At 36.3% G+C, this 107539-nt stretch overlaps 5 protein-coding genes across 5 annotated transcripts; 3 read left to right on the top strand and 2 right to left on the bottom strand.

Annotated features, from left to right (window-relative positions):
• The first annotated feature begins 25043 nt into the window (after positions 1-25043).
• Positions 25044-26141, top strand: LOC131642667 (uncharacterized). The gene has a single exon (XM_058912888.1). It carries the CDS (start codon positions 25044-25046, stop codon positions 26139-26141), a length of 1098 nt encoding a protein of 365 aa, XP_058768871.1.
• Positions 26142-31205: 5064 nt separating this feature from the next.
• On the top strand, positions 31206-32722 carry LOC131642663 (uncharacterized). The gene is made up of 3 exons (XM_058912883.1): positions 31206-31412; positions 31489-31623; positions 31706-32722. The coding sequence occupies exons 1-3, from the start codon at positions 31338-31340 to the stop codon at positions 31895-31897; spliced, it is 402 nt and encodes a 133-aa protein (XP_058768866.1). The 5' UTR covers positions 31206-31337; the 3' UTR covers positions 31898-32722.
• LOC131642666 (uncharacterized) lies at positions 32045-38288 on the bottom strand. The gene is made up of 4 exons (XM_058912887.1): positions 38212-38288; positions 35798-36032; positions 35605-35711; positions 32045-32165 (listed from the first exon to the last, which is right to left on the bottom strand). Exons 1-4 carry the CDS (start codon positions 38286-38288, stop codon positions 32045-32047), a joined length of 540 nt encoding a protein of 179 aa, XP_058768870.1.
• Positions 38289-48035: 9747 nt separating this feature from the next.
• Positions 48036-49428, top strand: LOC131642664 (uncharacterized). Its single transcript, XM_058912884.1, has 3 exons — positions 48036-48500; positions 48582-48716; positions 48795-49428. The coding sequence occupies exons 1-3, from the start codon at positions 48465-48467 to the stop codon at positions 48963-48965; spliced, it is 342 nt and encodes a 113-aa protein (XP_058768867.1). The 5' UTR covers positions 48036-48464; the 3' UTR covers positions 48966-49428.
• Positions 49429-70729: 21301 nt separating this feature from the next.
• On the bottom strand, positions 70730-72652 carry LOC131642665 (uncharacterized). The gene is made up of 2 exons (XM_058912886.1): positions 72228-72652; positions 70730-72170 (listed from the first exon to the last, which is right to left on the bottom strand). The coding sequence occupies exons 1-2, from the start codon at positions 72650-72652 to the stop codon at positions 70730-70732; spliced, it is 1866 nt and encodes a 621-aa protein (XP_058768869.1).
• Between the last annotated feature and the right edge of the window lie 34887 nt (positions 72653-107539).

Raw genomic sequence — 107539 nt, 5'->3', positions numbered from 1 at the left:
CCCAGCAGGTTTGTTCCAGATTACTGTCTTCAGAAGGTGTGATCTCCGCACCCAAACTTGGTCAGATAGTGCATCGGAGGATTATGCATCTTCCTCATTCCCACTTCAAAGGGCGTCACAGTCCGAACTCTCAAAACTACTGTTCATCCCCGAGCAGTAATCAAAGATCCTTCAATAGAACATCCTGGTTCTCAAAGAATTTCCCCAACCCAGGGTACTCAAGCGAGACAGAAGATCATCAACAACCACGATGCCTTCACTTCCAAATGGCTAGCAGGGATTTATTTTCCCAATCACAATGCCTTCATTTCTTGACGACTAAGTTGGGATTTATTTTCCCAATCAGGAGCTTGACACGCTCTAAGCTGCATAAACCATGCATCACACTCATATTCACATTCACAATCATGCATCATACGCATATTCATACACAACATAACTTGCATATTTCTCCTCTAGCTCGAGGATCTCATATCATACATGCATCGTAGACATCGCATATTATTAACTTGATTTTTCAGGTAGACAGATGTCTTCAGCAAAGATGTTCTCACTCACATGCAGTGTTCATCCTGAATCTTATTCAGACAAACAGTCCTTTCAGATACAATCAAACCAAAGATTCACTCTGAAGAACTCTCATTCTCAACTCATTTATGATCTAACATTGCAGATCTAAGGCGAAACCTCAGACGGTTCCAGAACGATCTAGCATTGCAGATCTAAGACGATACCTCCGACGGTTCCAGAACAATCTAGCATTTCAGATCTAAGGCGATACCTCCGACGGTTCCAGAACGATCTAACATTGCAGATCTAAGGCGATACCTCTGACGGTTCCAGAACGATCTAATCTTGCAGATCTAAGGCGATACCTCTGACGGTTCCAGAACGATCTAATCTTGCAGATCTAAAGTGATACCTCAGACGGTTCCACAATGATCAACTTTCAAGTCCTTCATCAAGATATAATCAACAGATTCATTCTGATGAACAAACCATCAACACATTGTCCAGGTGGCATTCGAAAAGCCCATCTCAGGTAATGTTTCAATCTGCCAACAACATTTCACAGACAACATTCAAATGCAACTTCCAACATCTCTGCTGATCAAGGTAAGTGCAAATTTTCAGGGCATCTATTTATTCAATCATCTTCTACCCTCAGATTTCAGACAATCTCTTCAGGTTTAAGAAGATTGAATAGGGGCAACTGTTATACCCCAAAATTTGCCCGCATCTTTTTTAAGAAAACTTCAATCTGAAAATTAAGAGTTTCATATAAACATGGATTTTTTATTTCAAATATCCTAAACATATGAAGTGCTTAAATTTCAGAATTTCTCTTACACAGTAACTTGGCTAACAGTGGAATTTATTCTTACGCAAACGCCAAATGCTGTTCATTACACCACAAATACTATTTATTTATTTTACAGATAAATAGTACTAACACAGTTCATGCAGGGTTAAATCTTTTTGCAGGCGCAAAAGCAGGAAACTCACACTGTACTGGTAACAATTGTTTTTGGTTTCCCACTAACTTTTGTACTATATTCCATTATTTTCAAAATCTTTTCAAATCTCTCCTTTCAAATTCAAATCTCAACTTTATTCTCCATCTCTCTTTTTCCAACAATACCTTACACTTTCTTTCAAATCTCACTTCCACTCAAAATTTCCATTTGTACGGAATCACATCATTCCCCAACGTCTCTATCATCTTTCCATTCTATAAATACCTCTCATTCTTTTCACAAATCTCACATCAAATTCTAAATCATCTTTCAAATTCCTATCTCATATCTATTTTCTCTTCTTCCCTAACAAGAATGGCAAAGTGGATAGAGACACTGTTTCTTACAGTCATCACCATTGCTACGGTGATCATGACTTTCTTCTGCCTACACAGTCCTGAGGAGTGTGGACCTGCAATGGTTATGCTCCCAATCATCTACATGTTATTGATCATAGCATGGTTCATCAACCGTCATTTTTAAAATTTGTCGTGTTTCTTATTTTCTTAAACGTACCGTCTACTCGTCGTACTGTTCAATAGTATGTAATATTTATGCTGTCAGTATTAAATGTTGTACTAGTTGTCATAATATTGCTTAATTACTAAGATAATATTTTGTGTATTTTCTGCCAGTCAAATATTTCTATTTCTGTGCATTAAATAATTTTCAGGTTATTATCGGTAATTTTGCCCGCATACCGTAAATATCAGTTATTTATTATGTTTCTGTTTTCTAACAAGTCATGTAAATAAATTTTCATGCTTCACACCAAACAAAAACAAAAATAACAACAAAAAAGAAAATTAACTTTGACAGTTGATTTTTCACTTTAACTGCTGCTTCAGTACACGAACAGTCAGTTGACAGACAAACTGCAGACAGTACAATTCACAGTGATTTGTACAATCAATCAAATCAATCATTCACAATTCAAATTTCCAAGATTTTTGTGTTAGAAGTCTTCTGAATATCACATGATTAGCAGAAACTCAACACTGCACAAAAATCAGGTACGCTTAACTGCCTCCTATACAGACAGTCCCTAATCAGGGTTTTTCTTGTTTTAACAGGAGCAACAAGTTTTGAGAGCTCAAATGGATTTCATATACATCCATACATCTCAAAGTACCATCATACAAATTTTCAAACTTCAATTCACTCAGACGCACCGTCAGCAGCTCAAACAGTCAACAGACGACCCGTTTGACCAAAAAAGTCAACTGACAGTCAAAAATGAAATTTTTTGTCAAAGTCCATATTTTGTCAAAGGATTCAACATTTGATCATTGGATGATCACAATTCATCAAGGAAAGATCAAAAATCAACAAAACCCTAAGATTCAAAATTAGGGTTTTTGCCTGAAAAGTCAACTCAACTTTGACTGATCATAACTCTCTCATCCTTCATCCAAAAAATGTCAACCAAAGCTCATTTTGAAGGAAATTCAATTATCTTTCAAATGCAATTGATCCCATGGTCATAGCATTCACCATTTGAAAAATATGGCCAAAGACATTACAGGTCATTTTCAAAGTCAACAAAAAGACACTTTTTTCAAATGGACACACAAGGAGAACCAAAAATCATTTTGACATGAGACCAAAGACATTGGTTAGAGGACTCTTTGAGGTTTCCAAAAAGTGCAAGATCTCCTTCATATGACAAAAATTGAAGGATTTACACCTTGTTGAAGTTGGCTAAATTTTGGGAAAATGCATGAAATCAACATTGCTCAAAAATGTTTTTTTTTCCAAAAGATGCCAAGTTTTTATGGTCCAAACATCTTTGCCATGTTACTATGGGCCTCCCACGACCAAGACAAAGCCCACATCTATATTATCCATTTTTGACATGATTTTATCTTATTTTAAGATTAAAATCAAAAGAAAATTGCATGGATAATTGGTGACTTGGTCTCCAAGTATGACTCACCTCCAAAATCTTCAATTTTCTGCAAAAGATTGATGCCCAAGACAAGAGCATTGAATGGAGTCAAGGCTTGGTCAAAAATTCAAAGTTTTTTAATATTAAAGAACCAAACTTTCAACAAAGACAACTATAGCTTATTGCTTCACTTCCAAGCAGCCTTTTGGCTATAAAAGGAGTAGCATACTTCAGCAACAAGGGAGACACGAAGAGATAGCAAGAGTATAGCAAAGAAACCTCTAAAAATTCTCAAAATTCTCCATACTTTGTAACTTTCGAATTATATATTTCAATCACTATCAATACAAACCAATTGCTCTAATCATCTCCTGGCACTTAATATAGTAAGTTAGAAGCAATAACCATGGCTACATACTCATAGAATACGTGTTTCAAAAATAACATATTCATGCATATTATCAACTTGTGATATCTAAACTATAAGCTTATTTAAACACAATCTAATGCCTCTGCCATCCATTTGAGATCATATGGGGTAGATCTAACGTTTAACATGTGAGTTTAAAGCCCTGAATCGTGGGGTGCCATGGTTGAAGCTCAAAGCTTCAACCTCTTCGTGTTCATACTTAACGTGGTCAAATGAGAAAACTAACCTCACCATTGGACTCAGGAGGTCATCTTTAGTAGATCTGGGTCCTTGTGGTTTTTATTTTCATGCGTTTTTGTAGGTTTCAAAAATCCAGAAATTCGAAGGTGAAATCCGCAGGTAAAATTGCAGGTAAGTTCGCAGCTAAATCCGCAGGTAACTTGGAGAAGATGATGAATAGTGTAGTTGAATGTTTGACTGCACGCGTGGACGCATCTGGCTTCTCCATTGGCCAGCTTTGGCGCGTGTGGACCCCATCAAGAGTTTGAATTCATTTTGAATTCAGTGCATGCAGTCTTATCATTATGTCATGCTCTCTTCAATCTGGGCCATAGATCTTCATTAAAAATGAATCCAACACACCATAACACACAACCACACCATGCACCTTCATCTGACTTCCACACCAGATTAGTATCCTTTTTAATTTTCTATTTTATTTTATTTTTATTTGCAAAAATAATTAAAAATAGTTAAAAAATCCCAAAAAATTCACAAAAAATATTTTAAACTTCTAAAATAATATATTATTTTATGAAACAAAAATATTTTATTTTTCTTCAAAATTTCAATATTTTTCATAATTAATTAGTATGTATTTATATATTTGCTTATTAATTATTTTAATTAGTCAAAAAATCATAAAAAAAATTGTTCTTTGTGTTAAATATTGTTTATATATCATAAACTAATTTTGTACATATTTAGGATAATTTTATCATTAAGTTTTAATTATTTGTGTAATTATTTGTATAATTATGTTTTAATTAACTTAAAAAATCCAAAAACAATTTCAAAAATTACAAAAAAATTAGTTTTGTTCTAAAATCAATTAACAAACATTTTGTACATATTCTAAACTTATTTTCTAAGTTTGATCATTTTTTCATCTTTTCTTTATTTTAAAATTAATTAATAATGCATTAATTATATTTAAAATAAATCACAAAAATACAAAAATATGCCTTTTATTTCTTGCAATTTAAAATTCCTAGATAAATGTATAGGATGTCAAATTCATGTAAATAGGCTAGTTTACATTTCCCGCACAATCGATGTAATAGCGTAGATTTACTTTCTGCACTTTACATTTCCGCATTTTAATTTCCAGCACCCATATAAACTGCGTGTATGTCAAAGATAAAACTGAATCGTCAGATCACTAACTTCAAAGATAAATATCTGAATTCAATCACAATCACATTTGCACCTCCTAGGGTAACCCCTTTTCACTCTTTTCAAAATCAAAGTTACATTTCTACTGTTTCGAGTACAAAATCGAACCTTTTGTTCATATCCGACGAATGGATAGATTTTTAAAGGGAACAAGGATAAAGACCTCCTAACTCAGGGTAGACCTCCTAGTTTGCTTGCTCAAAATCAAAACAAACAAAATTCTCATACACTGTTGTTTTTTTAAAACGAATTTTCCAAAAGACAATATTTTGTATACATCCAAACACGGATCATTACAAAATTAACGATCTTTTCAAAACATCTTTCGAAAGATAAACAAGCATTTGTATATATCCGCACAAGGATCATTACAAATTCTATTTGCAAAGGTATTTCAAAAACACAGGTAAAGCATTCCGAATCAATTGAAAAGTAAAGCAAATGAGCTAAGCAAACTAAAGAGCCCATGGATAACCATGGATACAAAGGGTGCTAACACCTTCCCTTTGTATAACCTACCCCCTTACCCAGAATCTCTCAAAGGTCTTTTTTCTGTTTCTTTTATAAACCTTTCCTTCATTGGATAAAATAAAAGGTCGGTGGCGACTCTGTAAACTTTTTTTCAAAAGAGACGCGAAAGCGTCCGATCGACAAAAAAGAGTCAGTTCACGTATCCCACCCACGGGAGGGGTATGGCCCGAAAGGACGGTCCACAGTACTTCACAATCTTCCTCACTTTCGTCCTCAATTTGGTAGATCGGATTTTCAAAGTCATGACGGGCAATAGCATAATCGTTATTGACTGGATCCAAAGTGTATGTGAATCTGCATTTATTTATGTGAGTGTGTGTGAAAAAAAAACATAGTTATTTGAATGCAAAGAAAGAAAGAAAAAGGATCACAAAATTTAAATATGCAAGCGTCCCATGATTTTATTGAATGCACATGATCATGATATGATAAGCCCTTATAAAAGGACCAGTGCGCTTTGGGCAAGGCACACAGCTTTCAAGCTCATGGTTCGATTGTTCAGGAACCACTTTTATCTTTGCACAATATACACAAAGAAAACAGGAAATGGCATTTACTCCTGGTCAAAGGAGATCACATCCTCAGCTTTCCAGTTGTTCAATCCATTGTTGTGAGCAGGGAGTATCCAGCCGTTCCAATTGCAGTTGTCTTCTTCATCTTCCACAACATTGATTTCATTAGTGGGAAAATGAGCCGGTGATCTTTCGGGATAAGGGATATACTCTGCTGGATACGAGAGCCCAGGCTAAGATATCTTTGTTGGTTGAGCGAGATGCTCGATAAGGCCGTCCCATGCAGTCGGGATGATGTTTTGAATAGAGACTTGTGCATCCTGGTGAGGAGTGTATTCTGACAGAAAGCAACCCTCGTTATTTGGTATTTCCCTGGCTTCTTCAAGAGTGAAATTGTCATCGTAATGTTCATCCCATCCAGTTGGGACAATGTCCTTCATAGCAATTTGTGAGCTCGGAGGAGCGGAATATTTCACCATATAGTCATATTTGCCACTGGGTTCTCCTAGCGTATCCCATACTTCTTTGGGTGGATTTTGATATTGCTCAGTGATGGGACTTGTGAAACTTTTTTCATTTTCAAATTGATCACCCCATCCAGTCGGGGTAATGTCTTCCATAGCAATATAAGAATTCTGAGGTGCGGTATACTGATAATTGTACCCGCCACTTGGTTCTCCCACAGCATCACACATTCCCATAGAAATGGGTGGAATTTCATCTGGATATGGCTGAATGATGTGGTTCAAGAATACTCCTTCATCTTCAATGGCATTTACTTCTTGGCTGACGAAGTGTGACATTAATCCTCCAGAACGAGGACTTTGATTATTCTTTTGATTTCCACTATCATAGCCCAGGCCTAGCTTGTCGGACTTGTAGGGTATATCGGGAAGCTGTCCCCATACTGTGCAATCACCTTGTTCAATCACAACTTTGGCATCTTTGAGAGAAGCCATAGTTGTAGTTGGAGTAGCAGGAATATGCTTGGTGGTAGAGACATTTGGAGAGACCACCTCAAAAGATTGGCAGGGAGTTTCGATGAATTCGTCCTCCAATTCAACATATTTGGAATTGCTTAGGTGACTAACCACATATTCCTCTTCGCCATAGACTGTGACAATCTTTCCTTTTACTGGATATTTTAACTTCTGATGCAGGGTAGAAGTTACAGCGTTTGCCCCATGTATCCAAGGGCGTCCAAGTAAACAGGAATAGGCTGGGTGAATTTCCATTACGTAAAAGATAGAATCAAAGATCTGAGAACCCACTCTGATTGGGAGATTCACTTTTCCGTATACCGTTCTTGTTGACCCGTCAAAGGCTCTTACCACAACATCGCTTGGTTGTAACATAATTCCTTCGAAGTCAAGCTTTTCTAGTACTGTTTTTGGTAACACGTTCAAAGAAGAAACGTTATCTACTAGCACATGAGATAGAGTGGTGCCATTACATTCAATGGAGATATGTAGGGCTTTGTTGTGATTTTTTCCAGCAGGGGTTAAATCTACATCAGAGAAACCGAGGCCATTGTTCACGGTTAAATTGGCAACACAATTCTCAAATTGGTCGACTGAGATCTCTTGAGGCACATGCGCAGCTTTCAGGAACTTCATCAGAGCTTTGGCATGAGCTTCTGAATATTTTAGCAGAGATAGCATTGAGATTTTTGAAGCGGTGTGCCCCAGTTGCTCAACAATATTGTAATCACTCTTGCAGATGATTTTCAATATTTCCTCCATTTCTTGCTTTGATGGATCCTCGGCAGTGATCTCCACCGGGGTTTGAACTTGTTCAACTTGTGGCTCTTTGCCTCGAGCGTTGACATTTTGATTAGGAACTGGGACTCGGGTTGGACCAGCAGCAATATTTGGGGAAATTTCTAGTGAAAAGATTCTTCCACTTCTCGTGATCTTGCTGGTACCCACAATATTATCCACATTTGGAGTAGTTAACTTTGCAGCCTCTTCAGTCGAGGTATTCTGTTTAACTCCATGAACATAAACATTAGTGTCGTAACCCCATGGGACAGCTTTGTCTGAGGAATATGGAAATGGAGTTGGACTAGCAATGACTACTGATGCCACTTTGAGTGTAGCAGAAATTTTAAACGGAGCTTTGGCAGAGATTTTGAATGGTAAGCTGGAGATCACTGAGACATCCTCTATTCTTATCCCGTTTGCAAAGACTTCGCATAACACGTCCATAGAAGGGAGCTTCTCAAACATAATGATACGGCGATCCATCCACTTTTGAATTCCCATTCTCAGATTTTCACAACCATTGGGCAGGTATGAGCAATAAAAGCATTCGGGGTCACAGCCTGGAAAGTAACCAGCTTGGATTAGCTTTCCTTTGACTTCGCAGAGTGGAGTTGACAATTCGTTCACATCAAAGATGTAAACAATGTCCAGGATAGCGTTAACAGTTCTGTCATGCTTCGGCATAGGTGCAGTGATGACATTTGGAGTTTCTAGAGGATCGAACTCAATTTCCCCAGCATCTATCATATCTTGTATTTTATTTTTCAGGGCCCAGCAGTGATCTGCGTCATGTCCTGGACAGTTTGAGTGATACGCACATGTTGCATCAGGGCGATAACTCGGAGAGGAAGTGTTGACATTCTTTGGAGGATCTTTTAATGTTATCAGATCTGCTTTTAGCAAATGTTGCAATGCCTGAGAGATTGGCATGTTGATTCTGGTGAAAGTTCTTCTTGGTGCATCTGGTCGACGCGTATATTTTGGCAGTTGATCTTTTTGAGGCGCAGATGCGGAGATCAGAACTGCCCCTACAGATTGATGCTGCTCATTTTTGCGACCTTTCTGAATTTGCATTGTATTGACCTTATTTCTCCCGCTAATGGGCCTTTTTGTAGCACCAGAGGAGGAGCCTATTTGAATTTTTCCATTTTGAATGCAACTTTCGACACGTTCTCCGGTCAATATCAGGTCAGTGAAACCTGATGATGAGCTTCCCAGCAAATGACTATAGAAAGGGCCAGTTAAAGTGCCCATGAACATGTCGACTAGCTCGCGATCAGATAAGGGTGGCTGAACCCTTCCAGCCATATCTCTCTACTTTTGCGCATATCCTTTGAAACTCTCTTTTGGTGCCATAGACATGCCCCTTAGTTGAGTACGGGTTGGTGCAAGATCAGCATTGTATTGGTACTGTTTGTAAAAAGCAGCAGCTAATTCTTCCCAAGTATGAACCTTAGTATTTTCCAGCTGGTAGTACCACTCGAGTTGTGTACCCGACAGACTTTCTTGGAAGAAGTGAATCCATAATTTGTTATCTGTTGTATGAGGTTGTATCTTCCTCACATAGGATCTCAGATGTAGTTTTGGGCAAGAAACTCCATCATATTTTGCAAAGACAGGAACTTTGAATTTTGGAGGGATAACAACATCCGAGATGAGTCCCAGATCATTGAAATCTAAGCCAGGTATTTTTTGTATCTCCATAGCTTTCATACGTTCTTCCAGCTGTTGGTACTTGTCATCATCCGGTTCGTCTCCAGAATGATTATCTTCTTCATTAGAAGAGAGAGAGAGGGTTTAGCAGAACCCTGGTTGCTGTGATTGTCTCCTTGTTCATCATCACCGACTGTTTCAGGGATCGGTGGCTTTTTGAACTTTTTGACTGGGATTTTGATCTTCCTCTTCAGGTGACTCAAGCCTACAGATCCTTTGGGCTTCTTTTTCTTCTTGATTATCAGGGCTTTCAGTTCTTGTTGCCTCTTTGCCAGTTCCAGAATTGCCACTTGAACTTGGGCATTCCGTGCTTCGAGGTTCTTGATGCTTGTCTCAGATTCCATCTCTTCTGACTGAAATAAACAGCGAGGAGATGAGAAATCCGTCATGTGAACCTGTTATGCAATGTGTATGAATGGATGCAATGTATATGCAATGTATGTGAATGCAATGTATGTGAATGCAATGTATGTGAATGCAATGTGTGTGAATGCAATGTATGTGAATGCAATGTGTGTGCAATGTTTTCAAGGATCTTAGAGTTTAGATTTGTTAAAACAAAGGAGAAACAAACATTATTTAAACAATTTATTTCTTTTTTTTGCTTTTTTTTTCTTTGCCTCATTTGGGCTTACAAAACATAAATAAAGGAAATAAATGATCCCTCAGGTCTCCCATGGATGTTTTCTCTTTGCCCCCAGGAATGTGTTGATCTGCTGTTCTTCTTGAAGCTGTCCGGTGAGCTCCAATATCCTTCTCTCATAGTCTTGACAGTGGGCTTTGAAGGTGTCTCTTTCCTCTTTTAGTTGAACCCAAGATTTCTGCAACTCTTCTAGGTCAGTTGGCATATCCGGGTGTAGAATAACTTGAGGTTCGTCTCCTTCGGCCTCTGGCTCAATAGTCACAGGTAGAATAGCGGGATATGGCATGATGAGTTTCTGAGCATGAGTACGGACCCATCTGAGGTAAGGTTCCATAGGGATGGAATTCCATTGCCCTAAAGTTTTGCTTTCTATTCTATAGACACTGCCCCATGCATGTATAAACCTTCGTCGGTGTCTATGGGAATCATTCTCGTAATCAAACACAATGCCACGGATAATCATGTCATGAGGACCGTTGCTCCTTGCATATCCGAATTGGCGTAAAGCTAAAGAGGGATTGTAAGTGATGCCCCCTTTGATGCCAAGGAGTGGCACATTAGGGTATTCTCCATAATGATCAATGATAGTAATGTCTCTTTGAAAGAAGTTGTTCCACCGGATATCTGAATGAGACAAAGACATAATCCTGCGAGACCATTGCATTCTTTGTTCACTTCTCAACACTGATCGGGGAAGATGAAATGTAAACCACCTAGCCAGTAGTGGTATAGAGCACATAAGAGTTCCTCGTTTCTTCATGGTACGAGTGTGTAGAGAATGTAGAATGTCTCCCAGCAATGTTGGTACCGGGTTACGGGTTAGGAAAAGGTTGATGATGTGTACACTTATGAACTGGTCGGGATTGGGGAATAAAACCAACCCATAGATCAAAAGGGCCATAACCTCCTCAAAAGCTGGATAACTTTTGTTTTCTAGCAGTAATCGAGCCTTTTCCAATAAGAACTTAGCAAGCAAACCCTTAACTCCACTCTTTGTTTCCCAATTGGACTCGATTTCTGATTTTCGCAAATGTAAAGCAGCAACAATGACTTCAGGTTTTGGAATCCTTTCCAAACCAGTGAAAGGTAATTGATCTCGAACAGGTAATCCAATTAGTTTAGAGAATTCTTCCAAAGTGGGTACCAACTGGTAATCAGGAAAGGTAAAGCAATGATGTTCAGGGTCAAAGAACTGGAACAGGACCCGTATCATGTCTTCTTTAAATTTTGAGGTAACCAAATGGAGTAGATGACCACGCCTTTCGGTGAACTGAACATTTCTGGGGAATTCTGATACTAAGTCTTTTAGTTCAGATGGTACCGTTGAGATGTTGATTCGGATGTAATCTCTGGTGGCGGGAGCCATTACCTGTAAAATAAACAAAGGTAAACTCTTTGATCCTTGAAGTGCTTAGTGAGAAAATGATATGCTTATGATGCTTATGATGTCAAACATGTGGCACACACAAACAAATCAAACAAAAGCCTTAGGTTTAAAGGCTTGCATGGAGCTGATAGGTGATACCCTCCCCACTGAAGTTGAGTTGGTTAAAACCTGTCCTAGAATAGTATTCGGGTTCTATGATCCTTGGAGGTAACATCTCAATACGGCGCTCGAGCGGCCGATCAAAATATTCCTCGAGGATAACTAACTTCGATCAATTTCAAAGCTAGCCACTTAATAGGCCATAAGTCAAGTTCAACTAAAAGGTTCTAAGACAAATTAGTGTTTAATGACATTTCGGAAGCCTAATATACTTCTTGATCGTTTTCAAGGGACATCAGTATAAACCAAAGTATCGCACTAACGATGACTACCAGATCAACCGTATCGGTACATGCCGTACAGTTTCCTTGGTCTATTGTCATATACTTAAGGTATCTCGAGATTCGGGTTAGAATCTTTCACACAAGCAAAGTTCCCAAACAAACCTTTGAAAAATAGAGCAATCAAGTCAAACAATTGAAAACAACGAAGTGATCTATTCTCTTAAGGTAATCCCTTTTGAAAACATTTTTTGAAAGTTAATCCCCAACAGAGTCGCCAGTTCTGTGGACCTCCGTTTTCGGCCATACCTCTCGCGGAGAGATACGTGAACTGACTCTTTTTTTTATTGTTTCTGCTTTCGCATTTTTGAAAATTCAGAGAGTCGCCACCGACCTTTTATTTTATCCAATTAAGGAAAGGTTTATAAAAGAAACAGAAAAAAGACCTTTAAGAAATTCTGGGTAAGGGGATAGGTTATACAAAGGGAAGGTGTTAGCACCCTTTGTATCCATGGTTATCCATGGGCTCTTAATTTGCTTAGCTCACTTGTTTTCGATCACTTTTCAATTGCTTTAAAATGCTCATGTGTGGTTTGAAATACCTTTGTAAATTGACTTTGTAATGATCCTTGTGCGGATGTATACAAAGTGTTTTTTATCTTTCAAAAGATGTTTTTTTGAAAAAAAGAACGTTAACTTCGTGATGATCCTTGTTTGGATATATACAAAGTATTGTCTTTTTGGAAAGTTTATTTTGAAAAACAACAGTGTATGAGAATTTTGTTTGTTTTGATTTGAGCAAGCAAATTAGGAGGTCTACCCTGAGTTGTAAGGTCTTTATCCTATTTCCTTTAAAAATCTATCCATTCACCGGATATAAACAAAAGGTTCGATTTTGTACTCGAAACAGTAGAATTTTGAATTTGATTTTGAAAAGAATGAGAAGGGATTACCTTAGGAGTTGCAAGTGTGATTGTGTTTGAATTCAGATATTTTATCTTTTGGAGTTAGTGATCTAACGATTCAATTTTATCTTTGACATACACGCAATTTATATGTGCTGGAATTTAAAATGCGGAAAGTAAATCTACGCTGTTACATCGATTTGCAGGAAATGTAAACTACGCTATTTACATGAATTTGACAACCTATACATTTATCTAGGAATTTAAATTGCAAGAAAATAAAGACATGTTTTTGGATTTTTTATGATTTATTTTAATTATGATTAATGCATGATTAATTAAAATAAAATGAGGAAAAAGATGAAAATAAATTTCAAACTTAAAAATTAAGTTCAAAATATGTTCAAAATGCTCTTTAATTAACTTTAAAACAAAACTAATTTTTTTGTATTTTTTGAAATTTGATTTGTTATTAAGTTAATTAACACATAATTATGCAAATAATTACACAAATAATTAAAACTTAAAGAGAAAACTATTCAAAATATGTACAAAATTAGCTTATATAAACAATATTTAATATAAAGAACAATTTTTTAATGATTTTTTGATTGATTGAAATAATTAAAAAGCAAATATATAAATATATAAATATATACTAATTAATTATGCAAAATATTTAAATTATGAAGAAAAATAATTTATTTTTATATCAGAAAATAATATATTATTTTAGAAACTTAAAAATATTTTTTGTGTATTTTTTGGATTTTTAAAACTATTTTTAATTAATTTTGTAAAGAAATTAAAATAAAATAGAAAATAAAAGGATACTAATCAGATGTGGAAATTCATGAGGGAACATGGTAAGGATGAGCGTTTTGGAACGTTGGATGAGCTGACAAGTGGATCATAAGGTGATTAAGGTGAGGGACCATAGCACGTGGAACACCTGCAAAACACTGAATCCAAGGTCAGTTTAAAAAATCACGCGCGCGCCCTCCAGCCAATCAGAGGACGCCACGCATCATCTTCTTCCTCAGGATGGATCTTTTACACCTCTCAATTGCAGGTGGTGTAAAAACTCCAACCTTTTACACCTGTTGAAAATAACGAATGCAAGCAAACATTAATATAAATTTGGCGCGATGCCATGGTTCAATTCGTCTTGTTCACGCGAGCTTAATGGTACTACTTAGAGTTCATAATTTTGCATGGATCGTAAAACCCCAAATTCAAAGGTAAGAACCCTAAAATGGTGGTTCTTCGTATGAGTGTCCAAACTTCAATTAAGTTTCCAGAAATGACTAGGACCTCAATCTAAACACAAATATATGTCTACATCTTGCTAAATATGTGTGTATTATGAGATATAAGTTGGTTTTAGTTTGAACAAACCGTGGCTTGTGTAGCTCGATTTGTGAGGTTTCAAGACTTGAAACTGATCTGGATAGGTTCAGTGAAGTTCTAAGAACGTGTTTGAGTGTTTAATTTGTATGGAAACTAACTTAAACTTAAAATTCGAATTTTAAATTTCTTTGAATATTTCAAGATGTTACAAGTGTATTGCAAGCAGAATTCTGGCTATGATTTCGTGTTTTTTTTGTTTGTGAAGTGTTATAGCCTTTATATAGACTATGTTGTGCTTAGAATTGAAGCCAAGAAGCCTTTAGTTGCCTTTGTTGAATTCTTGATTTTTTTATATTAAAACCTTTGAATTGTTGACCAAGTCTTGCTTCCCTTCAATGCTCTTGCCTTGTACCTCAATCCTCAGCAGAAAATTGAAGATTCTTGGATGACTCATGCTTAGATTTTAAGCTATCCATTATCCTTCCATTTTTCCTTTTTATTTAATCTTAAAATAAGATAAAATTAAGCCAAAAATGGATAAAAATTGTGTGGGCTTTGTCTTGGTCGTGGGAGGCCCATAATATCATGGAAAACATGTTTGAACCATGAAAACTTGGCCCCATTTGGAAAAAATACATTTTTGAGCAATGTTGGTTTTATGCATTTTCCCAAAATTTAGCCAACTTCAACAAGGTGTAAATCCCTCAATTTTTGTCATATGAAGGAGATCTTGCACTTTTTGGAAACGTCAAAGAGTCCTCTAACCAATTCCTTTGGTATCATGTCAATATGATTTTTGATGCTCCTTGTGTGTCCTTTTGAAAAAAGTGTCTTTTTGTTGACTTTGAAAATGACCTGTAATGTCTTTGTTCATATTTTTCAAATGGTGAATGTAATGACCATGGGATCAATTGCATTTGAAAGATAATTTAATTTCCTTCAAAATGAGCTTTGGTTTGAATTTTTTGGATGAAGGATGAGAGAGTTATGACCAGTCAAAGTTGAGTTGACTTTTCAGGCAAAAACCCTAATTTTGAATCTTAGGGTTTTGTTGATTTTTGATCTTTCCTTGATGAATTATGATCATCCAATGATAAAATGATGAATCCTTTGACAAAATATGGACTTTGACAAAAAATTTCATTTTTGACTGTCGTTGACTTTTTTGGTCACACAGGTCGTCTGTTAACTGTTTGAGCTGCTGACGGTGCGTCTGAGTGAATTGAAGTCTGAAAATTTGTGTGATGGTACTTTGAGATATATGGATGTCCATGAAATCCATTTGAGGTCTCAAAAACTTGTTTCTCCTGTAAAAACAAGAAAACCCTAGTCAGGGACTGTTTGTGTAGGAGATAGTTAAGCGTACCTGATTTTTGTGCAGTGTTGAGTCTCTGCTAATCATGTGATATTCAGAAGACTTCTAGGACAAAAATCTTGGAATTTTTAATTGTGAAAGATTGATTTGATTGATGGTACAAAACACTGAGAATTGTACTGCCAGCGGTTTGACTGTCAACTGACTGTTCGGGTATTAATGTAGCAGTTAGAGTGAAAAATCAACAGTCAAAGTTAATTTTCTTTTTGTTGTTTTTGTTTTATTTGAAAAATGAAAGTTTATTTACATGAATTGTTAAAAATACGGACATAATAAATAACTAATATTTACCGTACGCGAGCAAAACTACCGATAATAACCCTGAAAATCATTTAATGCACAGAAAAATGAATATTTGACTGGCAGAAAACACACAAAATATTATCTGAATAATTAAGCAACATTATGAAAAATAGTACAACATTTAATACTGACAGTACAAATATTACATACTATATATTGAATAGTACGACGAATAAACAGTACATTTAAGAAATAAGAAATACAGCAAATTTTAAGAATGACGGTTAATAACCCATGCTACAAATAATAACATGTAGATGATTGGGAGTGCAAGCATCCCAGGTCCACAGTGTTCCGGGCTATGTATACAGAAAAAAGACATGATCACCGTAGCAATGGTGATGACCATAAGAAAACACGTTTCCCACCACTTCGCCATTTTGTCGGGGAAGAAGAAAGAATGGATATGAAGTAGAAATTTGAGAGATGAGTTAGAATTTGATGTGAGATTTTTCTGGAAAAATGAGAGGTATTTATAGAATGGAAAGAAGGATAGAGACGTTGGGGAATGATGTGATTCCGTACAAAAGGAAAATTTGAGTGGAAGTAAGATTTGAAAGAAAGTGTATGATAGTGTTGGGAAAAAGAGAGATGTATAGAATAAAGTTAAGATTTGATTTTTTGAAAAAGAGATTTGAAAAGATTTTGAAAATAATGGAATATATTACAAAAATTAATGGGAAACAAAAGATAATAATAATCTACTTGTTACCAGTACAGTCTGAGTTTCCTGATTCTGCGCCTGCAAAAGATTTAACTCTGTACCAATTGTGTCAGTACTATTTATCTGAAAATAAATAAATAGCATGTGTGAAGTAATAAACAGTATTTGGCGTTTGCGTAAGAATAAATTCAACTGCAAGCCAAAATACTATATAAGAAAAATTCTAAAAGCTAAGTATTTCACATGTCAGGATATTTATTGAAATAAAAATCCATGATTATATGAGACTCTTAATTTTTAGATTGGAGTTTTCTTGAAAAAAGATGCGGGCAAATTTTGGGGTATAACAGTAGGTACAATCTGATGGTGAGAAATAAAGAGGTACCAAGTGTTGTTCTTCCAAACGTTGCTCTCACCGATTTAACAAACATCCACAGGTTCCTTTATGATCTTAATGCTCTTGAACGTAACTTAGCTGCACAATTAAACCGACCTCCTCCTGTGGTTGATGAAATGGAGCAAGGTGAAGCTGAACCTAACCAACAACAACCATCTACTCAAGCTCCTCCTTATGTAGCAAGTTCATCCTCGAGATGCCGTAGAAGAGGTGTTACCGATGAGGATATCTATGAATCCATCATGCAACAAGGCGAGGCCATATCGCAACAAGGTTCTAGAATGTTAGAAATACAAACACAACAAACTGCAATGATGCAAATTATGCAACAAATGCAGCAGCAACAACAAGAGTACGGCGAGAGGAACGAAAGGCGAATAGCTAGCTTGACTGAAGAGATGGGTAAACTTAGTGTTCGCATGGATGATTTCCATAAGATCATTTGCCATGTCGGTGTACCCGGATATGAAGGACGTGGCAGAGCACATGGTAGAGCACGATGACAAGGACGAGAGTAGAGCGCCTGCTGCCTTTACTTTCTTTTCTCACCTTATTTCGAAATATTGAGGACAATGTTAAATTTAAGTGTGGGGAAGGAAACTTTATCGTTTTTATTTTTATTGCTTTCTAAATAGATTTAATTTTCACTCATTTCTTTTGTCATTCCCCTTCAATAAAAATTCATGTACTTTTAAGTCCTTGTATGCAACTTTTTCGTTTATTATTAGATTTCCCCCTTTTTCTTTAAATTCTTGAGCCATAACAAAAAAAAATTATTATCGCATGAACCGACACACTCGAATTGGTTGTTGGTTACCAAACTTTAAAATACGCTAGAAATCTAAGCAAAATTAAACAAAATCGTTACGGTCTTGACACTTTAGGACTCCCAATTATGCAAGACCGATTTGAGTACCTATTATACCGAAAACCTTAAACTTTAGCTTTAAATTAACCCCGAGTAGTTTATTTAGCAGTCGGCACCGTCTAAAGCACAAACTACGTAGAGAACCGATGAAAATAAGTGAATGATCCCGAATAATTGAAAATGTTACATGCTTTATCATTTAAGCTACTAAGGAATTCGCCGACTAATTTAGGTGACCCTCACTCGATCATTTAATCCAAAGGAGAAACTTGTTGTCGGTTGGTTCAGAAGTATTTGGTACTGAACTTGGTAGGGGGGACTACAGTTTGATCCCCCACAACTTGCAATTAAGGTAAAAAGAGGTTACCGCGAATACGTTCCAGAACCCCTTGCTTATATGGATCATAGTCGCTAGCCGGTTACTCTACTATGTACGTGTAAAGATAAAGGGCTTAATGTGATTGCGCTCGAATGAAAACGGGTGAAATTTAGCCAAAATAACTAGGTTAAAGTTATGATAGCATGATTCAAAATGGTTTGCATGAGTGGAGTTGTCTAGTGTTTAAACCGTATCTTTTATGTGAAATTGAGCTTTAGTCGTTCTAACGAAATTATGATACAACAACATGTGATTCGATGTTGTGTCAACTACGTTTAATCTGTGCTTTACATATTGTCATGTTGATTTATTTGCTTGGGGACAAGCAAAGGTTCAAGTGTAGGGGAGTTTGATAACACGAAATTGTATTGCATTTTTGGCTTAATTTACATGAACTGTTCCTCCATTTTATCGAATATATTGTTTCACGTTGGTATTTTATCATGTTTTTAGGTATTTATAATTATTCAAGCCAAAATGAAGCTACATGGTGAAATCAAGAGAAAATAACCAAAATAATACACTTCTGCTATGAAGCAGAAGTGTCAACTAAAGAAACCATAACATGAGGTTGTTACGGGCGACACATGGACAGTTACGTCTGGCATAGAAGAAAAAGGTGCGCCCCTCGGCACACCATGGTTGCGAAAGGCACACAAATTAGTCCAGTTAAAACCAGAAGAAGCCCACGCACTGAAAGAGAGCCCAATCCTCACACGATCAAGGACCAGTTCTCACACGAAAGAAGTTGTGCTTCCTAGATTCTAGGGAGTCTATGTCATACAAGTTGGTTATAAAAGAGAGCCAGTTACGACTTTTGAAGCTCTCTCCCTTCCGTCATATATTTGTTTTCTAAGTTCTCTGCTAATTTCAATTCCTACTGCTATTTTCAACTCCTTTGCACCCTTTATTTCTAGCCTTTTATCTTACCATTCAAAGAAATAATTCCATGCATTGAGGGATTATTACACCTTAGTTTATTGTTATTTTTGGATTTCAAGTGTAATCGAAGAAGAATTTTGTTCCTGTATTGAAGAATACTTTGGTACTTGAAGATAATTCATTTTTTGCATTTAATCCCAGGTTTTTAATTTATATGCTTTCAATATTATTTTGTTCAATTACCATGTCTGAATTTATATCCCGTTACTGTTTATGTATGTTTGTATTCAAAAGCATGTTTAGCTAATTCCCACGCGCTGGTATGTAAGGTCACTAAACAAGGTTCGATAATGACTTGGCTTAAAAACTAATTAAACATGATTCTGGTTTTGATTTCTAAAATTAATACTAAATTGTTTTGTTACGAAAGTAAACTACAAACTAAGGTTTAAAATCAACACAACGAGAGTTTGAGGTCTTTTACCGGATAGTAGATATCAAAACATCAACTCTAAATACAACGAGAGCGCTTTAGAGTTGATTATATTTTATTCGATTTTCAAAAAGTAATTTCAATTATTAAATGATTTAGCAAGAGCAAACTTTAGGGCTGATTTTATAATCTAAATCAATAAACACGAGAGTGTGAGAAGATGGTTTTTAATTCAAATAACGTATTCTGAAAAGTGTTTCTATACTTAATTTATGCCAATGATTTATTGAACCTGGACGTCCGATTGTTGCATACCAGTCCTCTTAACATTTTATTATTAAAATCATATTTAGTTTCTGTTCCCAACAACCAAGAAATCGATAGCTTTAGCTAATATTGTAACATAAGATCGTACTATATTGATCCCCAGTCTCTGTGGGTTTGATATCTTTTAAAATTAAACTAAAACAAATAGACTGTATACTTGCAATTAGTATCCCGATAGACTTATAAAGTCGCGATCAGAAGCAAAGAATAAGTGAGAGATAGATCCAAAAAATTTGTATCCGTTTAAGAGTCTGGAGAAGAACCCCTCGGGGACTATCCTATCAATTTCTACGAGCACGATGACCCCAACCTTTGGATAGGTAAAAGGGCCAATCAAACGATGAATCAAGCTTGTGAAAGTCTCCTCAACAATGGCAATTATTAAGTCGCTCCATCGTTTTCATTTGTAATCATTCTTGTTTGTTAAGTAATGTTCGCCTCTAAAACTTGTTTGTTTTTTAATAATAATAATAATAATGAAGTGAGTATGCATGCTTTGAAGTAATTCATTCGTGTTCACTCATTTTTTTCTATTTATAAAAAAATAATAAATATTTCTCCATTATTTTTTATCAAACTTTTGTTTAAATAAAGATTGGAAGGAGAATGGTGAAAATTAAATACCAAATTGGTGACAATATGCTTTCAAATAAATATTTAGTATTTGGCTTATTGAGGCAATGGGGAAGATGAAGTTAATGATTAATAGTTCATGAGTTTACGAAGATATTTATTAAGCTTGTGTGTTCTCCCATTTTTATCATATTATCAATTCTTATTTATTCTGGAGTTTAATGGGACAATATTTTTACATTGTCACTAGAGGCGGGAATAGGCAAAATCGAGATAGGCTTTGCCAAACTTAAGCCTGATTTATTAAAAATTTCAAAGCCCAAGTATGATATGTGATATTTTATAAGCTTATTTTTAGGCTATAATGTATACTTTTTGAATGCGTGATTGGTCTATTAGTCTACATAAAAGTCTATTTTATTTTAACATTATAAGCAATCTGTCCAATGTTTAAATAGACTAACAAATTAAAAGATCAATGAGATTAATTGTGTTTTTTTTCATTGAATTATTCAAGTTTACCTTTTAACATATGTTTTGCGAGAAAAAAAATCTAAATAACCAAGTTTAATAAATAATTTACACCAAAAACCATGTTTTCGGCAAAATTACACATATGACCAGGTTTCAGAGGTGGTCTCCACATAGGAGCCACCTCTGGTGGCGCCAACACCAATTTTCCCTTAACTAATGCGCCACCCAGGGTGGCTTCAATGTACATTTTTCTCTTTTAAGCCACCTAGGGTGGCGCCTATGTGCATGTTATTTTTTTATTTATTTTTTTTTGTTTTTTTTAATTGTTTCTATACTATTTTTTTTTAAATTTTTTTGTTATTTATTTATAAAATTGTTTTAACATAAATAAATAAATTATATTTTGTTTTTTTGATTTTTTAAAAATTGTTTTAACAATTAAATAAATAATGAAACGCCACATGTCATTCATTCCAAACATTACAAATACGAGAAATGCAGAAACAACATTACAAATACGGTCATACAGTCCAAACATTACAAATACGGAAAAAAAAGAAAATTTTTAAAACATGGATATTATGCTATTCACGACCCCTCCGACCATGACCCCTCCGACCCGGAGCCGGACCATGACCCATCTCACCGCCAGTTCCGCAATCTGGAACTATTCGAATCCGGTTTGAAGGATCTCGACGACCCACTTCTCCATGACCCCCCCTATTCCTTGGTTGTTCTTGTTGTGTCTGGGTAGGTGGTCCTCAGATTAGCCCCTCCATGCGCTCGTTGGACATGTATTCTTGTATGCTGCTGTCAAATAGTCGGGTCCCCATGCCCTCAAAGATTGGTCTTGGAGGTGGAGTTGCGTCATATGGTCGGTAAAACCCAGCACTTGATTGGCCTTGGAAAAACCCAGCACTTGATTGGCCTTGGAAAATGGCATTGTTTGTTGGGGTGTGGTGTAACCATATTGTTGGTGTTGTGAAAATTGGGGTGTGGAGTATCCATGTTGTTGGTACTGTGACGATTGAGTGGTCATTTGCTCGTTCGGGTCATATTCGTCATTTAGACCCATGTCGGGGCTGGGTTGCCTATTGGAGTTGGAGGGGCCGGCGTCGCCGTGTTGTTGGGTGAAGCCCCATGATTGTTGTTGGATGGGTTGTCTAGTGGAGGTGGAGGGGCCGGCGTTGTAGTGTTGTTGGGTGAAACCCCATGATTGTTGTTGGACGGGTAGCCTAGTGGAGGGGTCGGCATCATGGAGTTGTTGGGTGAAGCCCCATGATTGTTGTTGGATGGGTTGACTTTGGTAGGGTGTTGTTGGTGTTGTTTGATATTCTTCATGGTAAGGTTGTTCGGATGTTTGGCGTTGTCGGCGTTGCTGGCGTTGTTGGCGTTGTTGGGGTGGTTGTTGGGGTGGTTGTTGGGGTGGTTGTTGGGGTGGTTGTTGTGCGTATTGTTGTTGGCGGGGGTCGTGGAGGTAGTAGGGGTCGGACACATACATATCAGGGGTTGTGACTGTTCTAAACCAAGCAACGTATTCCGCGGTTGGAAACATGGGGAGTTGGGCAACAGGGAATTGTAGCAGACGGCTGCGACGCTGCTTCCACATCTCACAAAATTCAGGTGCGAATGTACGATAATCTGCGTGGTCCCATTGATTGTTAACTCTTTTAATATGCCAGTAACCCAAATCAGTGGGGGGATCTGGGATTGGTTGATGCATGCCAAACTGTAGTCTCACACGGTCAGATTGGTGCATCTCCACGATGTTGAACCTTATTATAGGTGTCACTGCAGTCCAAACTTCCCGGTCACTCTCGTTTGGCTCATGGTCTAACATCAAGTATGGTCTCCAATTAAACCGCGTAGGATAAAAAATAACATATTATTAAAAAAGATGATGAGTTGTAATACATCTATATGATCATATAAAAGTTTAGTGGTAATACATCTTCAGCTCGGAGGTGATCAATTAGGTCCCGATACAAAATAACACTCCCCCTCGGATTCTTACTGTAATCCAATTTAGGACCACAGAACCTAAGAAAAAAAGAGCAAACATGTTATTTCAGATTTTTATGTAAAAGAGAGTTAGCGTTCAAGGGATAGCGTTGAAAAAGACGTACCTTGTTGCATAAGGGAACGTGTAGTTGTTCCTGCCTGCAGGGGATAGCGTCGGCAGTCTCCACCAACCCCATACTTGTAGGAGGAACGCACAACCATAGAAGGTACAGTTCTCGGCAACCGCGTTCTTACAAAGCGATTGGTATAACATCGCCAAAACGGCAGACCCCCAACTATATTTCCTAATCTTGCTAATAGTATCAAATTTACTTAAATAAAAAAAGTTGACAGTGTTACCTGTCGACTCCGGGAATAAAAGGTTACCAAACATCAGCATTATATAGACCTTAGTCATTAACCAAACATGCTCCTCGGTAGAGTTGTCCATCAAGACGAGTTCATCATAATAAGCTCTAAGGGAGGCCAGACTGATACCCTGGCCTCTTGAACCTTGAGTAGGCACAACTAGATCTCTTCCTAACACTCTCTCACACAGTGAATTAGCATGTTGAACAGGTCCATTAACAGCCTTGCCATCAATAGGCAGACCAAGCAACATATAAACATCTTCTAGAGTAACAATACACTCACCTATTGGAAGATGAAACGTGTGGGTTTCAGGCCTCCATCTCTCTTGTAAGGCAAGGATGAATTTTCTGTCTATGGTGTTGTTGTGCATTTTTATTATATGTCCGAAGCCACATGCTTGAAGATTCGGAATAATCCTCTCGTCGGGTTCAACATAAGCGTGAGACCGTGTACGGAATCGGTCAACAACCTAAGAACCACAAATAAATCGATTAAACTGGATGTCATATACGCATAGATGTTTAGAAATAAATAAGTATGAACTTACAAATGTCGCCAAATTTGCTCTAGTTCCTCTGTGTGTTTCACCCATGGTAAGAAGTTGTTGGGCCATTTTCAAGAACTTTTTAACTTTTCTGCGGATTTGAAAATGCAAAGTGGTTTTCTGAAGAAGAAGAAGATATGTTGGTGAGAAGAAAGTATTCTATGAGAGTATTTATAGAGGGGTGGTGGTTGCTGATGTTTAGTGCATGATGGCCAAGTGGTGAGCATGCATGTGATACAGATATCAAAGTGATAAAGATGGGTTCACATGCATTCCCGTGTTTTGTGCTGAATTGTCTAAGCATGCATGCATTAATTGTTTCTGGCAGGATAGACTAGGCCTGCATCCCGTGTTCGGTGCTGAATTGTCTAAGCATGCATGCATAGAGTATTTTGATGCAGGTAGATCACATGCTGGCGGATTAGATTAGGGTTTTGGCAGTGGGGACCACTAGACAAAATTAGGGCAAAAAAAAAAACAAAAAAAAAACAAAATGCACTAATGCGCCACCCGAGGTGGCGCCATTCTGATGAATTTTGTACTAATGCGCCACCCCAGGTGGCGCCAACATGCAACCCTTTTTTTTTCTTTCAAAAATTAGGGTTAGGGTTTTCTATGTTATTTTTTGTATTTTTAGGGTTTAGGGTTTTCTAGCTGTTGTTTCACCGAAAATAATTAGCATACAGTCTTCGCATGTGATTGTACAATGTGCACTGCTCAGTATGGTTGTGTCTGGTCAAGTCGGCAAAGTTGCAGTTCACTAGTGTCAAGCACACCTCAAATCAACTCAGTACGTTTGTGAAGATTCAGGCATTCATTTTCCATCAACTTTATTCGCATGTGATTGTACAGTATGCACTTCTCAGTGTGATGGAGTCTGGTCAAGTCGACTGTGCAGCAGTTCACCAGTGTCATAATGATCTCAACTCAATACAGTAAGTTTGTGATGATAAAAGCATACCTCTAATGTGGAAAATAACACAACTCATTACACATCTCATTTCACAACTGAAATAACACTCTTTACCCACTCAACAATGGCCCCTCCACAGTACATTATCAATGCTCATGTTTTTGGCGAGACATATGACAACGAAGAAGTTGGTTTTCTGTTTAGAAACACCGAGGTTAAACGATTTTGTTTAAGCAGAAAAGCAAATTTCAGTTACTTCAAAGGGAGATTAGAGACGAAGCTTGCAATGGGTGGTGTATCCCAGATTTTTTACCAATATCAATTTCTTCGTGGGGACAACTCGGTCAAGTTTATCCAAGTTGAGATCAAAGACGATGAAGACATGCAGAATATGTTTGCCAATCATGAGTATTCTGGTTACGACTGCATAGAATTGTATGTTACTCTACCAGAAGTTGAACCCACACAAATGGTTGAGTCACAAGTCATTGATACACTTGGAGACGAGCAAGCAGAGGTCGGCGTTGTAGATGAAGAAGAAGAAGCACCGGAAATAGAAGTTGATAACTTGGTCAACGAGGAAAGTGAAGATGAACCGGAAGTTGTTGTACCACGAGATCAAGTGCATATGCCTCCAGCGCACATGAGGAACTTGAATTTTGAAGGGGATGACGAACCATCGACTGATATTTTCTATGATCCATACACTCAAACAGATCAACGGTTAAAAGTAGGAGACAGATTTCGGTCTAAGGAGGCATGTATCATGGCCATAAAAAGATTTCATATGGCAAACAATGTTGATTTTAGAGTTGATCGCGCCAATGTCGAAAGGTACAAAATTTATTGTGGAAACACTGATTGTGGATTCAGGTTGCATGCATCATACAGGAAGAGAAGTGATTCATGGGTTATAGGATATATTTCCCAAGATCACACATGTGTTAACACAAATGTTTCACAAGATCACCGTAAGCTAAGTTATGACATTATTTGTCAAGAAATCTTGCCTCTAGTTGAAAAAGATCCATCGTTAAAGGTGAAAACGATAATCTTTCATATCGTTGCAACATACAACTACACTCCGTCTTATAGAAAGGCGTGGCTGGCGAGACCAAAGCGATCGAAGTTGTGTATGGAAATTGGGAGGATTCGTACAAACGACTCCCACATTTCTTATATGCGCTTCAAATTTTTGCTCCTGGAACCGTTACTATTTTAGAGACCCTTCTGGCGCAATCTCCAGACGGAACATCCCTTCAAGGAAATGTGATATTCCACAGGCTCTTCTGGGCTTTCCGCCCATGTGTACAAGGATTTTCATATTGCAAACCAATTCTTCAAATAGATGGAACTTAGTTGTACGGAAAATATAAAGGCACCATGTTGATGGCTGTGGCTCAAGACGGAAATAGTAACATCTTTCCTGTTGCGTTCACTCTTGTGGAAGGAGAAACTGCTGTAGGTTGGGGTTTCTTTCTCAGAAATCTTCGGACACACGTTGCCCCCCAACCTGGACTTTGCTTGATTTCAGACAGACATGCTGCTATCGAGAGTGCGTACAACAATCCAGCAAACGGGTGGCAAAACCCAACATCAACGCATGTTTACTGTATTCGACACATTGCACAAAATTTCATGCGGGAGATAAAGGACAGGGCTCTTCGGAAGACTCTTGTCAATGCTAGATATGCGTTGACTCAACCGACGTTCCAATATTATCGACATGAAATTGTAGCGGCAAATCCATATGCAGGCAGATGGGTAGACAATCTTGCTAGAGAGAAATGGACCAGATCATACGACAACGAGAAGCGATGGGGGCACATGACTACGAATCTTGTGGAGTCTATGAACGGGGTGTTTAAGGGCATCAGATACCTTCCGATTACTGCCTTGGTGGAAGCAACATACTATAGGATGGCTTCTCTTTTCGCAAGAAGAGGTGAGCGTTGGAATGCAGTTATAGAATCCGGACAATTATGGAGCGAAACATGCGTCAAATTCATGAAAGAGCAATCTGCCAAAGCCAACAGCCACATTGTGACATATTTCGATCGATTCAACCGGACCTTCAGTGTTAAAGAAACGATTGACCATAACGAGGGCCTTCCGAGACAACAATACAGGGTTCTTATAGATGAAGGGTGGTGCGATTGTGGAAAGTCTCAAGCCTTTCGGATGCCATGCTCTCATGTAATTGCAGCATGTTCGTATGCGCATCAAGATCCGTTAGCACTTTTATCTCCCATTTACAAGGCGGATACCTTGCTCGGGGTGTACAACAACTCATTTCAAGTGATGGCAAAGGAGGATTATTGGCCTGCGTATGAAGGGGACGTGGTTTGGCATAACGATAACATGCGGAGAAAGAAAAGAGGTCGCCCGAACAGCACCCGGATCACAACCGAGATGGATCATGAGAAAATGGTACAAAAGTGTAGCATATGTCGTGAAGTCGGGCACAATAAAAATACCTGTCCTAACCGTGGATCAAATTCCACCAACAATTAGTTGTATGTCATTTGTATTTTGTATCTGTATTTTTATTGATAATGTTTTTGTATTTGTATTAGTATTTGTATTTGTATTTGTATTTGTATTTCTATTGGTTATGTATTTGTATTATCCTTTATTAAATCAACTAGTTATGTCTTTGTCTCGTTGTGAAATTGTCTTCATGGCCCATACTGCCACTCTTTATTTTGGACAGTCAAATACGCATGCTTTCGTCTAGTCCCATCAAGTTAGTCATTGATCAGTGTGTCTACATTTATCATACATGTTAGGCGTGCTTGTAAACAGTACGCAACATCATTACTTTTTTCTACCCACTACTATTATAAATTAGGGGCTCCTATGGTTGAGTTTACACACAGATACACAAACTCCAAATACCAAACAATCACACAAACACAACCATGCCTCGCCGGACAACCATTAGGCCAGATGGATGTCACCGGACAACAGAGTTGCCGCCCCGGAGATCAACATGGCGTGCCGAACCTGAACCGGAGTATCGCAGAAGGACCAGACATGTCATATTCTCCGCCGTCAAACCTCCCATGCCGGTTATGTTTTGGAATATCTCTTCGGTCGAGCAACTCAAGAGAACTCTCCTGAGATTTTTAGAGGGGGAGTACGAAGTCGGCGAACAGATAAGAACCATCAAGAGGCTTAAAACAATGGCCGATGTTGTGACTGGAGCAACGATAACTTTCTGGGATAACGTGGAATACGACATTGATGCCATTCAAATGATGCATGGACCTAATGACATTGATTTAACCGTGGTGATTTCTTAGATGTTTTACTTTATCTTTTTCTATTGGTTATTTTCTATGTAACTTTTAAGTAATGAATGAACTACATGTTTTCGAGTTAGCTGATTCACTGATCTTATCTGTTGCAATTTAATATATATATATATATATATATATATATATATATATATATATATATATATATATATATATATATATATATATATATATTTTTTAATACTTTAAAATAAAAACAATTTTATAAATAAATAACAAAATTAAAAAAAAATAGTATAGAAACAATTAAAAAAAAAAAGGAAATTGCATGTTGGCGCCACCCTAGGTGGCTTAAAAGAATAAAATGGTCATTGAAGCCACCCTGGGTGGCGCATATGTTATAGACAAATGGGCATTGGCGCCACTAGAGGTGGCTCCTATGTGGAGGGCACCTCTAAAACCTGGTCATATGCGTAATTTTGCCGAAAACATGGTTTTTGGTGTAAATTATTTTTTAAACATGGTTATTTGAATTTTTTTTCGTTTTGCGATACTATTTGTTTGAGAGAACTTATGAAAACAACTATTGACATTGTTCATAAGATTTTTTCAGCTTATTATCATAACTTTTTCAAGAAAACCTAGTTTTTTTTTAATTCAAAATACAAATACTATATAATAATAATAATAATAATAATAATAATAATAATAATAATAATACATTCATTCATATTTATTTAAATAGGTAGATCCGGTAGGTTTAAAAATCTTTTTTATGGCCTATAACCTATCATTTTTAACTGAATATGTTTATGAAAAAACCTACGCCCTTTCTATTTCAAAAAGTCTGACCTGACTTGACCTGAGCATGTGTAGGTCATGCCGTAAACCCTGTTAGTTGATTTGGCCTATTCTCACACCTAACTAATCTAATAAAAAATCTTCAGTACACCACAGTTATTAAATTAATTTTAAAATAAATAAGATTTGAAGAAATCCACGTGATTGGACGTCTGTATAAAATTATTTGACATTGACCGTGGATATCATATTTCATCTTTCCTCGGCCCAGATTTTTATCATAAAGTGTAAATTAAATTGATTGAAACATTTTAAAATAATTAATTGGATTTTCTAAAAAATTTAATGTTAATTATAATTTTAAATATTAAAAAATAAAATTTTAAAAAATGATGTGAAATCTATAATAACAACTTACTTTAATTGAAAAAAATGAAAAAAGAAATAAGGGTCATGCTAACGAGTGTCCCAGGGGCACCCGTAATTAAGGATTCTAAATATAGAATATATTCTTTAAATGAATCAATAATTTAAACCTCCAACGCATTGAATACAAGTATTTTCAAGAAAAATATATTGTACCTTTTATTTCTTAGAAAAGTCAATTATTTTAATTTTCATTAGAATATATTTCCAACGCATTTAATACAAGTATTTAATAAACAAAATATATCATTTTAAACTCTTAACCAATGTTCCTGAGGCACTCGTTAGCATTGTTCAAGGAACAGAAGTTTCATCCTCGGATTCCCACCTACCCACCTCAGACTTCTTCATCATCATTTTGGTACTGGCCGGCCTAATACTTTTCCCTCTCCTATCAAGGAATAGAGCATGTTTTGCTTCTAAACAAAGAAGAGCGGAAACGACTACGAGAGGAATTACTCTTCTAACTTTAACATCGAAAACGCATTCAGTTACCTTTTAAATAAGAAACTAAAAAAAATGGAAAATCATTGTATTCTAAATAAATTTGTGCGTTTCTACTTTCTACTTAGTTTTTCATATTCGACTCATATGGAAGGAATAAATAGGATAATAATTCAAAAAATAATGAGTTTAATGGTATTACATCCCTGTAAAGAATGATTACATATTCACAAATTAAAATATTTAAAGTATCCAATTATATATTTAAAATGACTTGATGGAATACGGTTTTCATTGACAATGTAAAATAATTTACACTGTCAGTATACAATCTATTTTCTCAAAAAGAATTATTAACAATTTCTTTTTGATGAGTTAATTAAATACATTTTATTGATAACATATACCTAGAGCTGTTAATATGGGCTACCCGGCCGTAAACGGGCCGGCCCTAGTGGGCTCTAGACTTTTTAGGGCTGGGCCAAAAAGGCCCGGTATAATATGGGCTCGAGATTTACTACCCGAGCCCGACTCTAGATGGGCTTCGGGCTACCCGACCCTAAATGGGCTTTTTTATTTAAAAAAATTAAAATAAAAACTCTATAATATTTATTATAAATAAAATTAAAAATTATATTATTTTAAACATAATACATTTTTTAAGTACTATATTATCTCTTATAAATACTATAATATGTTTCTAAATACAATATATGTCTAAATTGTATATAATAAAACTTGAATATTTATTATAAGAGAAAAATTAATATAATATGATGAAAAAATGTTGATTATATAAATGTATAATATTCAAAAGAGAAAGATTGAATAAAATAGAGATAAAATTTAGTGAAGTGAGAAAAATCAATATGCTATTTTGAAGTAAGATAATATAAATATTAATATATTTTTTTTAAACCTTATAATTATGTGGGCCTGATGGACTACCCATGCCCCATATGGACTAGCCCTAATGGGTAGTGGGCTTTTCAGGACTGGGCTAAAAAGGCCCTGAAAAATATGGGCTCTAATCTTAAGGCCTAAGCCCTATGATTTTTCGGGCCTGGCGGACCGGCCCATATGGGTGCAGTTACCGTGCATGGATAAAAATCTATGCACCGTGCATAGATTATTATGGACCCTTGGATCATTGGATCAAATTCTAGATATCAATTGTTATTACTCAATACTCAATACTCACCACTCAATATTTAATACTCAATACTGGATTAAAAACATGATCCAATGGCTTATGTTGGTTTATGCATGGTGCATAAGGAAAATCCTTATGCATATTAGCCAAATCCTAGCCCATAAGGACTAGTCCATTTTGACAACTCTACTTATACCATGAGACCACATAACAAACGGAAAATAAAGTCAAAATTGAGTTCTGGAAAGATAAATCAAAACCTATTGCAGTCAACGCGTGTGTCGAATTGTTAAAAGCAAATATTGGTCTTTGCTGAATTGTGATTCCTTCTATCATGTTTGGATCGATGGAAAGGGACGACGAAGAAAGGGTCTATGCTGAGTATCGAGAGCGATCTCGTAACCTAAGTGTACGGTTTCTTTCTCTCTATTGTTCCTTTCGTACCCTTAATAATATTCTAATCTCTTAATTTTGATTCTGGACAGCGATTCGATGCTATCGAACCTCCACAATTTGCAGGTCTAACCGGCTGTATCTACCCCCTTCACATAACTGATGAAGTTCGCAGTTATCTCATTCCCCTCTGCAACCTTGCGTTAGACAAGTACAACACCGAGGAGGTTCGAAACTTACCACCACTATACTATATGTTTATTTATTGGAAACTTACAACACTGATTATTATTATTTCTTCTTATCTAGGGTACCAATTTTGTGTTTGTTGACATTCTCAAGTCAACCCATCAAGGTGTTGCTGGGACTAATTATTTTATCACCTTTCAAGCAAAATATCCATACGGCCCTCTTGTAACTTTCCAGGCCTATGTTTTTGTCAAGTTGCCCTGTTATGGAGGACAGCCTGTCGTCCAGTCATGTGCTATTAAGCCTACATAAGTAACGCATACACCATGGTAATAATGTTGCAACAGTAGTGCTATGCATGCTTACATATTTAACTTTGGTTATATTTTTTTTTATATTCTACTTGATTATGGTATTTGGAATGTGCTTCAGCCTTTTTTTTTTCATTCTTGGCAAATATTAGAAACCAGCATTGGGCCTGGCAATGGCAATACTAAGTTTCAAAAGAGATTGGAATTTGTTGTTAAATAACTCATTTTTGTTGTTTGTACTGACACTGTTATTTGACACTATACGGACTCTGATATGTCAACATAGATAATAATTTAAAGAAAAAAAAAAGAGTAAACTGAATGTTCATGGATGTCATGCCATGCCAACACTGTTGGACACCGGACACGCTTTTGTTGAGAGGTGTGGTGTTCGTGAATAATACAACAGTAGTTCCTTTTTACTTGAACCAGAAAGTGCCAGAGGTGTGTGCGAAATGAAGGCACCTACCTCACTATGAGCCAATGAATATACTAAATTGAAAGAAGATATTTAATATTATTGTGTATAAGTTAGAGATAAGCTTCACTACAAATTAACCAAGCATGGCCTGCAAATCACACCCTCAAACAGAAGAAGACCATATTGTTCTGTACTTTTATTCTTTGGCACCAAATTCCCATAACTTATTAACTTCTCCTCCTAATTAAGGTTCAGTTGGCTAAACCTATAATACTTCAACATCCAGTCAATGACAATTACCAGTGTAGCAACCTTGGAGCTCTAGGCCACTACTTGAGTTGAGTTACCAGCATAGCCAACTACCTGCACCTCCAACACAATGGCCCAGTTTGCCTTCACAGCCTTCGTCTCTTGCACCCATGGCTGTGTTGGCCGCATCTTATATATATATATATATATATATATATATATATATATATATATATATATATATATATATATATATATATATATATATATATATATATATATATATATATATATATATATATATATATATATATATATATATATATATATATATATATATATATATATATATATCTTATCTTATATATCTTATATATTAAAGTTGTTAAGTCATTGAAGTAACTTTTGGAGTCAAAACAGATGTCGTTTTAGTCATTTCTTATATTCATTTTATTTTATTATCTTCAACTTCGGTTTTCAACTTCCCTTACCACTTTCTTTCTATTTAATTATAAATTAATTATCTCCCTTATCTTTCAATTCATTTCTCTCTTTTTCCAATTTTTATTTTCTTTTCTCATTCTCTCTTTCGTTTGTTTTTTATTTATTTGATTTCGTTACTTCATAATTTTAGAAGTGGGTCAACCAACTAGGATATATACAAGACTTAGATTTCCTTATTATGATACTTTGAAATTAAATTATAATAACTATTTTTTGAAGTTATAAATTACAATTACGAATAGATACTTCGAAATTCGAACATTTAGGAATTCCAACACTTCTCTTTGTTTTTTATCTCTTAAAAGCTCTATAATGTATATAATGTAAAACAATGCATGTGCGTACCATACGTGGGAAGCTAGCTAGGTTCAAATCAAAGAGAAGAAATCTTGAGCAGCTTTGTGTTGTTTAACATATGTAGGGTTTCACTTTAAATATTTTGTACGCAAGCCAATTTGGAGAAAGATGAAAAATCATTGATTTCACTTTCTTCTCTCTAGCTATAGAGAGATTACATTTCTTTCTTTCTTTATGATGTGCAATTTACTGGATAAATACAAACAACTGCTAGAGAATCGACGTAGCTAGTGAGGGTACTCTTTGTATAGCTAGGAAGGAGGGTGTCAGAAACAAAGAAAGAAGGGGTTATTAATCTTGAAAATTTCTTTACCCACCTCCCTATGGGGGGTCACCCCCAGCGAAATTCCCAAACTACCCCTGCTTCGGAAATGAACTTCCGAAGCGCTTTTTTTTTTTAAAAAAATTTCCTTGATTCGGAAGTTCATCTCCGAAAACACCTCATGGGGGGTGCGTTCGGAGATGAACATCCGAAAACACCTCATGGGGGGTGAATTCGGAAGTTCATTTCCGAATTATGCAGAAACTGTGTTTTTTTTATGTTTTTTCTTAAACGCAACCGCATTTTAATTAAACGTTACCGACAAATAAAATAAACAATAGATAGACTGAAAACACTAATATGATAAATAAACAAAAAAAAAATACTAATATGAAAATATTATATACAAACCGAAATAAATAAAAATAGTGTGCTAAATATACAATCCAAAATCAAAAAATGAATAAACCCCACCACTACTGGGTGTGCCTAACCCGCTCACCCTGGCCCCTCCTCTGCCGCCTGTACCCCGCCGCACGGCCCGCATCAGTGACGATGATCTCCATCACGGCGACTGCCTCTGGTCCGCCCTGATGAATGACACCTCGATCCAACGCGTCCCGCCCAAGCATCTCTATCCGCTGGCAGATCGGAAGGAGATCAATGGCGTGGTCATCCTCCGCCTGCCGGTTCTCCAGGATCTCCTCGTGTGCTGGCCTAGGAGCGCCGGGAACGTCGGGTCTCAAGAGAGGATGGGACACCCGGTAGAACCATGTGACGTACCCCTCCACACTGTGCCAGTCCTGGGTGACCCGCATGCGACGGTACTCCTCCGGTACCACATGATGCTGTCACTCCTCCCATATGGCAGTGAGCTGCACTCTGGTCACTGTGTCAGGAGCAGCCTCGAAGGGTGACCTGGGTATGATCTGCACGAACCCAAACTGCCGCATGCACCGCTCCGGGAGATACCAGACCATGATGCCGGTCCCGCATGCCAATCAGCCTGAATATAGAGCAACCCCGTCGTAGGGGACAACCTGAGCATAGTCGGCGAACGGCCTCCAGGTGACGTCGTCGTGCATCGTGCGGTCCAGGTACAGGCGGTATGGTCCCACCGCATCGTTCCCCCTCTGGAGGGCGTATCTGGCGGCCCTGGGCATAGCGTCAACGTACGCAGGATCGATGTGGAAGCCGTGGATGCGGGAGAAGTAGGAGATGATCCAGCTCTGAAACACAAATACGATAATGTATTAAAAATAAATACGAAACATAAATAAATAAATAAATACGAGAATGTGTTAAAATCAAACGTACCGTAAGCAGAGTGCAGGATCCGACCAGCTGCCTCGTCCTCCAGTTGGAGGCCTCATTCAGCTTCTGATAGAGATATGCCAGAGTAGCTGCCCCCCAGTTCCACTGGTGAACGGTATCCAGGTCCATGAAATAGCGGAGGTAGGTCACGTCGACGTACCTGGCGCTCTTGTCCACAAAGCATGCAGCGCCTACCACATGCATGTACCAGCACCGGAGAGCGCAGTCGCGGTGATAGTGTGTGAACAGCTCGTTATCCGCACCCTCAGCCTCGGCAGCCGCGTCCAGATGATGCTCAAAGTAAGTGCTCAGTGTGGTGAACCGGACATGAGGCCCAGAAGTCGTGGCGCACTCATAGTGAGCAACCTCGTGCTCCATGCCCAAGTAGAGCGTCATCCACTCAATGGCCTCCACCCTCTGGATCTTGGAGTGGGTCAACAGCGGCCCCCTAATCGGCAGGTGGAGAAGACACTGCACGTCGTGCAAGGTGATCGTCATCTCCCCAACCGGCAGGTGGAAAGATGACGTCTCCTTGTGCCAGCGCTCCACAAATGCCCCCTGCATGCCGGTGCTGATGGTGGTGTACCCGGTCATGCAGAGCCCGCTAAGTCCTGAACCTCGCACGTGGTCGTTAAACCACTGAGCTGCTGGTTTAAACAGACCGAAAATCTTCCTGGAGTGGTTCACCATTTTCAATGGCTCTCTCTCCTGTTAAAAAAAAACAAATAAGCGAGAAATAAACGGTAAAATTATAAAAAATGGTGACAAATAAACGGCTAAGTTAAAAAAAATACCTCTCCCTCCCAGATCCGCCGAGCGACGTGATCCTGGTAGTGAATCAGCAGGGAAGTGTCAAAAGGCCCTCCCGGAAAGCTATCCACCTCCTGCTCCTCCTGCTCCTCCTCCTCCCCGACTGGAGGGTCAACATCCGGTATGACCTCCTCCTCCTCCTCATCCTCATCCTCCTCCTCTCGCTGGCGGGAAGAAGATACCCGAGCCAGCCTACTCCTAGAGCCTGAAGCAGATGAACTCTCCACCAAGTCCCGTGGAACGCGGACACGGCGTCCCCGTCCCTGCCCCCGTCTCTGGGTCGACGCCAGCTGCGCTGCCGCCCGCTCGCGTCTAGCCGACGCAGTCTGGGACTCTCTCCCCTGTCTGATGCGTGCTGGCTGGTCTGACATGATCTTGTAAACAATCGAAATCGATTAATATGCGAGACAAATGAAAAAACAAAAAAAAATGAACTTCTGGTACAGTTCGGAAGTTCATTTCCGAAAACTGGGATGGAGGTGTTTTCGGAAATGAACTTCCGAAACACCCCCACGCAGAGCTTCTCTGCAACCTCCAATGGCAGACCCAAAAACCTAAACCAAATCCATTTTTTTGCCTACTAAACATCCTAATATCAGTACTAAGCTATCTTAATGTCATTTTTTCAGATTCTAAACACCCTAATATAGTTTAATCAAATAGATCTAAAACTTGAAAAAACAATGTTAAACTTACCAATTAGTGTTTAATGATGAGTTTGGTTGAGTTTGGAAGAAGAGTTTGGCTACTTCACACTTGCTTCTGCAGAAATTTCGCCTATGGAAGTGTTTGATGATGATTAGGGTAAATGATTTGGGGGAGGGGGAGAGTTCTGCTTAATCTGCAGAACGCGTTTTATTTCGGAAGTTCATTTCCGAAATTGTAGTTTCGGAAATGAACTTCCGAAATAAGACATTTTTTTCAAAAAAAAAGGCGCTTTCGGAGATGAACTTCCGGAAACACCTTTTTCATGCATTTCGGAAGTTCATTTTCGAAGTCAGGGGTATAATGGGGTTTTCACCAGAGGTGGACTAGAAGATAGGGAGGTGGCCAAAGAATTTCTCTTAATCTTTATAAAATTATATGTTGTTTAATTTAGTGGCTGAATACAATTAGAAATTGTGTTTTGGAACTACTTTTTTAAAGCAAATATTATATCAAAACGAGTACAAAAGAGTTCAACCCTAATATGAAAGGTAAGTACAAGAAATATTTTTGCCTAATATTTCTTGGTACAAAGAAGATGATCCTTAAATCTAGCTCCGAATAATTTTCAAGCTAATGTCTTAGCCACCAAAATAATATTACAGACACTATTAAAGATTAGTGTCATTTTTAATCAGCCACAACGCCCTAACAACAACATGCTAAATGAGAATTCGCAAGTTCTTCTTTGATTTTCCTTGCATACTAGAGTCAAAAAGTAGTCGATGATCATAAATATCAATTCAAGGACTAAACCTACACAAACCAGCGCAATCTAATATAGAATACCAACCATATATTACAATAGAGCATTGAAGAAACAGATAACAGTGAGATTCCTCTGCACTAAAACAAAGCGGACAAACAAGATTATGTTCACCTGAAACAACTTTCCGCTTAGCCAACTCGTCCCTTGTTTGCAGACATTTAAGGATAGCCTCGACACAAAGACTTGAATATTACTTTAAATGTTTGATTTCCAAATACAATGCAAAGCTAAATTTGACTAGATATTCAACTGGAAGTCATAACTCAATAGAGAATTTAACCCAACAAGTGAATTGACTTATGAATGGGGTTAAAATATCTACATTAAATAGTGGAAAGTGGGAAGTCTTTCTTATTTGAAAACACCCAAGTCACGGTCTTTTAATTGATGCCCCAACCTACCATAGACAAAGCAGAAAGTGAAAAGTCTTTCGTTCTTGAAAACACCCTATGACTTTTCTCCTTGTATCGAACCATTGTCCCCCTTAAGGTTGCTTCAAATCCACCATGATATTGATACGAAGGAAGAGTCTGTTTATATGAAAATCGTTTGAGTCTATTTCCTCAAAGGTCCCCAAAATGTTACCAATCTTCCTTTACATAGCTTCGGATCTGTGAATGAGCGGAAGATCGTAAATCCTTACCCAGAACGAAGTACTAAAGTACATGTATAAACCCGATGGTTGTTCTTCCCCAGGCACTCGTTTCAACACCAACAGGTTTCTATAAAAACTCCATGGTCCATTTCTCAACATCAATTCTAAATTTCTCTTCGCCGAAAACCTAAATAGGAACAAGTTTTTGTTGAGTTCCTGGGTTTCCACTGGGTTCTTTCGTCACCACGCACCGATAATAGCATTCGTGAACACTTGTGTGTGAAGGTATTTTTTGTCCAAAGTTTTCCAAGTAAGGTTCTTTGGAAAACCTCTTCTCTAACTTCATCCACCACCGCCTAACCTCATCTTCTTCCTTTGTTAATGGAATATGTTTCCATTTCTCCATTTAGAGTGAGACACTCACTAAGATTCCGATTGAAAACAATGAATAGATCTGAGAGGGCTAAAACAAAAACAGGGAAAACCTTAAGGCTATGTTTGGGAGTTTGGAGGGGAGGGGAGGGGGAGGCTTCCAAAAATAAAATTTTAAAAAAATATAGGAAAATATTTGACATTTTTTGAAAAAATGATTTTGTTTAGAATGATAAAAAAGTCATTATCATTAATAAATTTTTAATTTTCAAAATACTATAACAACCTAAATCATATTTTGAAAATTTATGTAAACCCTTCAAAACCCTCCAAAACCCTCCAAAACTCTCCTACAATACAATTTTTTAGTTCCCCGTTTTATGGGGTTTTTGTTGTTATGAATAAACTCAAACCCTCCAAAACCCTCCTACCCAAAATCTTTTTACCCTTTTCACCCAATTCTTCCTATTTTTCAAAGCCCTTCCCTCCCTTCCCCTCCAAACTCCCAAACATAGCCTAAGAAAAAGGAAAAAAATCAATGAGATATGAAGAGGTATATCAGAAAAGACTAGGTATGAGGCCATAACCCTAGAGAGAATGGAATTAGTCACAAAAAGTTTTTAGAGAGAGAGAGAACGTCTTCTATCTAGAAACGCGTGGAATTATTAATTGTATGGTTGTGTTTATTAGATATAAAAATGATAGAACTGGTACATGTAACTATTAAAACACTTATTCTGCTTTATTTTATTTGCTCAAACTCTTGGAAATTTATCTTCCCAAAAGAGATAAGGTTACAAATTAATAGAGAAATACAACAATGGAATAAAGATAACATCGGAATAGATGGGAATTGGCTTTAGAAATATGATAGTTAAAGTGATAGAACGAGATATCAACATTATTCCAAACATACAATATTAGTTTATAGGAGTGCCAATCACAGTGCAAAGTGTAACCATTAGATTCAATTAAACAAAATGACAAGAATGTGTATCCATATTATATTCAATCAAGTTCATTTAGCTAGAGTGAGGCCTACGAAGATAATCATTTATCCCCTATACCATTTATGTGGAATGTCTCTACACTGTACAAAATACAAAAGTAATAAACTTGATACTTGACCGTGAAATGTATCCGATGGTGATGAATAGGGCTGAAATTGACTGCAACCGATCCACACTTACTCCAAGACAGCCTGAATATAAAAATGATAGAACTGGTCAGTATAGATGGGAACTTGGCTTCAGAGTTTCAGAGGAAGTTTAAGTGATAGTGCGAGATATCAACATTATTCAATTTCAAACATACATGCAAGATTAGTTTATAGCAGTGTCAATCACAGTCCAAAGTCTAACCATTAAATTCAATTAAACATATGACAAGAATGTGTATCAATATTATATTCAATCAAGTAAAATGACAAGAAAATAAACAGTAGACACCAAAACCAGGAGAGAAAAGTGTGTAATGTGTATCACCAAGGCAAAATCAAAGAAACAGAAGATTATTTTTTAAATCAAATTGAAATAATTAGGTCCAAAATGGTTTTAAATTTCACTTCCGAACCGCATCGGACCATAATATTGCAATGTGAATTAAAAATTAAAACCATGCATCAGGCCGTCATCAGAAATCACTTTAGAACCATGTATCCGGACGCCATTAAAAGTCACAACATCAAGTGATTTTTAACGGTATATTTCAAACACTTTCCAATTAAAATTCACACCACAACAACCACAATGCATATCGCAAGAATCACATTGACTGCTATCGCAACACACGCAGCCGCAATTTAAATCCATGGTTCTAACAAGTTTAATTAAGAAAATTGCAGAGAAACCATGAAATTGAAATAAAGTAATCAATTAAAAAATAGAAAGAAACTCATAATATGTCTTTGAGCAATTGCTAGACTCACCATGTATTAGGTTTGAATGGCACACGACAAGACCTGATGAGGTCCAACCCTCTTTTTCAAAACTTTGGCCTGGAAAGTTGTAGCAGAGGTGTTTGAGGAAATATCTTGTGCTTGAAAGTTAATTGAATACACACCGCTAGGTTTCCAGGTTGTGTTTACAACATCAGTAAGCACAAAAATTGCACCCTGAATCAATAGAATAATTAGTTAATCCATGAACGAATGAATGAGTAAACATAGTATACTAGTAGTTTCGGACCTGATTCTCAGAATTGTACTTGTCTAAGGCAAGCATGCAGAGGGGGATGAGACTAACGCGACGATCATCGGTTACAGAAAGGGGTACGGCACCGCCACACAAACCTGCGATTTCTGGAGGAGCGATGGCATTGAAGGCCTGCGTTGTCAAAATCAAAATTGAAATGCAAATTTAGTGAAACAAGAAACTGAAAGATAACTAAAAGTGAAAGAAAAAGGAGACTGATGCGTACACTTAGGTTGCGAAGGCGCTCTTCATATTCATCCATGGCGACTTTGATTTGTTCATCTTTTATGATCTGCGCCTTATTCTTGTACACAAAGCGCGTGCATGAAAACATGAAAGGCTCAATGTCATCATCATACATAGAGAAGTCACTTAATTCCATATCTTCAACTCGCTTCGATTCCCAAACACGAGTCCATTTAGGTTTCTGGTAAGGATCCATTCTGGAAGATGAAAGGGATGAATCGTAATCCCAACAATCAGAGGATTTTGTTTGAGAATTTGGAGGGAGAAAACGAATAGAGAGATTTAAATGAAGAGGGTTTTAAGAATTTTGTTTTATTAATAAAACAATATTCTCTAAATTGGGAAACAGAGTTGGTTTGATTTTATTTTATAATTTTTTTAATTTGAAAATAAAATTATTTTTAATTAAAAAGATTTAAAAACTGCAAAATTTAAATAAATTTGAGAAGTTTTGATTTTTTATTTGGAAATTGAAAAAAGAGATATACAAGAAAAATTATATAGTTTGCATTAATGACAAATTTATAATATTATTAAAACAAAATAGTTTTATTAAAAAAAAATTTAAAATAATCTCTCTATATTTTTGAAAAAGTTATTTTTAAAAACTTCTCCGCTCATAACTTGCATATAGATCCTAAACAAATACACCACCGATTTTTTTTAATAGAGTATTGTTATTCTTACACCATTTATTACACCAAATACTTACACCAAACACTGTTCACCGTATTTGGTTAATGCAGTGTAAAAACTTGGTTAATGCAGTACTGAAGTTGGTTAATGCAACATCCAGGTATTAAAAATAATTTTTAGCAGTCACCAAACTTGGTTAATGCTGTGTAAAAACTTGGTTAATGCAGTAATAAAGTTGGTTAATGCAACATTTAGGTATTAAAAATAATTTTTAGCAGTCATCAAACTTGGTTAATGCAGTGTAAAAATTTGGTTAATGCAGTAATGAAGTTGGTTAATGCACGTCCAGATATTAAAAATAAATATCCGTACATGAATAGTATCCGTCCGTACATGAATAGTATTCGTCCGTACATGAACAGTATCGTCCGTACATGAACAATATTGTCCGTACATACGGTGTAGGTGTAAGAATTGGTGTAAGAATAGCATTTTTGTTTTTTATAATATGACACCAATTTTTTTTTATGATATGACACCATTCTTTTAGTATTATATTAAAAGTAATAGCTGAATTTTATTTTTAGTTTGGGCTAGAATCGCTTTAAACTTGTTTAAAGGGAGCTGCTATGATGAACTTGGTATTTTAATTTTTTTGTGCAATCATTTTAATTGGTCAATTAAAACACACTACTATAAATTCTAAGTGTCACATCATTAATTAAATCAACCATAACTGTCACATCATTATTTTATATGAAACTTTTATTTATTACATATAAGTCCTTCATAAATTTAGTATTAATTTAGAAAAATAAATTATTTGACCAAATCAATTCTGAATTGAAATCCTTAAATCTTAAATACACATTTCGAAAGTTGGCCTCCTTCTTTATCTTTCTCTTCTTCTTCTTCTTCTTCTTCTTCTTATCATTCATCTTCCTTTCATGCAGACCGAATTCATATTTGTTTCGATTCATCATTCACTTTGTTATCAACTAACTATTATCCATCATATTCATCCTCAATATGGGGTGTAAATAGGTCAGGCCGATAACAGGGGCCTATAGACTCAGGCCACATTTTTTTTAAATAGAAAAGGTCTAGGCTTTTTTATAAGCCTATATAGTTAAAAAGGCTAGGCCTCATGCCCTAAAAAAACCTTTTAAGCCTATCAGGCTGGCCTATTTAAATAAATATGAATAATTTTTTATTATCATTATGTTATGTTTTGTACTTTGAATTAAAATACATAAATAAAATTTGATTATCTTGAAGACCTTGTGAAAATAAGATGAGAACATGTGATAAACATTGTTTTCATAAGTTCTTTTAAACAAATAGTCTCACAGAACTTATGCTAATAGGTAAGTTAAAATAAGTAAATACAAACAAATTTTTAGTCTCTTGGTTTTTCAGTTAGTTATTCTATTTAAATATTATTTTAATTGCTTATCTACATATGTTTAAAACAAATAGGCTTTTATGTAGGCTAACAGGCTAATCGGGCCTTCGATAAGGCCATACTCAAGCCTAAAAATAAGCCTACGACAGGCTATAGGCCAAGTTCAGGCTTCAGTTTTTTTGACAGGTCAGGCTCAGGCTTGGCAAAGCCTAGCTCGGTCCAACCTATTTCCACCCCTAATCCTCAACTAAGGGTATCAAAAAATTTCCCTCTTCGTTGTACTGTTGTTTCCCCAAGATTTACAGTAGAATGACGCCTTCTTTTTTCACAAGTAGTTGTTCGTATCCATCTCATTCTTTACATTTTCCAAAATCAAGTTTCTTTGAGTTAATTTGCATAAATTATGGAATTGGATATTAATTTTGTATGTTTAGTTGAAGTTGAGTTGGCGATGGAGGTTAGTATTTTAATTTGAAGCTGCTATGTGATTTGAGGATTATGGTTTGTATTTTAAGTTGAAGTTGATTCAATTCTTAAGCATGAAATATGGAATTGGGGAATAAGGTTTATATTTTATGAAATTCATAAATTCATAAAAAAAATACATTTGAGTTGAATTGGTAGATAGTGAAATAATATTAATTTAATTGAATCTTCAGGGTTTCAATTGATTTGTTTGTTTTTAGGGGAATTGATATTGTGATATTATTCAAATTTAAGTTGTGGTTGTGTATTATTGTAAATTATTTTGATGATTTATTCTTCAAATAACCTGCAGTTAAGTAATGGCTGTAAACAGTATACTCAGAGTGTTTGAACTCGAAAACACATATTGAATAAGGACTTGCCTGGGTAAACAAAATAGAGTTAATTCATGAAGGTTATCCCACTTAAGGGCTTGCATCAGATGATACTGTTCAACTCTACCAAAATATTCAGTGTTCAGAATGAGATGCAAAGAGATAATATGATAAACTGTAAATTTGAGATAAGCTCTTGTACATTAACTGTTAGAACTATTTTTGTATAGCCAAGCTGTGTATTTGAGTTAAATAATATCAACTTTTTAAACTCAACTGAAGCTTGTTATTTCTAATTATAATTTTATCCAATATAATGATAAACATGTAAATGTTAGTCATCAAGAAAGTATTGGAATTGTTGTAATATGAAGTGTAAATTGAGTCTAATTGAATTTTTTTCTCAAAGCAAAATGTTTGTTTTTTTGTGTTAAAACGGTGAATTTAGATTTGGAGTTCAATATCAATTTCAAAAACAATGCTAAATTATCACACTGAGCCTATTAGTTGAAATTGAGAATCACTTAAGTTTTGTTGCATTTTTGAAACAGCGTAGACGAGTATGCAGCATGTTGATTAGAGATGAAGTCAACTTATGAAGAAGGAGAATGTGAATATAAGATTGCTCAAGTCATATGTTAGCTCAATTCAGTTGTACATATCCAGATTACAGAGGTATGTTAAATCCAAATGTAACATATCATTATTTTTTAGTTATTTGGAAAAAACTGTTATGTGTATTTGGTGTGTAACTATCGTATAGTAATTGGTAGTTAATTTTATCAAAAGGTCAAAAAAAACATATTAAATGATACGATTATACAAAATATAACCCAATTATCCATAAAAAAACATGGAAGGAAAACCAACAAGTTTGATAATCATAAGATAACACAATACAATCACACTTGATGTTTCATGTAGACCAAACGGTGTACGCGTGCACACAACCAAATTACACATAAGATCCATTAGGAGTGACCGCCATGACCTTGAAAGGGGCAATGTTAGAGACTATTCAGACTCTTGGTAGCTCTAGTTGATGACCCCAGACTATAGAATCCACCTCAGCCTTAGTTTTCACAACTCTTTGTTGCATGAATAGTTTAGAGATGACTCTTCCATAAGGAATAAAAAATTTCTTTTCTTCTAGGAAGGATAGAAGAGTCTTCTTTAGATACTCAAAGAAAACATAGGGGACATTGACCTTTGCAGCTTTGTTGACATGTAGAAGAAGAAAGTTTCTTTCATAGCTATCTAAGATATCTATATTCTTGTTCTTTGGCAAAAAGTTTGTGTCCAGAATTTGATACCAGAATAATGTCGTATGTGAAAAATTGAAGGCTTTTGAAATGTCAGATGAATCATTGAAGATGGTGCAGAAAGGGGGATGTTGTTCCCATGACATAATATTTGGAGGAATTCCATGGTCCTCACATCCTATTGCCTCTGCAATATTATTTCGAGAGACGGCGATAGGAATACCAGATACTGTATAACAAATGACTTCTTTCTGATTATGCACTTGGATAAATGCATTCACCCAGAATTCAACAACCAGGTTCGAGTAAGTAGGATCACAAAGCATATCAAAGTACTCATCCCATCCAAAACTCGAAACCATATATTGGTTAGCAAGGGCTAGATTCTCCAACCTTTCTTCAAAGTTAACCCGACCTTCAACGATAACAACCAACTGGTTCTCCATACCTAATTTAGTTTGTAAGGTTATCTTAGGTGGTGAACAGATAAAAAGAGTTTTTAGAAAACAGAGAGAAGAGATAACAACTGATGTTTTAAACAAGAGAAGAGAATGAGTTCTTTAAAGACCTTGACCATACTAAATTGCATTAAATACCAAAATGTTTGAACTGTGATGTATCGTCTTCTATCAATTCGTTACATCAACTTCAATTCCAACTTCTAGATCAATTTTTTCTCTCCTATTTCGGCATTTGAGCTCCTCACTTTTAGCTTTTAAGTGTGTTTTATTAGTTTTCTTAAAATCTAATTTTGAATTTGTATGATGTTCCTACCCGGTCCAAATCTTGTATCTTGGTCCAAGAATATGGAGTAATGAAGCAGAGACAGTTGGAATGGTATTCTATGATGATATCGAACCAATGACATCAGATAGGGAAATGTCACCCTTACAACAGTTATCTTATATATATATATATATATATATATATATATATATATATATATATATATAAAAGGACGACTTGAAATTAAAAAGATGCTCAAGTAGTGCTCACCCTTTTACAACCAAGGAAACTAAAGTAAACAAAACAAATTTACCAACTAAACACCAAATTCCAACCCAATAATAATGCAACCTACACCCAATGAGCCTCGAGATTTATACACCAATCTGACGAAGAGATGTTATTCCCTTTTCTATAAAAAACATTGAACGACTCCCAAGCTAGTAATTTAATCAAGCTCAAAACATTCAAGTTTCTTAGAATGCTACCTTTAAAAAGGATAACATTCCTACAAGATCAAGTGGACCAACAAAAAGCAATAAAAAACAAAAAGAGATGGAAGAATTTAAACCTTAAAGCATATCCAATAAAGAACCCGTAAGAAAGGAAACACCTATTCCAAACCACATACAAATATTGTTCCAAATAAGATTAGAAAAATAACAAGAACCCAACAAATCCTCTATATCTTCCTCTTCCAAAAACTAAAGGGGACAAACCACATTGTGAACCCCTTCAATAATTTTTCGCTTGGCCAACTCCATTCTAATAAGAAACTTGTTTAAAATTAACCGCCAACCAAAAATAAGGATTTTGCTAGGAACTTTTAATTTCCATAAACAAGCTAAAGCTTGAATCCTAAGATGATCCAAATATGGCACAAAAGTGCTAGACTAAGGAAATCCTCTTGTAACAATTTTTGACCGAAAAACCATTTTTGTCCCTCTACCACACAAAACGGTCCTCTTCTTGAGACTTTGGTTTCACCTCATTCAAAATTTGGATTAAATCTTCCAACAACAAAGCATTGTCGGCACTTCAATCCTCTTTATTAAAACCAATATCCCACTCCCAAGAGTCGTTGATCCAAACCCCCGCATAATCCACATTAAGATCACCCCGACTTCTTAACCGAAACATAGAAGTAAATAAGACGTATAAGGATGAATATCCAATCCAATGGTGTCTCCAAAAATCTAATACCTCCCATTTCCAAACTTTCAAGAAATGGAAGAATAAAACCAATTAAAAAGATATGAATTTGCCACGGGTTTCCCAATGGCACCCAAAGACGCGTTCCCTCTCAAGTAAAGCCCACCTAAAACCACCTTTTTCACATTACTGTACCTATAAGATATTAGCTCATAACACAAAGAAGAATTGTCAATTAAGATCTGTCACTTCCACTTGCTTAACAAAGCAGGATTGAACAACCCACAATGCTTAACCCCTAAACCACCATCCTCCTTAGGTAAACAAATAAAACCCCAACTAACCTAGAACACCTTTTTAGAGCATTCACCCCCACCCCATAATAAAAAACTTGAATCTTAATGATCTCATTTAAATTCACCTTAAGAGCCTTATAGAAAGAGAAGAAAAAGATTAGAGTCAGAAACCCTGAAAACCAAGTTAAGATGCACAAAGAGAAAAATAAAGTTATATACATGCACATGCTGAAGGTAAATCTACAAAGGATAATGATAGAGCTACGAATACTTACAACAAAGGTGAAAATAAGAATAAAAGCCATCAAAGGACCACAAATATCCATTGAAGTGCATAAGGGAAACTGATATATGTTAATACTCTCAATAAAAATCTAAAGGTATAACCGATACTCACAAAAGTAATGAAGATCTGAAGAACAACGATGAAGCTCCTCCTTAAAATCCTAATGTTTAGGAGACGACACACAATATAGGAGAAGATCAAATAACAATAGATTGATCATTCATATTAATGTTAACCTAGCCATATATGCCATTTTGAACCTTAGAGCCATCTTCAAAGACAAGAAAAATGATGTGATAAAGAGATAACAAGGAGCCAAATAAGTTTTAATAATCCTCTAGGTGCATAAACTGTAGCCATTATAACTCTTAGATGTTAGCTAGCATTTTAGAGATGGTCAATTTTTAGATATCCACAAATTACAATACCATTGTTGAGAGAGTGAAACCATAGAAAATTTTGGGTTAGAAAAAATTAGATATACCATAGAGATGATATAATAAGACAACCTCGTGAGCTGATTAAAAGACCATTATAAAAGAAGAAAAAACCAACATATTACCATATATTTCCATGACCTTCTTGAACATTTTTTTTAAAAATTAAGTTGATTTGTGAAGAAAAATATAAATAAGTAATTGAAAATTAAAGTAGAATTAACAATAACAAAAAATATTGTAAAAAAAGAGAGTTTATAATAACATAGTATGATGAGGGAGTAAATTTGCATTATAAAAGGGATATCTATCTATGTAGTCATTGTAGTGGGCGTGTGGGTCGTCGTAAGCAGACAATCCCAAAGAAAAAACAAAACGGACTCGCGGGTGATTCTTGCAATGGTCAATGGAAATCCATTCCGGTTCGTTCGGCGTCACCCGCCCTTCCTCTGAAAACTTGCCAGAAAGAGGTAAGTGGCTCAGATCGGAATCGGAATCGGAATCTCAACCGGAATTGAAATTACCTCAATCGGAATCTCAACCGGAATTGGAATTACCTCAATCGGAACCTCAACCGAAACTGGAATCACATCAATCAAAATTGGAACTACCGAAATTGGAACGTCTTTTGAATTCCAAACCACTTAAAAAGCTTAAGATGAGTGATTTCTCTATGTATGACGATGATCCTGAGCCTTTCGTGTTTTCGTGCTGACGCTTTGTGTATAAGAATAAGGCTCAGATCATTAAGTATCACCAAATTAAAGTCGCCATGGATGATTATAGAGAACGCTCTCTCAACCTAAGTGTAACCATCTCATTTTCCTTTGATTTCAATTTCTCTTTCACTTGATTTTTGTTTAATTTTGATTGATTGTGGTAAACACAGGTTTTCGATGCTATCAGCGTCCCAAAAATATCAGATAAATGTGGTGGTACAGGACCCGTTGATATAAGCGAAGATCTTCGTCTTCGTCTCACTCCCCTTTGCAAGTTTGCTTCAGATAAATACAATGCTGACAAGGTTCAATACTACTGCTATTTATTGTGTTTATTCATTCATTCATTTGATCTATCAACTAATTTTTTTTTTATAATTTAGGATACACATTTTGTGTTTGCTAGCATTGTCAAGACTACTTGGTCCCCTGGTGCTATATATTACATTATCTTTCAAGCACAAGATTCTTCCACCTCTCTTACAACTTTTCAGACCCAAGTCGTGAATCAGAGGCCCGCGCCTGAGGTCATATCCTGTGCCAATAAAATCTAACACGTCTCTTGTTTGGGGGTGGTGGTTATTTTTTCTGTTGAGATACAATTGTTGTGTGTTGTCAAGTCAATTTAACACAAATACATTCTTCTACTGAATTACTTACTTGAGTAAGTTGATTGGCGGTTCTGGCATATTCTGATGACTTTCAATTTCAAGAGAATATTTGTGCTTCTTAGTCATTTTACTTTGTTGAAATTGTAACCTCACTTTTTAGAGTTAGACTATGTATAATGGTTACATTATTCAACACCCTACTTTTTCACTTTTTATCTTTCACATCATCTTCTCTCTCTTCCACCTAATAATTCAACACCTATTCAATTTTTTTCACTACAATGGTTTTATTTAATAAAATTCAACACCTTACCCCACATCATATTCTTATTTTCTTTTAAAGTTTTGTTTTTATGATTATATATTAATATCTATTATCAATTAAAAGTGAATTTTTTTTATGAGTCCAAATCAAATGAACCAAGTCTCTATTTATAGAGGAAAAAAAATAATGAATTTTGATAAAAATAAAAATAAATAAAAAATTTATTTACTATGAAATAATTAATTTTAAATGATTAAAAGAAAATAAAATCTAAATAATCACAACAACCAATAAAATTGTGTAAAGTGTTGCATGTGGCCCCACTTTTTTCTCATTCAACATGTTGAATCTTTTCAACACCAATTAATCCACATCACATTAAACACCTCATTCAACAAACCATTGTAGACATTCAACTATTGAATAATTTTTTCAACACCCCCATTGTAAATGGTCTTACAATATAACCTGGCTTGCCCTTGTCCTCAACTACAATAGAAACTCTTTATATTAATCCTCTGTGAATTAATAAACTCTATAAATTAATAAACTCTTTAAAATAATAAATTTGTTCGGTTTCAACTTGGGCCAATATAAAAAATTGAAAAACTCATAAAACAATAACATAATAATTTTTTGGGAGATCCTTTTATAATTTTCGGTCCTAAGAAAATCATAAATTAATAATTCATAGAAATTGAAAAAAAATAAATATAATTCAATAGTTGTTTGTTTTCCTATTTTCCTTTAAGAATGCTGCAGCGTACGATATAATTTGCTTTTTTGTTTGGTATGTACGATATAATTACTTAAAAACTCTTTAAATTAATAACTCTATAAATTAATAAATTTCTCCGGTTCTCACGTTATTACATTATTAATATAATTTATAGAGTTTCTACTTTATGTTGTATTTATATTAACTTCATATTTGAATGATTTGTTGTTGCTAAAGTATATGCAAACACTGTGTTTGGATGTTTGCTACAAATACTTTTTAAGAACTGTTTCTTTTTTAACACTGTTTATGCAGTTTGTGTACACCCTTCTCCTGGTTCTTCTGGTATGAATGAATATTATTATTTTTTCTTATCCACTACCACTGACTTATAGAGGATTGTTCTAAGATAGATGAATTTCATTGCATATTTTTCATTTGATTTTTTTAAATGACAAATGTTAGGATTTTAGTTGTTTGTATCTTGCTTGTAGTGATACGTAATTCCATGCTTTTAGTGATATGTTTCTTGAATTTTGGAAACGAAATATAATTTCTGCAATGCAACTCATGCTTGTAGGCTGGGAGGGAGCCAGAAATTCTTTATTGTGGAGGCAAAATTTATAAATTTATTAATACTAAAATATAATATAATTATTTATAAATAAATGTTATCATTATTTTTTTTATAAATTTTTTAGTATTTTAAAAATATTAATAACTTTCTTGTTTTCTATTTATAACTACACAGCGTATTTTATCTTTACAAATCAATTGATAGATCATACAGCATTGTTTTTTTTAAATTCTAAAAACATAGAATCATAAAGATTAGATAAAAACTTCCAGCTTATTAAGAGCATTTTATTATTTGATAGACTATTTTTTAATATATTTTAACGTGAAACAAGTACTTAATGCAATGCAATATACACGATCATTATCATTACTATATATATTAAAATTGAGTTTTTATTTCTAGTGGGGGCATAGCCGCATAGGCCTACATAGTCTTTTAGGTGGCTCCGTCTATCCGTTGCTTTGATGCGCTTCCAGGTTGATGTCTGAATTGAACTCCAACCATTTCCCTTTCTTCCAGATAAAGTAATTTTCTTTTTCTGCTGTTGAAAGTTTATACTACTACTTATTTCATTTATATAATATAATACATTTGTTAATCTTTTAATAATATTTGTTTTCAATAGAATTTTACTACTGATATTATACAATAGATTTCAATAGATTTATACTATTGTTCTAATAGACTTTTTTTTAAACGATGTTATTTTTATATATGAGAGAAAAATGTCTATTGATTCAAATCTTTTTGTAAACGATACCTAAACAAAATAAATATTTGTATATGGGAAAAAAATTATTATTATTCTAAATATTTTTATATACGAAAAATGGTATTTATGATCCAAATATTTTTTATTCAAAAATAGTATTTGGGAAAAAATCTTTTATTGGTCTAAATTCACTACTACAATTTTAAACCGTAATATATATAATACTTTTTGGAAGACTGTATCGTTTATAATTTCATTCTAACAACAGTAACATCTTTAAATCAAAAATATTTTCATTAAATCAAAATATTAAATTTTAACGGGAACATGAAGTTACAGATCAAAATATTGAATATTAACGTGAACATGAAGTTATTAATCAAAATATTTAATATTAACGGGAACATGAAGTTACTGATCAAAATATTGAATATTAATGGGAACTTGAAGTTACTGATTAAAATATTCAATATTAACGCAAACATGAAGTTACTGATCAAAATATTGAATTGACGAGAACATAAAGTTACTGGTCAAAATATTGAATATTAACAGGAATATTTTTTTTTTTTGTAATCAAGATATATTATAAAAGAACCAAAAATTCTAGGAGAGATTACAAAAGAGCGATAAAAGCTCGAACTAAAGAAAAATTACCCACAAAATACAACCTAAGAAAGATATAACAAATGAGATTTGCTAAAATCATAAAAGTTATAATTGGTACGAGTAATTTTCCCTATAAATGATCACCTCTAAATAAGCGCCTTACTACTCCATACGGTATCAGAAACATTCCACGGATCATTCCGGAAAATGATCCTGTTTCTAAGCTTTCAAATAGACCAACAAGTAGCCTACCAAATAGTCCCTTCTCCACCGGATTTCACCTTTTTGAATTTACAAAATCTAAACCATCTCAAAAAACTACTCATGATACAATCCAACTCAAAATCAATAAAACCAATCCAGCTAGCCATCTCCTTCCAAATCAAAGCGGAAACGCCACAAAAAAGCAAAAATATGATTCAACGATTCCCTCTCCAAACCTAAAAACACACAAGCAATAGAAGAAGGAAAGGAAATACATCTAAAAAGGAGAAGATCCCTTGTAAACATATTCTATTGATAAAACACCTCCACCCAAAAGCCTTAATCTTTTGAGGCACATCCAATTTCCAAATCAAATTAAAAGCTTTGACAAGCTCCTTCTCGGGGCCAAACAGAACATGAAACACATTTGAAAGAGCATAACAACTTCTAATCGAGAACACCTTATCTGCTTCCGGCATCCAAACCACCCCATCCAAACCCGAAACCGCAGGCTGCATATGCAGAAGAAATAACCGCAAGCACTTGCCCATTTTCGAGAAAGAGATTTAGCCAATAAAACTATATCATTTACATTTGCCCTTATTAAATAGAATATCATACATATTGTTGCCAGCCAAAATTATGAAAATTTTCTTGATATTGCCCTTCAATTTTCTATCGAACTGATTCATGTGTTCAAGGATGCTGACACAAGAAGGTAAACAATCAAGACCTATTCATTCCATAATCTTGAACCAAACTAGTGCAAAATTTGGACACAAAAAAAATGGAAATGATATTCATCGGTACCTAAGCATAAGAGGCAGACCAAGTTATCTGTTTCAGGGATGATTCTACGGTTTGCAAGTACATCTTTCATTGGAAGTTGGTTGATAAATAGCCTATAAGCGAATATTTGTGTATTTGAGGGAACGTTTTACTTTGACAAGCTTATAAGAAGCCAAGATAAATCCATAGAGATCGTGAAACTTGTGCTTGAGAGAGCTTGTAGGCTAAGGAATGCAGATTTAACAAAGAAATGGTCTGCATTGCGCCACCAAACAAAAGAATGAGTTTCAGCATGAAAGGACTTGACATGGCTAAGATGCATTGAATATCCTCCCACTCAAAAGTTGTTTAATAAGAGAGAGGAATCAGATCTAAGGGGATGCTCCAACTCAAAATATCTTCACTCCAATAGCCTAAGTTACCTATCATTATCCTCTTAACCTGCAAACAGTTAGAAAGAGAAGGAATTTTTAGAAACAATGGTTCCACACCTAACCAATTGTTCCTCCAAAATCGATGTTGGATCCATCTCTTAATTTTCATGATATGTTATTACCTATTAGATATAAGCTAGCTTCACCCTCTTTGAATTTTGGTTTCACTATTAACCGCTGTCAGTTTGTAATAGGTTACTTGATTAATTCTGTTAGGCAGTTAGGGATTGGTTAAATCTGTTAGGCATGGTCCAATAGCAATAAGGATATATAAACCTTATCTGCTAATGTAAACCGTATGGTGAATATTACACAAAGTGTAATCCTTGAATGAAAAGATGAATGCTGAGCATTCTTTGAATCAATAAAGCAAACAGGTTGAATGCAGAGCATTCTTCAAATCTAACATGGTATCATCGTGATCGATCCATCCTCACTTCCGCTCATCTTCCTCTCATCATCCTTATTGTCTCATCTTCGCTTCTGAGAAGCATCTTCAACGTTCATCAACCTACCATGGTGACTGTAAATCCAGAATTGCACTCTTCGGCTTCTCCGTTCAACAATGGCTTCGGCCCCAAGCTCTCCATCAAGCTTTAGGAGAACAATTTTCTCCTCTGGAATCAACAGGTCGAAGGGATCATCTTGTCACATAAACTTCATCAATTCATGGTGAATCCTAAGATTCCACTGATGTTTGCCTCTGAAGAAGATCACATCGCTAACAAGATCTCCACTGTGTAGGAATCTTGGATTGTTCAAGATTAAACTCTGTTCTCATGGCTGCTCTCCATTATCTCAGAATTTGTTCTTCCTCGTTGTCATACCCCAAAATTTTCCCACCACATTTTTATACTCAAGCTCATCCAAGTATCAACAGTTCAAGATCTAAGTGGATACACACTCTCCTAAACAAACAACCCACAACTAGGGTTTTTGCTTCTCTTCAAGAAAAATCAAGTTCTAACAATTCAAGTGGACCTCATAACCTCTCATATGCCTCAAAAGATCCTCATGCCAACTTTCAAGCACTGATTCACAAGATTGCTCAATCAACAGTTCAAATGGTCAACAGTCGACTAGTTTGACCTAAAAGTCAACTGTGGTCAAAGTATAGTCAAAACTCCTGATTTTTTGTCAACATCCTTATTTTGAAGTATCGTTCACCATTTGATCAAGAATTTATCATGGTTCATCAAGGAAAGATCAGAAATCAACAATTTCAAAAGTTTCTAAATTAGGGTTTTCAAAGGAGAAAGTCAACTGAACTTTGACCATCCATAACTCCTACATGGAACATCAAAAATTTCCCATCCAAAGCTCATTTTGAAGGAAATTGAATTCTCTACAACTTTGTCTCTCACATGCCAAGTTTAAAAATGCTTCATTTGAGAGATATGACTTAAAACATTATAGGTCCTTTTTGAAAGTCAACCGAAAGCAGTTTTTTGTCCAAGCCCATATCATCAAGGTAAAATATTCTAATGGAAAAAAGATTCCAAAGTGGCTTGTATAGGACATCTTGAGGTTTCCAAAAAGTCCTAGAACTCCTCCATATCTTAAAAATTGAGGGAGATATGCCTTGTCAAAGTTGGTCGATTTTAAGAGAAAAAATGTGAAACAAAAGGCTTCAAATTGAATTTTCTTGCAAATGGACCCAACCTTTTTTGGCCCAATCTTGTTCCTTATGATATCCAAGACATCCAACCCAACTCCCACGAATTATTGAGTTTTATTTGATTTTATATGGATTTTTCATTCATTTAAAAGTCATATAATACATATAAATCAAAGGAAAATCAAAGATTTAATTAAAGATATTATATTGGTCAATTTCGATCATCAATTACACCATATAATATGTCAAAATTCGTGTTAGTAGCAATTGGTAAGATTAGATTGAAGTTTGACATATTAAGGAAGGTTTACAAACTAATTTCAATCAAATCCATAATCCTTTATTCAAGAAGATTGAAGCCAATATTGTTAACCTAGTTCCATCCAATATATATAGACATTATTCCCAGATGCTAGGGGACGATTTTTTTATAAGAATTGCAGACAAAAAGAAGCCTAAACCGAGTTCATCAAGTGCAAGAAAAATCAAAATCCTCTTCGTGGTTATAGCCATATTCAAGGCGTTTTAAGGATTGAATCACATTCTCTGGTGTTCATAAGAGCTACCTGGATCTTTATCAAGTCCGATTACATTCAGAATCCCCCTCATTACCACACGGTTTGCCCAAGTTCTTTCAAAGCTTGATTTTGCAAATTCATTCACCATAAACATAATTTGATTGCATATTCATGTTTATACCCGTGTTTGCGAACTGTTTGACTCGTTAATTGCAAGGTTCGGTACAGGAATCAAGATATGCCATGGCTAGGGTTTACATTCGTGATTTTGAGGAATTAGAATTCTACATGATTTCAGACCAAATTAATAATCCCACTGGATTCGTGAGATTGTGTGCCGTCGATATATGCTATTATTTGGTGTTATTTGATGTTCATATGCAGGTTTGGAGGTTGAAGACCTACGGCCATGCTTAAAAACCGTTGCCAAAGGATTCTATGTTTCTGAAAATCCCAATGAAGAAGAAGACCAGGGCGCGGGCTAGTTTGATTCAAATTCTAAATCGTTTTTTGTATATACATGGTTAGCGCGTGTTTATTGACAACAAAATGGAATTGGAGTGATGGCAGATGTATCCACTATGAAGTGCAATGTATGGGGGCGCCAGTTCGAACCTTACTTTCGCCAATTATTTTTCTGAATTGTTATCTCTCCAGATTCCATGAAGGAGGACATCCATATGGACTCACGACGCACCCTCGCCACACTGAGTAAGGATCCACTCCATTTCTTGTCCATTACTATAGTTTTTTGTGTATATTACACGTATTTCTAGGACATGTGACACATATTTATTATTTATTTAACTTTATGCACACAAAACTATAGTAATGGACAAGAAATGGAGGGTAAGAAATGGAGTGGATCCTTACTCCGCCACACTGGCCAAAGGATCCTTTCTGATTCAGATCCAATGCTCTCAAACGAGTAGTCTACCATGTTCCTTCAGGAGTGCAACACACTGAATAAAAGCTAAGAATTCTCTATTTTTTTTTTAATTTAATTCCTTTTATTCTTTTTCTTTTATTTCTTTTATCATAATTTCTTTTATTTTATTTTTACTTATTCCAAAAATTTAATTTTATGATAGAAAATTATAATTATTTATCGAAGGTTCGACTTTTCATAATTTTATAATTGTTTCTTATTATTTTATTTTAAACTCAATTCTTTTTTTTTCTTACAAATGTTTTAATTGATTAAACAATTAGGATTTAATCCCTTAATTATCTAACTAAAATATTAAATCTAACTTTCGACTTTTCTTCAATTTTTGGCATTGTTTAAAATTGTTTATATTATTTAATGATTTCTAACCCTGATTTACCCCGGTAAACCAGGGTTGTAGATCAGTTAATGCACTAACGTTTCTCTTCTTCGCGCCTACTTTTCAAGGTTAATCAAAAGGTCCTTCAGCCACGAGCCATATCAGATCAAAAGTTAAGTCCTGATTCTATATTTATTTAAATATTTGTTATCTTTTGCCTTCTAAATTAAAATTAGGGTTTATCTTCAAATGCCAATGAACTGTCCCTACACTCACCCCTTCTGTTTATTTTTCTTTTTCCAATTTTCAGGGTTAGCCAGCCGGTCAAAGCTCGATTAGTCGGTAACTTGAAACTCAATTTACTTTATTTCTTCTTTAAATTATTACTTATGTCAGACCTATTGCTTATTGGGGGTTTAAATTTATTATTGCTTTCTCCCCCATCCCCATGGTTCATTATGTAATTGCTTCTGGTTTGTATTGTGTGGCCTTGAAAGCACTCGTGTTCTATCTTGCCAGCACTCTCATCAGATCTGGGATCAAGTTCACAAGCACTTCAATGCCGTCATGAAAGCCAGAGTTCACCAACTGCGATCGGAACTGAAATCTACAAAGAAAGGAAATCGCTCAATATTTGAATATGTGCTTCGAATTAGGGCAATTGTTGATGCTCTCCTTTCGATTGGTGATCCCATTTCTAAAAGAGACCAAATCGATGCCATACTCCAAGGCCTTCCAGAGGAGTATAATCCTTTCGTGATGATGACATACGACAAAGGGGAACTATCCTCTATCTATGACATTGAAGCACTGCTTTACGTTCAAGAAGCGCAACTCGACAAATATCGTCAAGAACTCTCTCTCACTATAGCCACGACAAATCTTGCACACACTAATACAAGTACAAGCACCAAGACCACCAGAGGTGGCTATCAGCAATCAAGAGGTCGTGGATTTGGTTCAAGAGGTCGTGGTCGTGCTAGAGCTCGTGGCAACTACACTCAAGGGAATCTTCCAACATGTCAATTCTGTGGGAAGTATGGTCATGCTGTGATCGACTGCTGGCACAGGTATGATGAACATTTTGAACTTTCCACCTTGAAGCACACTCAACACTCTACAGAGTCCAAAGAGCAACAGAACAATGATGCCACTACCTCAGCACAAGCAACTGCACTTCTAGCACACCAGGAGGACTTCAACATTCCTTCCAACCTTGAATCACAAGCGTGGTTCGCGGATTCAGGTGCATCCCATCACATTACCTCTAGAAATTCACATATTCAACACATAGCACCATATCGTGGCACTAACAAAGTCCTTATTGGTAATGGCCAAGGGCTCCAAATTCAGTCCATAGGACAAGCTCATATTAAGTCTAAGACTGCACCACATCTTTATCTTACTCTGAATAATATGCTTCATGTTCCTAGCATAACACGCAATTTACTTTCAGTGTCTAAATTTGCTAAAGACAACAATGTCTTTTTTGAATTTCATTCTAACAGCTGCTTTGTTAAATCTCAGGCATCTAAGGAAGTACTCTTAGAAGGCTCCCTTGATGCTGGAGGATTATATTGCTTCCCCAATCTCACTCTGGAGTCATCTGTGCCACCTGCAGTAAACTCTGCATGTCTCTCTTCTAATCAGGTCAATACTACTTTAGATTCCATGCCAAATAAGTTTGCCCTATGGCACAACAGGTTGGGTCATGCCAATTCTGCAGCAGTTAAAACTGTTCTTAAACTTTGTAATATTTCTTTAAGCAATAAAAACTATAATGATTTCTGCAATTCTTGTTGTTTAGGGAAGTCCCATAGAATATATGCTCCCTTAACTACTACTGTGTACTCTGCTCCTTTTGAATTGATTCATACTGATTTGTGGGGGCCCTCCCCCAATCCATCTAGTCAAGGTTATTCATATTATATTGCCTTTGTTGATGTATATACAAAATATACCTGGATATATTTTCTAAAACAGAAATCTGAGTCTCTTAGCATCTTTAAACAGTTCCTTGCATCTGTCAAAATACAATTCCACACCACCATTAAAGTTATCCAATCTGACTTTGGTGGTGAATTCAGGCCCTTCACCACTTATCTCAATGAGTTAGGCATCACCCATAGAATCACATGCCCACACACCTCCCATCAAAATGGGACTGTTGAAAGAAAACATAGGAACATAGTAGAAATGGGTTTAACCTTACTTGCCCATGCTCAGCTTCCTATGGAATACCGGGGCCGTGCCTTCACTGCAGCAGTACATCTCATCAATAGACTTCCCACTCATACTCTTCCTAAATTCATCTCTCCCTTCCAAGCCCTATTTCATAAAGTTCCTGACTATTCCACTCTCAGAACTTTTGGTTGTTCTTGCTTTCCTCACTTAAGGCCATATAATAAAAACAAACTTCAGTTTAAGAGTTCTGAGTGTGTCTATCTTGGTATTTCTCCACAACACAAGGGCTATAAGTGTCTTAGCAAAGAGGGTAGAATTTGTATTTCTGAAGATGTTATCTTTAATGAAAAAGTTTTTCCTTACATAACTTTGGTACCTGACTAGTCAACATCAAAGCAGCCAGGCCCACCTAAGTCTCTTCCTTTATTAATACCAAGTACATATATCTCTCCTATCAGTGACCACTCTTTATCCAATGGTCACAATGCTGCAGATACCACCCCAGTTCCTAATAACGATGCAGAACCTTTAGTTACTACAAATGCTACTCCTTTTGAACATCAAAACGAGTCCCTACACTTGGAAAATAATACCTCTGATAACACTCCTTCTTACATTCAATCTGTATCCCATAACAATATTGAACAGGGTCACACCAGTGCCTCTCCTATGGGATCTGATCATTCCATTTCATCTTCTGCCCCTGAAACTTCCTCCCCTTCTACCATGGTCACTAATACCCATTCCATGGTTACTAGAGGTAAAACAGGTAGTCTCAAGCCTAAGACTTTTCTTGCTCACTGTGAACCAGTCACCCTCAAGAAAGCTCTAGCTCAACAACCTTGGGTTGAGGCTATGCAACAAGAGTTCAATGCCCTACTAGCAAAGAATACTTGGACACTCACTACTCTACCCCCTCATAGGAAAGCCATAGGCTGTAAGTGGGTGTTCAAACTCAAAGAAAACTCTGATGGCACTATTAACAAACACAAAGCCAGATTGGTAGCCAAAGGCTTCAACCAACAATATGGCTTTGACTTCCATGAGACTTTCAGCCCTGTTGTCAAACTAGCCACCATTAAAGTTATTCTAACTCTTGCACTAACCTACAAATGGGATATACAACAGATAGACATCAATAATGCCTTTCTAAATGGAGCTCTACAGGAAGAGATCTATATGCAGCAGTCACCAGGTTTTGAACACACTAACAAGACACTAGTGTGCAAACTAAACAGAGCCCTCTATGGGCTAAAGCAGGCACCCAGGTCCTGGTATGAAAAGTTACATAAAACTCTCTTTCTTTTTGGTTTTGTTGCAAGCAAGTGTGACCACTCATTGTTCATTTACACTCATCAAGGAGTGACCTTATATGTCTTGGTATATGTGGATGACATTCTAGTTACAGGGACCTCACCTATGTCTCATTTCTTGTTTCAAAGCATCCAGAATTGTGTTTTCACACTTTCATCTCTCTCTCTCTCTCTCTCTCTCTCTCTCTCACACACACACACACACACACAAGTTTATTTAACTTTCTCTCACTAAATGTTTGATCCAAATACCTTTGTGAAAAAAGTTTCTTTATGAGTGAGGATATATCTATAATTCTAGAATGGTGAAATTGTAAAATTCACCAAGAGAATCTTTTGTATATATCTTGGTTGAATACTATCCGTTTAGCGATTTATATGAGTTATAAGCTCATCCTATAAAAGCTTATATTTATTTTTTCCAAAATTTAATTATATTATAAATAATAGGCTTACAGATTGAAAACAAAATCGATGAAATCTTCATTACAGATTGTGAATTGATGGTATAGATACGTTTCATTACAAATAAATTAATCAAATACTTCATATGCGTTGAAATATCAAATTGTAATTTCAGCATTAATTATAAATTAATAGGGATTTAATACTATTATTTAATTAATTAAAAACATGTTTATTATTAAGAAGAGGTTTCATTTGAATTGTTATACATTAAATTTTGTAGTATAATTATATTGAATGATCAAATAAAATTTAATATTGAAATATGATTATATCAATGAAAAAATTAAAAGGATTGAAATTTTATCTTGTAACATTTTAATGAAATATGATTATCTTGTAATATTTTATTAAAATTTTAATAGTATATCTATTTCACCCTTAGTAATTCTTGTAAATGCATAATTAATCCGATCATACAATTTTTTTATATTAAAATGACAAACAGGAATTAGCGTTTTTCATGCCATATACGATATAAGTTGGGAATTGAGATTTAAAATACATCAATATAATTATTCTAATAAAAGCTGGAACAGTATAATAACCCAGGATGATTATAAATTAATGTATGTAAGATTTTGTTTATTATTTCCTACAATGATACTATAAATACATAATTTCATTATAAACAAAAAATATATATTTAAGGTAAGTTCTGAAAACTTCTAAAAAGATGGTATCATCGATAAGTAAAATATCATAATTAAATAAAATATCACAATCATATGGGAAAACTATTAAATAAAATTTTGTTAATGTGATTCTGTCAAGTAAAATATCACAAAAAATGAGAAAACTATTAAATTTATAATTATAATAAAAGGTATCATCAATAACACAAATGATAACAAATTCTAATGTCAATTAACATTGATAAATAAATTTATCAATTTTTTTTTTTAAAATAACTGCAAATGTGAGAATTCTGTTGTAGCAATCTCATGCATGACAATTGTACTAAAAGAAAATATTCATTACGAAAAAATATCGAATAAAAAATATTTTTATTTACAAGAAAAATTATGTATCTAAAAAATAACATCATACCCTCTTGCCTCTAATCTCCACGTTAGCATATATTTTATCAATTTATATGGTCTTTGCATAGCCTTAGCATAACTATTGAATCATTTATTCATTTGTAACTACGAACATTGTCTCACATATACAAATTGGTTGCATTCATGCCTAACTTCTCCTTTTTCACTGTTTCCGATGTGCCAAATCATTTCAGAAACCTAATCTTCCTTCTCCTATCATTCACACCCACTCTCTCACTTTCTTTGTCTTCATTTCTCTCTCTCTCTCTCTCTCTCTCTCTATCTCGTCATTTTTCCTCTTCCTCTTCGTCAACCTTATTCTTCTTTATCTTCCTCAATCTTTATTTTAAGGGTTATCGATCAAGGTTATCAATCAGATCTGGGAAAAAAATTAGCGGCAATGATGGTGAGAACAGGGGAGGAGAGGACAACGGCGTACTTCGATGGTGGTGTACTCCGATGATTTACGGTGTATGAATCAGTTGGATTGAGATTTTAGGGTATCAAGTGGTGTTAATCGGTTAGAAATTATGGTTTTGATTACGTAGTTAGGATTTTTGTGGTTGATTTGATGATTTTGTGGTTTATTTTTCAGGTTATAGACTGGATCGAGTTTTACCGGTAAATTTTGAAGATAAGAAGGTATGGATTATGTTTGGTTTTCTTATAAACTTAGGGTTTTGATTTTGTAGTTAGGGTTCTTATAAACTTAGGCTTTTGATTCTGTAGTTAGGAATTTTGTGGTTGGTTTGATGATTTTGTGATTTATTTTTTCAGGTTATACAGTAGATCTAGTTTTACCGATGAATGTTGAAGTTAACAAGGTATGGGTTCTGTTTGGTTTTCTTATACACTTAGGGTTTTGATTTTGTAATTAGGATTCTTAAAATATTTTTTAAAATGATGCCTGATGCATTATTCAAAATTGTTTCCAGTCAGGCTGAGGTTCCGAGCTATGTCAAATCAATAGGTGGTCAGTGGTGGTGTATTACATGAATGAGATTTTTCTAATGAAATTTCATTTAGTTTGAAGCTTAAACGTGGTGGTAACGACGGGAAGATATGAACAACATGGACTGGAGAATAACATAGGTATTTGAAATATTTTACTCCAATATAAGTTTTTATTATCTAACTAAAAACTTGAATGTTGTCAGTGTTTCACTGTTTTTACAATAAGGTCGGTGTTTTGCAGTTTTTATTTCTTTCTTCAATATTTGAAATAGGGAAACAAAAGAGATTTAAAAGAAGTGAACATGGGAGAACTTGATTCCTGGTGTGTTGTGCTAGAGCTGTATTTTGGTATTCTATTCCTGTATAACAATGGTCGGAACCTTTTTTACAGTTCTTATTATTGTAAGAGCTTAAGCGATTCCGTGTTCGCCGACAATTTCGTGTTCGACAGCGAGAAGTTAATATTCTTATTGTTTTTACTTACTGAAACATAACTAAGATGGTGTTAATTTATTAGCCAATTGAGATTTTAATACTAATGCTTTATTAGGAGCTAAAGCATAACTAAGATGGTATTACTATTACCAAACAATATATATTAGACTGCTGAAGTTTCTCTCATTATTTTATTAGCCAACAGTTGCAGCCATAGAAGCTGGAAAATACATAGCTTTGGCCAATAAGGAGACACGGATTGCTAGAGGTCCCTTTGTCCTTCCTCTTGCTCAGAAGCATTACGTAAAAAAACTTCCTACCGATTCTGAACATTCTGCCATTTTTTAGGCACAACAGCACATGTTGTATCAAATAATTTGTGTGTGGACCAAAAGTAGTAGACTATAGATATATTGGTTTATTTATTTCCAATTTCCGGTCTCTACATATTTCTTAATAAACTTAGAAATTACTTTTTCACATACTCACGTATTAATGAAAAAACTGAAAGCATTCTTCACCTTAGTGTATCCAGGGGTTGACGGAAGGTGCACTTAGGCAGATTATTCTAATTGCATCTGGAGGTGCTTTTAGGTATGTAAAATAAAATCTGAATGGATGCACTTTTTATGTTTTGGATGTTGCTCATGTTGAGGGTCCTGGGGGTTGCTCTTGCCCTAAATGATGCGAAGACATATCTATTGAAGGATTTGTAGCACCCGCAGACCAAGAATAAAGAGCTCGAGCTGGAGGTGAACAAACTGGAGATTGACTTCACTGATTACAAGGATAAGTATGAAATACAGGTTGGGATCGTTATGAATTTAGATGAAAAGACCAAGAAACTCGAGGAGGCGACCAAGGAGTGAGATGATATTCATGACCGAGTTTCCGAGGTGGAGGTTGATGCCCGCAGAGTCGAGGATGAGACGAAGGAGGGAAAAACCCAGTTGACTCGTGCCCAGCTGATCGCGGGGATCCGGTTGCTCGAGGAGGAATGTCTTGACACCTTGGGGGCCGTGTTTAACAATGTGGTGGAGCAACTTCGGGTTGTTAATCCCAAGGTGGAGCTCGTCTCCGAGGGAATTGACCCATTCTCTCAGGAGGTGGATGGTTAGATCGTGTTTATTGGCATGCGTGCCATATTTTTGTCTGGCCTGCGTGCCATTTTGTTTGGCATGCGTGCCATTTACTTCCATGTATGGATATTGCTTTGCCCGTTAATGTAATATTGACAATGTTGGCTTGTTCCCAACTAACGGCAATGAAGTCCCCAGCCATGCACCACAATCCCGAACCCCATTTTCTTTTCAACAATGCAAGGTTCTCCCACAAATATTTCGTAAGGTTAATACTACAAGGTGAGTAAACATTTAAAAAATAACATACTTGTAATTTGAAGTCTAAACAAATGCCAATAAATTTGTCACCAGCAAAGTTGAACGATTGTACAATTGCCTCCATCCTCTAAAGTATAACCAATCCTCCCGATAGCCTTGAGCAACCTTTGCTAACAAATTGGCCTCTATGTTTACCTAGAATATTCTCATACGAACATCTTTCATTAATTGGAGTTTTATTTATTGTAGAAAAAATATCTCTGCCCCTCCCTTCATCAGATTTTCTTGAATTTTTCTTCTCTTCAGGTTGTTTCGGCCACCTCTTATATTATAAGTCATTATATTCATATGCCTTTTTGTTGATTCGCCTCCAAGCTTGACTTTGATACCTCAACTCCATTTCATGTATCGCATCTTCATACACCTTATCCTCTTTAACTCCTTAAATTCCCAAGGCTTTAACATATTTCCATACCTTGCTTGCCGCCCCATTTCCTGAGTTAGCCAAAAAAAATGATTGTTTCCTTACTCCACATTGGAATCTTTTATTGATTCACAACAAAGAATGGAACCTACGATAAATTTATCTCCTGAATCCACTGAGACTTCTTTACCCAGGTTAAGATTTTGTATTTGTTGATTTTGTTGGATAACGTGATTTGAGAATTTTGTGAATTTAGGGTTCGAGACGATTTCGAATGGGATTGAGTTTCAATCACATACTCAGTGACTTCTTTGGGACTTTCCTATACCACACTTAGGAATCTGCTGATAGGCTTAACCCATCTCTTTGTTGGGTCTTTTATCCAAGATTGGCCATCAAAATAGCCTTTTATCGCTCGATTGGTCCAAGCATTATTCACGTTCGTGGTTTTCCTTGTGACATGCCTCTTCCTAATACACATGCCCTTCCTAATTTTGACCTCAACTACTTCCACATGCTTTCATATCCTAGTTTTTTTCATTTTCTTCATCACTTTTTCACCATTTGTCTCTTTTTCTTTCACTTGTTGACTTTCATTAATTGTTGGAGCTAACATTGACTTTTCCCTTTTGGACTACCTGCACAATATTTTGGGATAATAACATTATCCACTGACTACATTTCTTGAGCTACTAAAATCACCAACGTGTCACCTCCATTTTGTGAAAAAGCAAACAACTCATTTGGCCACCTTTTATGCCCTTTCACTTCCTGAATTCACGCTAGTACCAACTTGTGGGTTGAAAACTTCATTTTGCTTTTATTTTTGCTTGCATGCTTCCAACCCTACTTCGCTACCTAAATCTTCTGATTCTCCAACCGTGCTCACACTTACACTAGGATGGGACTTGTACCCACCTCCACCTTCACTGATACCTCTTTTGTCTTTTCCATTATCGTCTCCATACCAACTCGAGAAAAATCTCTTCTAACTTAAAATCAATAGATAAAGTTTAATAAGTATTACATTTGTTCTTTGGTAATACAATCCGTAGTGGTCCTTGGGAATCCTCTACTATTTTTATGCTATAGTAATCTCCATTGATCCCTATATTAAATGTTTCATTCAGCACAAAGTTGTACTTAGTTTTAAATAATATCCTTGCAACGTCAAACTTTGCATGGTTGGAAGTTTCGTCATCTGAGCAAGCGTACACCCATATTGGGCAAGTTAGAAACTAGAAATTTTTTTGACATCATGCATGGCATGGTATTCCATAGCAGCGGAGCCAATTGAGTCTTTTATTATCAACTTCCTTTGCCATTCACCTTCTAATGTCCCTAAACCACTGTCCCAGTCAGTCTTTTGCTTCAGCCACCAAGTACTCTAATTCTCCTTCCACATTTTCCTCTAGAAAACATAAGAGCACTCCTAATGGAGTTACTTTGATTGAAAAATATCCTTCCATGTTAAAGGACTTTCGCATGTTGTTGGTCATACCTGGATTCTCCATCTCACCTACAAAGGCCTTTCGAAATCTCACAAATTACTCAGTCTCTCTGTCGAATTCCATGTGAGAAAATAATAATTTTTTCCTACTTCCACCCCGAACTGCTTTGAGCCTCCTTGTTTCCCACAACATGTGCAAAGGTGCAGTTATTCCCCTCCGCCATATTATACTCTTTTGACTTCGGGTGTTTAACTTGGGTTATTTCTATAGTTTTCTTGCCTTTACCATCTTTATTCAACATGTTTCTTTACTTAAACTATTCTTTCTTGGCTGGTAATCTCTAAAACTTTGGTAGGTTCACGCTGATCATCCTCTTCCTAATGAGTATGTTATCCATAAAAAACTTTGGTTTGGGGATTGTGTCATCAAGTCTATGTTTAGGTTCGGAATTTTAGCCAGTGTTGAAATCTTTCATAGGTTCTTGGTTAGCCTGTGATAAAATTAAGTTTAGGTTTGAGATTAGCTTGTGATAAAATCTCAAAGGTTCTGGGTTAGCCCGCGATAAGACCAAGTTTCGGTTAAAGCTTAACCTTCGATAAAAATGTATTTCGATTCGAGATTGACTCGATGGTAAAACCTCTCAAGTTGAAAATTATCCCATGATAAAAAAAATTGTTTGGAAGCTTGAAGACTAACTGCTCCAAGTTTCTTGTGGAAAGTGGAATCTCTTCGAGCCATCATTTAGAAGAAAGACTCACCTTTTCACTCCTAGTTTTGTTGTTTGGTTGGAAGTTAGCCACAAATTTCACTTTTCTTGTATAATGGGGTTCGTAAGTTTAACCTACTAAAAATTCTCAAGTTTATTAGATACACTCAAGAACAATTATTGGGGAAAAAATTAGGTATTTTTCTTTTTTGACCAAACCTCTATAATTTATAGTGTCTTCTTTCTTCCCTTAAACTTTTTTATTTCTACATTTTATTCTGCAATTTTATTTTCTGCTACATAAATCTAAAACTTTTTCTAAAATGTTTTCAAACTCTGATTTTAATCCTAAAAAATTTTCAAATCAATTTTTTTTCTGAAACACACAATTGACTCGTCTCTTATATGTGAAATCACATGTCCAATAATCTTTGTTTATTATTTAAAGAGTATTAGTCACATGGAGGAAGTACTGCGGTGGCAGAACTATGAAGATGTGACATTAGAAGGTTGGTATTTGAGGTAACTGCCTTCATTTATAGGTGATCCTGGTATGGATCCAATTTTGGATCTAGGGATGTCCATTTGTGGAATTTCCGCGAGAATTAGGATTAACTCCCACAAACAACACCATTGTTCTATTTTGGAACAAAAAATTGATGTATGTTAAGGACGACTCGAACCTTGAATCGGTGGTACTGGTCTCCGATACGGTGGTGCGAGAGTAAACCTACAAGGTTAGCACTCTAACATAACATCCAAGTTAGTTTAAAATTCAAGATGATGTGTAGTAAAAGTGGAGATTAGAAAGTGTACCTTGAATATATCGTGTAAGAGCTTTTATACCTTGGGTCATTTGGGGTGGATTGACATTAATATGGGCCTTAACTTCTATGGCCTTCGGCTGGCTCATAATATAACAAATCACCAAAACCTTGAGAAGAGCTTTGCAGTAGAGAAAGGAAGTCAAATAAAGGGAAAGGCATGATGATTCAAAAACATCAAGAAATACAGAAAAAGTTACGCTTTAGAAAGATGTTTGAGTTTAACGATTCGAGTTAAAATTTATTATGATTCGAGTTAAAGTGTGATGTAAATCGAAGAAGTCACATATCTGTTTCGAACAGATAGTGTCAATTGCAAAACCCTTATTTCATGTTGATATTCAATTTGAGTCATCATAATACTTGATTCAAATCATGCTTCATAAAACATTGTTTTAAATTTTCTAACTTGTGATTCAAGATATATTCAGTTCAATGACTTGGCTAACTCATTGAAGTTTAAAATACACACTGATATGGGTCAAAAACTAATTTATTGAGTATAAGGGTAGCTCAAAGGTATAGCTATAATTGAATGATAAAAAATAACAAAATTACACACAAATTACGAATGACAAAAAATCAAATTTAACATAACATCAAAATAAAAGATGATACCAACTGAAAATTCATATACGACCCGATAAGGACGAGACATATGAAGGCCCAATCTAGAGTTGTGTCCATTTAAAGAGTAGCAAACAAGTTGACTCACTAGTGGGCCGCGCACCTGAGTCAGACACCATACTGATCTTAGTCGTTAGAGTCTATGTAACAGTCTCATGCATTCCACGTTGCACTCACCGAAGATGGTTTTAACCTTCATCCATATATAAGCGTAACTTGGTGTCATACAAAGGCACAATTTATTCCATTCTTGCAAGTTAAACTTATCTGACTACACTAAGTTGAATGTTGGAATTCTAACATCACATATACATGCACTTCATCTCCATCTACCAGAGACTCTCATAATCATAAGTATCGTAAATATCAGAGAGATACTACGAGAAACTTTTTAACACATAATTTCATATTGGAGTTACATATCAACAACTATAAATCTTTGGAAGTTTGAAACTCAAATTTTAACTTTTACTACTAATTCAGAACACAAATATAAATCTTCTTATTTTAAAAACTAGTTGAATTTTATACTAGGGATTGATTGTCATATTCAAGTTATTTTGTTTTAATAAGACTTCAAGCAGCTACGATACAAGTGATAATTTAGGAATATATGCAATATAAATAGTCACTGGCATTGATAATTAAATAAAATATTTTAGTATATGTATTATTGTGTCTAAGAACTATATAAGAACTTATTATTGTTATTGTTATTATTTATTTAATGATAAACTATATATATATATATAGTTATATATATAATTAAATTACAAATTAACAAAATATAAATTTTTTTAATGAAAAAGCGGGTCTCTTTAACTTTTGAAAATATAAAAGAAGAAAAGAAAGAAGAGGGGTACATTTAAAAAACAGTGGATTGATAACCTAGAAGGCTAGAATGATATAGCAGAGCTAGCTGTCAGCCATAATTGTACCCAAAAATCTTTTTGCAGATAAAATGGCCTTTAATTAGTTGATGCTCATTATACTACCTACCAACCACAAGGAAAAGGGTGTGATAAAGTATGACTATAAATTAATTAAATATTAAATTAGTTAAATTAATTTTTTAATATTTTTTAAAATTTTCTTAAAACCTTTAATTATTAATTATTAGTATAAAATAATTAATTATTTATATATGTCTAAAAGATACACTGTGTGTTTTTACGCAGACTAACAATCTAACTATGCTTTTAAAATATCCAACTCAAATTTAAAATTGATAAATTACGGAATAAGTTTGATTTTTTTTAAATAACTATGTATTTAAAAAAATTACGCAAATAACCACGTTTCGGAAAAAAAATACGCAAATAACCAGGTTTCAGAATATGTTGACACCAAGGCGTCATCTCACATGGCGTGACACCTTTTTTTTACCCCTAGACGCCATTTGACATGGCACACTTTGTCCAATAAGCCATGTCAAATGGTGCCTCCCTTCATCTTTTAGGAGGAGGAGTCATCCCATATGAGATGGCTCCTCCTTGTATCTGTCTCTTCTATAAATAATACCCCCTTTCTCCACCATTCTTCACACTTTCTCACTAAATCTTCTCATTTTCTCCCAAATTTTATCATCATGGCTTCTGAGATTTTCACAAGAGATGGGTATGTATTTTTCTCGACCGTTAAACCGCCGATTAAAATGAAATTTTGGAACATCCATTCCATGGAGCGTCTAAAGAGAGAGTTGAAACACTGGTTAGATGACGACATCCCAACAGGTGAAGAAATTAGAAGAATCCAGAGAAGAAGAACTGCCATGTCACTTGCGACTGGAACGTCTCGCACTTGGTTGGAGGAAGTTGAAAGAGACAGAGACGTAATGATGATGATGCACGGTTCTGATGACATTGTTTTGGTGCTTGTTATTTCTTAGATAAGTTGTCGTGTTGTTGGCGTTTTTTTTATCCGTTGTATGTGTTGTTTTTAAGTCGTTATGTCATTTAATTTCTAACAATGATATGTGTTGTAACAAATGTTCTTAATGAAAAGAAGACATGTTTAGATCTTAAAAGAAGTGTGCATACAAAATTTAATTCTAAGAACCACTAGCACGATTAGGACAATTTTTTTATTGTGTCCGACTTGGTGACATAAACCACACTTTATTTCTAGCTTATCGAGCTCATCCATTTCAATTGTAATACACTTGCTTTTGGGACGACCCTTTTTATTTCTCCGCATTTGATCGTTGTGCCAAACAATTTCCCCCTCCTACGTAGGCCAATAATCCTCTTTTGCTACCACTGCAAAGCCATTGTTGTATACGTGGAGCAAGGTCTCAGACTTGTAAATGGGAGACAGGAGTGCTAATGAATCTAAGTGAGAATGGGCACATGCTGCAATGACATGGGAGCAAGGCATACAAAATGCCTGAAACTTGCCGCAATCGCACCAACGTTCGTCTAGTAGAACCCTATACTCTTGTCTTGGCAGCCCTTCACCGTGGTCGATTGTCTCTCTGACCATGAAATTCTGGTTATATCGGTCAAACCTTGTAACCATATGTGTGTTGGCCTTCGCACCTTCTGCCTCGATAAATCTTGTGCAACATTCACTCCACAATTGTCCAGCTCGTAACACAGTGTCCCACCTTTCACCTCTTTGTGCAAACAATGAAGCCATCCTAAAATATGTTGATTTTACCAAAGCGGTTACATGGAGGTGTCGTATGCCTTTGAAGACACCGTTCATTGATTCAACAAGATTTGTTGTCATGTGTCCCCATCGATGTCCATTGTCGTATGACCTTGTCCACTTCTCCACTGGAATATTATGAATCCAAGTACCTGCATCTGGATTTGACAATCTGATCTCTCTACGATAATGTTTGAAAGATGGTTGAGTTAATGCATACCCTGCGTTCATAACCAATTTTCGAAGAGCCCTGTCTTTAATTTCTCGCGTGAAATTTTGTACAATATGTCTAATGCAGAAGACATGCGTAGAAGGGGGGTCATGCCAACCATTAGCCGGGTTATTGTATGCACTAACAATATAAGAATGTCTATCAGAGATCAAACAGAGACCAGCTTGCGGAGCCATGTGTGTTCTGAGATTTTTGAGAAAGAAACTCCAACCTCCACCGGTCTCTCCCTCGACTAGAGCGAATGCAATTGGGAAGACGTTGTTGTTTTCGTCTTGTGCGACTACCATCAGTAGGGTGCCTTTGTATTTTCCATACAACCACGTTCCATCTATTTGAATATTAGGTTTGCAAAATGCAAACCCTCTGATGCAAGGTTGAAAGGCCCAGAATAGACGACGAAGTATTCCATTTCCGCTGACAAGAGTACCATTTGGGGCATACGCGGGCAATGTTTCCATCTCATAAACAGTACCAGGCGCATAAGTGCAGAGTGCATTTAAGTAGCGGGGTAACTCTTTGTATGATTCCTCCCAATTACCGTATACTTGTTCAATCACCTTGGGTTTTGCTAACCATGTTTTCCTGTACGAGGGCGTATAGTTGTATACTTTAGTGATGTGAGAAATTTTTGTTCTCACCTTCAACGATGGATCATTGTTGATGAGAGGTAAGATTTCTTGACATATCAGATCGTAACTTAACTTACGATGATCTTGTGAGCGAGAAGAGTTGATGCAAGTGTGAGGTTGAGAAATTTTGCCTATCACCCATGAATCACTTCTCAACCTTTATGAAGCAGTAAGCTTGAACAAACACTCGGAATTGGTACATTTGATTTTGTACCGTTCTGCATTTGTTCGGTCCACTTTAAAATCCATGGAGTTTAACATGTGGAACTTTTTTATTGCTCGCATGCACTCATCCTTCGAACGAAAACTGTCTTTCTCTTTTAAAGTTGCATCTAACTGCATGCAGACGTTGTGGAATATGTCTGATGAGGGTTCATCACCGGCCATGTCAACATTCGACATGTGAGACGGGTGTGTGTATGTTGAAATTGGAGGTATTATACCTTCAACATCGTCTTCAGAATCGTCGTTCACCATGTCATCAAATGCTAACTCTGGATCTTCTTCGTCTTCATCAATTACATCGACCTCAGCTTGTTCTACTTCGATGGGATCAACGATCTGGCTCTCGTTTGGTTGTTGGAGCAAGACATACAACTCAATCGAGTTGTACCCAGAAAATTCATGATTACAAAACATGTTTTGTAGATCTTCGTCATCCTTAACCTCCACCTGGTAAAATTTTGTTTGATCTCCAAAAAAGACCGGATGTTGATAGAAGATCTGTAAAATTGTACCTTGGGATAGCTTGATCTCCAATCGGTTTTTCAAATGTACGAAGTTCGAATTTCGACTTAAACAAAATTGGGTAACTTTAGTGTTTCGAAACAAAAAACCGGATGCATCACATTGGTAAGTCTCACCATTGATGTGTGCATTAATAATATATTGCGGTGCAGAGGCCATGTTGTTGTTTCAGTGTTTGAGAGGTGTGTTTGAGTACAGAGCTCTTCATTTCATCTGATATAAATATGTGCAGAGGAAAAAAATAAGAATCACGAGAAAGCCGTATGAGATGGCGCCTTTGTACAAAAAAACACTAAGGCGCCATGTGAAATGGCGCCTTCTCACCTTTTTGGTCAAGATTCCGAGCTCAGCCTACTCTTACACACTCTGCCACCTATTCTTACACATCTTGCGCCTAGTCTAGATAGCATAGCCTGCACTAAGCCATCTTGAATGGCGCCTTAATGTATTTTTGGGAAGGGAGGCACCATATCATATGGCTTACTCGTGACAAGTGCATGTCATGCATGCAACTCCACCCACCTCATTCAATTGGCCATGCAAACTATCTCCTATAAATACACTTGTATGATTTTATTTTTCATCATCACTTCTAACAATCTCTACTACACACTCATATAATTTCGATCAAACTTTCCACTATGGCTCTTCTCACTATGGGTGAGCAACACAGAGGCACAGTAGCAAACATTGCCGAATTTGTGAGTTTTATATATTAATTCGTATATTTTACGTATTCGCATATTTTACACATTCACATATTTTAAACATTCGTATATTTTACGTATTCGCATATTTTACGTATTCGCATATTTAAAACATTTGTATATTTTACGTTTTCGCATATTTTACACATTCGTATATTTTACATATTATTTTTTTTTGTTTAGGATGCCGAAAGATTTCGATGTCGTCGACACGGTTTTTCGTCTCCCGATCCTATTATCATACCATATTTAATACAAGCGGGTTTTGGACATGTGATAAACATTACAAACACAACAATTTACACGAGGTTCATACTTGCACTGTTAGAAAGATGGAGACCGGAAACACACACGTTTCATCTCCCCACTGGTGAATGTACCATCACCTTAGAAGATGTTTACATGTTGTTGGGTCTTCCCATTGACGGTAACGAGGTGAATGGTCCTGTTCAACTACCTAATACTCTATGTGAGGAATTGTTGGGCAGAGATATGTTAGGTCAACGTGATGCGAGGGGACAAGGTATTTTTCTTACTCAACTTAAGGCACATTATGAAGGTCTTCAATTGAATGACAATTCAATCGAGGAAGAAAAAATAATAAAAGCTAGAAATTACATTATGATGATGTTTGGTTGCTTCTTATTTCCCGAAAGTACGGGCAATAGTGTCAATATGTTGTATTTACCATTGCTTCGAGATTTTAACCAAACAAGAGAGTATAGTTGGGGTTAAGCTATTTTAGCTTTTCTATACGCTTCATTATGTAAGTGTGCAAAAAAAGACGCTTGTACTTTCTATGGATGCGCCCTCTTGCTGCAAGTATGGGGTTGGTGGAGATTAGACTCTCTTAACCCCATAAACGACATGATATTCAGCTTCCCCTACGCAACAAAGTAAGTCCACATCGCTATCTATTTCATATTAAATGATGATAAATATTTGTAAATAACTTAATAAAACTCTTTGTTTTAGGTTTTGCGTAACGGGCTTGAATTACACGAAGAATCCTCGACGACATCTAGCCACGTATCGAAATCTTTTGGATCACCTTGGGGAAGGCGATGTATGTATTACCTATACAATTTTCTTATTTTACTTTATTTATCTTTAATCGTTATCATTAATTTAACTTTATATGCAGTTTATTTGGAGACCATATTTGGGTTTGGAGCATCAACCCAACCAAGAGGATGTGGAAATTTAGACTGCAAAAACCGCAATCATACGGTTCAACATTGTGGAGATGCACCAGAGAGACCGAGTTAAAATGGAGTTCGGCATGCTTCAAGATATTCCGTCAGACCCAACTTGTTTGGATCCTTGGCATCAAAAAAGGGTCGACGGTCAGTGGGATATTGTTAACTGGCAAAATTTTGCACTGGAATACTGTAGGATGTGGAGGAGACGTGCCCGACATGTGTTGTTGTATCCTATTTTCCCCGATGAGCATCCTATGCAACACACACGTCAATATATGTCATGGTACAGAAGGGGGGTTACTAATCCTGAGATGTTTGTGGCTGAGCCGAGGTATTTGGTCGACCCACGCACACGTTGGGCATCGACGTCAAATCAACAACAACAATACCAACCAACATACACCATCCAACAAGTCAACCAACTAGAATACCAACAATTGTTCACCACCCAACAACAATACCAACACCAAACCTCCCATCAAACACAACGGCGACGTATATCCACAAGCACCCACCCCAATACACCGACATGCCCCACACACAACCACAATACCAAGAACAAAGACAATACTTTCGAAGCGACGGTGCGGGCCCTTCATCATACCCTAGCCCAGACATGGGCATGCATGAACAATATTCCCCAACCGACCCCACCTACAGCCAACCATCACACCATACTGGCCAACAAACTTATACGTACCAAACTCCACAATATCCAATTCCAACTTACCCAACTTTTTCGGATGAGCAATGTTATCGAGTTCGCATTGATCCCACCCCCCACCGATGCGACAAAATTTTGACAATATGGGTCAATGATTATTTGCAAGCGGGACTTCGGAAGATTTTGATCTGACGGATTACATGGACGCTGAACGCATTGATTTCACGGGACCCTCAACCCAACCACAACATGAAGGTCCTAGAATGCAACAACGAATTAGGCGATCTCGCAATAGTCGTTTTCAAAATCCGAACGATAATTAAATTTTATGTAATTGTATTCCTATTATGTAATCGTTTTATCTTAATGGAAATCTTTGTCGTCTTTGTTCAAGTGTCAATTTTCAGTTATTTAAGGAAACAAAAAAAAAACAAAAAAACACCAAGGCGCCATTTGAGATGGCTTGTTGCAGAAAAGCTGCACATAGAAGCCATCTCAAATGGCGCCTCCCTTAGTAGGAGTCATCTCAAATGGCGCCTCCCTTCATCTGGTACAATGGTGGCGCCATCTCACATGGCGCTTTGGTGTCAACGTATTCTGAAACCTAGTTATTTGCGTAATTTTTTTCCGAAATGTGGTTATTTGCGTAAATTTTTTTTAATACATGGTTATTTAAAAAAATCAATAAGTTTAGGTTTTATTTTACATTTGTCATAGTCTAGTTCAATCTAATCTATTTTACACTTTCTTCCAATTGATTCTTTCATGAATTAAGGTGGGTTTAAATTCACAAAATTAATTTTGAGAGAATTGAATTTGTTTGAATTGATTTTAATAAAATCAAGATTAGTGAAATTAATTTATATTTGGAAACAATAATATAAAAGTACTAGTATCTATTATTAATTAATGTTGTTTGATAATTTTATCAAAATTAATTTTAAATGTATAATTACTAAAATAGCAATAAATTATAATACAAATACAAAGGAAAATCAATAATTGATTAAAATTAAAGAGGTAAAAATAAAAAATTAAAATGAATTGTATTAAATAATATATAATAAATATAAAATTGATTCTAATAAACTTAAAAGCTAGGAATTATAGCTTTTAACAGATTTTTTTAATTACAGTATAATTGATTTTGAAAAAAGTCTTTAAACAAAAAAAACAAATTTTAACGTTGAAGTAGGTTAGAAATACTCTTTTGAAACTTATAAAAGTGAATCTAAACTAACACTTAATTAGTTAATTGGTAATTATTTAAAACTTTCACAGTTTCAATTATGACTTGAATACCACGTGTTTCTTGTTAAGCAATTAACTCGTGTTTTAATTTAGGACTAAAAGATTATATAATGTAGTGGAACATTTAAGAAAAAAGTTATTTTAAAAATAATTTAGTTATTAAACTCAAACACTTTAAGTAGGAAGATGTGGTTTGTCAAAAAAAAAAGTAGGAAGATGTGAAATTTTAGTTACAACTCATCTTTAATATATCAATTTTTTCGAAGCTACCAACTAAATTATAGTAAACTCATTATATATTTTATTTTTTTAAAAAACTAATTAATATAATTTTACCATTCAATCATCATATATTATATTGGACAATCACCTTAGCAAAAAGTTCACGTAATATTAATATTTTTCGAATAATATTTTTTTAACAATTTAAATTTGACTTGATATATATATATATATATATATATATATATATATATATATATATATATATATATATATATATATATATATATATATATATATATAAATAAAATGATATTATTATTTTTTTTCTCTAAACATGAATTATAATTAAAGTATCTAAGTTATTATTATTATTATTTATTTAATGATAAACATTTAGAGAAATATATAGATTTAAATTATAAATAAGCAAAGAGTAATTTTTTTTAATGAAAATGCAATTTTTTGGAAAAATGAAAAGATAAGAGGGTACATTGAGGGAAGGACAGTGCCACAGTGGGTTGGTAAGTGAGGACAGTGGGTTGGTAACTCAGGAAGCTAACGCTGTCAGCTATAGGAAGCTAAGCTAGTAAGGAAACTAAGCTAAACTAGTAAAAAGAATAATAAAAAAGAAATGGAAGATAAATATATATAGTACTAGGAAAACAATGCGATATTAAATATAAAATTAAAAGTAAAATTTATATTAGTTAGTAATATTACTTAATTTTGTAATGTTTTTTAAGATGTTCATAAGACCTTTAATTTATATTAATTTTTAGTGAATTATCTATTACTATTTTATGTATTACTTTATAAATATTTAAAATATAAATTAAATTTCAATAAAAATTTAACGATCACGATTAAATGAGATTAAATGATAGTATAAAATTATATTATATTATCGATGTATATTATATATATATATATATATATATATATATATATATATATATATATATATATATATATATATATATATATATTATTTGATATATTAGAAAATAAAAAATATCTTTTTTATTATATTTAATTTTCTATGTTATTAGTTTTTTATTATATTTAATTTTCTATGTTATTAGTAACTTAGACTTAATTCTCTAATATTTTTTAATTAATTGAAGGTTCAGTAGCTGTTTAAAGCTCATATCATTAACAAAAGTCTTATAAACTTTAAAAAAATATTATAAATAAATTCTACTTTTGGCTTGATATTTAATATGAAAAAAGAAGACAAGTCAATCATTATCTAAAAGAAAAGATAGTATATATATATATATATATATATATATATATATATATATATATATATATATATATATATATATATATATATATATATATATATATATATATATTCTTTAAGCTAAAAGAATATATTATAAATCAAAAAAAGAGAATTACAAGGATTACAAGGGGGACAAAACCAAAACCCCTTAGGTACAAACTCTCTGCCTTGGGGTACCCAACTTGTCAAGCAAGAAATCTCTTTGAATATCTTCATGAACATAACTAAAAAATTTATAAGACTTATAATTCAAATCAAGATTAGCCAAGGAATCAGCACAAAAAATTGGCTTCTCTATATATGTGTTACCAAAAAGTTGATTTTGATCGTGTAATTCCAACACACTAGCCAATAAGAACGAAGCTTCCAAGGCACAAGCAAGCAATTCTTGAACGCATACACAACAAGCAAACAATCTGTCTCAATCCAAAGGTTACTAATTTGTCTTCTTTTAGCCTCTTCAATGGCCAATATAGCAGCCATTAGCTCCGCGAACTCAGGTCCCTTTGTGCCAAGAAAATCGCAGAAGCTAAACACAAGATTAGCAAGATGATCTCGGCATAACACACCACAAGCAGCTTCATTATGAGATGAGACTCCATCAATATTACATTTCAGCCAACCATCCATAGGCGGGGACCATAAGACCTCTATAGTAGTCAATTGCTTTTTAGGGTGGACGATAACTTCAAAACTCTTGAGCAACATAAAATTCTTGATATCCGAGTTTGAAGCCCTGCAAGTGTTATTCCCAACAAGTCTAGCAAAAACAGAAACAGTTCCTACACAAGTTTTCCAATTGGTAGCCAAATCTTCAAATTTGTTCTTGTTCCTTGCGATCCAAATCTGATGGAAAATGCAAGCAATGCTTGCCTGCAGCACTACTTTAGATTGTGGACACCAAGGCTGCAATAATAGCCTTCTACAATCCTCAAAGCAATTGATTGGTCTGCAGCATTGTGTTATACCACCAAACCAATTCCAGATACGTTTGGCAAAACAACACTAAAAAAACAAGTGACAGGAAGACTCACAGCTAGAGAAGCAAAGACTGCATAAAGAGGGAAATGAAAGACCTCTGATTTTCAGATTATCATCAATAGGGAGCTTTTTATGAATGTATCTCCAAATGATCATTGAGTGAGCTGGAGGAGTATCAATGTCCCAAGGAAAAGACCTCCATGAAGCACTAGGCTTAGGTTTCAAAACAGAATTAAAGGCTTCTTTAAGAGTGAGATGCCCAGACTTGGAGTTCTTCCAAACAAAGCAGTCATCAATGTCTTCCTCAGGGATTAAGACTTTAGAAAGCAGAGAGGGAAGAGCTGGAAAGGCAAGAAGAATGTTAGGCTTTATGAACTAGGCCTTATCAATCCACCAATCCTTAACCAAAGAATTCAGAGCAAAGTGGAATCTGGAATCTATGTGAAAAGTGTTAACCAAGGCCTCCTCTAACCAATTATCCAACCAAAAGTTCACTCTTCTACCACTGCCAACACTCCACAAGTTGTTCTCTAAAACAGTGTCATAGGCCTCCTTTATCCCATGCCAAATAGATGACTTTATAGCATACTTAATGGTTCTCCCATTTCTCAAGACCCTAGCCTTTAGCACATTAGTCCAAGAGTGCTTATAATTCAGGAAATTCCAGCAGAGATGGATGTTAGTAGCTTTGTTGTAATCCTTCAAAGACAAAATACCTAAACCTCCTTCATTTTTATGCTTGCAACAAACTTTCCAAGCCACAGTGACCAGTTTCTTTTTATCAGTGCTGCCTGCCCAGATAAAATTCCTCATCCATTTCTCAATCAGCTTCAAAATGCTTCCAGGCCAGTTATTAATAGCTAGGCAATGCATGATCATACTCATAATAGTTGCCTTAACTAATTGGACTCTACCAGCCATAGAAAGACATTTGGCTTTCCAAATATTGGCTAGCTTGATCCTAATGCTGTCAGCAAAATGTTGAAAGTAACAAGCTTTTGGTCTTCCAACAAAGATGGGAACACCTAAATAGATGAAGGGAGGAGAAGATTTATGGAATCCAATGATGTCAGCCAGGTGCTTGTGCCTATCCATACTCATCCCTCCAGCATAGATCAAAGACTTTGAGCAGTTGCAAATCTGACCAGAGTAGCTGCCATAATCACTTAGAAGCTCATGAATAGCCTGTATAGATTTTGTGTCACCCCTGTAAAACACCATTATGTCATCAGCAAATAGAGTATGAGAGGGAAGAAAGCAGTTTTTATTAGCTCTTATAAGATTTATTTGATTGGTATTTACTAGATTAGTTATTCCTCTACTCAAAACATCCTCAGCAATGCAAAGTAAAAGAGGAGATAGAGGATCTCCCTGCCTAACATCATTTGAGCATTTAAAGTAGCATATTTGATTGCCATTGAACCCTATGGAAATGCAGGCAGAATTTGTCATACCCTAATTTTTGACCCCCCTGAGATGACATATCTTCAGGATTTTTCATCAAGTCAAAGCAAGTACCCAGAACAGCCTGACATTCAATCGAGGGTGTTCAAAGACAAGAAAACTCAGGCAAAGGATCAATCAATAGAGGGATTAGTCTCTAAAACAATCATGAGACTCAAAAGCCTCATTATTACACCTATGATTGACTAAGACACCCAGTCATCTAAGTACAGGATTACTCAGATCAACAGACTAGGGTTTGGAGCCTATCAAGGACTAAAATCAGGGATCACCTTTGGGAAACCCTAAAAAGCCCCAGGAAACCATTCAAAGACATTAATCATCTTCAAATAAATCTTATGACAAGATCCATTGGACATTACACCTCAATTCAAAGTCTACACTCATCATTGTCCTCTGGTCGACAATTAGGGTTTTTGACCTAATTCACCAAGATAGTTGACTTTTAATCAGGGCATGGATCCAAAACTCAAGACATGATTCAAGAATCTCTACTACCTCAATATAATCCATTTACATCATTCATTTGAGGATAAGATCTTGTTTCTACACAAAAGTCCAAAAATTCACTTTGTCAGGAAAAGTCAACTGTGTGGGATCATCATTGACTTTTAAGGTTTTTGGTCAAAAAATGACTTTCAAAGATCAATATCATCAATATATGGATATTAAAGTCATTTGACCAAAGAAATTCAAAGAAATTCATCAAGGAGCAAAAAGTCGGGAATTAGGGTTGTTAAAGGCATGGTGAGAACTCAAAATTTCACCTACACAACTCAAAAAACTTCCAACATGAAAGTTGTAGATCTTGCAAAATAAAACAACATCTTACAAAGGAACTTTTTTCAAAAGATCAATCATTTATGAAGTTTTGGAAATTTTGAAGTTTAGGTCATAAACACTTAGAAATTTTTCTAAGTGTTTTAACCTAGTTTTCATCCAACTTTGGGCTCATTTTTCACAAATTTCCCAAATGATTCTGAAGAAGACATAAACTAATGATTTAAAGTAGATGTTTAGGGCTTTCCAAATTGTGTTCAACCTTCTCCAAATTCAATTTGAGCTAGGAGTTATGCTTGTTCAAAGTTGGCCTCATGAAGTAAAATTATAGGTCATGTGCAAATTGGAACTTTGCAATTTTGTGCATTTTGCTTCACTAATGGATGCTACACGACCCATAACATGTCTGAAACAATACCATGCATTCATTTTCACCATGGCATGAAGATTGAAGAAGATTCCCAAAAGCAAGAACATGTGATTATGTAATCATTACTTTTGAGAATTTATGATAAGCAATGATTCACCAATTGGAATCTTCTCCTAAGCCAATAGAAACTTGCTACATATCAGAAATGTTCCCTAAGATCCTGCAAGATCAATGGTTGGGAGAGCTGGCTCGAAAATGCATCATTGCATTTTGGAGATTCTTTGAATTTCTTCATGGCTAAGAAACCAAACTCACTACACTAAGCAAGCTCACCACAGCCAATTGATCTGCATCCATTTGCCTATAAATACAGAGGCATTCCTCATTCAAAAACACACCAAAGCAACCATATTCCTTGCTTTCTCTTTCTCTTCTCATGTTCATTATTTTTCAAAGTTCTTTGGCAAGAAGAATCGATTTCTTCAAACCAGAGCTCATCTTTGAGAAGTGAACATTCTAACATCTCAAGGGAGGTCATTTGAGGTGATCCAAGCACCTGGATCACTTCTGTAAGTGGAGGAACACCATTGTTGCTCTCACTTTGGAGCATTTGCAGTTGGAGGTCCATGGAGTAATTCAGGAGGTTCCGAGCCAAGCCAATCATCCAGGCACACTCCTCAGGTCATAGTGAAGCTAACCAGATGGCTGCAGCTCATCTGTAACTCCAAATTCAACAACCTCCATGTTCACTTGAAGCTGAAATCGAGGGAGGTCCATAGAGCAATTCAGGAGGATTCAAGCTCCAATAAGCATCCAGTTAGCATCATTGAGTCTCAGGGAAGCTATTGAGATCATTCATTCAAGCCCAGGTGCTCTCTATCATCCTCACGACCTCCATTTTCAGAGGTAAGTTTCTGAACCTCACCTCTCTAATTTAAGCACTCTTTGTGAAATAGCTCGATTCTATCTTGTTCAGCATCATCAGAGGATTGAAAACCCTCTATCACCATTCATTTATCTTTCAGTACAGTCATTTAATTTGATTTTGAAATTCTAGGGTTCTTCACGATTTCTGGTAAATTAGTTAGATATAGTTGATATAAATTTATGATAGTTACATATTTAGAATCGTGAGTGAATTTAGAGCAAGTTTGGTCTTTACATCTTTGCAAATGGTTGAGAGATGAGCAAGTTCATAAATTTGAAATTTGAGAGCTTGAGGTTGAAGACGAAGATGGTGATGGCGCGCAATTTTCAAACTCAGGTCTAAGTTTATTTTATTTTGATTGATACCTGTTTCATTAACGACTAAAACGTGATAGCCCAGTGGTAAAGAGTGTTTGTGTGTTGCGCGTGCCCAAGGTCTGGGGTTCGAATCCCCCTCGCCCCAGACCTTTTGATTTTATTTCTTTTTTTCGCTTCTATGCATTTGAGTAATATATGAATTGCAATGGAACCATGCATATGACACCAAGCGCGCGTTGGCTCAGTGGTGTTGTTTTGGGCTGGTAATACAAAGGGCGTGGGTTCAAACCTGGTTGGTGACAAAAGCCTATTTTTTACCACTTTTTCCCATTTAATTTCTTCACAACTTTAACCAATTATTTAACCTATCAAATTAATTTATTTTCACTTCATTTTTCACACACTTGTCATTTAATATATCTATTTTGTGAATAATAAAAAAAAATCATAAAAATATTATTTATTTCATATATTTTTATTAGGTTTAAAATAGTATGTTTTAAGTGTTTTTTTCTTAAATACTTTAAATATATATTCACTTTGTTTTAACCTAATCATTTTGTAAATAAAGTTTATGATAAAACCCTAATTGTTTAGGTCTTAATTAAGTAAAAAATCTTTATTCTTATCTTAGTTAAGTTGACTTTTGTCAATTCTCAAAACGGTTTTCAATCTCCGAATAAATCAAACGATTAAGGTTTTCAAACAACAAAACCTTGTATCATTCCAAATCATTTTTCAAATTGCTTTTACACCAGTACTGTAAAGTACTGGGCCTCTAATAGAGTGTAAGTCCCAAAAACCTTCTCTTCTTAGCTTGTTTTCAAAACTGTATTTTCAAAATCTTCTTTCTGTTTTCAAAACATTCTTCTGGTATTTGAAGGGCATTATTCCTGGTGAAACTCTTCAGATACCCATGTGACCTTTGTCCATCTTCACTTCTTCTGTTTTCAAAAACCATTAACTGTTTATTATATATACTCAACTGTTATCAACAAAACAACAAAATTACTGTTGAGGCTCTGTACATACTTCTTCAATGGCCTCCACTCCATCCAGGTTAGGCTTTACAAGCTTTCAATTTACAGTCTTTATTTAAATTACTGTCAAATATAAACTGTGCATATATTAGTTTAGAACTACGTTTGAGTATAAACCCTAGGATAGTTAAACTATATATATATTATAGGAATATGACCTAGGATTGAGAATGTCTTCCCGGTGAAGGCTCTTTCCTAATTAGAGATCTGTAGTTCAAACCCCCCAAGATGAATTATTCCCGGTGAAACATCTTGGTAAAAACCTTAGAATCCAAATAATAGGACACATCCACCCAAAGAGGAATTATTCCCGGTGAAACCTCTTACCCATTTGCTTAGAGCCAAAATAAGTTCAAAACCACATAGCTTTCTCTTGTGCTATAACAAGGACCCTCGAATAGCCTCCTCTTGGGCTTTGTACAAGGACCCACAGGCTTCTTAAAAGCATTTCCAGCTTCCTCTTGAGCTTGTATACAAGGACCCATCAGGTTTCTTATAAACATAGGAACAGGTCTTTAGTCACCTTTTAGCCTACCCTGGTGAGTTTCTTCCAATTTAAACCAGACTTTAAACAAGCTAAGTTTGTCTCAATTCTACATTGAGTACATTTTTGGAATGAGAGGCATGGACAGTCTCTGTCACCCTTATCTTCATCAATCTTCCTTAGCAGAGTCTAGGATCCATGTTTTGGTCATCCTCAGCATTGAGTCAGCCTTTATCTTGGGCTTTAAACAAGAAGTCTCCATTAGATAATCTTTCTGCCATTCATTTTAACAAAACCCCTGGAAAGGGTTAGCCTCCAAAGTCAAATTAAAATCAATCTGTCATTTCAACAAAATCCCTGGAAAGGGTTAGCTTCCACACATTCTTTCATTTCAATAAAAAACCCCTGGAAAGGGTTAGCCTCCAAAGTCAAATTAAAATCAATCTGTCATTTCAACAAAATCCCTGGAAAGGGTTAGCTTCCACACATTCTTTCATTTCAATAAAAAACCCCTGGAAAGGGTTAGCCTCCAAAGTCAAATTAAAATCAATCTGTCATTTCAACAAAATCCCTGGAAAGGGTTAGCTTCCACACATTCTTTCATTTCAATAAAAAACCCCTGGAAAGGGTTAGCCTCCAAAGTCAATTAATAAAAATGTCAAAAAAATAAAGATTCATCTCTCTTAGGAGATAATTGTTAGAACAAGATTTGTTCTGATCAATTATCTTAGTTTTGATGATAACAATAATATGAATTTTGCTTAAGATAATATGGTACTCTAATCCAATGCAATTTCCTTTTCAGGAAATATATAAAGAGTGTGCATAATTCAGCGCTCAGAAGCTTTGTCTCAAAGGGTTCAGCATGCAACATCAGAACATGGTCTGGCAAGACATCAGAAGATGGTCGAAGCAGAATCAGAACATGGGTCTATGGAAGCATCAGAAGAACATGAGATCAGAAGCACTGAAGTTCTGATGGTATCACGCACAGAAGCACTTCAAGGTCAGAAGATCAGAAGATGCTATGCACCAAGCTGTTTGACTCTGATGATATTCAAACGTTGTATTCACAAACATCAGATCAGAAGGAAGTACAAGTGGCAGGCTACGCTGACTGACAAAAGGAACGTTAAAAGCTATTAAAGGCAACGTCAGTAGACACAGCGTGAACAAGGCTCGAGGTAGTTGACAAAAGCGTATAACATTAAATGCGATGCTGTACGGAACACGCAAAGCATTAAATGCACTCAACGGTCATCTTCTCCAACGCCTATAAATATGAAGTTCTGATGAGAAGCAAGGTTACGGATTCTGAACAACTACGATTCAAAAACTCATATTAACTTGCTGAAACTCTGTTCAACTCAAAGCTCAGAATCTTCATCTTCATCAAAGCTCACTACATTGCTGTTGTAATATATTAGTGAGATTAAGCTTAAACGTTAAGAGAAATATCACAGTTTGTGATTATAGCTTTTAAGAAGCAATTGTAATACTCTTAGAATTGATTACATTAAGTTGTAAGGAACTAGAGTGATCGTGTGGATCAGAATACTCTAGGAAGTCTTAGAGGTTATCTAAGCAGGTTGTAACTAGAGTGATCGTGTGGATCAGAATACTCTAGAAAGTCTTAGAGGGTATCTAAGCAGTTGTTCCTGGAGTGATCAGTGTGTGATCAGAAGACTCTGGAAGACTTAGTTGCTGACTAAGTGGAGAACCATTGTAATCCGTGCGATTAGTGGATTAAATCCTCAGTTGAGGTAAATCATCTCTGCGGGGGTGGACTGGAGTAGTTTAGTTAACAACGAACCAGGATAAAAATAACTGTGCAATTTATTTTTATCTGTCAAGTTTTTAAAGCCACACTTATTCAAACCCCCCCTTTCTAAGTGTTTTTCTATCCTTCAATTGGCATCAGAGCGCCGGTTCTAAGGTGCAAGCACTTAACCGTGTTTAGAAAAGATTCAGGAAGAGAAAAACGCTTCAGTAAAAGATGGCTGATGAAACTGCAAAGTCTACATCTACATCTGGCTCTGCTGAGCAACACAACGGTAACAATGGTTATACAAGACCGCCGGTATTTGATGGTGAAAACTTTGAATACTGGAAAGATAAACTGGAAAGTTACTTTCTTGGTCTAGATGGTGATCTATGGGATCTTCTGATGGATGGTTACAAACATCCAGTAAATGCCAGTGGTGTAAAGCTGACAAGGCAAGAAATGAGTGATGATCAGAAGAAGCTTTTTAGGAATCATCATAAATGCAGAACTGTTCTACTGAATGCTATCTCTCATGCTGAGTATGAGAAGATATCTAACAGGGAAACGGCCTATGACATATATGAGTCCTTGAAAATGACTCATGAAGGAAATGCTCAAGTCAAGGAGACTAAAGCTCTCGCTTTAATCCAGAAGTATGAAGCCTTCAAGATGGAGGATGATGAAGACATTGAAAAGATGTTTTCAAGATTTCAAACTCTTACTGCTGGATTGAGAGTTCTTGACAAGGGATACACAAAGGCTGATCACGTAAAGAAGATCATCAGAAGCTTACCCAGAAGATGGGGTCCAATGGTGACTGCATTCAAAATTGCGAAGAATCTGAATGAAGTTTCTTTGGAAGAGCTTATCAGTGCCTTGAGAAGTCATGAAATAGAGCTGGATGCAAATGAACCTCAAAAGAAAGGTAAGTCTATTGCATTAAAATCCAATATCAAGAAATGCACTAACGCTTTTCAGGCTAGAGAAGAAGATCCTGAAGAATCAGAATCTGAAGAAGAAAATGAACTGTCCTTGATCTCCAGAAGGCTAAATCAACTCTGGAAGAACAAGCAAAGGAAGTTCAGAGGCGTCAGAAGTTCAAAGAAATTTGAACGTGGAGAATCTTCTGATGACAGAAGATTTGACAAGAAGAAGGTCATGTGCTATGAATGCAATGAGCCTGGACACTTCAAGAATGAATGTCCAAAACTTCAGAAGGAAAATCCCAAGAAGAAGTTTCATAAGAAGAAAGGTCTTATGGCAACCTGGGATGAATCAGAAGATGATTCAGACTCTGAAGATGAGCAAGCTAACTGTGCGCTGATGGCGACAGAAGATGACGGATCAGAATCTACATCAGAATCAGATTCTGAAGAGGTATTTTCTGAACTTACTAGAGATGAGTTAGTTTCCGGGTTAACTGAACTTCTGGAATTCAAGTTTCAGATTAGTCTCAAATACAAAGAGCTGAAAAAGCTATTTGAATTTGAAACAAAGAAGCTTGAGTTGGAGAATTCTGAATTAAAAGAAAAACTTTTAAAATTATCCAATAATGTTGGATCTCCTTCTGATTCAGAAAAATCCACTCCTATTCTAAACCATATTCTGAAAGAATATGATTTAAGTTTCAGGAAGTTCTTATCTAGAAGTATTGACAGAAGTCAGCTAGCTTCTATGATATATGCTGTGTCTGGAAACAAAAGAGTTGGCATTGGTTTTGAGGGTGAAACCCCATACAAACTTGAACCTGTTGATGAAATGAAATTCACATACAAGCCATTGTATGACCAGTTCAAGTATGGCCACTCCCATGATATTAGGCACACTTCACATGCTCAAAGTTTTCACATAACACACACCAAAAAGCATGTGACACAAACTAGGAAATATCATGAAACTCACATTAAAAATTATCATGCTGTTCCTCCTATTGCTTACAATGTTAAACCCAAGTTTAATCAGAACTTGAGAAAATCTAACAAGAAAGGACCCAAGAAGATGTGGGTACCAAAGAAAAAGACTATTTCTTTTGCAGAGTCTCTTGGCAACGAAGAAGATAAAAGTCAACATGTCAAGTCACCTGGACTCAAGTTGGTCTCAACACTTGAAGGGAAGAAGGACTGTCTTCCAAGTTCTGGTACTTAAATCTGTTGAAGAAACTATGTTCGTAGGAGATCAGAAAAGAAAGTTTATTAGTCTTGAAACCATTTGTTTTGTTTGTTTCTAAAGCAATGGTGTTTCGTTCTTGATTATTCTGAATGCTCTAAGTGCTACAGAATATACAATATTGAAACATTGATTGTGGACGAATCAATAAATATCTGGTTTGATGATAAACTTGTTTCTGATGAAACAAAGCAGCTTAAGAATTTCTGCAGATACAGTTTTTATCTTATCAGAAGCTGCAGAACAAAGATGTAAATCTCCAGAAGCTGTGTATATCAGAAGTAATGGATCAGAAGATCATTCAGATTTACATCAGCACACTTCAGAAGGAGTGTTTCCAAAAGAGAAACTTGATCAATTCAGAAGCTGTGATCGGAATCAGAAGGCGTAAAGCCTATTGAATATTTCACACCTGTCACCCATTATCTGATGATGAACACGTGTCTGTACGGTTAGTACAAAGCGTGCAGTTGAAAAGACGCCGACCTAGGTAACTGTATTAAATCATTTCATTTACTGTGTTCTCTCTCCTAATGTCATTTCTCATTAAATGCATAATGATTTTTTTTTAAATCTTTTAAATAACCCGCTTCATCTTCATTCCCTCTTTCTCTCTCTTTCTCTCTCTTTTGTGCATTCACTTCGTTGCATTTCTTTTCAAACCCTAGTTTTTGATTTGATCTCAAAGCATTATCATCATGAACTCATCTTCTTGTTCATCAAATTCAAAAGAAAGGCTCACTTCTACACAGATCCTTTTAAGCAAATATGAGTATGCTCCACTGAAAACATGCTTAATACCCACGAAAGAACTGGAAGTTCTATGTGAATATGCTGTGGACATCAACAACCTTAAAGCAAATGGCTTTCAGTGTGATGCAAGAATCTTTGAGCAAGGATGGTCTAAATATCTTGATAGATTGGTTGGTCCAATTTATCCTGAACTTGTGAAGGATTTATGGGTACATGCAACGGTTACTCCAACTGCCATCATTTCATTCGTGCTAGGGCATGAAGTGGTTATCACTGAGAAGCTCATCAGGAAGCTGTACAATCTTGATGATGAAGAAGGTTGGTCTGGTCTTCAACCCAATACAGTTGACTGGACTCCAGTTGAAAAACAAATCTCTACGGCTTTTGGAATTGATTCTCATAACACGGGCACCTTAAGGCCTTTTTATAAAGCATGGGCTGAGATTATTCTGGGTTCTCTTCACCATAGAAAAAGGATGCTCTCCTCCTCCTACATCAGTCCGACTCACAAGTATACTCTTTTCTGCATTGGCAAAAAGATAAAAATCAACATCTCTCATATTCTGTTTGAGAATCTGAAAACTTCTATCTTTGAGTCAAGAGAAGATGAAAGGGCGAAGTACCCTCATATTCCAAGAACAACCATTCCATTCGGAAGGATGATTTCAGACATTCTGATTGAAAGCAAAGTGGTGGACTCCATCAGAAAACTCAATGCATCGCACTTTCTTGGAGTAATTCAAGGTCCCATCTTCAATGGTGTTGACTTGTTCAGACTGGAACTCATTAAGAATGTACCTTTTGTGTGCACAAGCTTTCCTGACATTCTGTCAAGAAGAATTGCTGTTGAAGGATTCATCTCCTTGTTTCATAAAGAACTTGATCAAGTTGTCAAGCTTTACTTGGAAGATTGTGTTAGGAAGCAATCAGACGTTGATCCTGCTTGGATCCGTGGCAGAGTACTCCCGTCCAAAGTTGATATTCTGAAAAAGGATAAGAAGGAACGACAGGCAAGGCTAAAAAGAAAGGCACAAGAAGATGAGGCTGAGAGAGCCAAGAAGTTGAGGGTCACCTATGATCCTGACAAGGTAGGCTCTTCTGAACACAGGAATAAAAGGATCAGAGACTCCTTTCACAAAACCAGATCTTCACATGCTTCTTCTGAACACTCCTCCAGGCAGGTTTTTACTCCACCTCCTTCTGTCCCTAAATCTTCTTCCCAATCACCTCCTTCTGAACCAAAAGTAAACTTCACCTTACCAAATCCTTCTCCATCATCCTTCTCCTCTCCCATTCTAAACCCCACACCTTTAAGTATTCTTCCCCCAACTCCTTCTGATAAATCCTTCTCACCAATTCCCTTTACAAATACTCCATCCTCTTCTCAATCCATCCCTTCTGATATTCCACCCTCATCAATCATTCTCTCAGATATCCCTTCTTCCTCTTCCACCGCACCTCCACCTTCTTGTTAGAACAAGATTTGTTCTGATCAATTATCTTAGTTTTGATGATAACAATAATATGAATTTTGCTTAAGATAATATGATACTCTAATCCAATGCAATTTCCTTTTCAGGAAATATATAAAGAGTATGCATAATTCAGCGCTCAGAAGATGTGTCTCAAAAGGTTCAGCATGCAACATCAGAACATGGTCTGGCAAGACATCAGAAGATGGTCGAAGCAGAATCAGAACATGGGTCTATGGAAGCATCAGAAGAACATGAGATCAGAAGCACTGAAGCTCAGAAGATGGTATCACGCAACAGAAGCACTTCACGGTCAGAAGATCAGAAGATGCTATGCACCAAGCTGTTTGACTCTGATGATATTCAAACGTTGTATTCACAAACATCAGATCAGAAGGAAGTACAAGTGGCAGGCTACGCTGACTGACAAAAGGAACGTTAAAGCTATTAAAGGCAACGTCAGTAGACACAGCGTGAACAAGGCTCGAGGTAGTTGACAAAAGCGTATAACATTAAATGCAATGCTGTACGGAACACGCAAAGCATTAAATGCACTCAACGGTCATCTTCTCAACGCCTATAAATATGAAGTTCTGATGAGAAGCAAGGTTAACGATTCTGCACCAAAACAACTCATATTAAACTTGCTGAAACGCTGTTCAATCAAAGCTCAGAATCTTCATCTTCAACAAAACTCACTACATTGCTGTTGTAATATCTTAGTGAGATTAAGCTTAAACGATAAGAGAAATATCACAGTTTGTGATTATAGCTTTTAAGAAGCATTTGTAAACTCTTGAATTGATTACATTAAGTTGTAAGGAACTAGAGTGATCGTGTTGATCTGTATACTCTAGGAAGTCTTAGAAGTTTTCTAAGCAGGTTGTAACTAGAGTGATCGTGTTGATCTGTATACTCTAGAAAGTCTTAGAGGGTATCTAAGCAGTTGTTCCTGGAGTGATCAAGTTGTGATCTGTAGACTCTGGAAGACTTAGTTGCTGACTAAGTGGAAAACCATTGTAATCCGTGCGATTAGTGGATTAAATCCTCAGTTGAGGTAAATCATCTCTGCGGGGGTGGACTGGAGTAGTTTAGTTAACAACGAACCAGGATAAAAATAACTGTGCAATTTATTTTTATCGTTCAAGTTTTAAAGCTACACTTATTCAAACCCCCTCTTTCTAAGTGTTTTTCTATCCTTCAATTGGCATCAGAGCGCCGGTTCTAAGGTGCAAGCACTTAACCGTGTTTAGAAAAGATTCAGGAAGAGAAAAACTCTTCATTTAAAAGATGGTTGATGAAAGTGAAAAGTCTACACCTGCATCTACATCTGGCTCTGCTGAGCAATACAACGGTAACAATGGTTATACTAGACCGCCGGTATTTGATGGTGAAAACTTTGAATACTGGAAAGATAAACTGGAAAGTTACTTTCTTGGTCTAGATGGTGATCTATGGGATCTTCTGATGGATGGTTACAAACATCCTGTAAATGCCAGTGGCGTAAAGCTGACGAGGCAAGAAATGAGTGATGATCAGAAAAAGCTTTTCAGGAATCATCATAAATGCAGAACTGTTTTGCTGAATGCTATTTCCCATGCTGAGTATGAGAAAATATCAAACAGGGAAGCGGCCTATGACATATATGAGTCCTTGAAAATGACTCATGAAGGAAATGCTCAAGTCAAGGAGACTAAAGCTCTTGCTTTAATCCAGAAGTATGAAGCCTTCAAGATGGAGGATGATGAAGACATTGAAAAGATGTTTTCAAGATTTCAAACTCTTACTGCTGGATTGAGAGTTCTTGACAAGGGATACACAAAGGCTGATCACGTAAAGAAGATCATCATAAGCTTACCCAGAAGATGGGGTCCTATGGTGACTGCATTCAAGATTGCAAAGAATCTGAATGAAGTTTCTCTGGAAGAGCTGATCAGTGCCCTGAGAAGTCATGAAATAGAGCTGGATGCAAATGAGCCTAAAAAGAAAGGTAAGTCTATTGCATTAAAATCAAATATCAAGAAATGCACTAACGCTTTTCAGGCTAGAGAAGAAGATCCTGAGGAATCAGAATCTGAAGAAAAAGATGAACTATCCATGATCTCCAGAAGGGTAAACCAACTCTGGAAGAGCAAGCAAAGGAAGTTCAGAGGCTTCAGAAGTTCAAAGAGATTTGAACATGGAGAATCTTCTGATGACAGAAGATCTGACAAGAAGAAGGTCATGTGCTATGAATGCAATGAGCCAGGACACTTCAGGAATGAATGTCCAAAACTTCAGAAGGAAAATCCCAAGAAGAAGTTTCATAAGAAGAAAGGTCTTATGGCAACCTGGGATGAGTCAGAAGATGATTCAGACTCTGAAGATGAGCAGGCTAACTGTGCGCTGATGGCGACAGAAGATGATGGATCAGAATCTACATCAGAATCAGATTCTGAAGAGGTATTTTCTGAACTTACTAGAGATGAGTTAGTTTCCGGGTTAACTGAACTTCTGGAATCCAAGTCTCAGATTTGTATCAAATACAAAAAGTTGAAAAAGCTATTTGAATTTGAAACAAAGAAGCTTGAGTTGGAGAATTCTGAATTAAAAGAAAAACTTTTAAAATTATCCAATAATGTTGGATCTCCTTCTGATTCAGAAAAATCCACTCCTAGTCTAAACCATATTCTGAAAGAATATGATTTAAGTTTCAGAAAGTTCTTATCTAGAAGTATAGGCAGAAGTCAGCTAGCTTCTATGATATATTCCGTGTCTGGAAACAAAAGAGTTGGCATTGGTTATGAGGGTGAAACCCCATACAAACTTGAACCTGTTGATGAAATGAAACTCACATACAAGCCATTGTATGATCAGTTCAAGTATGGCCACTCCCATGATATTAGGCACACTTCACATGCTAAAAGTTTTCACATAACACACACCAAAAAGCATGTGACACAACCTAGGAAATATCATGAGACTCACACTAAAAATTATCATGCTGTTCCTCCTATTGTTTATAATGTCAAACCCAAGTTCAATCAGAACTTGAGAAAATCTAACAAGAAAGGACCCAAGAAAATGTGGGTACCTAAGGATAAGATTATTCCTATTGCAGATATCCTTGGCTGCAAAAAGGACAAAGCACAACATGTCATGGTACCTGGACTCTGGATGCTCTCGACACATGACGGGAAGAAGGTCTATGTTCCAAGACCTGGTGCTTAAGTCTGGAGGAGAAGTCAAGTTTGGAGGAGATCAGAAGGGCAAGATAATTGGCTCTGGAACTATAAAGTCTGGTAACTCTCCTTCCATTTCTAATGTACTTCTTGTAGAAGGATTAACTCATAACCTCTTATCTATCAGTCAATTAAGTGACAATGGTTATGATATAATCTTTAATCAAAAGTCTTGCAAGGCTGTAAATCAGAAGGATGGCTCAATCCTATTTACAGGCAAGAGGAAGAATAACATTTATAAGACAGATCTGCAAGATCTTATGAGTCAGAAGGTGACTTGTCTTATGTCTGTTTCTGAAGAGCAGTGGGTCTGGCACAGGAGATTAGGTCATGCTAGTTTGAGAAAGATTTCTCAGATTAACAAACTGAATCTTGTCAGAGGACTTCCTAATCTGAAATTCAAATCAGATGCTCTTTGTGAAGCATGTCAGAAGGGCAAGTTCTCCAAACCTGCATTCAAGTCCAAGAATGTTGTTTCTACCTCAAGGCCATTAGAACTCTTGCACATTGATCTGTTTGGCCCAGTCAAAACAGCATCTGTCAGAGGGAAGAAATATGGATTAGTCATCGTAGATGATTATAGTCGCTGGACGTGGGTAAAATTCTTGAAACACAAGGATGAGACTCATTCAGTGTTCTTTGATTTCTGCATTCAGATCCAATCTGAAAAAGAGTGCAAAATCATAAAGGTCAGAAGTGATCATGGTGGTGAATTTGAGAACAGATCCTTTGAAGAATTCTTCAAAGAGAATGGTATTGCCCATGATTTCTCTTATCCTAGAACTCCACAGCAAAATGGAGTTGTAGAGCGAAAGAATAGGACTCTGCAAGAAATGGCCAGAACCATGATCAATGAAACCAATATGGCTAAGCATTTCTGGGCAGAAGCAATAAACACTGCATGCTATATTTAGAATAGAATCTCTATCAGACCTATTCTAAATAAGACTCCCTATGAATTGTGGAAGAATAAAAAGCCCAACATTTCATATTTCCATCCTTTTGGATGTGTATGTTTTATTCTGAACACTAAAGATCATCTTGGTAAGTTTGATTCCAAAGCTCAAAAATGTTTCCTTCTTGGATATTCTGAACGCTCAAAAGGCTACAGAGTATACAATACTGAAACATTGATTGTGGAAGAATCAATCAATATCAGGTTTGATGATAAGCTTGGTTCTGAAAAACCAAAGCAGTTTGATAATTTTGCAGATTATGATATTGACATATCAGAAGTTGTTGAGCCAAGAAGCAACGCATCAGAAGCAGAGCTTCTCAGAAGCAAAGAATCTGAAGATCAAGTATCAGCTTCTCTGGACAATCTAAGCATTTCTGAAGAACCACCTGTCAGAAGATCATCCAGACTCACTTCTGGTCATTCAGAAGATGTCATTCTTGGAAAGAAGGATGATCCAATAAGAACAAGAGCATTCCTTAAGAACAACGCAGATTGTCAATTAGGTCTTGTATCTTTGATTGAGCCAACTTCTGTTGATCATGCTCTAGAAGATCCAGACTGGATAATTGCTATGCAAGAAGAACTGAATCAGTTTACAAGGAATGATGTTTGGGATCTTGTTCCTAGACCAGATGGATTCAATTTAGTCAGTACAAAATGGATCGTCAGAAACAAGTCCAAAATGAGAAGATAAGAAGTTCTTATGTTTGAGTATCTTCTGAAATGAAATTACTTTTATAAGAAGTTCTGATTGAAATCAATTAGAAATTGTGATTCAGTTATTACTAACGCTTCATTGTCTAAGTTGATTCAGAATCTCTTTAAAAGCAAAACAGCTGTAACTGGCTATCCAGATGGTAAACACGTGTTCACTATTCCTGGACGAGCGTGCGTGCAGTTGAGGGGACGTCTACTTAGGTAACTGTGCAAATCATGTCTTTTGTCATTATTATCTCTCCTCACGTCACGTAACATTAAATGCTTTTCATCATTTACTTTCTTTCAGTTTTCTTTTTATATTCTTCAAAACGGTTCTTTTCCCTCTTATATTTCTCTCACTTTGCATTCAGTTTCGTTTTAGTTCTCTCTCTTTGCATTCATACCATAAACCCTAGCAGTTTCCAATATCCGTAACTTCATCATGAATCCATCGTCAAACTCTGGGAATCAAGATGATGATCGGAAACAAAAGAGAAAGGCAACCGATGAACCAGAAACCAAACCCAAAAAGATAAAGATCACCTATGACCCTCTCAAGGTGAATTCAATCGAAGCAAAGTTTTCTGGAAACTATTCTAGACGTGTGTTTCAACCCCCTGGTGAAAGCCCTCCATCATCTCCATCTTCTTCCTCATCTTTCTACCTTCAAGACTCAACCTCCTCCTCATCTAACCTGTCTTCTCCCTCAACCCATCTATCAGATATCTCTTCACCTCTCTCACACCCTTTTCCCACCAGAACACCTAATCCCTATAGTGTTGTTCTTCCCAACTCCAGGTTCACTGTCATCCCTCCAACCCCTACCACTCAATCTTTTCTGGAGCATTTACATTCTGATGTAAATGGCTGGTTGGAGATTCTGGGTGTTGCTTACCGTAACCATCTGGATGAGTATGCTACGAGCAACCTTTGGGATACCTTTCTTCAGGACTTCCTGGCTAAGGCTACAGACACTCAGAGAAGGATCCTGTCTGAAGCTCTTGGTCCTCGAGGTTTTCGGTTGGAAGTTGGTGAAAGCAGCCATCACCACCTCATCAGGAACAGAAGCGTTCTTGAGAAGAAGATACCTGCAGAAGAGATGGAAGAAGAAAATCTCTGCAGAGACATTGTGGTGTGGAAACCATGGTTTCCTGTGCTGACAGGAGATTTTCAGTGGCTGTTTAACTGGTTCAGAATGAACCCTTCTAAAAAGGCACCTCACATGGTCTTTCCAGTAGTGGTCTATCGTGCTGGAGTTGCTGGTCCTACTCCTCCAACAAACCTAGCAGCTATTCTTCAAGCGTTGGAAGCTGGAACTTCTGAGCTGCCTGAACCAGAATATGCTAAGGCTACTTCTGAGTCAGACTCAGATGAGAAAATGGAAGATGTTCAAGCTGACGACCTTCCACAAGATCACCCTGCTGAGATTGCTGTCCCTTTTGGCAGAAATTCGGGTGCCTCTTCTTCTGGTGGAACCTCAGCTCGGTTGGAGACCTTGGAAGCTCTTCATCTGAATCAAGCTATGCTGGCTTCGCGTTTGGACGCGCAAGAAGCAGCCAATGCTGAGTTTCGCTCCTTCATGGCAAGGCAAACTGCAAGCACTGAAGAGATTCATGATGTTCTGGCACGGATTTTGCGTAGGCTAGGATCTTAGTCCTTTTGTCTTAGTAGTTTTCCTTCCTTGTTGCATCTGTTCTTTCCTGCATTCCAGTTTGTAATCTTTTGTTTTGAATTATCAATGAAAAGGTTTTCTTTGCTTTTACATTCCAGCATTTTTATTTGTCGTTTTATACATCTGAATCTTTTGCAATATTATTTTTGATGTTATGACAAAAAGGGGGAGAAAGATAAATGATAAATGATTTGATTAATCTATCAGTTGCTGGGTAAAGCTCCAGTTCTATATGGTTTAAGTGTTTTGCAGGTATAAAGAATTGAAGAAAATCTTCAGAAGCAAACACAAGAAGCAAAACCATAAGAAGAGTTATTCTGTAAAAAGAATAAGCTCATGGATACTGAAGCAAGCTGAGTGCTATCAAGCTTCAGATATCAGATGCACTGATAATAGAATTTGATTCAATATTTGTCTATTTGCTTTGACAAAATTCTATTTGCTCTGATACATTATTTTAGCCTATATAGCTCTGATATATATATGGCTCTGATACTCATTCATGCTGACTTTTGTCGTTTAGTTTTTGTTCTGTAACATTTCAGGATGTAGAGATGCTCTGATGATGCTCTGGTACATTCAACAATGTTCTGATACAAATCTAGCATGAAGTGATGTTAATAGACATTCAAAGTTCTGAAGCTATCCGAGGGAAGCAGAAATCAGAAGATGTGAATGTTCTAAAAGATCCAGAAAACTCAAGTTCTGAAGCTGTCCTGAATGGAAGCAGAAATCAGAAGCTGTGAATGTTCTGAGGATCGAAGAAATTCAAGTTCTGAAGCTGTCCTGAATGGAAGCAGAAATCAGAAGCTGTGAATGTTCTGAGGATCGAAGAAATTCAAATTCTGAATCTGTCCTGAATGGAAGCAGAAATCAGAAGCTGTGAATGTTCTGAAGATCAAAGAAATTCAAGTTCTGAAGCTGTCCTAGATGGAAGCAGGAATCAGAAGCTGTGAGTGTTCTAAGGATCTAAAGAAATTCTAGTTCTGAAGCTGTCCAATGGAAGCAGAAGTCAGAAGCTATGAATTCTCTGAAGGCAGAAGCTTATATGATCGTCTCTACCGAAATAATCAGGGAAGTCTTTTATTAAAGTTCTTCGAGTATTTATTTCAGGGGGAGATTATTTATCTCAGGGGGAGATTGTTAATCTCAGGGGGAGACATATTCATATGCTTATGCTATAGCTGTATAATTTGTCTTTTGCCGTATGCTCTTTCTGATCGCAAATTCATATCATTTATATATGTTTTTGTCATCATCAAAAAGGGGGAGATTGTTAGAACAAGATTTGTTCTGATCAATTATCTTAGTTTTGATGATAACAATAATATGAATTTTGCTTAAGATAATATGATACTCTAATCCAATGCAATTTCCTTTTCAGGAAATATATAAAGAGTATGCATAATTCAGCGCTCAGAAGATGTGTCTCAAAAGGTTCAGCATGCAACATCAGAACATGGTCTGGCAAGACATCAGAAGATGGTCGAAGCAGAATCAGAACATGGGTCTATGGAAGCATCAGAAGAACATGAGATCAGAAGCACTGAAGCTCAGAAGATGGTATCACGCAACAGAAGCACTTCACGGTCAGAAGATCAGAAGATGCTATGCACCAAGCTGTTTGACTCTGATGATATTCAAACGTTGTATTCACAAACATCAGATCAGAAGGAAGTACAAGTGGCAGGCTACGCTGACTGACAAAAGGAACGTTAAAGCTATTAAAGGCAACGTCAGTAGACACAGCGTGAACAAGGCTTGAGGTAGTTGACAAAAGCGTATAACATTAAATGCAATGCTGTACGGAACACGCAAAGCATTAAATGCACTCAACGGTCATCTTCTCAACGCCTATAAATATGAAGTTCTGATGAGAAGCAAGGTTAACGATTCTGCACCAAAACAACTCATATTAAACTTGCTGAAACGCTGTTCAATCAAAGCTCAGAATCTTCATCTTCAACAAAACTCACTACATTGCTGTTGTAATATCTTAGTGAGATTAAGCTTAAACAATAAGAGAAATATCACAGTTTGTGATTATAGCTTTTAAGAAGCATTTGTAAACTCTTGAATTGATTACATTAAGTTGTAAGGAACTAGAGTGATCGTGTTGATCTGTATACTCTAGGAAGTCTTAGAAGTTTTCTAAGCAGGTTGTAACTAGAGTGATCGTGTTGATCTGTATACTCTAGAAAGTCTTAGAGGGTATCTAAGCAGTTGTTCCTGGAGTGATCAAGTTGTGATCTGTAGACTCTGGAAGACTTAGTTGCTGACTAAGTGGAAAACCATTGTAATCCGTGCGATTAGTGGATTAAATCCTCAGTTGAGGTAAATCATCTCTGCGGGGGTGGACTGGAGTAGTTTAGTTAACAACGAACCAGGATAAAAATAACTGTGCAATTTATTTTTATCGTTCAAGTTTTAAAGCTACACTTATTCAAACCCCCCCTTTCTAAGTGTTTTTCTATCCTTCACTTCTATATCCCATCCATTACCTACCAGAAAATCCCAACCCTACTGTCTTCTCTACCCTGACTACAAATTCACCCTCAATCCGCCTGAACCTGAACCTTCTACCTATCTGGAACTCTTCAGATATGAAGTAATCAATGGCTTAGACCTTCTGAAGGAAGCCTTCCTAAATGGTCTGAATGATGTTTCTACAAGAAATATCTGGAAAAGATTTCGCAAGATGTTTCAAGAAGAAGCAGTAGGAGGACAGAAAAGACTTGTAGCTGCTGCCCCACGACCTCGTGGAATTCTGAGGAATTATGAAGACTTCTGGTTTGCTAGTCTCAAAGGAAGACATCTGTTGGAAGAGAAGCCCTTTTTGGACGAATTGGAACAAGCAAGACTGGCTGCTGCAATGGAAGCTAATCCATGCAGGGATATGGTTATCTGGATTCCTGTTTATCCTGTTCTTCTTGGAGATTTCAAGACCCTATTTGACTTCCTGAGGGAAAACCCTTCCGAGAAAGACCCAAGCTTGGTCATTCCAGAAGTTGTTGACCCACCAGAAGTTGAAGGTCCTTCTGCTCCCAGGAATCTAGCTGCCATTCTTCAGGCACTTGAGAATGGAGACTCGGAAATTCCTGCTGCAGAATATGGAGATGCTTCTAGGCAAGACGCAGATGCTGAATATCATGTTGCTGAATCAGATCCTGTTGAGGAAATCCCTACAAATGATCTATCCATGAAAGCTACAGATCAAGTTGCTATTCCTGTGGTTGAAAGCGGTGAAGCTTCTTCTGATGAATCTTCTCGTCTTGCAAGGACTCTGGAAGAAATTCAGAAGAGACAGGATGAGCAAAGCTCACTCAATGCTGCGTATAGTGCTTTCATGGTGAGGCAAGAAGGACACAACAATCAGGTTCAAGAGATGCTGGCCAAGATCTTGTCAAGGCTAGGGCCATCTTAGATTGAGTCTGTGTTGTTTCTTTCTTTTCGTTGCATCTGTTTTGTTTTTGTGCATCTGATCTTACTTTTCGTCATGTACTTCTGTACCTGCTGTTTGAACTTCAATGAAATCATCTTCTTCCTCCGTGTGTTTCGTTCTGTTTGTCTCTGAATCTTTTCTGTTTTTGATGATATGACAAAAAAGGGGGAGAAGATAAATGATAAATGATTTGATTAATCTATCAGTTGCTGGGTAAAGCTCCCACACATTTACTAACAAGAACTGCAAGTTAGTTCTATATGGTTTAAGTGTTTTGCAGATATAAAGAAGTGAAGACAAGAAGCAAACACAAGAAGCAAAACCATAAGAAGTGTTATTCTGTAAAAAGAATAAGCTCATGGAAACTGAAGCAAGCTGAGTGCTGTCAAGCTTCAGAAATCAGAAGCAAGAAAGAAGAATGAATCAGAAGCACTGATAATAGATTTTGATTAATATTTGTCTATTTGCTCTGACAAAATTCTATTTGCTCTGACACATTATTTTAGCCTATATGGCTCTGATACATATCATGTGTTCTAATATACATTTTATGTTCTGACTCGTTCATGCTGACTTTTGTCGTTTAGTTTTTGTTCTGTAACATTTCAGGATGTAGAGATGCTCTGATGATGCTCTGGTACATTCAACAATGTTCTGATACAAATCTAGCATGAAGTGATGTTGGTAGACATTCAAAGTTCTGAAGCTATCCGAGGGAAGCAGAAATCAGAAGCTGTGAATGTTCTAAAGATCCAGAAAACTCAAGTTCTGAAGCTGTCCTAAATGGAAGCAGAAATCAGAAGCTGTGAATGTTCTGAAGATCAAAGAAATTCAAGTTCTGAAGCTGTCCTAAATGGAAGCAGGAATCAGAAGCTGTGAATGTTCTGAAGATCAAAAGAAATTCAAGTTCTGAAGCTGTCCTAGATGGAAGCAGGAATCAGAAGCTGTGAGTGTTCTAAGGATCTAAAGAAATTCTAGTTCTGAAGCTGTCCAATGGAAGCAGAAGTCAGAAGCTATGAATTCTCTGAAGACAGAAGCTTATGTGATCGTCTCTACCGAAATAATCAGGGAAGTCTTTTATTAAAGTTCTTCGAGTATTTATTTCAGGGGGAGATTATTTATCTCAGGGGGAGATTGTTAATCTCAGGGGGAGACATATTCATATGCTTATGCTATAGCTGTGTAATTTGTCTTTTGCCGTCTGCTCTTTCTGATCGCAAATTCATATCATTTATATATGTTTTTGTCATCATCAAAAAGGGGGAGATTGTTAGAACAAGATTTGTTCTGATCAATTATCTTAGTTTTGATGATAACAATAATATGAATTTTGCTTAAGATAATATGGTACTCTAATCCAATGCAATTTCCTTTTCAGGAAATATATAAAGAGTATGCATAATTCAGCGCTCAGAAGCTTTATCTCAAAGGGTTCAGCATGCAACATCAGAACATGGTCTGGCAAGACATCAGAAGATGGTCGAAGCAGAATCAGAACATGGGTCTATGGAAGCATCAGAAGAACATGAGATCAGAAGCACTGAAGTTCTGATGGTATCACGCACAGAAGCACTTCAAGGTCAGAAGATCAGAAGATGCTATGCACCAAGCTGTTTGACTCTGATGATATTCAAACGTTGTATTCACAAACATCAGATCAGAAGGAAGTACAAGTGGCAGGCTACGCTGACTGACAAAAGGAACGTTAAAAGCTATTAAAGGCAACGTCAGTAGACACAGCGTGAACAAGGCTCGAGGTAGTTGACAAAAGCGTATAACATTAAATGCGATGCTGTACGGAACACGCAAAGCATTAAATGCACTCAACGGTCATCTTCTCCAACGCCTATAAATATGAAGTTCTGATGAGAAGCAAGGTTACGGATTCTGAACAACTACGATTCAAAAACTCATATTAACTTGCTGAAACTCTGTTCAACTCAAAGCTCAGAATCTTCATCTTCATCAAAGCTCACTACATTGCTGTTGTAATATATTAGTGAGATTAAGCTTAAACGTTAAGAGAAATATCACAGTTTGTGATTATAGCTTTTAAGAAGCAATTGTAATACTCTTAGAATTGATTACATTAAGTTGTAAGGAACTAGAGTGATCGTGTGGATCAGAATACTCTAGGAAGTCTTAGAGGTTATCTAAGCAGGTTGTAACTAGAGTGATCGTGTGGATCAGAATACTCTAGAAAGTCTTAGAGGGTATCTAAGCAGTTGTTCCTGGAGTGATCAGTGTGTGATCAGAAGACTCTGGAAGACTTAGTTGCTGACTAAGTGGAGAACCATTGTAATCCGTGCGATTAGTGGATTAAATCCTCAGTTGAGGTAAATCATCTTTGCGGGGGTGGACTGGAGTAGTTTAGTTAACAACGAACCAGGATAAAAATAACTGTGCAATTTATTTTTATCTGTCAAGTTTTTAAAGCCACACTTATTCAAACCCCCCCTTTCTAAGTGTTTTTCTATCCTTCAATAATTTCCCAAAAGAGTCAAAACCCCTGGAAAGGGTCAGCCTCCAAAAAAACATGATAAAATCAGTCTTTTACCAAATAATTTCTCCAGCTGAGTCAAAATCCCTGGAAAGGGTTAGCTTCCAAAGAAAAACAGTCTTTCAATAAATAAAATCTCCTCAGTAGAGTCAAAACCAACAAAAACAGTTAGCCTCAACCTTGGGCTTCATACAAGGCACCGAAACAATAAAACTCCCCCTGTCAAGAGTCTGCCTCAACCTTGGGCATTGTACAAGGCAGATAATAGAGTCTCCCCAGTGAGTTCTTCATCACTCAGTAGCCACAACCTTGGGCTTTGTACAAGGCAGATAAACCATATTTTTATGTGTCAAAGATTCCTAACACCTAGGATCTTTTCCCCATAGAGTCATCCATACTCAGTTTAAAAGAGAGTCCGCCACAACCTTGGGCTTTGTACAAGGCAGAAAATAATGTTTTCCTTAGCTAGAGTCAGCCACAACCTTGGGCTTTGTACAAGGAACATAAAATAGAGTCATTCATTCAATTATCCTCAACAGTTAGCCACAACCTTGGGCTTTGTACAAGGCACACAAATAGAGTCTCCCTAAGTAGAGTCAGCCTCAATTCCGGGCTTTGTACAGAACACAAAAATACCCTGTAATTAATCCCCAGCGGAGTCATCTCCCAGAGTCAAATAATTAATTAATCAGTAAAAAAGCCTCAAGCTTGGGCCTCATACAAGCCAGCTAAAGTCAAATCTTTTATACAGTAGATAGACATAGCTTATCTCTATAGAGAGATATTTTTATTACTCTACCACATTCAAACAAAAAAACATTTCAAATTTCAAATTTCAATCAAAGTCTCCCATTTAGGACTCTGAAAGACATGCTCTGGCACATCCTCAGACTTGTACACTTTCCCTAATTTGGACGAGCATCTTTCTTTCATCTAAGAGGCATCTGACTGGCATACTTGCACACACAAGTAAGGTCCCCCTCTTAAATGAAATGAATTCAATTATTCTGTCACTCTTTCAAAATGTTTGTGGTAGAATAGTACAAATACCTCTCTGTAGAGATGATTTCATGTCTCTTTACTGTAAACAGAGATTTAATTCCAAGCTTCAACCTTGAGCTTCAAGCAAGGCACCAAAAACAAGTAATTTCCCTAGTTAGTTCCCCGAACTACATTAAGCTCTGACTTCCACTAGGGATATGTAGGCATGAGGTTCACAAGGAATCTCAGCGAGCTAATAAAATACCAAGAATAGTCAGTTTGTCTGTCTGTCTGTCTTTTAAAATTAATTCAATTCCTTCTCCTAATACAAAGGAGAAACTTTCCCAATTATTAGCAATAAACACAACCACAATGACACAGAGAAGGTTCCTGTAGAGTACTACAGATATGTAGGGTGTTTAAACACTTCCCTATGTATAACCGACCCCCCGGACTCCAGAATTTCTAGTCTAGGTGAAATCCCCACACTTAGCAAACTCCTAGGGTTTAGTTGAGATCTTTTTTCCCCTTTCCTACTCGTAGGACAAATAAGAAAGTTCGTGTGATATCGTAGGAAGAACTGAAATAAAATTCATCCCACCACGGGCGCATTCTCCTTCCAAATTTCGCGTGAAGGGTCTAGCGTGCCGTCCTCCCAAGTGAAACGGGGAGGTAAAGAAAACGACACCACAGTAAAAATGGCGACTCTGCTGGGGATATAAGTGTTAAAAACCTTGGTTTTTCATCCAAACCAATGGTTGACCTGTTGCTTGTCCAGCCCCAATGAGGAATTAGGGATGCCAAATTCCCCCTCAAACAAGAGAGGTCCTGCCTAACCTCTGTGTCATATCATGTGTTTGTTGCATATATTTGTTTATTTTGTTTATTCTGTATCGGGAAAGGGCTTGATTCCCCCTTGTGGTGAGAAATCCTATACCCGGATTTGAGTGCAACATAAGATAGGATGGAGGATGTCTTCCCGGTGAAGGCCCTCTAATCTTGGTTCACAATTCTACTCTTGGGATTTGCCTGGCTGGTTGTGATTAACTGCGCCACTGCATTCCGAGACTGATTTGTACCAGGAGGACCTAGAAACACATTAACCCCACTTAAAGCCTTTTTTAGGACGTAGAGCGGTGATTACGGAAGTAATTGTCACGCAGATACTACACTCAGAGGAAACTCTCTTATAGATACCAATCAACGTATCTTTAAGGTTGAGCAAAAACTCTGAGACCCCTAGAACCCGTTCTACAGGTACAAAAATCCTTAACCTTAGTTTACCATGGGGGCGAGGTTTGCGTTTTGACTTCATGACCACTATACCCTTCAATGCCATGTTTGTTTAAAACTCTTGTGTGTGCATTCATGCATTCATGCATCATTCATTAATAAACAACTAAAAACAAAAAGAGTCTTTTTCGAGTCGTTTTTCAAGGAAACTAAATAACGAACGTTTTGAACTTCAGAGAAAGAGAGAAACGGAGAAAGGACTTAAGGATCTATACCATGGATTATGGAAGAAAGAGAGCTAGGAAATACACCTTCAAGATTCCCCAGGTCGAGGAACTGGGAAAGCTCGGAAAACTGGTGGTCAACCCCCAGGCTTTCAAGGAGAAGTATGGAAAACTTCTGCCTTTGCTCAATACCAACATGGTGGATGGGATCCTTCCCACCTTGGTGCAGTTTTACGATCCAACGTATCACTGCTTCACCTTTCCAGATTATCAGCTCATGCGTACGTTGGAGGAGTACTCTCGTCTGATTGGAATACCCGTGTACGCGCAAGATCCGTACTCCGGTTTGGAAAAGAATCCTGACGACATTATCATTGCTGCAACTACTCCTTTGAACGTAGTCGACATCAGAACTCATATGGTGAGTAGAGGAGGAATTCAAGGATTGCCCTCCAAATTCCTGTTTGATCAAGCTCGGTACTTCGTCAGCATCCAAGATATGAGCGCTTTTGAGGAAATCTTGGCTTTGCTTATCTACGGATTGTTTCTGTTCCCTAACATTAACGATTTCGTCGACATCAACGCAATTAAGATCTTCTTAATTGGAAATCCAGTTCCAACCTTGCTTGCGGATGCTTATCACTCTGTGCATTCAAGGAACCTGCAGCGAGGAGGATTAATCACATGCTGCGTAACGTTGTTATACGAATGGTTCGTTTCACACCTGCCAAAGTCCTGCACTTTCTGGAATATGAGGGATGGCCTTTACTGGTCACAGAAAATCATGTCTCTCACTCATACGGACATTGAGTGGTGTAGTCCTGACAACGACGAAACCAAGATGATTTTCAGTTGTGGAAGTTTTCCCAACATACCCCTTATTGGAACTAAGGGAGGAATCAGTTACAATCCAGCTTTAGCCCGTCGTCAATACGGCTATCCTATGAAAAACATTCCAAGTAACATCCAATTGGAGGGTCTGTTCTTCAAGAACATCGACGATCATGGCAACATGCTAAAGAAGGAAATTGTCCAAGCCTGGCGTCTTGTACACAGCAAAGGGAGAAGATTGTTAGGAAAACATCTTTGCATCTCCCTGGATCCTTACCTTCAATGGGTACGCGTCAGAGCATTCAAGCTCAGGATGCCATATCAACATCAAGAACCTATTCCCCTAAGGGAACCAATTTACCTTTTCTCCACCGATGTTGAAAAACTGCAAGCGGCATTAAACAAGGTATGCCAAGAAAGGAATGCTTGGAGGAACAAGTATCGAATCGTCAACACGGAAAATGTTGAGATTCAAAACATCCTAAGAAGGAAGGATGAGTTACTTGAAGTACTCGATCGACAAGTGACACAATCATCACTTTCTCATCATATCCCTCCTGCTTCCTGGATCATCGATCAGCTCACGTCAGAGAACGCTCAGCTCAAGAAACAAAAGAAGATGTTAGAACGTGAAGTCGGCTCATCATCAAAGTTTTAGAGTCCTTTCTCTCAGTTTCTCTGTATTTCCCTTTTCAAAGTGTGTAAAAACCGGCATTTTCGCTTAATTAATAAAAGTTTGATGTTTCATAACGTAATTATGGTGTTTCCTTGAAAAATAATAACTTAATTGCATATCATACATCACTTTAGTCGTACGCACTGACACGAGAATTGTCGCGGATCTAATAGTCACTTTCCTTTCTCCAGAAAGAGAGGAGGAGAAGGAGGTGAACCAAGACTTTCAAGCTGTCTCATCCATACAACACTCGTTCAAGTCGCAAGAAAAGAATGGAAGACTTTGAGCAAGAGAATGAAGAACTCAGAGAAGAGATTAATACTCTCAAAGGTACTGTTGAAAGACTCAATAGTATGGTAGAAGCCCTGGTAGTTGCGCAGAATCAACCAACGCCAGAAGAACCACAAAGGACTGTGGTCTCCGAGATTGTTTCTACTCCTATTCCTCAGTATACCATGCCACCTGATCGACCTTGGGGCATGCCG

This window comes from Vicia villosa, unplaced genomic scaffold, assembly GCF_029867415.1.
Source record: "Vicia villosa cultivar HV-30 ecotype Madison, WI unplaced genomic scaffold, Vvil1.0 ctg.005559F_1_1, whole genome shotgun sequence".
Classification (NCBI taxonomy): domain Eukaryota; kingdom Viridiplantae; phylum Streptophyta; class Magnoliopsida; order Fabales; family Fabaceae; genus Vicia; species Vicia villosa.
Note: the sequence above shows the minus strand (reverse complement) of the source record. Positions and strands in the feature narration are given on the sequence as shown.

Coding starts and splice junctions, on each gene's coding strand:
- LOC131642665 (XM_058912886.1), bottom strand. CDS start 72,652: ATGTTTTGTAATCATGAATTTTCTGGGTACAACTCGATTGAGTTGTAT. Junction 72,171..72,227: donor GACCGAACAAATGCAGAACG/GTACAAAATCAA, acceptor TGCTTCATAAAG/GTTGAGAAGTGATTCATGGG.
- LOC131642664 (XM_058912884.1), top strand. CDS start 48,465: ATGGATGATTATAGAGAACGCTCTCTCAACCTAAGT. Junction 48,501..48,581: donor AACGCTCTCTCAACCTAAGT/GTAACCATCTCA, acceptor TGGTAAACACAG/GTTTTCGATGCTATCAGCGT. Junction 48,717..48,794: donor ATAAATACAATGCTGACAAG/GTTCAATACTAC, acceptor TTTATAATTTAG/GATACACATTTTGTGTTTGC.
- LOC131642663 (XM_058912883.1), top strand. CDS start 31,338: ATGTTTGGATCGATGGAAAGGGACGACGAAGAAAGGGTCTATGCTGAG. Junction 31,413..31,488: donor AGCGATCTCGTAACCTAAGT/GTACGGTTTCTT, acceptor GATTCTGGACAG/CGATTCGATGCTATCGAACC. Junction 31,624..31,705: donor ACAAGTACAACACCGAGGAG/GTTCGAAACTTA, acceptor CTTCTTATCTAG/GGTACCAATTTTGTGTTTGT.
- LOC131642666 (XM_058912887.1), bottom strand. CDS start 38,288: ATGGAGAAATGGAAACATATTCCATTAACAAAGGAAGAAGATGAGGTT. Junction 35,712..35,797: donor GGCGGATCTGGGAGGGAGAG/GTATTTTTTTTA, acceptor TTTTTTTAACAG/GAGAGAGAGCCATTGAAAAT. Junction 32,166..35,604: donor CGAGGTTCAGGACTTAGCGG/GCTCTGCATGAC, acceptor TTGACATATCAG/AGTCCGTATAGTGTCAAATA.
- LOC131642667 (XM_058912888.1), top strand. CDS start 25,044: ATGGCCCCTCCACAGTACATTATCAATGCTCATGTTTTTGGCGAGACA.